The 117,416-nt window shown below is 39.1% G+C and overlaps 6 protein-coding genes across 7 annotated transcripts; 4 read left to right on the forward strand and 2 right to left on the reverse strand.

Moving 5' to 3' along the window:
• Window positions 1–27,656: 27,656 nt before the first annotated feature.
• On the forward strand, window positions 27,657–28,721 carry LOC128860335 (general odorant-binding protein 99a). Its single transcript, XM_054097801.1, has 2 exons — window positions 27,657–27,924; window positions 27,993–28,721. Exons 1-2 carry the CDS (start codon window positions 27,802–27,804, stop codon window positions 28,401–28,403), a joined length of 534 nt encoding a protein of 177 aa, XP_053953776.1. The 5' UTR covers window positions 27,657–27,801; the 3' UTR covers window positions 28,404–28,721.
• Window positions 28,722–34,750: 6,029 nt separating this feature from the next.
• Window positions 34,751–63,128, reverse strand: LOC128855734 (head-specific guanylate cyclase). The gene is made up of 9 exons (XM_054090888.1): window positions 62,983–63,128; window positions 56,942–57,272; window positions 53,288–53,361; window positions 52,975–53,215; window positions 44,279–44,666; window positions 44,025–44,209; window positions 37,178–37,793; window positions 35,248–35,416; window positions 34,751–35,176 (listed from the first exon to the last, which is right to left on the reverse strand). Exons 2-9 carry the CDS (start codon window positions 57,104–57,106, stop codon window positions 34,981–34,983), a joined length of 2,034 nt encoding a protein of 677 aa, XP_053946863.1. The 5' UTR covers window positions 57,107–57,272; window positions 62,983–63,128; the 3' UTR covers window positions 34,751–34,980.
• Window positions 63,129–69,840: 6,712 nt separating this feature from the next.
• LOC128855735 (lysoplasmalogenase-like protein TMEM86A) lies at window positions 69,841–102,477 on the forward strand. 2 transcript variants are annotated; one of them, XM_054090890.1, is made up of 6 exons: window positions 69,841–70,060; window positions 70,126–70,317; window positions 92,901–93,067; window positions 93,146–93,336; window positions 96,675–96,892; window positions 101,872–102,477. In XM_054090890.1, exons 2-6 carry the CDS (start codon window positions 70,297–70,299, stop codon window positions 102,007–102,009), a joined length of 735 nt encoding a protein of 244 aa, XP_053946865.1. In that variant the 5' UTR covers window positions 69,841–70,060; window positions 70,126–70,296; the 3' UTR covers window positions 102,010–102,477. The 2 variants fall into 2 exon arrangements, with proteins under 2 accessions (XP_053946865.1, XP_053946864.1); XM_054090889.1 differs by having other exon boundaries at window positions 69,841–70,317.
• Window positions 102,478–108,488: 6,011 nt separating this feature from the next.
• LOC128860340 (uncharacterized) lies at window positions 108,489–109,258 on the forward strand. The gene is made up of 2 exons (XM_054097814.1): window positions 108,489–108,663; window positions 108,725–109,258. Exons 1-2 carry the CDS (start codon window positions 108,548–108,550, stop codon window positions 108,918–108,920), a joined length of 312 nt encoding a protein of 103 aa, XP_053953789.1. The 5' UTR covers window positions 108,489–108,547; the 3' UTR covers window positions 108,921–109,258.
• Window positions 109,259–110,972: 1,714 nt separating this feature from the next.
• On the forward strand, window positions 110,973–112,565 carry LOC128855737 (mitotic checkpoint protein BUB3). Its single transcript, XM_054090892.1, has 2 exons — window positions 110,973–111,262; window positions 111,330–112,565. Exons 1-2 carry the CDS (start codon window positions 111,071–111,073, stop codon window positions 112,116–112,118), a joined length of 981 nt encoding a protein of 326 aa, XP_053946867.1. The 5' UTR covers window positions 110,973–111,070; the 3' UTR covers window positions 112,119–112,565.
• LOC128855736 (endonuclease III-like protein 1) lies at window positions 112,551–114,160 on the reverse strand. The gene is made up of 4 exons (XM_054090891.1): window positions 113,914–114,160; window positions 113,480–113,848; window positions 113,240–113,410; window positions 112,551–113,181 (listed from the first exon to the last, which is right to left on the reverse strand). Exons 1-4 carry the CDS (start codon window positions 113,995–113,997, stop codon window positions 112,663–112,665), a joined length of 1,143 nt encoding a protein of 380 aa, XP_053946866.1. The 5' UTR covers window positions 113,998–114,160; the 3' UTR covers window positions 112,551–112,662.
• Window positions 114,161–117,416: the final 3,256 nt, after the last annotated feature.

Genomic DNA, 117,416 nt, shown 5'->3' on the forward strand with positions numbered 1-117,416 from the left:
AAATTTTTGAAAAACACTTAAAATAGTACTAATAATATTTGAAAAAAACAAATTTATATGTTTACATATTTTTTTTTTAAATAACTTCTAAGCGCGTCTTTTGAAGGACCCTTTATGTGCGTACATATGTACATATATAGCTAAAGGCCAAGATAAGGCTGGTGGTAGTGGGAGTGAAGGCGGGTTGGTGTTGTTGTGTGAGACAAAACAAAAAGTGACTGGGTTGCTGTTCGCCGATGTTATCGCCAAGTAGTCGGCGGAGGAAGACTTGACGAATTGTAAGACATTTGATTTAGAGAAACAAACAATAACAAAGCGTCTTGGCAGCAGTTACTATTTGTGGGCACTTGTATATTTCTAAAGATATTGCAACTACGCGAGCAAGAACTTGGTGGTGGGTATGACCTTTCCATAGCCAAATGTTAGCCTTCATGTTGCCCAGTCGATTCACAGTCTTCGCCTCACTCAAACGATTTCGTTTTCCTTTTCGATTAGCTGCGCAGCGGAAATAAAACAATATCCGCTTGACGCTTTCACAACAATTTCGTTGTTGTACTTATACATTGATAGCGATGTACTTTTTTTGTGGACATACGAGTAAGTACAGAGGAGGCAGTAAAATGTATGGAAACAAGAGAAAAAGCTGGTGAAATGCTTATGGCGGCAGCATCAATCGTTGAATGAATTGTTGGTATCACTGTTGTGATTGTAGTTGTTTTTGTTGTTGTTACTCTTCAGATATTGCTATTGAGTGTCGTTACTCTGCATTTTCTTTCTGTGTGTGAGTGTGTGTGTTCCTTTTTTAACATCTTGCCTTTATTGGTTGATTTTGTTGTTTCGCACTTGAAATTAAATTAACTTATTTTCGTTTAGTGCCATTGAGTGCATCTGACAGTTTCAAAATTGAGCGCTACGCTTAACCGCGGCATGCAACAATTGCTCATACTAAAAGTGTGAAGAAAAGAAAAACAAGAAGGTGGATGGCTCATCGATTCAATGCTGAAATTCGCCACTGCTGAATTAGAAAAAGTTAATTTATTGTTTATATCCAATTTATAGATATGTATGCATTTGCTATTTATTATTATGATTTTTTTCTTTCGGGTATCGCAAAAATTCCATATGGTAATAGGACTATGAATAAGTTCGTGCGTTTTTTTTTCGAAATTTGAAACTTTATTGACGTAAAATGGTTACAAATTTAATATTCAAAATATTGTCCATCGCTTACTACTACTTTTTCCCATCTTTCTGGCAATTCACGGATTCCCTTTGTGAAAAATTCGGTCGGTTTTGCCGTAATCCACGAATCGATCCATTTTTTGACTTCATCGTAATTACGGAAGTGCTGGTCAGCCAGGCCATGTTGCATCGATCGGAAGAGATAGTAATCGGATGGCGCAAGGTCTGGACTATACGGCGGGTGGGGTAGGGCATCCCATTTGAGCGTTTCTAAGTATGTTTTGACCACTTGTGCAACATGTGGCCGAGCATTGTCATGTTGCAAAATAACTTTGTCGTGTCTATCGGCGTATTGCGGCCGTTTTTCTCGCAGTGCTCGGCTCAAACGCATCAATTGTCGTCGGTAGACATCCCCCGTAATCGTTTCATTCGGTTTCAGTAGCTCATAATACACAACACCCAGCTGGTCCCACCAGATACACAGCATAACCTTCAGGCCATGAATATTCTGCGCCGACGTCGATGTTGAAGCATGGCCAGGGTATCCATACGTTGCCCGACGTTTTGGATTGTCGTAATGGACCCACTTTTCATCGCCAGTCACAATTCGATGCAAAAAACCCTTTCTTTTGTGCCGTTGAAGCAGTTGTTCGCATGCCATAAAACGGCGTTCAACGTCTCTTGGCTTCAATTCATACGGCACCCAATGGCCTACCTTTCGGATCATTCCCATGGCTTTTAAACGTTTGGAAATGGTTGATTGATCAACTCCCAAAGTTTTTGCAACCTCTTCTTGCGTTTGAGCCGGATCTTGATCGAGCAATTCCTCCAATTCGGTATCCATGAACTTTGGCGGCGCACCCTCGCGTTCTTCGTCTTCCAAGCCAAAATCACCACTTTTAAAGCGTGCAAACCACTTCTGGCACGTTCGCTCAGATAGAGCATGCTCACCATAAACTTCCACCAAGATACGATGACTTTCGGCTGCTTTTTTCTTCATATTAAAATAATGAAGAAGAATTCCCCGCAAAAACACATTATTTGGCACGAAATTCGACATTTTCAAGTGTGGTAAAAATATTGTTGTTTACGCTTCAAATAAAAAACTTATACTGACGTTTGTGCCTTACGACAGTAGCTCTCCAATGAATGTTTGGAAATGTGGATCGATGGAATAATAATCAAGTTACGCCATCTGTTGTAAAACCGAAACGAACTTATTCATAGTCCTATTATATTACATAAGAACTCCTTACCTTTTCAGGTGATCTATGAATCTACCCCTTTTATGACTTCTTCATAAGAACGCATTTCATGTCATGGGATCCAAGTAGATATTGCCGTCAATTCGTCTATAAGTTGGTTTATTTGTGGACTTGAATATAATAAGAAGTAAACTGAAATCATTTTGGAAAGGTTTAATAAATTTGAGATTTATTCATTCTCGAAAATTTTGGTATAGAGTGATTTAAAGTGAAATGCCTTCGAGCTTTTCTTAACATTTTTATAATTTTCATCGAGGTCGTACGATTACATATCTATGTATGTATCTCCTTGATGGGACGAAAAGGTACCTTACGTGCGAAAACAAGTTTTGGAGAAAACAGCAGTTAAAGTTTAAACTTCTAAAAACCCTTGTAACTTTTTTAAATATTAATATTTTTCAATCCGGATTGGTTTATTTTCTTCAGCATAGATCAGAGTATCAATAATATCACAGAAGCAGTGGAAAAACATTTTTTTATATATAAATAAATAAGAAAAAGTTAATGCAAATCGCAGAAATCGTTTTAAAAAATAAGTTAGCTTTTGTATTTTCGTATTTGTACTTTTCTTTTTTTTTTACTTTTAACAAACTTTTAAGCAAATTATTACTTTCTGGTTTTCACCATTTTAAAGAGCCTTCCATACACTATTCGAATCAACAAAAAAGTGAAAAATGATTTTTTGACACGTAAGGTACCTTTTCATAGACCAGGTCACATATGGTTAATTTAAAGTTAGGGACTTTGGACCAATCAAAAAAAAATTTCAAACTATTAAGTTGGAATAGATGTGAGTATCAACATATCCTACCGTGCCGCATCATCAAAACCACTGCTCTCAGAAAAACACATTGAGAAACAACAAAACAAGTAAATGACGTCACAGTATTGAACTGGCCTTCCCAATCTCCAGACGCTAACGCCATTGAAAATGTGTGAGGAACCATGAAAACACATCTTGCCGGAAGGCCAGTCCACGATTTAAAGCAACTCGTGCGTCAAGTTCGCAAAATCTGGTCTCTTTGTCGACGAGCTACGCAGAAAAGCCGGGAAACATGCCGAGAAGATTCCAGGCTATACCCGACAACGATGGAGACTACACGGCTTATTGAGTAACTGTGACTCGTAGTTTTGTACATACTTTCGTGGTTTCTCTTTTCTGACACAGACTGTATATTCAATGTTGCTGTTTACAATCTCTGCCCACCTCTCGACCAATTTGTTGATGCCGTTCCGCCAAAAATCAACTGGTATGGTGGCAAAGAAGTTGTTGAGCCAGTTTTTAGGGACGCCTTTGTTATCGAAGGTAACGCGCTCCATATGGTTTGACAGGGAGCAGAAAAGATGGTAATCGATCGGTGCAAGGTCCGGAGAATACGGCGGATGGTCGAATAGCCTCATTCACGCGATGTAGCTGCATAATGTAGAGCTCCTTGTTGACTGTTACATTATTTTCGAGCATTTTCCAATGCACCATGCCCTCGCAGTCTCACCAAACACAAATCATGATCTTCTTTGGATGACGATCCGGCTTGACTGTCGGCTTTGGCGTATCTCCTGGAGCCACCTATTTCCTTTTTTGCTTCAAATTGATGTATAGGCACTATTTCTCATCTCCCGTGACGATTCGGTACAAAAAGTGCGCGCGGTCATAGTGTTGCTCGATGGCGGACGGGATCCTGAAAAGAAATTTGAGGGCGACTTTCTTTGTTTTATTCGTTGAGCTCGTGAGAAACCAAAGCTCCCAATTTTTCGGTAAATCCCATTGAATGAAGGTGATTAAGAATCGTTGTATGATCCCAGTTCATTTTGTCCGTCAATTCATGACTGGTTTGGCGACCTTCCAAAGTTATTTCAGACGTTTTGCATCGAATTCAGAAAGTCTTCCGCTGCGGGACGTGGCATCGACGTCAAAGCCCCCATTTTTGAACTTTGCAAACCATAGAACTTTGCAAACCATATCCGTGCCGTAGACTCGCCACCTTCTACATACATGTCGCAAATGTCCCGGGCTGCTTCGACAGCTTTTTGACCTCGATGAAAAGCAAAAAAGAGCTGGTGTCTAAAATGTTGATTTTTGCCTCCTGGATATTCCATTGCTAAGCCTCAAAACTAATAATAAATTAAACAGCTCAAAAATACAATTAACATAGTTTTGTAAAGAAGAAACGCTTTGCCAAGCAGCAAAGAAATCGTTGTAAAATATTGGATATGGGAATAAATTTCCGCCCTCGGAAAAGAGGTGTTGCTGCTGATACTATTTTTGTGTTCACTATAGTAGTATACTGGTGATTTGCGCGTGTATATGTGAGGTCTCGATCGCAGTAGTTGACATTTGTTTCAAGCGTAAAGATCCTTTTTTATCGGACGTCAAAAATGTCTACATTCGTCGGGAAAAAACAGCATTTGCGGGGAGTGTAGCTTCATTATTACCTTGTAAGGAAAAGACAACTAGTAAAGAGTGGTTTCGACGCTTCCAAAGTGGCAGTTTCGACGTGAGTGATAAAGATCGAACGACCGAGGGGGCTCCAAAAAAATTTGAAGATACTCAACTACAACAATTATTAGATGAAGACGCATGTCGAACCCTTGATGATACGTCTAAATAGTTGGATTTTGACAGATCAACTGTCGGTAAACACGATGCGAATGGTCCAGAAGGTATACTGGCAGATAACTGGGAGCCACATCAATTGAAGGAGAGGGATATCGAGAGACGTTTGGTGACGTGTGAGATGCTTTTTGAACGGCAGAAAGGCAAAGGTTTTCTGCATCGCATCGTAACTGGCGATGAAAAATGGATATATTCGGATAACCCTAAGCGCCGAAAATGTTGGAGCCTGTCAGGTGTACCAGGTCCATCGACAGTGAAAAAAATATTCATGCTTTAAAGGATATGTTGAGCATCTGGTGGGATCAGAAGGGTGTCATCTATTATGAACTCCTTAAAACCTATTATGAACTCATCTAAAACCATCACTGGCCGATCATTACCGACTGCAGCTAATGCCTTTGAAGCGAGCTCTCAAAGAAAAGCGGCCAGAATTTGGCGGTAGATATGACAAATTGATTTTGCTGCATGACAACGCCAGGCCACACATTGCTAAATCGGTCCAGAAATACTTAGAGGAACTGAATTGGGAAATCTCGCCCCACCCGCCGTATTCGCCAGACATTACACCTTCGAATTACCATCTTTTCCGCTCAATTTAGTCAGACCTTATCGGAAAGCGGTTCACTTCTTACGAGAGCATCGCAAACTGGCTCAATGAATGGATGAAGACAAAAGAACTCGAATTTTTCGTCAGAGGAATCCGTATGCTGCCTTTAAGAAAGATATGGAGTAAAGTTGTAGCTTCTAATGGCACATACTTCATATTAATTGTTTAAATAATTCGTAGCTTTGGCTAAGAAAGGACGGAAACTTACTTCCATACCTAATAAAAGAAAATATAAAAATGCTATGAACTTATTCCCCAACTCTATACAATTTGATCACCCTTCATAAGCTATATTTTTTATCAAAAAATTTAAATAAATTATATAAATAGTCGAAACATTGCATTATGCTCCGCTGTTATTTTTGTGAACAGAGGTGTATATATTGTATTCAGAATCAAATCTAATAATTTCACTGCTTTGAAAAGTCTGTAATGAAGCTTGAATTAACAGCTGCCAGAACTACATACAGACATACTCGTACTCGTACTCCTACCTGGCATTCAAAGAAAAGTTTCCAATTGTATTAAATTACACTTTTCTATATTTTTCCACTAACCCGGCATTATAAAATTACATTTTAAATTCACTTGCTTCTGGAATATTTGCGCTAAGCAAAGCTTGCCCGGGCACAATAAAAACATTTCTTATTGAAAACCAAACAAAAGCATTTGATATTCATATTCACCAATGTAGGTATGTGTGTAAAATGTGCTTACTTATTTACAATAACGAATATTTAACAATTCGATATCGTCAGATGCATCCTGTGTAATTTATTTAAGGTATTTGCTTTGTGCGAAAACAACAAAAGTCATCGGTATTTCCCACGATCCTAATATGCCATTGCCACCGCAGAGCTGCACTGCACTAAAGGGCCGTGATTGCTCATCGCATCTACATACATACAATATTGCGCATACTCTAATAAATCACACACGAGCACGCACACACGCACATAAGTATGCACGTGTAGTTTGCCGCCGCTGCAGGTGGTTAGCGCGCCAAGTGGTGGGGACCCATTTGATATTTATCTTGGAACCGCAGAACAGAATAGAACAAACAAACCGCGAAAAAATGCAAACAAAACAGACAAAACCAGTGAAATGCCGACATTTATTTCCCGACCAAATGAATTTCCAAAGGAGTGGGTTATTTGAATTTAGGCAATTGAAAAGGATAATAAGTGGCTGCGGCAGCGAGGGTGGCGGCATCAAAAGTATCACTTACATAACAACCGCGCAGCGGTAAGGCAATTGGATTGGATTGCTTTTTACTACTGAATTTTTATTATAATAAAAATTGGGCACGAAAAGAATTGTATCGAGAAAGGCTACTGTAGGTTAATTGAATTTTTAAATGCGAAATTTAGCTGCCGAATTGATTAAGAAATTAAACGTATGCGCGGATGCTTTTAAAATACTCTACGAGAAATACCACCTTGATCAAAAACTTCCCGGAACAACCGCCAGTCAACTGATTCGAGTTCTGTTTTGTTTTTTGTTAGGTTGCCAGATCTGTGATTAACAAAACCTACCAAAACTTTATCCCCATTCCTTGACATTTGTAAAAGTTACGCCGCTTGAGTAAATCTATCTCCACACGTGTTTTCGATATTTTACAGTTTTAAAACTGGGCTTGCATTTGCAGCAACCCTTAGAAATTTTGGAGAACTGTTTCGGCAATGATCCTTTAAAGAAAACAGCCGTTTGCGAGTGGAATGAACGCTTCAGAAGGTCTCGTGAGCCCATCAGTTTTTGCATATCACTTATAATTGGGAGGTTTTTTGCCTTTGATCCGCAAACCAATTGCACAACACCTTTACCACTTTTGGAAACTCAGAAAACCTAAGAATTTTCCTTTTAATTTTTCTTACCTTTCTTTATGGACTGCTCATGTTTTTTACTATGAGTTATCATTGCCCTATGCACGTGAAAGTTTGTAGCTAATGCATTAATGGAGATTTTCGCATTTAATATGTTCAGAAGTCAGCGTAAATTTTCTCTTTGTCATTATGAGACTACGTCTTGCAAAGCTATTAGGTAGGTAAGTGAAATGATTGAAGTACCACTCTGACCAAAGGATTTTCAAAATAGCCAGTTACTGATCCGATGGCCGGATGGCAGAGGTCTCTGAGACCAATTCAGCCCCCTTCCTGGCAAGCTCATCGCAAATTTCATTTCCCTATATGTTCCTATATCCTGGAACTGAAAAAAAAGCAATGAAAAAAAAATTGTATCGCAAGTATCGAGGTGTGCAAAATCGAGTTTCTACTGTATTTTGTATTTAATATATGTTTTTTTGTATGCTAATTTATTTTTTCATTTTTGTTTATTTAGTTTTAATTAATCTTTTTTCGGTTTTTTTTTTTATTTTTTATTTATTTTTCGTCTGGTTTTATTTTCTTTGATTTTTAGTTAGTTTTTTCATCTGATTTCATGTTGTTTCATTTTTTATTTCTGAGTTTTAATTACTTTTTATCTGATTTTTAATTAATTTTTTATCTGATTTTTTTTTTTTTTTGTTTTATTTCTGATTTTTAATTATTTTTTATCTGATTTTATTTTATTTTTCATTTATTTTTCGTCTGATTTTATTTTATTTTTGGGTTTAATTAATTTTTTTATCTGATTTTATTTTTTTTTTTTGTTCTATTTCTGACTTCTAATTATTTTTTATCTGATTTTATTTTATTTGATTTTTGATTTTTATTAATTTTTTTATTTTGTTTTATTTTTTATTTCTGATTTTTAATTATTTTTTTGTCTGATTTCATTTTATAATTTTTGTTTTTGGATTCGCCTTTATTTAATACCACATCTGTAGTAATCGATTAATACTTATGATATACATATATATAAGTAAGTAAAAATAATGGTTAATGGTTGTAAAGGGTTAAGGAGTAGCCCTTTAGCACTGCGACCATATTGATCTATTGTGCACCCTATGCTGTCTATTGACAGTTAAGTATGCTTATGAATTGTACCAGCTCCTTCTGAGGGAGTGATTGAAGGTCTTCATCTGTAAGCATGAACTTGTTTAAAAACCTTTTCCTTCTATGCGTCAACCCCGGACATTCGATAATGAGATGTTCCATAGACTCCTCATCTTCGCAGCAGAATCTGCAGGTGCTTGTGTTAGTTATGCTTAATTTATGTAAGTGTTTGTTGCAGGTGAAGTGACCCGTGAGGGCGCCTGTGAGAGTGCGAATGCTCATTTTGTTTAACGTGAGGGCCATGTTGGCTCTTTTAGCGTTGAAACTTAGGAACTGTTTGGAGTGTCTAAGACCCTCTACATTGTTCCAATGCTGATTTAATAGAGTTTTGGCCCAGTATTTTATTTTTTGTTTTAGGTTGTTTTTGTTGAATCCGAACATAGGACTAGGTCCGATGAAGTTTTCATCTGCCCCTTTTTTGGCTTGAAAGTATGCCTTTTCGTTGCCGTCATATCCCTCATGTCCCGGTACCCAAATTAATGAAACATTGTTTTTGGATGCCAGATTATTGAGTGCCTTGTGGCATTCTAAGAGGATTTTTGAGTTGTATGTATAGCTATCTAAAGCTTTTAGGACTGATTGGCTGTCCGAGAGTATTTTAAACCTTACTCTCTTGTGGTTTCTGCGTTGCATGAAGTTTACTGCTTCCATTATTGCGTATAGTTCCGCTTGGAAGATAGTGGTGTCCCTGGTGAGAGTGTATGATTTGTAGATTCAGGGCCCCACTACACCTGCTCCTACACCATAAGGTGTTTTTGATCCATCAGTGTACCATTTTTGTGAATCATCATTCATCCATTTCGGGTTTGTTTTCCACTTGATCCTCTCAGGAAAGGTAACTGTGTATCCTTTTGTGAAACAGAGGGTTGGGTCAATGTGGTCTGAAACTTGAGCCATGCTTATGGTGTTTTTGATTTTATTTAGGATACCGGTCACCTGGTGAGGTTGCCCAATTTGAAATTTATTTTCATGTGTAGCATGAGTGTTTGCGTAGCTGCTTCCTCTTGGATTGCTATATGAAGTGGTGGGAGATTAAGGAGTGCTTCCATGCCAGCTGTTGGGGTAGTTCTCATAGCCCCTGTGATGCATAGGCAAGCAAGCCTTTGCACTTTTCCCAGTTTGGTTATCACTGTTTGTTGGATAGATTTGCTCCACCATACTAGTGCCCCATACAGTATGATTGGTCTAACCATTTGGGTGTATATCCAGAGGGCCATACTAGGGCTGAGGCCCCAGGATCTCCCTAGTAATTGTTTGGTTGTCCACAAGGATTTCGTGGCTTTTTTTGTTATATTAATAGGACTATGAATAAGTTCGTGCGGTTTTTTTTTCGAAATTTGAAACTTTATTGACGTAAAATGGTTACAAATTTAATATTCAAACTATTGTCCATCGCTTACTACTACTTTTTCCCATCTTTCTGGCAATTCACGGATTCCCTTTGTGAAAAATTCGGTCGGTTTTGCCGCAATCCACGAATCGATCCATTTTTTGACTTCATCGTAATTACGGAAGTGCTGGTCAGCCAGGCCATGTTGCATCGATCGGAAGAGATAGTAATCGGATGGCGCAAGGTCTGGACTATACGGCGGGTGGGGTAGGACATCCCATTTGAGCGTTTCTAAGTATGTTTTGACCACTTGTGCAACATGTGGCCGAGCATTGTCATGTTGCAAAATAACTTTGTCGTGTCTATCGGCGTATTGCGGCCGTTTTTCTCGCAGTGCTCGGCTCAAACGCATCAATTGTCGTCGGTAGACATCCCCCGTAATCGTTTCATTCGGTTTCAGTAGCTCATAATACACAACACCCAGCTGGTCCCACCAGATACACAGCATAACCTTCAGGCCATGAATATTCTGCGCCGACGTCGATGTTGAAGCATGGCCAGGGTATCCATACGTTTCCCGACGTTTTGGATTGTCGTAATGGACCCACTTTTCATCGCCAGTCACAATTCGATGCAAAAAACCCTTTCTTTTGTGCCGTTGAAGCAGTTGTTCGCATGCCATAAAACGGCGTTCAACGTCTCTTGGCTTCAATTCATACGGCACCCAATGGCCTACCTTTCGGATCATTCCCATGGCTTTTAAACGTTTGGAAATGGTTGATTGATCAACTCCCAAAGTTTTTGCAACCTCTTCTTGCGTTTGAGCCGGATCTTGATCGAGCAATTCCTCCAATTCGGTATCCATGAACTTTGGCGGCGCACCCTCGCGTTCTTCGTCTTCCAAGCCAAAATCACCACTTTTAAAGCGTGCAAACCACTTCTGGCACGTTCGCTCAGATAGAGCATGCTCACCATAAACTTCCACCAAGATACGATGACTTTCGGCTGCTTTTTTCTTCATATTAAAATAATGAAGAAGAATTCCCCGCAAAAACACATTATTTGGCACGAAATTCGACATTTTCAAGTGTGGTAAAAATATTGTTGTTTACGCTTCAAATAAAAAACTTATACTGACGTTTGTGCCTTACGACAGTAGCTCTCCAATGAATGTTTGGAAATGTGGATCGATGGAATAATAATCAAGTTACGCCATCTGTTGTAAAACCGTAACGAACTTATTCATAGTCCTATTATTTATAAGTGATTCCCAAGTGAGTTTTTTATCTAAGGTTAAACCTAGATATTTGACCTCATCCTTTAGTTCTATCACTGTTTCATTTAGTTTCAATGTAGGAAACTCTAACTTTCTTTTTCTTGTGAAGGGGATTATTGTGGTTTTGTTAGGGTTGATCGACAGCCCCTCCTTTTTACACCATTCCCATGTTGCGCTCAAGGCATTTTGCATTAAGTCCGTTAGTGTCCTTTCATGGTTGCCTTTTATTATAACAGATATGTCATCTGCATAACCAATGGTTATAAATCCCTTATTGTTTAGGTGCTACACCAAGTCATCAACTAGTAGGGACCATAGCAGTGGAGAAAGAACTCCTCCTTGCGGACATCCCTTTACTGTTGTGACATTAAGTTCAGCTTGGCCTAACGAGGCTTTAATAATCCTCTGATTAAGCATTTGGCTTATCCAGTGAGTTAATATTGGGTTTGCACCTCTTTTTTCGAGTGCTGTTTCCATGGATTTGTAATTTGCGCTGTCGAAGGCTCCCTCTATGTCCATAAAGGAACATAGGGCTATTTCTTTTTGATTTAGGGCCTTTTCTATATTGACAACGAGTGTGTGCAGTGCTGTGACTGTGGATTTCCCTTTTTGGTAAGCAAATTGCAGCTTATGAAGGGGTTTTTTGAAGATTACTTCTTCTCTTAGATGGTATTCGAGTAGTTTTTCCATTGTCTTTAGCATGAACGACGATAGACTGATTGGTCTGTAAGATTTTGGAGAATCAGGGGGTTTGTTACCTCCCTTAGGAATAAATATTACCTTCACTTTCCTCCATATCTTTGGAATGTATTCCAATATTAGGCTAGCTCTGAAGATTTTCACCATGACTCGGATCAGTTCCACAGTGCCTTTGGATAGAAGTGCTGGGAATATTCCATCCGGCCCTGGTGATTTAAAGGGTTTAAAGGAGTTAATTGCCCACTCTACCCTTTCGAAGTTTATGATTTTATTGACAAATGAGACCGTAGATCTCCGTTGATGGTGAGTTACCATGTCTAGACTATTGTCGATTGATGGGTCATGACTTTTACAATCTGGGAAGTGAGTCTTTAGAAGAAGCGCTAATGTTTCTACGAATGTGTTGGTAATAGTTCCGTTTGGACCTTTTAGTGTGCCTATGGGACCTGAGTCACCTTTGGAAAGAGATTTTTGGATTGTAGCTGTTGCTGGAGTATCTTTTAGATCCTCGCAGAAGTTTTTCCAAGAGTTTCGTTTGGATTTCCTTAGTTCTTTGTTATAGTTAGTTAGGGATTTCCTATATTCGTCCCATTTGTTTGTTTTCTTTGCAGTGTTGAATAGTTTTCTCGTTGCTTTCCGAAGTTTGTCAAGTTCGTTGTTCCACCAGGGGACCATCTTCGTGGAGGATTTCATTTTTAGTGGACAACAGTCTTGATATGGGGCCATGATTGAGTCAGTCATTTCTGTTACTGCCTCTTCTAGTTCCTCTGTTGATGTTATTTTGCTTACGCTGTTATTAAGCTTAGCTGAAAGACATTCGTTGTATCTTTTCCAGTTTGCTGTTTTTGGGCTTCTGTAAAATGTGGAGAACTTTACCACCCCATTTAAGTCAAAGAGTATGTGTTTGTGGTCAGACATTGAGTCCTCATCCGAGACTCTCCAGTTACTGATCATATTCAAAGATTTGTTAGTAATTAGAGTTAAGTCGAGTACCTCTTGTCGTATTGCGTTTACAAAAGTGGGTTTATTACTCCTGTTTACTATTGTTATATTACTAAGTAATAAAAATTCAAGGAGTGACTCACCTCTGTTGTTTGTATTCGTGCTTCCCCATGCCACATTGTGGGAGTTGGCGTCGCATCCAATTACGAGGGTTAGATTGTGGGTTTGGCAATACTCCACTAGGCCTCTGATTTTTTCTGGTGGTACTATGTCGGCGTCTCCGGGGAAATAAGCTGAGGCGATTGCGACCTCTCTCTTGCTTCCGCCAGACTCCGCTTCGACCAGTATTGTTGATGTGTCGCCATCCATGAATTCTGTGAATGGCAAGAATTTAATATTGGTATCTATGATTATCGCAGCCCTAGGTTTGACAGCGCTTTTGTCATAAATTACCTGTGTGTTTTGGACATTGAGGCCTTGAGGATGGCCTCTGTAGATCCAGGGCTCTTGGATCAGCACTATGTTGATACCTCCGGCAAGTCTTCTGCTAAGTTCAGTGGTGGCAGCCTTAGCATGGTCAAGATTTGCCTGGAGGCACCTCATTTCGCCGGTTGGTTTTCGGAGTCTTTGGGAGGACTTTCATCCTCTTCTTGTAACTCCACTGCCTCCATTTGGTCAACTAACTCTTCGGTCGTTATATTTTCAGATTTCAGCCTGAGGGTCACTTGTATGAAACGGTAGTTTACTCTACCATTGTACTCCTTCAGGCTGGCGGCTGATTTTTGGTCTACCGCTACGACTAGCGTTACGTTGGAGCCTCTTTCGGCTCTTTTTAGCAGGCGCCAGGAATCAACATTGAGGCCTTTATTCTGCCCCTGCACAAAGTCCAGTATCTTGGCTGTCTCGACTTTGACTGAGTTGGGAAAGTACCCCACTGCGATCCGAGAGTGAGGAATTTTGGATTCCTCTGTGGCCCACAGTGTTGCACCCTCCCACGGCGACGCATTAGAAATGGCCGCCTTGACCCATTCCGCCGAAGTGCTCTCCTTACAATGCAGGACAAGGTATCCTGCCTTGTAAGTAGTACCCAAGAACGCTGGTTTGGTGGCCATGTTTTTCCCCGCCAGTATTTTGTCTAACAGGAGTTGTTGGATGGAGTCCATTTGTTCGGTTGTCAGTACCGTGTTGGGGTAGTCCCTAGCAAGTACTGCCAACCTGACTCCTGTTGTTATGTCTTTGTATGTGGCAGTGGGCTGCCACTTTTTGCTCTTTAGAGCTGCGTCTTTCGATGTGGACGGACCATCATCTTTAGGCCGCTTTTTTGCTGTTGCTTCGGGTGGTGTGTCCTCAACCGACCTTAGTCGTTTCGGCCCCGTCGTTGGTTTTCCTGTGTTTTTGCACATGGGCTCCAGAGCCTTAGCATAAGCTTCTTCTCTGGTTAGCCCTTTTTTAGGAAGTGTGCAAATATTCTCTTGCCCGCACCACTGAGCCTTTTTGACTGTTCCGTTTTCGGCCCTTCGCCATCGGTGTTTGGAGTCGTCTCGGCAGTTCTCACGCCTTCAACTGCGGACCGTTCCTCCTTATTAGTTTGAGGCTTGGTGGCCTCTTCCTGTTGAGGTGTGACCGCCTCTGGTTTTTGAGGTTTTTTGTTAGCCTCTTGGTTGAAGCCTTCTTGGCGGCTTCCGCCATTTTTTTGTTTTTGTTTGCTGGTATTCATTTTTTGTTCCCACGAGTAAAGGGGTATATCGGTCACCTGCGCCAGTGCCCCGGTAGCGCAGGAAGGCATTTTTGAAATGGGGCCTCGCCAGGGCGCCCCAAGTCCGCATACTAGCGACTAGATCCCCCTCTAGCCAAGCATCCCTCGGCGTATGCTGTTCCACCTTGGATTGGGGATTTATACTTACCCAAGGAAGTTTACTCTTCCCGCCCGAATATATTAGCCAGGACCCCAACAGAGACATGACCGTGCTGGGGTATCCTGTTTCCAGTGGCCACCACGGGGAGGAATAGTCGCACTTCCGACAGTCTTGCAGTTACGGCACAAAGTCCACGAAGGCCTTTGCGTTATTCCCCCTACAAAGACTGCCAGCAATGACCACGAAAAATGCTCTTACATACATAATAACGCCTGCCAGGGGTTTAAACTTTCCAAATAAAAATCAAATAAAACTCACAGCTGGAATATTTAATGAAATTAAAATGCAATACGAATAAAAATATGTTGTCGCACAATTTCTGGCCTAACCTGAGGGCATATCAAATGGGATAAATGGATACCCCATCACAACACACACATACTTACATATTTGAATCAAAATCAAAGTAAGAGGTAACGAATAATATGAATATAAATGTTCACTAAACACTTACACACGAATATATATATGTATGTGTGCAGTCGTAGTACCCAAGCTTTGCTGAATGCCGCATTTTCGCTTACGAAAGTAAGGCAGAGGCCAAATTTCAACTTAATAGATACATACGTCACTACTCAAATGACATTTCAGTTAGTATTAAAAATATAAAAAAAGAAATTATTGTCTTCACAAACTAATAACAGTATCGTGCCGGGGAAAGGCGCGAAATGGGCGTCAACCGGTGGAATATTACACTCTCGATGCATGCAATCCGGGGCGGTTATGCGCACGTTAATATAATATTATACTCCTATATATTATAGGTACGTATGCATGCATGTATGTATGTGTGTGTGTGTGCTACATCATAGCACGGCTACTCTGGAGTGCGTACTCGTATATCGGAAACAGTATTTACCCCATAAATGGGCAAACAAAGCATTGATTAGCATCTCAAAAGCAGGCATGACAAAAAGGTCAAAGGTAGCAAACAGATCAGCAAATAAAGCACTAACAAAAATAAATTCTTTCATATGCGAATACGAGTAAGTAGTTTTTTTTGTTATATTTTTTTTTTGCCAACATTTGAAACTCTTATTGAATTAACACCCTTATTAGTTGCCGTAAATAGAGTGTTATTGTTATTGTTATTGTTATAAATTCCTCAATAGTCGATTATACCATGGCATGCATACAAAATATATGCTTACACACACACACATGCATTCGAGAAACTGGCTTCGAATAACACAAAGTATACAAATATTTCCGAGAGGTTATTAGCTGCTGAAGGAGAAAAGGTGGAAATGCAACAAAGATGGTGTCAAATTTTTTTCTTGTCATTTTTGCAATGATATACTCACACGCAAACACACACACACACACACACTCATGCGTCTAAGCAGTTAGCTACAAAGTGATTCTGGGTTTTCTCTTCCAATTTGTGCTGCTCGGGATATCACACGTTTGCATTTAGGCTGCTTTGAAATTGAACACTTCGCTGCTGTACTTAAACTTATTGGCATTTACTCGACGTCAATCACACGAAATCAACACGAAATTGATTTTCGTATCGAGCACTGCAATTGATATTCGTATATTCGTATGCACTTCCTCTTGAAATTCGATTCTCGATTATTTTAATTTAATTACAATGAAATTAAATGGTTTGCTCTGATGCTGCGGAAGACTGCAGGAAGTGTGGCATAGATATGATAATGATGCGTGTACACAGACGGAGGTACAGTTTTAATTTTGATAAGAAAAGGTTTTAAGACACTTTTATCCTGAAAACTGGCAGCCTTGAAGAAACTTGTCTTTATATGAAGATTTCAGAAATTACTTTAGCGAACGTTTTTTTAACATCTTTTAGATAACAACTTTACTAATATTTCTAGAAAGCAAATAAGGAAGTGATAAATTCGATTAAATTTAAAATGATAACACAAAACAGAAACATTGGTGGAATGAATTTTTTTATTATAATGTATTTATTTATATTGTAATATATTTATCGATCAGTCAAATTTTTAACAACTTTTTTCAATAAATCTGAATAAAAATCTAACTGAGCCCAATCAGCAAAAATGCGACATAAACGATGGACATTTGGTCTCAATTCTTGCATGAGCTGTATTTTATAGGCACTTAAGCCTTACGAAGCATTTTCCACGGAGTCGAAGAACAAAGGCCAACCAGTTGAGAACCATGAAGAATCGACATTTCGGCGTCTTCTTCAAGACGTCAATCTAACGATCCTCATACATTAAAGGCTTTACTATACGACGATTTAAATGTGACATTACGCTTATAAAATGTATAGTCTATGTGAATCTTTTCGATCTCAATCCTTTTCATACATCTGGAAATTTTTATTTCATTTGTCATATGATTTGCCGTCGGCGACCGCTGTAATCGAATGAGTTGGTGCGTGACTACCAGTCGGGAGTGCACAGGCTCGGAACCCCGGTCATGAAACACCAAACTAAAGAAAAAATGTATCCTAATAACGGTCACGGTAGCCGAAACGGTCTGCCATGAAAAATCTTCTCATAAAAAATATCTGCCGTTCGGAGTCGGATTGAAATTGTAGATCCCTCCATTTGAGGAACAACATCAAGACGTACGCCACAAGAAGGAGGAGGAGCTCGGCCAAACACCCCAAAAGGGTGTACGCACCCATTATAGATTTATTTATTTTATTTTTAAAGACTTACATGATTATAAAATTATTTGTAAACTCAAGCAAACGCAGCGCTAGCAGCAGATGTGTGTTGGATCAGATACGACGGAGTAGGTCGGTGTACTTAAGAAATGTGTAAATTTTGTTTATGTTATCTTCAGTGGCATCTTTTAAAAGTTGAAGAGGATCTGTGTTGCTGAAGTGATGATGTCTTTGAGAAGCAATTTCTGGGCAGGATACCAGTAGGTTATGTACATTGACTGTGGCTTGGTAGAAGGGAAAGGTGTTGGATATACTACACTGTAATAGGTGTGCACTAGTTATTATGGTGGCGAAGAGCTTGAGATGCTGGCCAACAGGAACAACGCCCGAAAATTCTACCAGAAAGTTCGGCGGCTTACAGAAGGTTTTAAGACCGGGGCGTTTTCCTGTAAGAACAAAGACGGCGAACTGGTGACTGACGTACAGAGCAATCTTAAATTATGGAGGGAACACTTCTCGAACCTATTAAACAGTGACAGCTGCGCATGTCACCAAGAAAGTGAAGATCCCGATACCCCAATCGTTGACGACGGAATTGTCGTTCCGCTACCCGATCATGACGAGGTGAGAATAGCGATAACGCGGCTAAAGAACAACAAAGCCGCGGGCGCCGACGGACTGCCGGCTGAGCTATTCAAACATGGCGGCGAGGAGCTGGTAAGGTGCATGCATCAGCTCCTATGCAAAATATGGTCGGATGAAAGCATGCCTGCCGATTGGAATTTAAGTGTGCTCTGCCCAATCCATAAGAAGGGCGATCCTGCAATTTGTGCCAATTACCGCGGGATTAGTCTTCTAAATATCGCCTATAAGGTTCTAGCGAGCGTATTGTGTGAAAGGCTGAAGCCCACCGTCAACCAACTGATTGGACCTTATCAGTGTGGCTTCAGACCTGGAAAGTCTACCATCGACCAAATATTCTCAATACGCCAAATCTTGGAAAAGACCCATGAAAGGAGAATCGACACACACCATCTTTTCGTCGACTTCAAAGCTGCATTCGACAGTACGGAAAGGAGTTACCTGTATGCCGCGATGTCTGAATTTGGTATCCCCGCAAAACTAATACGGCTATGTAAGATGACGTTGCTCAACACCAACAGCGCCGTCAGAATTGGAAAGGACCTCTCCGAGCCGTTTGATACCAAACGAGGTTTCAGACAGGGTGACTCCCTGTCGTGTGACTTCATTAACCTGATGTTGGAGAGCATCGTACGAGCCGCAGAACTTAATCGCTCAGGCACAATATTTTATAAGAGCGTACAATTGTTGGCGTATGCCGATGATATTGATATCATCGGCCTTAACAACCGCGCTGTTAGTTCTGCCTTCTCCAAACTAGATAAAGAGGCAAAGCGAATGGGTCTGGTGGTGAACGAGGACAAAACGAAGTACCTCCTGTCTTCAAACAAACAGTCGGCGCACTCGCGTATCGGCACCCACGTCACTGTTGACAGTTATAATTTTGAGGTTGTAAAAGACTTCGTCTATTTAGGAACCAGCATTAACACCGATAACAATGTCAGCCTTGAAATCCAACGTAGAATCTCTCTTGCCAACAAGTGCTACTTTGGACTAAGTAGGCAACTGAGCAGTAAAGTCCTCTCTCGACGAACAAAACTAACACTCTACAAGACTTTCATCATGCCCGTCCTAACGTATGGCGCAGAAGCGTGGACGATGACAACATCCGATGAAGCGACGCTTGGAGTGTTCGAGAGAAAGATTCTGCGTAAGATTTTTGGACCTTTGCACGTTGGCAACGGCGAATATCGCAGACGATGGAACGATGAGCTGTATGAGCTTTACGACGGCATAGACATAGCGCAGCGAATAAAGATCCAGCGGCTACGTTGGCTGGGTCATGTCGTCCGAATGGATACAAACGCTCCGGCTTTGAAAGTATTCGATGCGGTACCAGCTGGTGGTAGCAGAGGAAGAGGGCGGCCTCCTCTGCGTTGGAAAGATCAGGTGGAGAAGGACTTGGCTTCACTTGGTGTGTCCAACTGGCGCCGGTTAGCACGAGAAAGAAACGACTGGCGCGCTTTGTTAAACTCGGCCAAAATCGCGTAAGCGGTTATAGCGCCAATTAAGAAGAAGAAGAAGAAGTTATTATGGTGTGCCCAATACGGAACCGTGTGTATGAGGTAATAGGGTTGGTGGGTACCGATGATGGATAGGCAGGTTTTGTACGTTGATATATGTCGCTGGGTATGATGACTTCGGATGTGACTGTTGGTGTAACGGAAATGTCCTTGGCAATTTTATCTGCCATGGTGTTACCTGGATGCCGGAGTGCCCAGGTATCCACATAATTTTGATGCTGCTCCGGTGGGAAATGGGTATGTTTTTAATACAGTCGATGATTTTGCTTGACTTGTTGTGGTTTTGGATGGCTTTGAAACAGGACAAACTGTCGGAGCAAATTATGTGTTTACCTTTGCTTTTGGCGCAGTATTGAACGGCTTGTAATATAGCAGTGGCTTCAGCGTGAAAGTCTAGCAGAATGAAAATAGAAGGCCGTACGTCATAACTTCCTGATTTCCCTTTACCACTGCCTAAGAAGTGTGGGGACCCCACCCGTCAGTAAAAACCAATTACCACCCGTTAAATTTTTAGTCTGCGATAGATTCGGAGAACTTGGCATTTAAAAGGCGTTTGGAGTATTATCTTTCCGTAAAGAGGCTAGGTCGTTGATAAAGGCTTTTTTGCCAACCGCCCACGGTGAGGGATATATATATTACATATAGCGGTCATTCCGCGGCAGGCAATGGCAAACCTCCGAGTGTATTTCTGTCATGAAAAAACTCCTCATAAAAAACCATCTGCCGTTAAGAAGCGATGTTAAATATCCATGTAATTTAAGGTAGCTCTATTCCAGAGTTGCCAATATATATTCATTTATACCAGTTGCTTCATCTATTCTCCACTTTCTAACGCTTAACGAAACGAGGAGGCCTAAAATTTCAGTTTCGGTCCGGCTTCGGCCAAAATAAGCCCAACTTTGGTCCAGCATTTGAATAGCTCCTTAAATACTTCATCCTTTAAACTACATCTTGAAATATTTGTAACTACAATTTATTGAAGGAATTAAATAAATAAGGCGATATTTTATAGTTTTACAACCTGAATTATTAACAAAAATTACTGAACTCTGCGTATTAAATAATTATTTTGTTATTTTTACAAACCAAGGCATTTGTTATGGCTGAAATTATTGCGATTAATATTTTTGTACTTTTTCTGTATTTTTTTTAACGAAAATACTGAATTTTTAAATTTATTCCTGCATTATTTCTTGGGCTCTTGAATAAGTTAGGTTCCATTTGGTTCGGTTTTCAAATTTAATGTTCGGTCGCTCACTATTCAGAAGGGGCAAATAAAGTTCGAAAAATAAAAATTCAAACGTATATTCATTTTCGAAATACACTCAGCGGCAAAGAACGTAAAATTTACATTCTCTGATACATATTCGAATATTCAATTTCGAAATCACTAACAAAAATGCATTAGCAAGTACGCAAACCACAGCGCCTACTAATTGCGAGATGGCGCTGGCAAGTGTAAGGGTGATTCATGAACATTTATGTCAATTCATGTTAATAGGAAACAAATACAAATAAATACATAAATAAAGGGTTTTCCAATAACAGGTGTTATTTTGAATAGCTCGTTGTTTCGGTAGATGCCACTTTTGAAACTGTCATTTTTTAAAATTGATAAGTAGAAACTGCGCTATTAATAAAAATGGAACGGTAAACGCTTAAACAACGCATTGAAATTATTAAAATTCACTATAAAAATGGTGAAAATTTGGCATTTGGGTCATCGTGAAGCACCTTGTCGGACCGCAATACAGAAATTGGTGAAAAAATTCGAGTTGTTGGGACAAGTTAGTGATGTGAAGAATAAAACCCGTGCACGTCGCTCAAGAACAGCCGAAAATATTGGCCGGAATTGGATGGTATTGATCTGGACAACGTTTATTTTCAACAAGACGGGGCTACGTGCCACACAAACAACGAAACCATTCATCTTTTATCAATATAACACCTCTTATTGGAAAACTCTTTATAAGGGGTTAAGGGTAGTCAGAATTTTCAAAAAAATTTGATTCTTTTGTTCGAATTTTCTTAAAGTATAATATCTTAAAAAAAGTGTGGGAAAGTTTGAAGTGAATCCGACAAATAGTTTTCGAGTTATTCAACAATTAACAAAGCGCACCCGGGCGCTCCGGACTCTACATAAATCGGTAGCAAAACTTTAAATGCGTTTGTCTCAAAACTATGTTTTTTGAACTTTTGATCTCTGTAACTTAAAAAACCGCTTGGTAAATCTCAATAAAATTTATATTGCCTCTGACTACCCCTAACCGCATAAGTTAATGTGTTGCTTTTGCAGCATTTTTCTCAATCGATTGGGTTCGCAACTGCAACGAGTGAGCCTGTCTATTGAGAAAGAATGCCGACTATTTCGAGAAGACTATGAAATGAAACGTCGGAACACATTTTATATTTCCTTTTTAAAGCAACGACTTTTGAGAATGCGGCTATTAATCTCCGTTTAGCCTTCATTTGGTAAACAAAAGGTTTCTAATTTCATATGTCGAAATACACCAAATCTTCTAGCTCGAGGCTCCTTTCTGTGCCTGTGATACCAAAAATCTATTTTTATCTTTGTGTATGGAAAAAAGAATTAAAGGGCGTTCTAAATTTCTTAGAAGCGCATTAGCTCGTTGGCAGTGAATTTCTCTTCAGGGTGCATACATACACATTCATATTTTGTGGACATATATTTATGTATGTACAGTACACAAGTCTATTAAATAATCGAATGACTACATGAAATATGTGAATATGTTCTTGTGTATGTATGTATGTATGCATTATATATGGAATGTTTTGGTTGGTTTTCTCGCTTTTTAATCTCCAGATGAAAGTTACTTACTCTTCTGTGCTTAACTGCACAACAAAGGAAAGTATGTGTCAGCGGATCAAGTCAGAAAAACAGCCAGCTATTCGTTGTTGTTAATCATCTTCTGTTTTGTTTTGTTTTTTTTTTTTGTACAGATGTATGTGTGTATGTGCATACCCATAACATGACTTGAGTTTTAGTGACATAATTTTTGAATACTAAAATTACTTGATAATGAAAGTGCTGATGAAAATCCATCTATGGGAGCAATGACACTTTGATTTTTTCTCCCTTTACACTTGGCTTTATTTAAAGTCAAGTGTTTGATTGCTCAGCACAGCTTTGTCCCTTAACCGTCTTGGCACACTCGTATCATTTTGATCGACGTCTTCATGACCAGCCCATATTAACGCCTTGTTGAAAATTTCAACTGCTTCAGTCGGCTTAATTTTCTCCAGTTGATCTGATACGCTGTCATCATCGGATTCGTCCTCTTGTTGATGATCGTCATCTGCATTGCCTTCCTCGATATCTTCGTTCCATTCATGAATGACTGGTAACGTGAATTCGATCTGAAATTTTTAATGAAAAAAAGTTCAATAATCCACATACATATCTTTGAGCATATCTGCGAACACGAACGAATCTCAGGATTTAAACTACTAAGGAGATCGACGGTGTTGCTCATTAAGGTGCGAAGTTCAGCTTCCCATTTTTCTTTTAAAACCGCCAACGGAACATTATCTTCGGGACCATCATTGTTTACCGCAAAATTTAAAATACTGTTCCAGCACTTCGCTCATGTTGCTTCACCAACCCGAAACTAAACCGCATCCAAAAAATGTATAGCTGTTTTTAAGTTAATTTTTTTCAACGACTCGAACAAATCAGATTTTCTCGCTGCTATTGAAGCTAGGAGGCTGTTTCTGTAATGCAACTTAGTGATTTTTATTGCATTCTGATACATCGGTTAAATGAGGGGAGCAACGTTTGGTGGCATAAACATTGCCGAGATTTGCCCATTCTCCGTGAGAAGGAGCATTGTCGATTAGGAGGAGAGCTTTAATTAAAAGAAATATTCATCTGTGGAACAAATGATTAATCAAACCATTGCTTGAAAATAGCCGACGTTATCCAGGCGAATTTCGAGCTCTTATAGTTGGTGGGACACTGAAAGTTTTTAAAGCAGCGTGGATTCTTCACCTTTCCAATTACCAAAAACTTTAGCTTGTGGGATCCAGTGGCGTTTGAACAGCATGAAAACGTGATTCGCTGCTTCCCCCCTGGGCTCTCTTCTCCAAACTTGACGCGTACGTTTTCTTTTGCAAAAGTCTCCAGAACAACCCAGACTCATCAGCATTATATAACTGATTGTTGCACAACTCCAATTCGACCATTTTAGCTTTAAGTTTTTCTTTAAACGGATCCACTAGCTGATGTTGCGAAGACAGTTTTTTGCCTGATATTTTAAGAAGACGAATACCGTACCTCTTCTTGAATCCTTGGAGCCATCCATCACTAGCGAAGAAGTTTGCTTCATTTTCTGTAAATTTTGCACGCAGTGTTTTTGCTTTTTCTTAAAACATTAGAGCACTTACTGTCCAGTTTTTATCTCGCTTTCGGATAAACCTACGATAAAAAGCTCTATCCATTTTGGGCAACTCTGAAGAAAGCAATGTTTTTGTATTACCAGGTCCACAATACGTGTTGTTTACGCATTTTAAAATCACTTGCTTCTTCGCTTTAATGTTACAAATTGTTGATTTAGGAACATTCTATTTCTTTGCTAAAATCGTCACAGATGAGCCTTTTTTTAAAGGCGAGAATTTTAGCCTTTTGTTTTAATGGCAAGCACACGGGTTTTCTAGAACTCATATTCACTAGAAAACACAAGACGAAACACTGTTTGCAAAACCAAAACCGTGACTGAAATATTTTACTCCTTACATGCAATTACGAATAAAATGCCTATTTTATAATTAGGGGATTCCCCAAAAAAAATTATTGGTAAACATTTTTTTTTTTCAATTTTGTTTTTAATTTCAGTGTTTTTGAGTTTTTTTGTAATTGCGCTAAAAGCTTCAAATTTTTTTAAATTTGTTTATGTAAATTCTTTTTTTAATTTTTTTTCAATTTCCGCATCTTCTTTTAAACAAATTTTTTTTTTTCAAAACCTTTTTTCACTTACCAGAAAAAGTGTATAGGTCTATAAAAATATTTCAATTATTCAAAATATATTTTTTGTTTGTAGTTAAACTTTTCCTCATAAACAAAATTGGATGATTAATTTTGTCCCACATTATATAATTGGCGTTTACAGCCTAGATATTGTGTGTAGTCGAATTGCTTCTAATCTTATTTGTGGTGTGCGTTTTAATGTTTTCCACTCACAGTTTCAAGCCGCCTCCGAACGGCGAATGGCTTTCATGAGACGCTTTTTCATGGTAGAAATACACTCGGAAGTTTCAGATTCTTTGCCGATGTTCGAACATCATCATCATTTGGAGCTAAAGCTCTGTGTCATTTTCTAGTTCGTTAATCCATCTTGTTCTTGGTCTGCCTCTTATAAATGCTTTAGCGTCAATTACACTGTGGTACAAAAAAAAAAGTTCCAAAAAAACTTTGGATCGGACATGGTGAGGGTTGTAGCTTATGAAAAACTGAAAAGAATGGTATGTATTAAATTTTGAATACACCCTCAAAATCTCGTTTTAGAGCCAATTACAAGAGCGCGGAAAATGGCGTACGAAGACACCAAACATTCCACCTAATGCACTGGTTCTAATTCAGGATGATAATCTTCCACCCATGAAGTGGCAAATGGGACGAGTTATCGAATTAATCAAGGGTAAAGATGATGTGGTTCGTGTTGCAGTCATCAAAACTAGCACAGGTGTCACCCGGCGAGCAATCACAAAGCTATGCCTACTACCAGTAGAGGAAGTTGAAAACCCTCAAAGCTCTCAACGGGGGGAGCATGTCCAAGGGTTAACGCATACGTTCACCTAAAGGTTGAAGGTGACCGCTATGTCTGCACATTGGAATTTGCCTTTGCATAACGTTCTTGCAAATTTACTCATTTCGCTCAATTTTTCCCATTACTTTTCTCGCTCACTCATGTATTGAAATTAGTTTTACCTACTTACTAAGCAAACCGATATGCGACAAATATGTAACAACAACTAACTAACATGTAAAGTTCTAAGAACTAAAGAGAGTTTATTGGAATTGTATGTACACATATTGTATAAATTCAGTTATGCTTGAATAAATAGGGCGCTTGAAATATTAGAGTAAAGGCGAGTAGTCGCGGCTTCGTTTTTATTATACATCGAGATTAACAGGTGGGAAAACAGCTTGCCATCTTCAAACAGTGTTATTTTTCGATCGCTATTAGAAAAAACCGTTTAAACATTTGGTGTTTCAGACCCGGGGTTTGCAGCCCAAGAGACTATCGAATGGTAGACACTCACCGAACTATTCTGCTGCGGCGGCCGCCTAATATTGATATGTGATTATATTCATCAAAATGAGTCAGAAACTATAACTCACAAAATTAATATCAATATTATTTGGATGCTGCAAGATCTTTCGTTGCTTTAATCGTATCCACCTATTTTACTTAAAATGTGCCAAATGTGAGTGGAAGCAAATAAAGGAAAACAGCCATTCATTTTTAGGTTAAGAGAGATTGTCTGCCCCTACAAAAAGTATATGCTCGGGAGGCCCAGAGGCCCCAGTTATGCGCCCCAAGTCATCCTAAATCCTATAATGAAACCAATCATTATCTCTAGCGAGACTCTACCTAAACTATCCAGATAATCGAAGATACGGTTCTCCGTATGTATATCTGAAGTTTCTTCTTTCAAGTACGGGACAAACGTATTGGAAGTGCTGAATGAACTCTTAAGGAAAACAGTAGAGAAATCGTTATATGATGCTCTAAACGTGCTATTCATAGAACCAATAGAAACCAATGATGATGATGGTGATTGATTGCTATCGCGCCGATCACTGGGCGGCATCGCGGAATTTGGGCAGATATGAAGGTAGCTGTGTAACAAGTATTAGCTGAGGGAAAAAGAAATCCATTTATTTATCGGTAGATGGCTGTAGAGGTCGATATCTCATAAAGTATCGATCCAACAATTTAAAGTTTATGCGCGTTGTCAAGGTGACATTTCACACTAAAAAAAGTCATTTCCTGCTTTTTGTTTGCTCCATTCAGTTGTGAGTTACAGGGGGTTAACAGTCAAAGTAGTAGTCAAAAAAGGGAAAATTCGGTACATTTTACAGTTTTTCTTTGATGAAGCCGAAAATGTCGGCTGAAATTGTGAATAGTGTTAATGGTGTCGATATTGAAACAGCTGATTGCGTACCATTTTGGTTTCGTCGATTCCGCTCAGACATTTTGATGCTAAAGAAAATGTCGATAATATAGAAAATGCCCCGATAAAATCACAGAAATAATCTAAGTTGTACGGCTGTTAGTAGTAGAAGCATCGCCCAAGAGCTAAAGATCGGCCATAAAACAGTTTTAAACCATATGCGCAAAAATAATGTGTTTTTTTTTTTCTCCAAGCAGCGGGTAGGAAGAATGGGTGTGGGTGGTCTGGCCTTAGGGTATTGCAAGTCCTTCAAAAAACCCACAACGCCCGATAATTCCTACTAACAAATGCCGCCTCCACATACGCTTTTTTCCCTTATTTCAAATAGCAGTGTTTGTCTTCATGTGAGGAACGGCTCAAACAAAGTCTGTCTCATAGCGAGCGATTGTCTCTTAGAAATCCTATTCCTGGCTAATTATACCTAAGGTGGCAGTTACACCAAGAGGAGAGGGATTCTAGGCTAACTACCTGTTGTACGTTAGCCCCATTGTTACTGAATGCTTTTATAGTATTTACTGTTTTTTTTTCAGAATGCGTAAATATTCCACTAGACAGGCTGGAATGTTATAAGTTTTATAAAAAATAATTTTCCTCTATTTTGTAATATTGAAGACCGGGTATCGCTGCTTCTTTAGGAATCACTCAACGTGCATAGGGAATTTGCATGTGTATATATGCATGTACGCATGCTTACGTATTTAATTATCACAGCACAAAAGAAAGTTATCAGGTACACTTTTGACCCGCATGAACTACAAAGAGCAAAGTATTTATTAATATTAAATCCTGCAGCCAGTTTATAGTAAATTCAAAGTTGATAAGGTGTTGTACATACTGAATATTCAGCTACTGTATACACAAACAAATAAAGCAAAACACTAAAAATCTCGCTCTAAATATTTAATATTTATTGAGATTAAACCGATGAAAATGATTATCGATCAGCGAACGAGCTGCCGAATTCGGTTTGAATGCACAAACCACTCAGCAACTGAGCTGAATGTATAAATATGAGGCAACCTCGGCTCAACAATTCAGTTCTGCTCCGAGTGAAGACGTCAAACAAGTCACAACAGCACACGAAAATCAAAATGAAATATTTTATTATTGCGATCCTTGCAATTGTTGCACTGGTATGTATGCCACAAGAGTGGCCAGCGGATCATAGGTGAAAAGTACTTAACTTCTGCTCGCATTTTAGGCGCACGCCGAAGATGAATGGAAGGTGAAGACAGCAGCCGATATCAAGGTAATCCGTCAAGAATGCATCAAGGAATTCCCGCTGAGCGAAGAAGACATCCAGAAGATGAAGAACTTTGAATACCCCGACGAAGAGCCAGTGCGCAAATATTTGCTTTGCACTGCGAAGAAATTGGGCATCTTCTGCGCGCATGAGGGCTACCACGCCGACCGCGTTGCCAAGCAATTCAAAATGGATTTGGATGAAGCTGAGGTATTGACCATTGCACAGGGTTGTGCGGATAAGAACGAACAGGGTAGCAGCGCTGATGTGTGGGCCTATCGCGGTCACAAGTGTCTGATGGCCAGCAAGGTTGGTGAAAAGGTGAAAGCCTTCATCAAGAAGAGGATGGAAGAAGCACAAAAACAGTAGATAAGCGCAATGGAATTCGATGAATTAATATACTAAGTTTTGATAAATAAGTATTTTTCAAATTATGAATGTTTTCGGCAGGGGCATTTTTGTTCAAAAAAAAAAAAAAGATACTCGTGAGCACAGAAAAACTTTGTGAAATATAACAGTTGGAAAGTTAAAGGGTTAGTAGACCTAATAACTAGCAAACTGAGTACATATCGATTACATAAATTTAGTAAGTAATATTCGACCACACGAGAGTCTAATTCACACTTTCAGTGAGGTCAAACAATTTTTGTTTTTATTAAATGTGATTCCATATCTCGGCTGCTTCAATGGTTAGTGTACCGCTATTATGACCTGGTGTCTGATGATTATTTTCTACACGGATCGACATTTGATAGACTTCAGCTTTCGCGCCGAAATTTTCTCAGCCAACAAGCGTATTCAACTCTCTATTTCCTTGGTGGCAACAGCACTGTCTTTTAAGCTTTCAGACGGAGGTGCTCCCTCCACCGTTTGTGGGGCGCTGTTCAGCCTTTCACAAGGTGACTATCAGGCGTCTATTTCCACAGAAGCAAAATGAACTTCAAGTTAGCAGGGTCGACAGTCTAAATAGTTTCAAAATTAATTTCTAGCTGAGTTTGTGCAAATATGATTGAGAAGTCATTGCTGGCTTAATCTGCACAGAAGTTAGAGACTCGTTTTTGTGTAATGTATGCCTAGACGGCGAGATACTGCATTTCATTATGTTTTTCAATGTCCAGTTTTAAGTTATATTTGCTTCGGGAGAATGATTCTGACCGACTTCAATCTCATTCAGCAGGGCCTAACAGACCTTATTCGATTTACAAACACCACTCTCTCAGCTTAGACCAGCTAATTGAGCAGAGAAAAACTAGGTATGTATGAACAGGTGGTGTACGGTTTGGATGATTATACCGAGGAATCATCTGAAAAGTAAATGATTTCATTCAAAATGAATTGATAAACCATCGTCTGTAGAAATCATTGAAATGGTATTGGGGATTACTCAGACTGCTTTGAATCGTATTTTATTAGAGTAGAGGCCACATTGTAGGCCTTTGTCAGCTCAATTCCGGATTTATCATACACAAGTTGACAAGCGACCAAAAAATCAATGGCATCGCCCAGAGTTGTGAGTGAAATTCTGTCAAAAAGCAAACTATTTCGTTACATCATTCTCCGGATTCACATGATTTGGCATCTAAACTGCATTTGGCGATGAGAAGAAAGCGTCATGAATCGATTGAATCCATTAATGCTGCTAGGATCACCATGCTAAGCAATACTCCGAAAAAAAGTATGTATGCACAGCTCGCTTGATAACCTTAAATGAGAGATCATCTAATCAATAGCCGAATATATTATAAATAAAAAATATTTTCGAAAAATATATTCTGTGGGTCTCTATTTGTGAAAGTTTATTTACTTCGGTACATTGGACATCTATGCAGATAACAAACTTTACTCTATTTGCTCTGCGTCAACAGCTCTTTCAATCTTTTAGAGACTCTTTTTTATATAGAAACTCAAAGTGCAGCCAGAACATAATGAGGGGCAACTATTAAAGTCATCAATAGCAGTTCTTCTGTTTCTAAAGGGTCTTTGAAAAGTGATGCCTAGATGCCTAGTAGCAAATAATTCCCAGATGATACCTTTTTTATGTCATCTTTGACATTTGTCAAGTAGATAAATGTACAATTTATCACGATGGACATAAAGCATGAACAAAATAAAACAACTTATCGCAAAATGGAAATAATCGTCGGAATTAGTCCACAATTCAAAAGGTTGGTGAAAAATCTGTTTCTGCCTGGGGATAGAAAAAGTAGTGGTAGACCAAAAACTGGACGTGCTGTTTAGAATGTTGCTGCTGTAGTGCAAAGTGTGGCCGAATAACATTCAGCAACGTATCCCGACCTTCTCAACAATTAGGATTTTACCTGGAAACGTGCTTAGGGTGGACATTAGGCCGGGTCGATTTGTGGGGAAACAAAAAAGTCGCCCATTGCTCTGTGAAAATCATATTCTAGGGTTCAAAATAAGAAACTTTGCCGAAGGAACCATACCTCTAAAACGAATTCTGATGTCCCCCAATTTGGTTCGAACTTTTTAGTTTCTTTTCTCATGTAAAGGCCAAAAATGGTGATATTTTGAAATGATTGTATGGGGAACCCTCCAGGAGAGTTCCAGGGGGTGTGCCACTGGCATGGATGGATCGACCGTCCAAAGTTAGTGGGGGTCGGTCATACATTTGGACTCGATTGGAGCACTCTAAATGGGTCAAAGTGGGATTTTTCATTTTTTAATTTTTTAATTTTTTCTTAGAACAACGTCAAGATGCATCCTTTGAAAGACCCATTATCAACTACACAAATTATCAATTTTAGATTTTCTCGTAAAATTCTACCGTTGCTATCAGCTGCTAATAAATTTATAGCCTGTTTGCTCAGCCGAGCAATGTTGGTGTCAACAGAAGTTTGATAAACTTTAGACCAAAGAACTGAACTCAGCACTTTCCACTTGTCAAGCAGTAAATATTTAAACTAAATATTAATCATTCCTTTCATTTAACGCAGCCGGCGTATCCGTAAGGTTGGAGTGTGACTACCATTCGGAAGTGCATACGTTCGAATCTCCGTGCATGAAACAGCAAAATGAGTTTTACCTAATAGTTTTTTTTTTAAGTTGTTTCTAATAGCGGTTTCTAACTTGCTCACGGAATTTTATTATTTGTCCTTTCCTATTTGTCCAAGAACAAAATAGTTATTTCCTCTTAAGATATTTAACACCTGAGGCAGATCGAAAACTTTCGCACCAAAACACTTTACGCGATTATTTGAATAAATAGGGCGCACATCCATAAAATGGAATGTATCTTCAACAACATTTAAAGTGCAAACAGTACAAGTTGACGATGTAGCATTGGTGAAGGCTCTCGCTCTATGACCCGCCTCTATCGCCAAAAATCAAGCTTTTAGCATGCGCCAAGAGTTCATCATTAAAATAAATTGATTATGGCGGCGCCAAATATAGATAATGTCTCATCATAATGTCTTTTCGGCACATTCAAGAAAAGCTAAGTAATCTTAATAGGCGAGGCCCAAAAATTTAAGGGGGATCCATATTTACGCATTTTAGTCCACCTCTTAACTCAATGTGATCCCTGCCTTGCTGTTTCCTTAGCCAAGATGCGAGGCAGTTTGTTTGCCGGTAGACTAGATTAGGTTCGGTAGTGCTGGCTGATCTGCCAAAAGATCTCACTTATCTGGAGTCGAAGGTATCATTTTATATAGTTCTTAATACACGTCTTCGCGAGCTTTAACAAGCCCTTTAGCCCTTTGTCAGCAATATCCTTCAAGGATGAAACATATGTTGATCCATGCACATTTTTTGAGTTCTACAAAGAGCACAGCAGTAGCAAAGTACGTGTTCCAAAGTGCTCCTAGCATTCGCTTCTTTACATGTGTTACACGCATCGCTCTGAACTAGTCCCATTTTGGTTGCGGATGGGGGGTGGGACTGTGTCAGTACTCTTACCAATATTTTGCAGTCTTTCCTAGACAAGAATAAAATAAATATTGCAGTTTTGGAATTCCAAGTTTTTAGAATAATTTTGACAGTTTTGTTCGAGTGTTGCAGTTTTTAGTTCCGCTGTCGGTAGACTAAGGCAACGTACTACAAAAGTCATATGGATATGGAAAGTATCGAAAAACTGCACTAACAGTCCTGTTTCCAGGTGGAGCATATAGTTTGGCGTGTTTGGAGGTAGAAAAATTAACTTTTTTAGAAAGAATCGCAGAAGTTTCTCTACTGGCGCATATCTATCAACACCCCATATCTGAGCACCACAAAACATGATCGATTTGGACGCAGCGGAGAATGTTTTCAATTTTTTGGAGATATTTATCTTCGGGTTTATATTGTAAAGCGTTTTTCAGTAAGAGCGCTTCAACTTTTTTTTTGAATAAAACACAAACGGTTTGACTTTTTTAACTAATTTTTTTTTATTATCGAGTTTGAACATATAAATTTAAGTATGAAATTCGATTTCTTTTGCATGACCACCGCGTGCACGTTTTACGAAATCCAATCGTTGAACCAAATTTTCGACCACTCTTTTGCTTAAATCGGCCGAAATTCCAGCAATTTCGTGTTCAATATTGGCTCTGAGCTCACAAATCGTCGCCGGCTTGTTACTGTATACCAATGACTTCACATAACCCCAAAACGGGACTGGCTTGTTAAATGGACCGTAAAATGGCCGTAATGCTCTTAAAGTAGCAGCAACAGAACGATTATTTTCATAAAAAATTTGCACGATTTGCAATCGTTGCTCAAGTGTGTAGTGTTCCATGATGAAATGTATACTAATGAAGTTTACAAATGACAAGCGAAAAATAAAAAATATTGCGTCGTTCGCCCTCCCTATCGGAAAAAGTTGAAGCGCACCTATTGAAAAACGCTATACTTCGCAGGATCATTTCCGTAGTCAGTCTTCATTTACTTTCAATGCAAAAAGGAAAAATTTAAATAAAGTATCTTGGATTAAAAAATACTGCGAATGGGTTTCTGTCTCATTTTCAAATTGGTCCGCAGGTGTCGTATAGGGAAAGGGTTTTTTTGTCGGGACAAACTAGAAAGTACAGCATTCAGACAACATTAAGTTCATTGTACTGCACTCGGATTCTCTTTTAATTTTCTTTAAATCTACTCGATCTTCGAAGAAATCTGAGTAGATCTTTTGGTGCCAAGGAGCCAAGGTGGTCGCTTCTTAACACCTCAGTGCCAAAGACCTCAAGCCTGATTCGAGCGAAAGCGGGGCAGACGCACAGAAAGTGGTCCGTCGTCTCATCTTCCTCTTCTGTCCCGGGACCCATGTTAGCATCAGGATATTATGTCTACCCACATAGTTCAGCCCGGATTTACAGGACCAAACTAGCCTTCAAGTTCATTGCTTCTTAAATAGTTTACACCTCCGCTTGAAACACAGATGCATATATTCCAAGAGTAAAGTGTCCACGTCGACACCAAAGCCGCAACCGTACTCGGTCCTGGAGCCATCCATGAAAACGAAAAAACAGAGTTTGCCGGACTCATTTTCAGAGTTTGACCACAATTGAGCCTCTATCACCACTACACTGTATCTCTTTTCAAGTACGACTCTTGTTGGCCCGGAGTCAACGAGCATGGAGATGATCGTTGGATCAAAGCCCATGCCTTCTCTGTTGTCGAATACCGGACAGGGGCCGTACCAAGTCCCATTGTATTTCAGCCTGCAGATGGCTTTCAAGGCCTTCCCTCGGATGAAAGCATGAAGTGGTGGTAGACTAACCAGTGCATCTAATGCCGGGCCTGTAGTAATCGGAAAAGCTTCGGTGCAACAAATGGCCACAGTGTGTTGTAGTCTCGTTCTAACGTTCTATTAACTTGTACGAGAGAGAGTCTGCTCATCCAGATGCATAGGATCCATAGGATCTTGCTAGGTCGAAGACCTCACATTTTCCCAAAGACACCTTTGCACTGCCAAACCGCTGTCAGCGCTTTGAATGTCTTTATTTCAACGTGTGTCTTCCAAAGGAGTTTACTATCGAGGATTACTCCAATATATTTAATTTCTTTGTATAGCTGGATTGTGACTCCTTTTAGCTTAGACAGCTTCTTCCTTCAGGGTAAAGAGGACAATACCAGTCTTGATAGGGTTTGCCGATATCCCATTAGCACAGCACCAAGTGTCAGTCATAGCCAGAGTTTTCTGTACTTTCCTACAGATGTTCATAAGCGAAGGTCCGCATATGCTAGTGCGTAGATTTCCGCATCGTTTAAGGTGGTTAGCCTCTGCTAAGCGATCACCACGCACCAGAACAAGGGTTACTTTTCTTAAAGTTTGGATTGTGGTTTATGTGGTTTGATATCTCTTCTCCCTCCGTCAACTACCCCAAAAATAGTGAGCAAATAAGTGAACATTGCCCATTTAGAAATCTTCCTTACCATCTTAGCCGCTATGCCCGGATTGTTATTGACATTTTTTATTTTATTTTTTTTTTCAATAACTGACTAAATTTTTGTAAACTGTATTTCATGAATTGATTTTTTTACTTTAGTTTTAACTAAGGGCGTGCCTATGTTGAGTATGTCTCAGTCTTAAACGAAAGACCCATTCATTGTGTATGGAATATAACATCGCCCGACAGCAAAGCCTGTCTAAACCGATTGCTCCCTATTGGAAACCCCCGATTAAAAATATTTATAAAATATTTTATTTTTGCTAAATATCCATTATTTCCTCCCGGTTTCTTACAAACAATCATTTCCGCAATAAAAATGCAACTCTCTTCTTTTATGCTTGTTATTTGGGCTATGGCCACGAATTATTGAGTTATTTATTATTGAACAGCTCAAAAATGGTTGTGCATATTGAGGAGCAACCAACATTTTATATATTTGTAATATTCAGAGTGTATTTTCTTGAGTGACACCTTAATGCCAGCTTATTGTTTGCTAAAAATATATCTTTTATGTAATTATAAGGAGTGAGCTTTTTCAAAACCCATATTTGTTTTTACGCTCTTTATTGTTCCGCAATGGACTTCAACGCCTCACTGATGTGTTGCTCCAATGGCACTTCATCGCCCAATGTTGGATGGCAATAACCTTCGAGGAAGTAGCATGTCTTATCGCCGCTGGTATCGGGAAATTCTTTGGGTAGACAAGAAGGATCGCGTGCTTTTAAATCGAACTCTAAGCCAGGATATTTGACTAGCCAACTGTAAGAAAAAAATGAATGCGCATGATTAGCGTGTGAAATTATGGAATATTTATTGAAATCTAAACTTACTCCTTTGTTGTTGGGCTGACGTTGATTTTGCATGCCTCGCTGCCTGACTCGAACTTATTGGCTATGGTTACGTTGTGCCCGAAGAGACAGTAACGCGGCATTTTACGGCCTACCACTCCGGCCAATACGGTGCCTGTATGCAGGCCGATGCGCATTTGGATTTCCTGATCTGCGTAGGTAAATTAAATAATTATTTTATTATTTCTATTATTATATGAGGTAAGTTAGCACTGCGACCTGAAGGATCTATTATGCGAAATAGTTATTTTTATCACAAATTATTATTATTATTATTAAAAATATTTATTTTATGAATGAAACATTTTTCGAAAATCTTCATGCCAAAACTATATGGAAATAGGTTTGAATTTGTGAATTTGGTAGGCCTTCAAGAAACTAGTTACATATCCAAACTTTTATTTATTAAATATATAATAGAAAAGTTAATAATTTTGAGTGCATCGTAAATAGTTTGCCCCATTAAACTCCTCTTCGTGGCAGCACTTTGCTAAGGGTATAGGTTAGGTTAGCCTGGTTGGCATTAAGCCACGCATAGCCCTTTTGGTCCCTAGCGATACCAGATGGAGACCGACCTCTATGAATACTGAAAGTAGATATCGTGTAGGACGTCAGCGCCTTTGGCGAATCTAAGCAGAGCTGGCAGATCCGCTTTTGAGTCGTCCTCCAGACCCTCAAACAATGGGACTCCCAGGCATTTTAAACGTGTTTTTAATAATGCCGGACAGAAGGGTTTTTTGAGTTCCCAGCTAACACAACTTTTGTCGAGTCTTCCAGAGAAGGAGCGAGACAAAGAAAATGCATAGTAAATAGCGTAAAAAGCACTTTCGCACTACAAAGCAGTAATTCAAAATAAACTACGCCTAGATACCTGAAGTGGTCGATCGAGACTCTGGCGAAAGGTTCTAGAGCGCAAAGGGATGCTAGTGTATTCGACCCGCCAAGTTTATAATATTCAATGAGGTAGCCAAACGGCATTTGGGAAAAATTATTCTGATTTTTTAAGCACATTTTCGATTGTTTGGGCTCCAATTTCATGAATGGCAACTTCGATTTCGTGTTTTAAAGCATCAATCGTCTCTGGATGGTTCGCATAGCATTTGTCCTTAACGGCTCCCCACAAAAAATAGTCCAACGGGCTTAAATCACAGCTCCGAGGCGGCCAATTGATATCGGAATTTCAGCTGATTATTCGGTTTTCAAAAACGGTAACCAAAAGTTCGAGTGTAACTTTGGCAGTGTGGCAAGTTGCACAGTCCAGTTGAAACCAAATGTCGTCCATGTCCTCCTCTTCAATTTTTGGAAACAAAAACTCGTTGAGCATGTCACGGTAACGCTCGCCACTTACTGTAACCGCGGCTCCTCGCTCATTTTCGAAAAAAAATGGCCCGATGATGCCGCCAGACCAAAAACCGCACCAAACAGTGACTCGTTGTGGATGCATTTGCTTCTCTACAGTAACGTGTGGATTTTCTGAGCCCCAAATCCGACAATTTTGCTTATTGACGTAGCCACCGATGTGAAAATGAGCTTCATCAGAAAATATGATTTTTTTTTTCAAATTTCTCACAGTTTGAGTAGAAGACTCACCACTTTGGAAAGAGGTTTCAATATTTCCCCAAAAAAGTTTGTCATACAGACTAAATTTATAGCTTTTGTCTTTGGTCAAATTCAACCACCGATATTCGGTCGAGTGGCATAACTAAGGCAAAAGCTATATTTATACGACTACTAAGACTTCACCAGTCTTAGTACGCCGCCATTTGCAAAAATTATAAACCTTCCGATAGGATTTTTAAATTAGAGCCACCTTGTATAAAATGATTATATGCATTCATTGTAAAATTATTCGTAGACACTTCTTTGCAGCTAAGTTAAAAACTAATTTAGAATTCAGTTCCTATCTACTCACTATCATGCGTTATATGCTTGCCACAAGCTTCGATCATCCTCAATGCCATCCATGCCACTTTGTGTGCATCATAGATCGAAGCACGATGCAAGCCACTTGCCACACAGTAGGCATCGCCAATAGTCTCCACTTTGTAGACATCGAAGAGATCGCAAAATTCGTCGAAATCTTTATATAAACTCTCCAGCATATTGATCACCATGAAGGGTGAAGCACGCGAGCAAATACTCGTGAAGCCGACAATATCACTAAAAAGTATGGTCACATCCGGATAGGTCTTAGCATCGATACTGGCACCCAACCACAAACGCTCGGCAATCTCGGCTGGGAATATGAGATGCAATAAGCTGACATTCTTTTTACGCTCCTTGGCAACTGCGGCATTTGCCTCCTCAATCGAGCTTTTCAACTTGTCCATGCGACGACGTAGACCATCCTGGGCACGTGCCTGCTCACCCACTAGAATGACTTCGCGTGTGGCATCGTGCAGCGGTATGTCCGATATGAAAAGCCCATTGCAAGTGAGTCCATCCAGACCGTCGAGGAATGGTGAGCCCATGAAGAGCAACGAATTGGATTCGGGACAATGTACCATTTGGCCTTTGATCTCCAGCTCCTGAAAATGTGAAAATTTATTTAGAAAATGTGTAGGGTGTTTCTTTATTAATAATATCGGAATAAAGACTAGTGGGGTTGCAACAATTCGCACAAAAAATTATGATATTTCAACCAAACTCTGTAAATACAGGGAACTCTTCCAATAATTCAACCACAAAATGTCAACGATGAACAAATTTAATCCTCCGTTGGAGATCGTTTTAAAAACCTTCGGTTAGACACCCGGGTCTAGTCTTTTTCTGTGCTGCTCGAGGGTCCTTTTTAAATTTTAGGAAGCTACCTGGAAGCTTTAGTCGTTACCTTTAATAGAAATATGTTAAATTCCCGTCCCAATTCGAAAAAGTCTGGTCAATCCCGGTTTCCCAACGCAGGGTTAATGTGTTTTTTCTTTGTATTTTGCTAATTTTTTTGCAATATTGGCAGGAATATCATTTTGCACTTAAAACTCATCGACTTTTACGTTATTTCCATCGCAAAGCAGGTTTGCCTCTGGAGGTATTCTCTCAAGGGACACGGACGCATTTTTGGGCAGTTAACATCGTATTTTTCTGAACTTCAGACAGATCTCTCGTGGAGGGTCGTGTCAGTGCAATTTTTTCAAGTTGGCAGGATTGAAACAAGGGCAAAATCTGCACTGAAGCTTGCACCTCTGCCTTCACTGACGGATCCAAAATAGAATCGGTAGTCTGAGCAGGGATTTTCTCTAAGTCAGCCAATTTATCTATTTCCTTAAACCTGCCGAATACTGCTAGTTTATGCAGGCAGAGGTCTTTGCGATCCTGCAGACATACAGAATGCTTATGGAACGTGGGAGTGAGGGAGATATTAACATTTTCTACGATAGTCGAGCTGCGATAAAGGCTCTGACGATGCCCTGCGCCATGGTAAATTAGTCAACTCCTTTAAGGGAAATCAAATCTCTTAGGTGTGCAGAAAACATTTCACTGATCTAGGAACATTGAGGGAAATACGCTTACCAGGAAGGGGACTGAATTGGTCTCAGAGACCTCATACCCGGCCATCGGCGTCGCTCTGACAGTTGTTAAAGGGGAATTGCACAACTTATTTCCCAGAAAAGCGCAAAAAATGGAAATCCATTTCTTCATGTGCTATCTCGAAAACCCTTTGGCCTCAATATGATAAATGGAAGACTCAGAAAGTACTGGGGATTCCATGCCTTTCAATTTTCAAGCTCGTAGCTGCGAAACTGGGTTTACCATTAAACCCCATGGCAGAAGTTATGGGACCTTTCAGAGAAGTATACCTTTGAGAACTTTCTCTGTAAATGCCCGGGTTTGGCAGCTAGACGATTAAAGTCACTCGGGGATCCATTCTTCGCCAGCCTGGGGCAGTGCGCCAACCTAAATCCCATTAATCTTCTCCATTATATCAACAACACTAGGATGGCAGAAAGTCAGTATCCTATCTCCGCGGAAAGAAATGAGTCGCATTAGGCTTTAGCAACGTCTGAAAATATTACGAACTTATTTCCGAAGTCATGTTCTATTTATTGAAAATGAGTCAAAATCATATTTTCTGACCAAGCAAATTTTCATCTCGGCGGCTTATAACCTAAAGTAATAGTTAAAAAGCCTCAGAGAGTGACAGTTTAGTGCGGATTTCGAAGCGATGACTTCAATGACCCATTTTTCTTTGAAAATGCTGCTGGAAATGCCGTTCTCGTTAGCGATGAGCGCTATTAGGTCGTAAATTAAAGACATGGGCTTGGCCAATCTTTGGTTTCAGCAGAATTGCGTGTCATCCCATACAGCCAATGCTACAATCGGTCTTCGAATCAATGAATTAGCCACTTGCGATTTGACGCCATTAGACTTTTTTGTTGGGAGTCGTGAAAGACCGCGTAAATTGCATAATCTATTAACGATTCAGACCCTTAAAGTGACTATCGAGCAGACCATTCGTCAGATAGAGCCCGAAATTATCATCAAGGTAATTGAAAACTGGATTAACAGGATGCGCTACTGCGAAGCCAGCCAAGGCAGCCACTTGAATGAAATATACATTTATGAATATAAAGTTCCAAGTCGAAACAAAGGGTCACAATCAGATTTTTTCATTCTCGTCGGTTGTCCGCCAAAGCTTTCACTTCACCCCAGCTCAGATTTATTGAGCGGATTTGCAGTTCTAGAAGTCGTCTTCGGGTATTTCCTGGTCTCGGTCGTACACGGCTGCCAAAAGAGTTTCAGTCAAAGGCAATTCTTGTTAGGTCCCCGCTTACTCTGAGCAGGATATGCCAATCCAGCCCCATTTTCTTTTTCGTATCTCAAGGAGGTATTGGTATTGGTGCGATTTATAAAACGTTTGACCAGATTATTTTCAAGATTATCCTCGAGCAACGATCTATGGAAATTCTCAGTGCATTGTTGTCAGCTGTTGATACATTCGAGCTTTGCATCCACACAGCAGGCAGAATTTCACGTTTGAATTGAAGATATTTAATGAAGCATTCCAAGCTGGCTGAAACGAACCGCTGCCAATGGGTTTTTATTTGCGATTTTTGATGCCTCTACTTGAACTGCCTGATGCCGACATAGCGAAAAGCTGTCCACATAGCAAAACGATTACACATCTTCCAGTTGAGCGCCATTAATTAAAAATTTGCGCGTATTTCGCGTATTAATGCGTACAGCTTTCATTTTTGAGATGTCAAGATTTAAGCGAGTTTCGTTGCCACTTCATTAGTTTAGATGCCATATCTGAGTAAGTATGGCTCAACATCTGAGTAAGTATGGCTCAACAGGCCGATATCGTTCGCGTAGTCAAGTGCAGTTAATTGGCCCTGCAGACCCCAGGTGATTCCGCCCCCAAACTTAGGCGAGAGAACACAGCCTTAACGTGCGCCTGTCAGTTCCCTCAACCTGTCACCCAGGTGGCTCAAAATCAATCATCGAATTTGGTTTTTGAATAACTTTTTTACGAAATAACAAAATTATTTTGACTAATGGGAATCTTTATTTTGACCTTTGGTAGGTAGGTATTTTGTTAAAGTACCACTTTGGCACTCTCCAAGTAGCACTCAAGCGCCGTTTTGATACCATTACGAGACTTCCAACAGGCAGATATCTACAGCCAACCAGAGCTGTTGATATAATGGATAAGATTGATGGGATTAGGTTGGCGCACTGCCCCAGGCTGCCGAAGAAAGGAGTAGTGACCTTAGTCTAGCTGCTAAACGTGAATATTTACAGAGAAAAGGTTTTTAAAGGTCTCCTTCTCTGAAAGGCCACCACAGCTTCTGCAATGGGGATTAACTGATAAATCTAGTGTTTTTGGGTGTTTGCCGGTCGTCCAAGGACCCGTGAATACAGCTACGAGTTTGTAAATTGCATGGCATGCAGCCCCAGTACTTTCTGAGTCCTCCGTTTATTGTATTGGGAAAAAAATGTTTCCGAAATAGCGCATGAAGAAATGGAGCTTCATCTCTTCTGCGCTTTCCTGAGAAATAAGTTGTGCAATTCCTCTTTAACAACAGACAGTGGGATGCCGATGACCGGGTAGGAGGTCACTGAGAGCTTTTTGACCTTTACGCACTCCATTGATTGTCAGTTTGTACATATACTACAGCTGTCTAGTTCTCAAATGTCCAATATGGTAGACGTACGACGCCGTTAGCAATAAATATAGGGGTGATAGGGTGATTAATTTAATTAATTTAATTTAATAATAATTTAATTTAATTTTAATAATAATAATTTAATAATTTAATTTAATTTTGTGCCACCTTGTATAATTCCCAGCAATATTTGCTTAGGTGGTACATTGGAGTAATTTTGGATAGCAAACTATCATGGAAGCACAATATATTGGAGAGGAAGAAAATAACGCACTAAGCTTGGGAGTTACATGGGGTCTATCTCCTTCAATAATGTATTGGTGCTACTCAGCTGTAGTAAAGCCAATATTACTCTATGGTGCTCTGGTGTGGTGGACTGCATTGAGAAAAAGGACACACAAAACTCCTGTGGAAAGTAGTCAACGTATTGGTGCACTTTGCACGACAGGTGCACTTAAAAACCATTCCTACGGCAGCACTTGAAAGAATACTCAACCTACCACCGATAGACATTGCGGTAGAAGGTCTAGCAGCTACTACATCTGCCGCAAGACTTAAAGCAACGGGTGAATTTACCTGTAAAATATGACATAGCTCAATAGGTATGAGTTATCGAACCAATACGAGCTATATGACTCCACAATACAATTAAACGAAGAGAGTCCGAGCAAAAATAGAGAGTCCGAGTAAAAAAGAGATAAGAAACCTAGTACCAATACGGCTCGAAAATAATGAACGAAGTAAGTGCAAGGATTTCTTGGGCAGAGCTGGGCATCAGGCGGCTAATTAAGCTCCCTGATCGTTGTACCTGTAGTACTTTTCAAGCAGAAGTCTTTGTGGTAGGAAAAGCTGCAGGAAAAGCACTAGCAAGGACAGCAACTCCAACATAAATGTATACGTTGACAGTCAAGCGGCAATAAAGGCACTAAGCTCATATGAAATGTCATCTAAAACGTTCTTAAAACCAGGGAAGCCATAGAGAGACTAGCCGCAGACAGACGGTTACACATCTCTTGGGTACCCGGACATAAGGGCTTTGCAGGAAACGAAATTGTAGATGAGATTGGCAAAAGCGTTGTTTAAAGACAATTCGAACAAGAAAACAACATATTGAAACCTTTAAATGGCATCGCTACGCACATGAAAACACGGATAGGAAGGAGGTGGAATAATCTAGACACTTGTAAAACCGCGAAAATCATGTGTGCACAGAATGCAGATTTGTACTAGCCCTGTCTAGAAAGGAAAACAGAACTATCGTAGGCATACTGGCAGGCCACAATTTGTTAGCGGCACACGCATACTGGCTTACTTTGGCTTATTAATATAAACCTTTGATTTTAAATATCCCCACAAGAAGAAGTCAGGTGGCGTTAAATCGGGCGAACGCAGTGGCCAGTCAAAATCGCCATTTTTCGACATCAAACGACGAGGAAACAATTTCTTCAAAAAATCGATTGTGGGGCGAGCTGTGTGTGGCGGAGCGCCATCTTGTTGAAACCAGAACTGCCTCAAACGCTTCCGACGAATAATTGGCATCACAAAAGTGGTTATCATATCGCGATAGCGCTTCTGATTGACGGTAACAGCTTGACCATCTTCATTTTCGAAGAAAAACGGCCCAATAATCGTTTTCGCACTAACGCCGCACCAAGCAGTGACTTTTTGAATTAGAAAGAGCATCAATAGTCGAAATCCTTTCGTACAAACGTTTAATGGTGTTCTTAGAAGGCGGACTTTTCACATTATTTAATTTTTTATAAGCTCGTTGAGTTTTCACAATTGACTTCTTTTGTTGAATGTAAATTTCAACAATTTGGGAGCGCTCGCGTGGCGTGTACTGTTCCATTGTAAAAATCTGCTTGGACTGACGCTTCCAGCGCGGTATGCCATTAAGCGATCTGGCGTCTCTGTCAAAAGATACAGAGTTGCCAGATGGGTCCGTCGAATATGGGCAACCCTGTACAAGATGGAAATTGCAAACGACGATAGCTGCAGATTTTGCAATGAACTAGAGGAGAGGGAAACTCTTGAACACCTTCTATTTTCTTGCCCTGCATGAGCTAGAACCCGAATGAAATTCTTAAGAGCTTTACGATATGAGAGGTTAGAATATCGCTCGGGGTTAGAGCTTTAGAGCTTACTTAGATTCGCAAAAGACGCAGCCTTTATAGAAGACAAGGAAACGTAAGGGTCAAGTTTCATCTGGTGCCAGTTAGAACCAATAGGTCTGTGGGATAACTTTCAGCCAGCTAGGTCAACCCGCCTACCAACCTTTGTCTAGGTTCGTATCGGGGTTCGCGTGAAACTATTTGTGTTGAAACAACTTGTAAAAACTCCATATTTGGGTGAGATAATTATTTTCATATTCAATATTTGAGAGAACTCAGCCAAAAATTCGGCCCATTTGGTGTTACAACTACCAAATTTGCCTGATTTATTTTCCTCTGACCTCTGGCTATTCGATAAACTGAAAGCAGTTTCGTCATACTTTACAGAATGTTTGTATGTATGTGCATATGTGCATCATTCCTGGTCTTTACTGCTTGTGCTATATAATATTTTGCAGCTCAGTGCGAAATTCTTAATTACAAAATTCAATTCCCCCTCAAATCAATAAACTATGCATTTATTATGGTACCACCTCCCACTTACCTTCGCTGTGAACTCAGTGACATTGGGTGGACTCTTTAGAGCAATCAAAAAGGGTGTATATGTACGGCGTGCAATATCGCGAAATTTCAAGGTCAAACCTTTTGGCCGCTTAAAATCGAAATAAGTTGTGGCATAACAGCCGTGTTCAGCCATATGTGGCTTATATAGTTTACTGAAACCGCGTCCTACGATTATACGAAATATTAGAAGTAGTTCATATTCATTTACAAAAACAATTACTTGCAACAACTTACCCAACTGCATCAGTTCCAATTTCTCGTTCATTATGAAATGCCAAGGGAACGCCTTACAGAAGGTATGCGAATTCATTGCCAAATCGGCGGCCTTACTTGAATTATGTCGCTGTGCCGGCAGTTTGCACGGCACTTTAACCACCTCAACATGGCTGCTGTGCAATGGCATCGATGAGCCGGTGTACTCCTTGACTAGTGAAAATAGATAACGGTAACGCCGCGAATCGCCTTCGACAGGCTCTATTTTGATATTGACCTGCACGTTGAACAGCATACGCATCAAAGCCTTTAGTGAGCCGAGTAGCAGCCAAGCGATTACGGGACGTTCGGAGGTGAATATTAGCTCACCATCGCCGGCGCACACGAAACCGGTGTCAGTGACGTCCTCCTGAGTGGTGAAAGGTGGAAGTAATTAATAAATTAATATTTTGCGTGTGCAAAAACAGAAAACTATTTGTCTTATTTATTGGAGGGGGCAATTCATTCCTATTTTTTATGTATATTTTTTATATTGTTTACGAGGTAAGTCTATCAAATAACGAGACTGATGGTGCTACAGTAGAAATACGCATGCGCCTAATGACAACAACCGAAATATTTTTAGATTGAGATTCATTTTCTTAAAACAAAAACTGTATCTCCCGTATTTGTAAATAAATCAATATAACTGTAGCCTTCGTTTATAGTAGTATTTTTTTCATTTCGTTAGAAAAATATTAATGTGTGGTTGCCATAAAATCTCACTTTTGAGCAACAAAAAGCTTGCAGTTAGACACACTGCATACCCTTGAAAGTGATCCAAACCTATTGAAAAGGGTAAACCAAGTAACAGACAATATTTTTTACTTGTGATCCAAAAACGGAGCGCCAATGCGCACCTTGGAAGAGCCCAACTCCAACCAGAACTAAATGAGCAAATCAAATTTCGAAGCAATGATGGTTTTTTCAATAGATTTCTGAAAGTCAAAATATTAATAAATATTACCACGATTCTCTCCATGCCCCTTGACCCCATGCCTACAAGAGTCGTACTTGAAAAGAGACACAGTATAGTGCTGCCAGAGCCTCAGTTGTGGTCGAACTCTGAAAATGAGCCCGGCAAACATTGTTTTCGCATTGACACGGATGGCCCCAGGACCGAGCACGGCTCCGGCTAAGCGGAGGTGTATGCTGTTCAAGAAGCGATGAACTTTGTTGTGGAAAACAGATGGAGAGGCAGATCTATATGTATCTGCAGCGATCAGGGGTAGTCGAGTCCTGTAAATCCAGGCTTAACTATGTTTGTAGACATAATAGCCTGATGCTAGCATGGGTCCCTAGACAAGCGGGTATCGTGGGTAACGAGATCGTTGACTCTTTAGCCAGAATGGGCCCCGAGGCCAACTTTTTTAGCCCATGGCCCGTTCTGCCACTTCCTTCTGCGGCCATCAAAGCCACGGTTAGCAAATGGGTTACTACAACTCACAAGCGAGCTTGGTAGGCTGAGAGAGAAGATACAGATGGACTAAACTGATGTTAGCTGTCATGTCCAATCGACTGTCGCAAATCTTCCTGTCATTAAGCAGAAGGGACTGCAGACAGCTGGTTAGACTGATGATGGGCCACTTTCTGTGGGCGAAGCACATGGAAAAGGTAGGTAACTCAGACAGTGCACTCTGCACAGCTTGTGAAGAGGAGAATGAGACGGCGGACCACTTCCTGTACGTCTACCCCGCCTGCGCTCGAGTCAGGTTTTGAGGTCTTTTGCACTGATGTGTTAAGAAGCGACCACCTTGGCTCCGCGGCAACACTAGGTCTACTCAGACTTCTTCGGAGGTCGGGTAGATTTAAGGAAAATTAGAAGGGGATCCCAGTACAGTACAATGAACTTAATTGAGTCTGAGTGCTGTACTTGATACTAGTGTCGATAAAAACAAAACAAAACACCATCATACTCTAATAAAACGGAGCTGGTGCTATTTACCAAAAAATATAAGAATCCACAATTTAGGCTTCCAAAATTAAATAACCATGTTTTGCTTTGAAAATCGAGTAAGGAAGGCCAGTATAGCAAATCTATGTTCAGCAAAAAATGGATACTCAAGCCACAGGTTCGTAGAGGTTCTGCCAATTATAACGTAAGTGTGCCTGGTTTGGCAAGAAGCTCTTCGGAAAGGCTATGATGTCACTAAACTGGGGAGGGTGCAAAGGACAGGGAATAAGAACTTGCCTCAGTGCTGCCCTAAATGTCGGCATGCACTTACAACCCATCGACTTTTACGTTATTTCCATTGCTGCTCCAAGTGCAATCAGATTAAAGCAGGTTTACCTCTGGAGGCAATCTCGCTAGGGACATGGTGGAGTTTCAGGCAGATCTCTCTATCCGGAAACTGGAGTTTTAGGGTCCTGTCAGAGCAATATTTTCAATTAGGCAGAATTGGAACGAGGGAAAAATCTACATCGAAGCGGCACTGACGGCTCCAAGATGAAATCGGAAGTCGAAGCAGGGGTTTTCTCTCAATCAGCCCATTCATCTATCTCCTTAAATTGCCGAATACTACTAATGTTTTTCTGGCAGACGCCTCTTCAATCCTGCAGACATGCCAAATGCTTAGGAAATGTGGGAGCGAAGGAGATATCAATATTTTTTTCGATATTCAAGCCGCGATCAAGGCTCTGGTGACGCCATGGTGCAGAAGCAAACTAATAAGCTCCTGTAAGGAGAAGATCGAATGTCTTGGATTCAAGGACATAGAAACATATAGGGAAATGAAACTGCATACGAGCTTGCTAGGAAGGGGTCGTTTAAATTGGTTTCAGAGACCTTCTACCCGATCATCGGCATCCCACTGACTGTTGTTAAAGGGGAATTGCACAACCCGCTTCTCAGGAACTTGCTATTTCAAAATCACTTCGGCCCAGTGCAATAAATGGAGGACTCAGAAAGTCCTTGGGACTGCTCGCCATGCAATTTGCAAACTCCTTTCTCTGTTCAGGGGTCGTTGGAAGAACGGCACATATGCGGAAAAGCTAGGTTTTTAATTTAATCCCCAGAAGCTGTGGTGACCTTTCAGAGAAGGACACCTTTAAAAACTTTTTCTCTGTAAATATTCGCGTTTAAAAACTAGACGATTGAGGAGGACGATTGAGACGATTCTTCGGCAGCCTGGGGCAGTGCGCCAACCTAATCCCATCAATCTTCTCCATGACATCAACAGCTTTGGTTGGCTGTAGATATCTACCTATTGGAGGTCTCGTAATGGTATCAAAACGGCGCTTTAGTGCTACTTGCAGTGTGCCAAAGTGATGCTTCAACCAGCTTCATATTCTCCGTGAAAGAGTAAAAAAAGAACGATCAGAAAGTTGGAATCAACTGATTTCTCGCATATCGTTTGTCATGAGGTTTCTAGTCAAGTACAGCTTCCCAGTGTTGGGCTTAATTAACCGGATTATGCGCCTTGCGACTTCTATCAATATTCGATAAGTTCTAGTTGAAAAGGCAGCAGACATCCTAAAGAAGGCATCCGCGACTATTTGGAATAATGAAAGACTCGCATGGCACGCTGCATGGATAGAGGAGGGATATACGAGTACATTGAAGATAATGCTAAGGGGGCGTCCATAAATTACGTGAGATGTTTAAGGGGGGGAGGGGGTCGAGTCAAATCTCATCTAATCTTACGTTGGAGAGAGGGGGGGTCTCGGCAAATATCACGCAATTTTTTTTCTGATTGAAACAAAAAAATTGTACATGCTTAAGATTTAATCTCAAGCGTAATCGTAGTATGATTAAGATCATTCACTAATTCGTTCGAAAGAAAATAATTTCATTCATACTTCGACGTTATACATTACTACTGTCAAACCACCATATTTGTTTTATACCAAATAGCTCAATTTAATCTGAATTTGCGGTACAGTGTAGCCCGTCGGTTGTTTTCGCGCCACTATGAGCCGAACGCCCTATCACTCAGGTTGACGCTGAATGCCTTCATCAGCACGCCTATTGATCTCTATTGCCCAAGTATACGTGATGATTTAGAGAAAATATGCTGCAGTACATGCGGTATTTACTTCGCATCTATCACAAGAGCTGCAGAGCACAGGAGAGCAGCTCACATTGCACCAGCTAAGTAAGCGCGTATGTTCCGCAAAGCGCGACCCTCACGGATTATCACAAGACGAGCTAATGAGTTACTGTGCGCAAGCGTCAACGGCTTAGAGTGGCTAGATTAGAACGAAGTTGAAGGAGCACATGATTTTACTGAAAATCATATGAACATGTTGGTCCCAATAGTCTCTCTTGAAACCGCCCATGATTCTCCATGGACTGAATTAGAGTAGATATTCTTTTTTTAATCGCAGTAGTTACGATTTAAGTCTTCTATTGTTAAATTTTTATTACACTTATAACTCTTAGCAATATTGATTACTAGTCTTAACTAGTCGTAAATAAAAGCACGAAGCAAATTTTTTTTCTTTTTACAATAACAATCCAACGCGTTTACATAAGAAACCCACATTTTGAAAAATCTCACGTGAGATTGGGGGATGGGGGAGGGGGTTAAATAAAATCTCACGACATCTCACCAGGGGGGGAGGGAGGTTCAGAAAATTGAAAAAAACACCTCACGTAATTTATGGACGCCCCCTAAGTGTACTTGAAATCGAAATGAAATGTCTTACACCGTCAGTCTCGTTACTTAATAGTAACATCTCGTACATTAAATAACTAGCAACGCGTGATGGTCATCTAGGGAATAATAAATAAAAACGACTTTAGTAATTTTCTATCATAAAATAATATTTAATTTGAATTATGGCAACCGGAAATTTCTCTGTACCAACATCCAGTTTTACTCGAAAATGCTGATTTATGCACTAAAAGAACCCATAGACAAAGACAATAAATGTTGAGCGAACATCCAGAAACTTGGCTGGTCATATTTTATTAACTCCAATATATTCCCGTTATGTGATTTATAGTGCTTGGGCAGTAATAGAATTACTAATACACAAGTTTCATGGAAATCCTCACCGGCGGGAGGCGAAATTGGTTACAATTATTAAGATGCTTAACACAGAAAGAGGTTGAGGTTCGTGTATGAATTCGAGCGAAGACCCAACAGTTTCAGAATATATACCTACAAGTAATTTACCAAACAACTTTTAATGCATAATATTATAGAAGGAAGCCCTGCTTCATCTAAAGAACTGGAAAGAAGCGGCAACAAAGCTCACAAGAAGCCAAACGATTATGATGACAATAATATTACATATGAAATTACGCTTTAATGGTAAATATTTTTGGGCCAGAATTCGAGAAATCGCTCAGAACACACAAAACAAAAATACCAGCCTAACGGTTAGACTCGATAGAAGTGAAACCTTCCGTAAAACAAACTGAGAGAGAATGAGACGAAAGCAGCATTAGGAGCGGGATAATTATAGGTTCATTATAATATTGCTATAAAGTTCATATTTTATTTTCTTCATTTTATTATTATTCATCCTCAATGTTTTCAATTTCAACAAATGATACGAGTGGCTTATGATAGCTAGAATATGATACAAATGCTTTAGTTTCGATTTTGTCAACATATCTTTCAAATACCGCGTCAATTGTTGTTTTTGATCGTGTTGTCGATTCAGTGCGATTGTTACACATTTCTAAATTTAATGTTGTATTGCGAGAGTCAATTAAAGGAACCGCTGTGTCCAATGCAAAATTTACGTAAAAATCGCCACTTAAAATCATTGGAACTTTATCGTAATCTTTTCTAAGTATCCGCGATACTTCTGGTGTATACTTTATTAAATTTTCGTGAATGAATTCCGTGATGCTATTTATTGATTGATTCGGTGAAATATAAATTGCCACAATTAAAACTGTTTTTCCATTGCTCAATCTGGTTTCGCATGCACATATTTCTCCCACTTTAGAGAGCTGAACAGACAGTGATTCTAGTTGCTGTGCATTCAGATCTATCTGTGGAGTTACAATACGAGCACCGTCATTTTGATTGTGGTATATTGCAACACCGCCTGCAATTGCGGTAAATATTTAAAAATGAAAATATTATATTTACGAATATAAAAATACGGGCGCAATACAGCACACGCGCTTGCTATTATGAGCGTCGTAACGCGTATATTACACAGACTTACAATACTAACATACACACAAACATTCGTAGGACGCTTGGTCTAAGCACGTATTAGGTAGTGTAGTATAGGTATACATAATGCCTTCTCGCTCACCGTGGCTCCGTAATACGCACACACACGTACTAGCATACATACAAACATACATATACAATACTATACTCACTATACTAGCGTGGCTCAGCAGTACGCAGCCACACACATATACGTATATCAACATATAACGCTTCGTAGTGTCGCTTTTTCGTTTCATCGAGTCTCAAATCACTCCCAACGATTCTAAAGAAGTTTGCACTTCAAAAAATAGGAGGAGGAGCTCGGCCACTTAATTAAAAAAAACACCACACATGGGAGCAGTGTAATTTCATTGTAAGCACTTAACGGGCTCCGTTCAAAGAAGAGCGCATGAAGAAAACTCGTTCTTTTACTTTGGAGCACTCGCCAAGTGCAGACCAACGGCAACGTTAATGCAAAAATATTTTTTATTGATATATTTTATTCATTTAAAAATAATTATATTATGATCCATAATTTATAAGATATTGTAGACAGAAGACTTTAGTTTTTTTTAAATTACACTTTTTTAAGTAGTATAAAAAACATTGGACTTCAAACTGGACGTCACATGACTACCTACTGATTTTTAATGGGTTATTTAAGAAAGCAATTCATAGCTTTTTTCTGTGGCATTTAACGAAGTCTGCCCATATTTTTAATTTCTAATAGATCTTTCATGAACTCTATTCACCCTTAACTTCGCAAGAATTTTATAATTATTGGGTATGGGAATAAGTTTCCGACCTCGTAAAAGAGATGTCACTGCTAGGCCTATTTTTGTGCTTGCTCTAGTAATAGTGTGTATATTATAATCACATAATAGTGAAGGTGTATATGTGAGGTCTCAGCCGCAGTAGTTGACATTCGTTTGAAGCGTAAAGATCCTTTTCTATCTGACGTCAAAATGTTTACGTTCGTCCCAAAAAACAGCATTTGCGGGAAGCCATGCTTTGTTATTACCTTTTAAAGAATAGTGCACCTGAAACGTGTCGTATATTGATCCATATTTACTAATCCTGTTCCATCAAGTACAACTTGTAAAGAGTGGTTTCGACGCTTCCAAAGTAGAAATTCCTTGTGAGTGATAAAGATCGAACGACCGAAGGGGATCCGAAAAAAATACTCAACTATAACAATTATTAGATGAAGGGATGAAGACGCTTGTCGAACACTTGATGATACGTCTAAAGCTTTGGATAAACGTTTGTGCGCGATGGGATTGTTCCAGAAAGCAGGTAACTGGGTGCCACATCAATTGAAGGAGAGGGATATTGAGGGACGTTCGGTGCCGTGGGAGATGCTTTTTGAACGGCAGAAAAGCGAAGGTTTTTTGCATCGCATCATCATTGGCGATGAAAAATGGATGTATTCTGATAACCCTAAGCGCCGAAAATGTTGGAGCCTGTCAAGTGAACCAGGTCCATCCACAGCGAAAAAATATTCCTGCTTCAAAGGTTATGTTTTGCATCTGGTGGAATCAGAAGGGTGTCATATATTATGAACTCTTTAAACCATCTAGAACTATCACTGGATCGAGCTCTCAAAGAAAAGCGGCCGGAATTTGACGGTAAACACGACAAACTGATTTTGGTGCATGATAACGCCAAGCCAATCGGTGCAGATATATTTAGTGGGATTGAATTGGGAAATCTTGTCCCACCCACCGTATTTGTCAGGCATTGCACCTTTAGATTGCCATCTGCTCCGATCAATGCAGTCAGACTTATTGGAGAGCGGTTTACTTCTTAGGAGAGCATCGCAAACTGGCTCAATGAATGGATGAAGTCAAAAGAACTCGAACTTTTTGTCAGAGGAATCCATATGCTGCTGAAAGATGGAGTAAAGTTGTAATTTCCAATGGCACATGCTTCATATTAATTGTTTAAATAATTCGTAATGTTGGCTAAGAAATGACAGAAACTTATTCCCATACCCAATAAAAGTGTTTAAAACATGTTTTTGGTTTTTATTTTCTCAATAAAATGCGATATTTTTCCCAACCCTGCCCTGAGTAGGGCTCACGTGCTTTAACCTCACTAAGAGAACTTATATTTGTGAGCTAATACCACCTTGCGACAGAGACATACTAAGAAGTAAAAAACAAAAGTATGTACCAGTTGAGGTCAAAAGACTGATAACCTTTTAAATTTGGAATGAACAACCGAAAAATATAGCAGTTACGTTCACGTGACTACATTGCGCCTCCGTTGAGATTTTGTACTATCAAATAGATTAGATGTAAATAATACTCGTGCAGCAAAATTTATTAATAAAATTAATTAAATAACTTACAAATATAGAAATTGTATGGAGGTGCTTCATATTTCATGTTGCAAAGCTTTCTAATGTTCTTTGAAGAATGCACTTTGCGGTTTTATTTTTGCCTAATCCGAACAAAATATTGCTCATCATTTACACGCACATAAATATCGATCAATATTAAAGAAAACTTACCTGCAATTAATATTAAATATTTTACAAAATGAATATTTTACCTCTTGCAGCTTGAGCACATCGTAAACGCCATCCAACGAACCGAGAAACTCTTGCAGGTCAGTGCCGAGGCAACGAAAAGCGCGCTCTATAATGCCAGTGCAGCACGAAGTGATCAGCTCCTCGCCGAGCAACACCAGAATTTCACTGGCGCTCGATTCATCCATTTCCAACAATATTTCCTGAATGTCGGTTAAGTAATCATAGTTGGGAACACTTTTCAGAGTGTCCAAATCAATGCGCCTAAAAAAGTGAATGAAGAAAATTTTGTAAATAAATGTTAGCTGATTTGAGTTAAGGATTCATTTTACTCACAACTTTGAAATCTTCGGCCAACTATGGCTGTACTTGGCGATGAGCGCTGTAACAGCGGTATTGAGATCGGCATTCTGAAATATTCGTATGATGCAAAGAGAAGTTTTATATTATTGGGCAGATATCAAAAATAGTTAGGCAATTCGCAGTTGTCAATTTATGGCATATTTCAGTGGGAAACTCTAAGCAGCTACTCACATATAAATGCGAGTATGTATTAGTTTGAAATAGATATATTTCACTTTTCCAAATTATGATTTCACTATTGCACGAGAAATAAGGCAATTCCATTTATACTAATTTTTATTAAAAATTTATATAAATTTATATAAACTAAAGTTTCGAACTTATCACAAAATTTATAAAAATTCTGCAAATGTTCAGCAAAATTTCACAAGTTTTACTAGGAATTTATAGAAAAATTTCAAGTACGCAGTTTTGTAGATTATTGAATTTTGATACACTACAATACAAAATACAAGCAGTTCAAAAATTGAGTTGATTTTTGACAATTTTTTCTGCTGACGGTATAGGATGTTTTTCCCATATAAGAAAATTGTGTCGAATAGAGAAAATGCGCAAGACCGCTTACTAAAAAAAAATTGTCAAAAATTAGTGTAATTTTGAATGTACTTAAAACTTGCATTTTATTATACCAAAATTGAATAATCTATAAAACTAGATAACCGAAATTTTTCTAAAAATTCGAAGTAAAAAGTCTGAGACTCTGATGAAAATTCGTCGAATTTTTACAAGTTTTATACAAAGTTCGAAACTTTAGTTTACTATATATGGTTTTTGTTGTCGTAGAAACAAATTTCTCCGTAAATTCAAAAAATTTAAAAAACAAATTTCAATTTCTTTGCTCTGCATAAAAAGTATGACGTTAAAAACACGTCTGTTTGGACAAATTTTTACACAGAAACCACGTTCTTAGATTCGAAGAAAGTTTAAAATCTAATCCAGAAGCGTTTTGGAATTTGTAAATTCGAAGATATCTGTTTCCAATATTCTGTCCGCTCTTTTTTTCGGTGGCAAAGCTGCTAATACTCCAGTTGATGCCGCTAATCTCATAGCTGAGTTCTTTAAGTCCAATTTTGCATCGGCCTCTGACAGTGAGGAAAATGTTTTCTTCGATATACAGGGTGGGCCATATAGCGTTTGCTTTTTGAACCACCTATTTTTTTGAGAATGGTAACACAAATGACATGTCAAATGTGTTCATAATTTACTTAATAATTTACGAAATGGGACGCTATACGCTTGAACAAAATTAGGAAATATTGAAAACCTATTTCCGAAGTGGTGAGTCTTCTTCTTCTTTTCTGATTTTCACATCGGTGGCTACGTCAATAAGCAAAATTGTCGGATTTGGGGATGAAGAGGATGACATGGACGACATTTGGTTTCAACAGGACGGTGCAACTTGTCACACTGCCAAAGTTACACACAAATTCCGATATCAATTGGCCGCCTCGGAGCTGTGGCTTAAGCCCGTTGGACTATTTTTTGTGGTGAGCCGTTAAGGACAAATGCTATGCGAACCATCCAGAGACGATTGATGCTTTAAAAGACGAAATCGAAGTTGCCATTCATGAAATTGGAGCCCTAACAATAGAAAATGTGTTTAAAAGATGGGTTGATCGAATGGCCTACTGTGAAGCCAGTTGTGGCAGTCATTTGAACGATATTATTTTTTATTCATAAATGACAATGTTCAATCTTCAATATAAAAAAAAAAATTGAAAAAATATTGATTAGTTTGTTTTTTATAGCCGATTCAAAAACCTAATTTTACATGGCCCACCCTATACAACCATCTATTGACTTCGGCAAGCGAGTATTGTCCACTGAAGATGTCTTTAGAGCCATTACTCGACTTAAATCTTCTTCAAACACTGTTGTTGATGGTTTGTCTGCGATGCTATTCAAGCACTTTGATTCTTTAATACACCCTCTGTTGTTAATCTTTAACAAATCACTAACATCAGGTACTTTTGTTGATGCCTGGAAATTGACTTTCATTTCACCCATCTTCAAGAGAGGTAATAAAAACGATATTAGTAACTACAGGCCTATTTCAAAGCTTTCCGCCACTGCAAAGCTTTTTGAATGCATCATCCCGGACAAATTGCTTTTTGCTGTCAAGAACATCGTACGCCCGGAGCAGTTTGGCTCCTTTCCGGGTCCTTCAACAGTGTCTAATTTACCGCAATTGCCACTAAGGACCAAAATCGCAACAAGGTCCTTAAGTCGCTTACCGGCAGCACTTGGGGCATAAACAAAGAAATGTTGTTATCGACATTTAAGGCAATTAGATAAAGCAACAGACATGCCAAAATACTGCCATTCGAACAGCGACCGGTTGCCTCCTGATGTCCCCTATTCAACACCTTCACAATGAGGCACAAATGCTCCCTGTAATGGGGTGCTACCGTACTTTTCACCCTTGCAGACACCTGTTTGAGCCAGAGCCGCCTGCTAGGCACGTCAGGAGACACTTTATGCCGAACTATGCCGACGAGATCCAGGACAAAACTGACAGAAATCTACTGAACCAGACAGTATTTAAACAGTCAACAAATGGAATTCACCGGGAGACCGTCACCACCTTCTTAAGCTCCCGTCCACTGAATGCCGTAATCGGGGACCAACCACCACCTATTGCAGATGAAGAGCTCCAGCTTCCCCGTGAGACACGAGTAACACCGGCACAACTACGTTCTGGATACTGTAGCAGGTTAAGGTCCTACCTACCCAGAATTGACCCCGACATACCAAACATATGCCCGGCATGTGAAGATACCCCACACGACACTAACCACCTTTTCACATACCCTCTAAAACCTACTCATCTAACACCCCTCTCCCTCTGGACCCAACCCGTCGAAACAGCATGTTTCCTGGGCCTACCTTTAAATGAGCCAGACGAAGACGACCGGTGTTATACCCTACACTGACGGGGCTTCTACTAATGTTAAAACAACAACAACAACCATTTTTTGACTTTCCTGGAGGGGATATGGAAAATGTGGAGAAGCGTATTCTGATTTTGACGTGTTGGAATTCAAAAAGCAAAAACAAAATACAGGTATATTTTATCGTATCTGCGGATGCCATTATCTGTAATAAATTCCCCTTGTGCTGTGTAAACTATTTATAGGCATACAACTATCATACAAACAAAAATTACAAAGACTAATGTTTAAGAAATTATCTTCGTAAATATATATTAAAATATAAAAGTTTTATGTGTTACTTAATGGGTGTAATCATTTTAAGTTAGTGGTAAGAAATTCAACAAAAGCGCTACGAAACGCTTCGAACTGCTAATTAGTCCGCGAGTAAACGGCCTTAAGTGCAAAGGGATAATATTCTTTATGGCAAACTTTTAATACACACAAATTTATTTCAGTTTGTTCGAGACACTCAAGGCAATGCTTACCGCAGTGCTACAACACTGTTACTTATCCGCAATTTTATTGTAAATATTCAGCTAATTGACTGCCGAATAACTTCGTTCCCCATCTCAATCTACGCAGTTACGTATTTTCTGCCGCTCAATTTAAGTTGCTATTGTAAAAGTGACTGCTAAGTGCTCACCCTGCAGCCATTCTTTATTTTTTATAACTACATCTTTCCCCTTTCACTTACCGATGGTGCTGTGAGCAGCTGTATGGCCATTTGCAAATGCGTCAGGGTCAACGCATCATCTGGTTGCTCCTCATCCTCCAACAGCCAAGTGTTGTTAGTCGTTTCTGCACAAACCGATGGCTGGCGCGACAGTGAATCGCTGCGTCGAAAGAACGGACAAGCCATCTTCAATGTCTAACAAATGTAATTTCCGCGTACGTGTAAATGTTTTATGTACTCGTAGATATGCGCACCGCCAATTATGTTATGTTGCGTATACGCCAATGCTGCCCAGTGCTAACTACACACACATACGCTCGCAGGGCATGGGCCGACAACTGACGACTTGACACTGAAATACAAACAAGGAAAATGTGAGACAAAGTTTGTGTATTGCACGTAGAAATGTATGTAGCTGGGTAAAGCTTTCTATTTCGAAAGGGAAATGGAAGATGGAAAAAAAGAAACAACAACAAAACAAAGCAAGAAAGTAAAGGCGCAAAACAATAAGTGATTAAATATGAAGACCGAGAGGAAGGTAATCAGCGGGTGGTGCAAAGGTACTTCAATAGCTGCCAGTGTGTCACCATTGCAAGGTAGGTTGGCAGTGGAAGTCTAACAAGCACACTGTCATGGGGATAGTGGGGAAATGACTAGGCGTAAAAGTGGCGGCTGCTGCTACAGCTCATCAAGTTCAATGTGCACTTGTTTGCTGTTATGTAGCAGCAAAATGTGTGTGTGTGTGTAACTTTTGCTGCATTTTATCACACTTTTTATTTGACATTATTTTCCATTGCGATGTGCAGTAACAAAACATATTTGCTTATGCGCTATGAAAGAAGCAACACAAAAAGTTCTATTTGACCTGCAATCAAGTATTCAATGGTTTTTTTTCTGCCGTTGGCACTGAGCAGGGACAAAATAAAGGACGAATGAATTGAATAAAAGTATTAACAAATGTATGTAAATGCAAATTAAGGCAATAAATGAAATATTATCTGTATTGGGCTTCATTGCATATAAAAGAGATGCTTTTTTCTAAGCACGTAGGTTTTCATACATAAATACAATAGAAAATAATTTTTTCCAATCGAATATTTCAAATTTCATTTATATTTAACGCTGAGTAGAGAAGATTTATAAATGCAAATTACAAATGTATGTGAGGTACAGGGTGCGTACGGTATTTGAGGAAGTGCATATATCGCACTTGTTACGTTAAAGCGTAACAACTCAAAATCTGAAAATTTTCAGTAGAGACGAGAAACTGTTTCCGTAAATATTAATAATATAGGTATTACAAGGGGAAAAATATGTAATTGCACGAAAATATCATTAGAAACAATATAACGGTTGTTTCATTCTTATTTGTTTAGTAGTTGCGCTAAAATAACAAATTTTTGAGTGGTTACTCTTTTCCTTTTCTTTTTGAGTTGTTACGTTTTAACGTAACAAATGCGATATGTGACTATATCACGAATCCATTATTTTTCTTTTTGCGCTTTTTCAAATATGACATGGAGGACTACAACTTAACTCAAGAAATGAAGGGATTTGCAGTTATCGTAGCTGTAAATGCAAATCACACCGACGAAGAAGTTTCTAATTTTCTTAAGTGCGTCCGTTCGTTCGTTCATAAAGTTCATCGCAAATTGGATGCATCAGGCAGCGAAGCAAAAATTGTTGGAAAATGCAAGAAACACGAGGAACGTTCGCACACTGCCCGATCTATTGAATTTATTCAAGAAGTGAAAGCGATCATTGACAAGGACCCTTCAAAATCAATTGAAGTATTCACCACTTAGAGTCTTTACTGTTTCTGAGGGTCTTTTCCGTCGAATTGCCCATAAAGAGCTCCGGTATAAATCCCACATTATACGCAGAAAGATGGTTTATGTCGGAGCAAGCGAGAACAGCGAATTATCCGATCAAAACGCCTTCCTTCCTCGACCGTCAGTTTTACATTACCGGAACAACCCAGATTTATATCCGGTCAGAGATTGTCACTCCAGCAACACTCCCCGTACATGTATGGGGGATGTTTTTGCTGCTACAACATCAACAACAACAACAATCAAAACGCCTTCGAAACAAAAACAGCCTGAAATGACTTAGATGTTTTGGTTTCTTTTTTCTGATGAAAAATATTTTGACCAATACAAAAAGGCCGGAATGACAAATGGCTAAGTTCTAATCCTGCAGAGGTTCCTGTTGTCAAGCATACAAAGTTTCCACCTACTCTTTAGATTTTAGCTGCTGGGAGCAACAAAGGATATGTCATGCCACACCACTCCTTTTTTTTTTTTTATTTATTTATTTATTTATTTATTTATTTATTGTCTTTGAATGGATACATTCTTACAGACTATATTAAGCTAATGTACAATAGTTTATTAGTTACTAAGAAAAGAACGATTTAAGATGATTGACTAAGATGCCATACGGCCATGTAAAATCAGCACCAGAAGAATTGAAAAACATATTTAAATCTGAACATGCCCTAGGAATCGGAGCATTCATCCCATAGTTGGTTCTCGAGAAGCCAATTTTAAAGGTTTCGTACTGTCGGAGCCTCATATTGGGTATATTAAATTGAATTTTACTTAAGAGGGAAGGACAATCAATAGATCCAGAAATAATACGAATAATAAATGAGCACGATAGAATAGACCGTCTGCTATCAAGTGGTTTTAAGTCAATTAGTAAACATCGAGAGCGGTACGATGGTACAGGTTCAGAAAAGTTTAAAGATCGGAGCGCAAAACGAAGAAAGACTTTCTGCACTCTCTCAATCCGATTAGACAGACCTATTTGGTACGGTCTCCAAATAATAGCGGCATACTCTAATCTTGATCTAACAAAAGCACAATACAATGTTTTGAGAGTGTGTGGGTTGGTAAATGCAGAACAATTTCGGCGAACGAATGCTAGCATCGCATATGATCGTCTTATGACGTGGTTAACATGGCTGGTGAAATTCAGCTTAGAGTCGAAAATAACGCCTAAGTCTTTAATTTCCTCAACGGATTGCAAGGGTAAGCCAGCAATATTATACGAAGTATGCAAAGTGTTGTTTGATTTAGCATATTTTACGTGAAAGCATTTGCTAATATTTAGTGACAGATGGTTTAAATAGCACCAGTTCCGGACATTGTGCAAGTCGGTTTGCAACTTTTCAGAGTCCCTAACACTGTTAATCACCGCAAATATTTTAAGATCATCAGCATACAACAAGTGTTCTGCAAATGAAAAGCAAGAACCAATATCGTTAATAAAGAGTATAAAGAGGAGGGGTCCTAGAATACTTCCCTGTGGGACACCGGAGGATGCAATAAATGCACGGGATGTCGTATTATCGACGGCTACAACGCAGTGTCTGTTGGACAAATATGATTTGATCCAAGACAAAAAAGTGGAGTGTATACCCAATGATGCAAGCTTCGACAAGAGTATTCGGTGCGATACTTTGTCAAACGCTTTAGAGAAGTCTGTATAAATTGCATCAACTTGAGATCTGTTCTGGAATGCTGAAATGCAGTAATCATTGAAAATAGACAAGTTAGTGACAGTGGAGCGACTTGCAACGAAACCATGTTGGTTGGTAGATATTAGGCCTTTGACAGCAAAATATAACTTATCATTTACTGTTATCTCAAAAAGTTTTGAGACAGACGAAAGCTTCGAAATCGGTCTGTAATTGCTAACATCGTTTTTATTTCCACTCTTAAATATAGGCGTAATGGAAGTAAATTTCCAGTCGTCAACAAAAATACCAGAGGACAACGATTTATTGAATATAATTGTAAGAGGCTCAGCGAGACACAAGCAATTCTTCAGCAAAATGCCCGAAAGGCCATCCGAGTCAGGTGGGTTAGGTGGGTTTTTAGTGGGTGAATCGAAAGAGAAGTCTCACACTTTTCGGCTTTCATTGCTTTTTGCCACCTCCAAAAAAAAAAACCACTCCTTTACTCAGTATTTTGGAGTGATTTCTGCTGCATATATCGAGGTTCTAGAGACGAAACACTGGATTGAAAGTGTACGCGGTGACAGCCCATATATAATATATTTCAGCAAGACTCTACTCCTTCACACAAAGCGATGGTGACTCAAGATTGAATGACTGAAAATTTGCATGGGCACATAACACCGAACTTATGGACGCCTAACTCTCGCCTTAGTTCTCTGGCTTATTACAATTAGGATGTAGTTGAGTGTGAAACCAACAAGCACCCGCATAACACCATTTCTTCTCTGAAGCCTGCAATTAATACCGTTATGGATAATATGAGTAACGAGCATTTAATTCGGCCATGCAATCGTTTCCGTACCTGAATCGAGGAGGTTATTGCAGATAAGGGAAGTTTTATTGCGTGATTTTGTAGGCATACGAGTATATAAATATAATAAGTTAAGTTCGGCGAGATTAGGTGAGGTTACTAAGTTAATGTTGCGTAAAGAGTTCGTGAAGTTTCATTAAATTTTCTTCAAAATAAAAACTACATATTTAGTATTACTCCCAAGTTCTCCTCAATTCCTCTAGATTTGGTACGGTGTACTCGTACACTCTGTATTTGACTGAACTTCTCCTCCAATTCGTTGTGTGCATTTGTACATGTGTTATGTTATGTTATGTTATGTTATGTTATGTTATGTTATGTTATGTTATGTTATGTTATGTTATGTTATGTTATGTTATGTTATGTTATGTTATGTTATGTTATGTTATGTTATGTTATGTTATGTTATGTTATGTTATGTTATGTTGTGTTGTGTTGTGTTTTGTTGTGTTTTGTTATATTTTGGTTTGTGTGCGTGTGTGTGTTATTTACAACAAATTACAATTAAATTTGCAAAAAAAAAGTAACTAATTGAACAACAACTTTTATTCAGTTTACTTACTAAAAGAAATAATGTCAACACAAAATGTATTATTATAAAATAATAAAATCAATAATTAAACAGTTGGGGAGAAATTGAAACAATAAATTTTATTCAAGTATTTTTTAAATTTAAAATCTTTTTCTGAACGAAGAATTTTATGAAAATTTTTTCTAAATTGTTTCGAACAACGACTCATTTTGCAGAACCGCAATGTATATTACATTGTAAAAAAAAATTTACATAATTGTATTTATGCGAACAAATAAACGTAACTTGGTCATTTCCATTGCGATTCCATTTATCTCCTTCTCTATATCCATACAAAATATCTATCAAACAAATATATTAAAATTAAAATTTTCTTTTGAAAAATGTAACCTCTCCTTTTCTTATGACGTTGTCACGTTCAACTATCTTCAGTAAACCGACTTTACAGAAAACCTCTTTTTTTTATATGAAATCTCTTTATTGCAGAAATACTCTGAATAGCTTGCCAATGCCTGTCGAGGCGGCGGTTATAAGAAAATATTAGCCCCAGGCCTAACGAATGGTAGTCATTCAAAGCCAACGGATCACGGCGATCCCACTTAGCGCTTTGTGTGAGTGTAGTTTGAACACGAATTTTATTATAGTTCATTTTTTTTGTAATTACGAATGCATTTACTAATCTCTTTTATTTTCACTTTTAATTCGTTTAATGATTATCGTTAACTCTATTAGCAGCCTTGATAAATAATTTACATTTTCTTAGCAGCCTTTGAGTAACTATTGTTGAAAGTGCTGAATAAACCAATAAATACAAAATGAATAGCTGCTATTTTCTCGTACTTTTATTAAAAACATTACTAATCCATAATGGGCACTTTTGATGCAGCTGCAATAGAACTGACAAGTTTGCACTTCACACAATTTCAGTTGTTGTCGTTGGTGCTCCACCCTTGCAATTGTCTGCCTCTCATTGACCTCGGGTTATAATCCAAGTCGGTCACTTGGCCGATTCGGCTTCTGTATCCCAAAAACGAAAACTTGCACTGAATACACATTTTTCTTCGAGGCTGTCTAGCTAAGCATTTTTATTTTTGTTCTTTTTTAGTCAAGTTCACCAAATTATTTTGTAAACTATTTCACAAAAAATCCAAAATTAAACCGAATTATCCTACTATAAACACTGCAACGCTTACCTTGAATGCAGTATGCGATTAGTAAAGCAATGCAGGCGTTGTTTGCCTTTCTGTGTGGGAAGGCAAAGTGGTGCTGCTGGCGCAACCGAATGTTAATGGTGCCGTTATGCGTGCACACCGACAACTTGTTTTGTATTTAACGAAGGAGTAATTGCTACTGAATTGCTGCGAATTCCTACCCATGTCCTGGCAGCTTTAAAGCTCTGTGTGTAAGAGCTTTTTGCAAGCAATGATTTTGCATCGGCGCAAATTCACTGAAGTTCGTGGAACTTTGAGTACTTCAGATGGTTTGTGTTTAGCTTATGGATGCAAATTATTTTATTATTAATAATAGTAAATAGAGAGGAAGCAGATTTGTATATGAATGTGTGTGTGTGTAAAAATGAGAGCATTCTCTAAGATAAGTATGATTAGTTAGAACTATAATCGATAATCGATAACCGATAAGTTTTCAGTCAATTTGTGTCCTAAGCTGTTAATGGAGAAATTTGAATAGCTGCAAATTTTCAAACAATATTTTTTGTTTAATAAATTTTTTTTTTTTTAATATTTATTTTTTTCAATATTTAATTTTTTTTGTACTATTTAAAAAACATTTGTGGGACAACATCAAAACGCACACCGCAAATAGGTTAAAGAGCTTGGCCAAACACCCAAAACGGGGAATGTGCCAATTATTTGTTTTTGTTGTTTTAAATAGCTGAAAATTTTGAATCAATATTTTTATAATTTTTTATTTTCTTTTTGGTACTATTTACAACAATCTAAAATTGAAAACTTAGACACCATGTGGGGTCATCTGAAGCATGCGGACTCACTTAAATAATTTGTTTACAAAGAAAAGCGTCCTCGGACGACACCCAACTGTCAAATTTGCGACAAAGAAGTCAACCATTTATTACTTTACACAATACACAACTTTGGCCAAAAAGTAAGGTGAATTTATTTGTCAAACTTCGCGGGATTAAAATTTCGCTCTAGTTATTTCTTTCATGAGTTGGCAGCACTGTTAATAACATCTGGGCCAACTTTCATGTGAATGTCATTATCAGTAATATATTTACGCCTGTGTTTACCAAACGACCAAGAGTGCATTTTTCGATTTTTACAATGTCTGATTTGATTGAGCAGAGAAGTGCCATCAAATTTTGTTTGCGGAATGAAATTTCGGCTGCGGAAACGTTTAGCATGTTGCAGAAGGCATTTGGTGATTCGACCATGTCGCAGAAAAATGTTTACAAGTGGTACAAAGACTTCAAAGAGGGTCGAGAACGTGTTTATGACTTGGAGCGCTCCGGACGACCATCGACGTCAACAGATGACCAACACGTCAATAAAGTGAAGGAGTTAGTGCTCAAAAATCGTCGGCTAACTGTTAAAGACCTTACTGATATGATCGGAATATCAGAAGGATCTGTGAAAACCATTTTGAAAGACCATTTGGGCCTACGAAAAGTTAAATCTCGTTTGGTACCGAAAACTTTCAATTTCTTGGAAAAAAGTCGACGCGTTGATGTATGTGAAACAATGCTTTCAGACTATCAGGACAAGCTCAAATGCATCATTACGGGAGATGAGACTTGGATTTATGCTTACGACCCTGAAAAAACCGACCAATCAAGCGAATATCGTGCTAAAGGCGAGGCCAGACCGAAAAGAGCACGTCAAAGTCGTTCAAAAATAAAGGTCATGATGACAGTTTTTTTCGATTTTCGTGGTGTGGTGCACTATGAATTCCTTCCACCTGGCCAAACTGTTAATAAGGAATATTATTTGAGCGTTATGCTTCGTTTACGTGGAGCAATTCGTCTAAAAAGACCAGAATTATGGGCCAACAAATCTTGGTTTTTGCATCACGATAATGCACCGTCTCACACTGCACTAGTTCTTCGTGACCATTTCGCCAAAAATTCCACGCATATCGTTCCGCAACCACCGTATTCGCCTGATTTGGCTCCGTGTGACTTCTGGCTATTCCCAAAACTCAAGAGACCACTCCGGGGAACGCGTTTCGAGTCGATTGAGGAGATAAAAGCTGAATCGAAGAAGGTGCTGATGGCTATACCGGAAATGGACTATTTGGCATGTTTCGGGGATTGGAAAAACAGTTGGCATAAGTGTATTTCATCGAGAGGGGATTATTTTGAAGGGGATGAAATTGATTTACAAAAATAAATAAATATTTTTCATTTTACAACCAAATTCACCTTACTTTTTGCCCACAGTAGTATAAACATTGAACTGGAAATATTTTACAAGCCGAACGAAAGGCATTCGCTATGGCTGATAATAGGTTTTTGAGCCCTCCGAGGAGGTAAATGCTCTCCATGGTTAAGTAAATAGTATAAATTTCCATTTGTTTCGAGTAGAAAGCAAATTTCTCATCGAATAAAATCATAATATAAAGCGTGCGTACGGTATTAGAGGACAACTTGAGAGTAGAACTAATTACTTTTTATTTTAAACAAAATTTACCGAAATTTCACGAATTTTTTAATAGGACTATGAATAAGTTCGTTACGGTTTTACAACAGATGGCGTAACTTGATTATTATTCCATCGATCCACATTTCCAAACATTCATTGGAGAGCTACTGTCGTAAGGCACAAACGTCAGTATAAGTTTTTTATTTGAAGCGTAAACAACAATATTTTTACCACACTTGAAAATGTCGAATTTCGTGCCAAATAATGTGTTTTTGCGGGGAATTCTTCTTCATTATTTTAATATGAAGAAAAAAGCAGCCGAAAGTCATCGTATCTTGGTGGAAGTTTATGGTGAGCATGCTCTATCTGAGCGAACGTGCCAGAAGTGGTTTGCACGCTTTAAAAGTGGTGATTTTGGCTTGGAAGACGAAGAACGCGAGGGTGCGCCGCCAAAGTTCATGGATACCGAATTGGAGGAATTGCTCGATCAAGATCCGGCTCAAACGCAAGAAGAGGTTGCAAAAACTTTGGGAGTTGATCAATCAACCATTTCCAAACGTTTAAAAGCCATGGGAATGATCCGAAAGGTAGGCCATTGGGTGCCGTATGAATTGAAGCCAAGAGACGTTGAACGCCGTTTTATGGCATGCGAACAACTGCTTCAACGGCACAAAAGAAAGGGTTTTTTGCATCGAATTGTGACTGGCGATGAAAAGTGGGTCCATTACGACAATCCAAAACGTCGGGCAACGTATGGATACCCTGGCCATGCTTCAACATCGACGTCGGCGCAGAATATTCATGGCCTGAAGGTTATGCTGTGTATCTGGTGGGGCCAGCTGGGTGTTGTGTATTATGAGCTACTGAAACCGAATGAAACGATTACGGGGGATGTCTACCGACGACAATTGATGCGTTTGAGCCGAGCACTGCGAGAAAAACGGCCGCAATACGCCGATAGACACGACAAAGTTATTTTGCAACATGACAATGCTCGGCCACATGTTGCACAAGTGGTCAAAACATACTTAGAAACGCTCAAATGGGATGTCCTACCCCACCCGCCGTATAGTCCAGACCTTGCGCCATCCGATTACTATCTCTTCCGATCGATGCAACATGGCCTGGCTGACCAGCACTTCCGTAATTACGATGAAGTCAAAAAATGGATCGATTCGTGGATTGCGGCAAAACCGACCGAATTTTTCACAAAGGGAATCCGTGAATTGCCAGAAAGATGGGAAAAAGTAGTAGTAAGCGATGGACAATATTTTGAATATTAAATTTGTAACCATTTTACGTCAATAAAGTTTCAAATTTCGAAAAAAAACCGCACGAACTTATTCATAGTCCTATTACACAACCTTAAAATTTCTATTTGCTGCAATAAACTCCTCGATTCGAGTACGGAAACGATTACATGACCGAATCAATTGCAGGCTTCAGAGAAGAAATGCTGTTATACGGGTGCTTATTGGTCTCACACTCAACTACGCCCCATACGTATTAATCGAGAGAATTAAAGTCTGCGGAGTAAGGCGTCTGGTCATGCAAATTTCCAGTCATCCAATTACTGAGGGTTTCACTGCTGTCTCTAGAACCTCGATATATGCAGCAGAATTCACTCGAAAGCCTTGAATACAGAAGTGTGGTGACTGAACAAGTTCTTTGTTGCTCCCAACACTTAAAATCCCAAGAGTTGCCGGAAGCTTTGTACGCATGGAAACAGGAACCTCTGCAGGATTGGAACTTAGCCATCTGTCATTCCGGTAATATCTGCGGTTGACCTTCTTGTCTTGGTCAAAACTTGTTTCATCAGAAAAACAAGCCATAACATCTGATAACATAAATACTGCTGGAGTTACAGTCTCACTCCTATTGATATAAATCCGGTTTGATCGGATAACTCGCTGTTCTCGTGTTTGCTCCGTTATAAACCATCTTCTGCGCCAAACGTGAGATTTATACCGAAGATTTTTATGAACAATTCGATGGATAAGACCCTCAGAAACATTAAAGACTCTCTTGGTGAAGACTCTAATTGATTTTGAAGGCTCCTCGTCAATGATGGCTTGCACTTGTTGAATAAATTCTGTAGATCGGGCAGTGTCAGAACGTTCCTCGTGTTTTTTGCGTTTTGCAACAGATTCTGCCTCACCGCGATGATGCTTCCAATTCACGGCGAACGTTATGAACGAATGAACGGACGCACTTATGAAAATTTGACATTTCGAAATAGCTGTGATTTGCAGGCGACGATAACTGAATGTATCTTAATTTCTTGAATTGAGTTGTAGTCTTATTTGAAAATGGACGAATGTATAGCTTTCCGCTTCCTTCGAACGACAGGTAGTTTTTTTATGAGGAACTTTTTTATGGCAGAAATGCAACCGAAGGTTTGCCATTGGCTTCCGGGGCGCGTCCACTAATAGAAAACACTTGTTCTATCAATTGGGTTTCGAACCTGCGCACTTCCGAATGGTAGTTACGCACAACAAAGCTCATTGAGCAAATGTAATTTTACTGACTACGAATTCCTAGACATCTGGACAACCTGATACCGAATGCCCGCTATTTACGAAATCTCTGGTATCTCACTATGTGATATGTATGTAATTTCTTTAACAAGCAGGCCACATAGCGGATTTCATTTAAACGTTTTAAATATGTATAGGGTGGGCCAAATAAGACCTACTAATGTCACGCAGCAGGTCCATAGTTTGCCTAGCAGTATCTGCAGTTGCCCCATCTTGTTGAAACCACAAATAAGGATACTGCTCCGCCATTGGCCGCAAAAAGTTTTCAATCAATGTTCTGTAAGAAGCTCCTGAAACCGATTCCGGCGTTTCATCCTCATTTTCGAAGAAATATGGGCCAATAACTCTAGTGACCATAACACCGCACCAAGCAGTACATTTAGATGGGTGCAACTGATGTTGGTTTGTTGCCCTTGGATTTTCAGTGCCCCACAATCTACAGTTTTGTTTGTTGACTTAACCATTTAAATGGAAATGGGCTTCATCCGACATCAAAACATTATTTAAAATATCAGTTTGTGTGGCTAATTGTGTAAAACGAATAGCGTATTGTAGTCGTTGTTGGTGGTTGCACTGTAGGGTTCCATAATAAATTTCCAACAATTCATTTATAACCAACAAAAAGAGATAAATAAATATGTCAAAAAATAAAAAAGTTATTTGTGCTTAACATTAGTAGGTCTTATTTGGCCCACCCTGTACTTTTGTAGCTCCATTAACTTTAACATAATAAAGTGTAAGTTTGAAGTCGCTAAGATATCGCACTGATTTTTGAAATTTTCTTTTGTTAAAAAACGCATGACATTTTGCATTGCATTGAAACATGAAAGTCTTTTGTACAAAGTATGAAACTCTGGTTTGAATATAAAGTTTTTCTGATACAACAACTTAATTCAAAAAATTTCCAAAGACGCCACAATAAGTCCTTTCTATTTATTAAAAGTTCGTTAGTTTTTGCTTTTGTTAAGATAGTGCACTCTCAGCGGCCTATTGAGAAGAAAATTTAATCAACAATTTAATTCAATAGTAAGTTGAACTACTAATATTTCATATGATTAATTAAATCTATTCTACTATTACCATCAGTCAACCAAAAATTGCGTAACATTAAGAAAAAAGTCGTTTACATATTCCCTCTATAATAATCGATTTCTATTCAAAGCTAACGCAAATATCACCACTTGCCTATCGCTATTTTCAACCCCAACCTATACCAAGCACTACACTCACATGCACTCAGTACCCCATTCATAACAATTAACCGATTTACGCTCATTAAGCTCACTGCTCCCTCTGCAGCATGGAGAGCACGCGAAACACAACAATCAACATATAACAACCTGTTGCACGGCGACAAATGCAAGCATGGACAATTTTTGATAAAAATAAACATAAAAAGCTCTTGCCACCCCCCGTGACAACGCGTAGACTTCGCGACCAACCGCCCGCCTATCGATTGTGTGTAAACAAAACTAAATAACAAACAACGGCAGCAGCTGAGTTGGGGAAAAGCTTTCTCTCAGCAGCAGCCCCACACATGTAGGTAGGTATGTATGTAAGTGCATATATACATACTTACATATGTATACGAGTAGTGTGTAACTGCATGTATACATACATATGTACGTAAATACTATGTATTTAGTGAATATGTATTTAGTATACTTGTAAGCGTTGTTAAGCTCCAAATCCCAGTTGTCAAATCGACAACATGACGTCCAATGCTAGTTGATTTTGACTTTGCTTTTTCGTTCGCTTATCATCGTTGGCGCTCTGATTTCGGCGTCGACATCGGCATTGGCATCGACTTCGGCGTGGGCTTTGTTGGCGTCGTTGATACACGTTACAAATACGGCGGTGGTGCTCATCTGTTTTGGCAAACTTGGAGATACTCAATTGCTTTTCGCACGTTTCAGTTTCGCTTGGACTCCGCATTACGGCGCACATTGGCGGGGCGGCTAATCGTTTGTGCAAATAACTTTTTTGTTGGTATATTTATATGCGTTCGCTAGCTTTCTTTGTTCTCGTGCACCCGACGCATTGGCTTTGCCCAGAGAAATCAGAAAATCATAAGCAATAAATATTCGAAAGTGAATAATAAAAACCTAATTTAGGTAATTTACAAAGTTTGAAACACATAAAACTATGTACTTATATACAAGTTGAACCCACCTTTAAGATCGTGCCAATACTTGAGTAACAAGGCGAAAGTGGTGAAATGAAAAATGTAAAACACAAATGTAAAATCGTGAATAGTAAAATTTCTTGTAAACAAAACGCTTAAAACTTGCGCAACACCTGCGGAAAGAAAAAACAGCTTATCGAAGCAGTAGAGTGCCTAAAAGGCGCCATGGCTGATACAATGCATCTTGTAAGTATTCATCCGCCACATGTGCAACTATACACAATCATGCAAGCAAATACACATGTGCGTGTGTGTGTGTATGTGGTGTGCCTACAAAATATACTCGTATATGCCAACATATGGGCTTAATGTGTATGGACTAATATGTAACTTTTCCATTTATTGACACATTCCCCACCCAGGGAAATTTCGCCGAATTCAACAAAGCGCGCGGGTGATTTGCTGCATTTGACGAATTATGTAGCTGCAAATATGAACCGAAAACAAATAGGCTCTCCCATTCTGCTCCACCATCGAACGGGTTGCGTTGATTAATTTATTATTTGGGGGAGGGCCATTAAAAGTCCTTTGTAGGTCATGGAATTTATTGGAGGACAAATTATAATTTATGACATTTTTTATTTTTCGTCTACAAAGAACTTAAGTTTTACACTCGATTAAGGGTCGTTTTTTAGAGTGGGCAGTTTTTTTTGACTACTCGATTTCTGAAAGTAACTGAACTCAAATTTGAGTTTGGATTTGGAAAATGCAAAAAACAAATTCAATATGGTGGAAGATGGTCAACGAAATATAATAATTATGGGAGAAAATTGCTCCTCAAAAATTGTTTGGAATATTAATTATAAAAAAGGTTATAGTCATATATCATTCCAGTCCCAAATTCGAATTCAGTCACCCCATAAACTTCAGGTGGTTGCCGTAGCCGAATGGGTTGGTACATGACTACAATTCGGGAGTGAGTAGGTTCGAATCTCCGTGCATAAAACAGCAAAATGATAAAAAAAAGTCATTTCTAATAGCCCTCGGCAGGCAATGGCAAACATCTGAGTGCGCTTCTGTCTTGGAGAAGCTCCTCATAAAAAACTGTAGTTCCCCACATTCGTGGATCACCATCAAGACGCACGCCACAAATAGGAGGAGAAGCGGGCCCAAACACCTAGCAGAAGTGTACGCACCAATTATTTATTATTTTTTTATTTTTTATTTCTTTTTTATTTTTTATTTTTTTTTAATCAAGCTTATATAATGTTAATAACTATTATACACATTCACCTTGGGTGCCTATGGCTACAGCTGAAAACATCATCCCTCCACCAGAATTTGACGAAATTATCGTGGCCCTTAAGGTGCTTGGAAAGGCAAGCGGCGAAGACTCTATAGCGGCTGAACTCCTGAAAGAAGGTGGTGAGGAGTTACATAAGTGCCTCCGCCATTTAATAATAGACGTATGGGAAAAAGGATCCATACCATCTGATTGGCTTAATCTTCCCAGTACACAAAAAAGGTATGCGATAATTATCGTGGTATCTCATTGCTTAACACGGCCTGCAAGCTCTTTACAAATGTTCCCTATGAACGAATCAACGAATATTCTAAAAGAATAATTGAAGACTACGAATGCGGATTTCGTAGAGGCAAGTCTACAATCGACCAATGTTTTGTTCTTAGCCAAATGTTTGAAAAACACTATGAATACGTGCAGTGAACTGTTCATTGATTTCAAACAAGCCTTCGACAGTGTTAAAAGAGATAGGATCCAGCACATATAGCTTGTTCTTGGAATATCTGCACAACTAATAAGGCTCGTAAGCGCAACGCTCACAAATACACAAGCAAAAGTGATCATTCAAGTGAAGCTCACAGAGTCGTTCCCTATTGAAGCAGGTGTAAAACAAGGTGACGCCTTATCAACGGTCATATTCAATTTGATGCACTTTGTCGTAAGGGAAGTCAACAAAGGTGGTACCTTGATAACTAAAACAACCCAAATATGTGATTATGCAGATGACATCGCTATTCTCTCAAGAAATAGGAATGACTTAAAAGAAATTTTCTTAAAAATTAACAAAATTGCGAACGATATTGGCCTTTTTGTAAACGAGGGCAAAACCAAATATCTGTTGAAATCGAGGCGGCCTACACGGGTGTAAAATCTTCATGTGTGAGTTTATACTTTTGAAGCAGTGCAGCATTTTAAGTACCTAGGAGATATGTTCGCATGTAGCGGTGATTCAACTACCGCCATCAGGGATCGCATCAACGCCGCCAACAAAGCGTATTACGCCCATCTTAATTTGTTCAAGTCCCGACTTTTGTCTAAACCTACAAAATTCACTACGTACAAGACCCTTATTCGACCAATCCTAACATATGGTTGTGAGGTATGGACTCTTAAGGTTGATGATTGTGCTCAAAGTAAAATTTTTAGAAAGATCTTTATCCCAATAAGAATGGATGATGGTACCTATAGAATCCGATTGAACTCTGAACTGAACGATCTAACTCAGAACGAGACAGCTGTGCGTTTTGTTAAAGCGCAGCGCATAAGATGGCTAGGTCATGTGATCCATATGCCTGTTGACTGTACCGTGAAGAAAGCCTTGACTGGAAAGCTAATATGCGTGAAGGCCAAAGGCAGACCGAGGAACTGTTGGATAGACGCAGTGGAATACGATCTTAAGAAGGTGGGAATACGTAACTACGAAGCAACAGCTCAAGATAGACCTCTTTGGAGCAGCATTTTGAAGGAAGCTTTGACGCACCCCGCGTTTTAACGCTATGAAAGAAGAAGAAGAATAACTATTATATAAACTGGAGTTGTCATGCGACACTTGAAACTAGGAAATTAGGTATCGTACGAATTACGGAAAGGAATTTTTCAACATACCAATTTCCCCTTACATACCTAGAAAAGGCAGGGGTTTTGCTGCAGATCGTGACAGGGTATGAAAGCTGGATTGGACATTACAATAAGTCTAAAACTAACATTTAATACCCTAAACCTGATCAATCGAAGTCATCAATGTCTACCTCTACTACTACTACTACTGCTAGCCTCTTCTCCCAGTGAAGCATGGAGCGATGTCTACAACAGCAGTGAAGTATAGAGCGATGTCTACAGCAATGCCAAAGCCACTGTTCGAAAGAGATGCTTTGTATCGGGTGCTTTTTAAGAGCTTGAGAACTTAAAATGTTAATACGAAACAGAAATATTGTTGGAATGAATTTTTTTTTATTAAAATAAATCGATAATTTCATGGTGTTTATTTTTTTTGAATATGGTATTCGGCATACCTCCACCGCAGCTACGGCCATTAACCGCAACGGCAGCTCCTTTCTCATTTCGAAAGAAATAGGGACCGATGACGCCGCCAGCGTGTAAACCGCACGGTCGTGGCAAACCATTGTACCATCCGGGATGTTATGTGGTACATATGTGTACCAACCGTCCTACAAAATATACTAGACCATATTTTTTCTTACAATAATAAAACGAAATAATTCATTTATTTTGCATGTAAATAATACACAAAATTAGTAATTTTATAAAGAATCAAACAATTAGTAGTCAAATACATAGATGGTAATTCGAAGCAATGTAATAATTTTAAATAAAATTATGTATGAAATGATGCAAAGCAAAACTTGCACAAGGGAACTTTGCACTCTTTACATATTGGTTTTGTTCGTGTCTGTTTTTTTTTGTTTGCTGCAACTAATACAACGCCGTCGTGTATCGCCTTCAATAGGTAGATGTTTCTGTCCTGTAACCCGACGTACTGGCCCTACCGACCTAGGAACAGCTGTGACTTTGGAGCCTTCATCTATGAGTGTCTCTGCCAAGGTCACCACAAACGATTTGAAAGGCATTTCTCCCCTTCTAAGTTCATTATAAATGATCCAAGCGTTTACGGCTGCCATCATAAGAAAGCCACCATTTATCCGACTTCCGATCATATTCGTAAAGTCCACTCATTTGACCGGCTAAATTGACACCTCCCATAATTTGACGATAAAATTGAATTGCGTTTGGACATGGCACTTGGATTTTTTCCCCTGTTTTTAAAGTTTTTGTAACAAACGTCATTTACTTATTATCAAAACCTCCTTCGTGTCCTGCCATTTTACGCATAAAAGACCAGATGATGCACTTTTGAATTCTGCTTATCATCGCTCAAGTTTCTTACTTGTAAACTCGGGAACGTTTTTTCTGTTACGCGTTGTAGTACCAACGGCTGGATAAGGTAAAGTATTTAACAGATTAACTGATGTGAAAAAGCGATCGAAACACAAAGTAATTTTCAGCGACTGAGCTGATGAGTTACTACTCTCTCTCCTCTCTCGGGAACCCGAGTGTTCTTCAAGGTCTTTTCCACAATAAATATTGAAATCGTACGTGTAACCTGTTACAGAGTCACACCTAAGCCATATTTTTATACCTCTTTTCACCGGTTTTAGGAGCATGTATTGCTTCAATGAGCTGCGGCGCTTGAATTTTGTCATCTTGCTGCACTTTTAAAGTACTCTCAATAGAAAAAACACCAATCTGAGCATAACGGGAATGTAAAACCGTACTCTAAAGGCAGGTGCGGATTACGAAAATCTCAACAGACGGCACGGTACATTTCTAAACTCGATTGAATGTAAATTAAACATTTTAGGGACGTTTAAACTTTGGTGGTACACATAGGTACCAGCCGTTCCGAAAGGGTTAAATAATGGAAAAAGTTTTTTCTAATAACGGCCGCTCCCCGGCAGGCAATAGGAAAACCTGCGGGTGTTTTTCTGTCATGAAAAAGCTCTTCAAAAAAAGTGTGCCTTCCGGAGTCAGCTTAAAACTATAGGTTTCTCCATTTATGGAACAACAACCAAGATGCACCCCTCAAATAGGTGGAAAAGCCAATTTTTTTTATTTTGTATTAAATTTCCACAGGAAGCGTCAAACAATTCATGATAACTTGCCAAACCGTAGTGAACAGAAATGTCAACACACTTTGTCATTCTCAGTTGTCAAACCATAGTTATCGACATCGATAATTCTCACGCTGTAAAAAAAAGCACTCGATATTTGGTGCAGTAAAGGCCGTATCATCTATTAAAGTAGTAGTCAGGTTAAATACTCATTTTTAAGAAAATAAAATGCAATCGTTTTGAGTTTATCCATAGTATGTTATTATTGACATCAAATAGTATATAAAAACAATTTTTTTTTTACATATTTTTTGTAATATAGTTGGGTCGCACCAAAGTAAGCGCCTTAAAAAAAAGATAGGTGGCTTCTCAAAAGGAGTTTGGCTCTTCAGGACACTTGAAACGAAAAAATTAAACTGATTATTATTCTGTAGACTTTTCATTCTGAAAGCGTGACTGACTTTAGATACCGACTGCAGCTGCTCCGCTTGAGTGGAGCAGTAAAAAAAAATGTAAGAGAAGCGTGACAAAACGCGATCGCGTGATATTTTAGCATTCACTCCCCACTACCAAATGTTACAACTGGTAGCAACAAATTTGCGAGAACACCGAAGAGGGGAGATCTTATCTCCGCTGTATTCACCAGATATTACCCCTTCTTAGTACCGCTTGTTGCGAACCATGCCGAAGAATGTGACTGTGACTTCCTTAAATTTGAGAAAGTTTACACCCTACGTAAATCGCCTTGCGAACCATGTAATTTTTTCGAAATGAAATCAGAAAATTTCCTGAAAGATGCACCAACTTTTTGTTTCCAATATTTCCTCTTCTTCTTCTTATAATGTTGGACATGCAGTTTTGTATCCGCTTCTGAAATGCACCGGATGTATATCATTAGCGGCCAAAGGTAATGAAAAGAAGAAAACAAGTTTTTCGATGTTTAATGTCCTCAGTAGGAAACAACCCAGCGCTTCCTGCCTATTTGTCATGCACAAAAACTCTCGGTCATGTCGGTCGTCTACCTCGCCCACCTCATAACTACCTGGGATACAAATAGTGTAGACATTTGTATGTATGTAGGCGTATAAAACTGATGAGGTGCATATGCGAGTACACATGTACCCCTACAAAATCGCCGCATAATCTACTCTGCATTTGTATGTGTGTATGTGCGCACTGTTGATAATAGAACTTACACAGCACAGCTGGTTTTCGCTATCGTTCGTCACTTCATCACGCTCAAGCCGCGCTGCATTGCGCCATGCAAACTTTTGTCTGTCTGTCTATTTATACTTATTCATTTATGTGTGTGTGCACGCAAAGACTCGTAAAAAATGTCTATCACTACGTATACGCAATTATTTATTATGATAGATGCCATGATTTGTTGGTTGGTATTCTCGTTACGGCACTTTCTCGCTTCTAGATAAATTTGCTTTGTTATTTATCCCATTTTCTAACAAATTCTAAGCGTACGGTAATTGAGTAAATGCATCCCTCCTTTGTTATGCAAATGAGCTGAGTCGAGCGCTTAAGCACTTGAAATACTTGTGCAAATATTTCGCAAATTTAGTTGTGGCTTTGCAATTTGTCTGACATTTGTGTGTGTGTACTTTTACATAAATCCTTACGCTTAGTTGCGTGCCTCTCTCGCCATAGCACAGTAAAACATAGTGCAGCATGGCAGGTACGGCACTCGTAAACTACTAAGAAGCAATAATTGTGATTTGTGTTGAACTGTTTGCAATTGTGGCGCGACTGAGGAGCGGCTTTTTGTACGAAAAATTTAATTTTTATTTTTTGTATTTACAGTTATAAAGCGAGTTTGTATTACATTTGTTGCTCTCGTTAAAAATATTTAAATATTCTTTAAATAATAAAGTTATTAATATAAAGTGGATACATTTCGTATGACTACTAAGCACATACAGTTCGTCAAAAAAGTGTTGTGACATCTACTAATCATGCGAAATTCAAACATTGCTTAAGCAAATATGTACTTTTTCATGGCTTTCTTTCAATCTTTGATTTTCTTAGACTAAAATAAATAATTTATAAGCTAATAGCAGAAAATAATAAAATAAGCCCTGTTCAAAAATAATACAAGAATAAAAAGCAAAAACTATATGCATTTCAAACTAATAGAAGGATGGATCGGGCGCACTTTCAGAACGAAACAAGGAAAGTACAAGCAGAACAGCGTTAGAATGGAACCTTCAAGAAAAATAACTGGAGGCGTTCTAAGCTTCGTAATTTAGAAGCAGTTAACCAAACGTGAGATGTCGCAAAGAAAACAGCAGTTAATAGAAGAAAATATAAATGTTTTTTCAAAGCCCTATGTTCCCAAGTGCAATAAAAAAAATTTAAAAAAATATACACTTCAAACACAAAACCTTTTTACATTAGCATTTAACAGCTTTAAGTTGCATATTTTAAAAAATGAAATGGGACTCAGTGCTTTGCATAACTACCCCGAGCATCTACAGTGAATCAAAAAAGTTTTGGCACACTCGAAAAATCAAAGTTCTCAGTGCTATAACTTTTCTTTTAATGAAAGTATAAAAAAATAGTAAAAGGTATTTTCTAAATGTATTTATTTATTACGTATCTGAACAAAAAAAAATTAATATCGACATAGGCTTACAAGCTCAACCTTGAAAGGTAAAATAGGCTACTTCTAATGAAATTAACAAATTTTTTAACATCATAGTCTTGGGGTATCCTGTGGCTTTCGTAGAAAATAAGGTTTTTGAGTTCTGTTGGCTTTTGGAGTATTTTTTTTTTCAACTTTTTCTTTAAATATGCCCACACATTTTCTACTGGATTAATATCCGGTGTTGGAATTCGGAATTCAGAGAGAACATAGGTTCGAGTATCAGTGAAAGATCTGCCGTTCGAAGTCGGCTTGAAACTGTAGGTCCCTGCATTTGTGGAACAACAGTAAGACGCAAGCCACAAAAAGAAGGAGGAGCTCGTCCTAACACCCAAAAAGGTGTACACGCCAATATTAATATATATATACATATATATATAATATCCGGGGTGCGTATTGCACTTTTAATTTCCTCTTGCTTTTCTTTTCTTACATATTCGTGTTGGAAGATTGCTTTTTTTCTTATAGCAAGGCTATTTTCGGTAAGCTTCCCATTTAGATGTCTGTATCTTCTTAGAAACAGGTCTAGCCTTCTCTCACGATAGGTAGTCATGTGCTCCGGTTCTTCTCAATTTGTAGGTATGTAGTAGCAGTGCACTACGTATTCATTCATTTCCGTTGTCCGTTGAATACGCTGTCTAACACGGCCTGCTCTTGTGGTCTCAAGATTAACTTGAGAAACACTTGTCGCAGTGTTGGAGTTGTCGTGTTGCTGTTGTTGTACCACTGGCGACTCCGCTATCTGATGTGGATGAGCAGAGCCCTCGCCGACAGCCGTGGCTTCTGCCGACACTTGATCGAATATCCTCGCTCGGCTGCAATCATTAGATTCCTCTATAATGCGGCTCTCCGTTTTTTGAAACGGGTAGTTGCATTTTAAACCTTCAGGCATTTTAGCGGTATGTTTTCATCTTCGCTGAAACTTCGGAGCCGTGGAGTCGTTACTTCCAGCACCCCTCGGTGCTTATTTTACTTTATTTTATTTTATTTTATTTTATTTTATTTTATTTTATTTTATTTTATTTTATTTTATTTTATTTTATTTTATTTTATTTTATTTTATTTTATTTTATTTTATTTTATTTTATTTTATTTTATTTTATTTTATTTTATTTCATTTTATTTTATTTTATTTTATTTTATTTTATTTTATTTTATTTTATTTTATTTTATTTTATTTTATTTTATTTTATTTTATTTTATTTTATTTTATTTTATTTTATTTTATTTTATTTTATTTTATTTTATTTTATTTTATTTTATTTTATTTTATTTCATTTTATTTTATTTTATTTTATTTTATTTTATTTTATTTTTTTTTTTATTTTTTTTTTTTATTTGAGCTTAATCCATCTCGGCTATTGCCGGAGATTACACATCCCGGATAAAATTTTCAAGGGATTGTGCTCTGGTGGAGCGTAGTCCAAGTTCTACGCCCATGCGATTGCTATTGCTTAAATATTTAAAAATCTACGAACTATTGCACATGTGTCCAGTATGGTCGACTTCTGCATGTCTTCTAAGAGGTGTTGGCAGTCATACTTTTTTTTATTTTATTTTATTTTATTTTATTTTATTTTATTTTATTTTATTTTATTTTATTTTATTTTTTTTTTTTTTTGAGCTTAATCCATCTCGGCTATTGCCGGAGATTACACATCCCGGATAAAATTTTCAAGGGATTGTGCTCTGGTGGAGCGTAGTCCAAGTTCTACGCCCATGCGATTACTATTGTTTAAATATTTAAAAATCTACGAACTATTGCACATGTGTCCAGTATGGTCGACTTCTGCATGTCTTCTAAGAGGTGTTGGCAGTCATACTTCTTCAAGTGTTTTATTAAATGCTTAGGCACTAATCCAGTGGACGATATAATTATTGGGATTATATTCACTTCCCTCGCTTTGTACATTCGTTTCAGTTCTATGGCCAAAGCTGCATACTTCGATACTTTGGTGGAGTATGTGCTTTGGATGTTGCGATTAAGGGGCACCGCTATATCGATTACTTCGATTGTTTTATTTATCTTGTCGAACAAGATGATGTCAGGTTTGTTGGCAGCTGCGGTTTGATCTGTGGAAATAAATCTGTCCCAGTACAGTTTAAAATTTGCATTTTCCAATATTGCCTTTGGTTGATATTTAAAATACAAGACTTCTGCTTGTAAGAGACCGTGTTTGATCGCAAGTTGTTGGTGGAGGATCTTTGCTATTTTGTTATGTCTCATGACATATTCACGGGGGGCAAGTACGCTACATCCAGCAATTATATGGTCGATTGTTTCACCGTAAATGCCGCACCTTCGGTATCTATCTACTATTGCCTCGCCATGTATCGACCTTCGGAAATTCCTCGTTGGGATAACTCGGTCTTGGATAGCGATTGAGAAACCTTCTGTTTCAGAAAATAGCTTTCCTCTTTTCAACCATAAATTGGATGATTGTGCGTCTATCCATTCCATTTCGAGATCATGGGGATGGGCACCGTGTATTGTTTTTGCCTTCCATGCTGCGATCATTTCTGCTGGGGATTTAACCCCCTCAGGTACTGGGAAATCCTGCTCCATCAGACTTAGCGGGATAAAGCCATTATCTGCCATAGCGATAGCTTTAAATAGATGGGACTCGCTGCTTAGAAAATATGTACGTAACTTCAAAGTTTGCGAAAAGTGTAGACGCGCTATATTAATGATTCCTCTCCCACCAACGTTTCGAGGAAGCGATATTCTTTCACAGCGCTTTGAGGGTAATGGCTTTGGAACTTTGTGAAAGTGGTGCGTATCAGCATTTCAATCCGAAGGATGTCTGTCTGAGACCATTTTATTACTCCAAGCGAGTATGTCAAAAGGGGTATGGCCCAGGTATTGATTGCCTTCCATTTATTTCCACTGTTCAGACTAGTTTTTAATATAGCTTTCAGTCGTGCCTCAAATTTTTTAATGAGGTTTTGCTTTACTAGCGTGTGGTTGATTCCTTTAAGTTGCAGAAATCCTAAATATTTATAAGATTCGCTGCTATGCAAGTTGTCTATAATCGTATTTTGGTCTACTGCGTAGTTTTCTTCGGATTCATCAAGCTGACCTCTAATCAAATGTATTATTTTGCACTTATCTGGTCCAAATTCCATTCCCACGTCATCGCTAAAAGCTTTAGTGGCATCTATCAGCTCATATAGCTTATGCTTTTTGTTTGCGTACAGTTTCAAGTCGTCAACAAACAGAAGATGGTTGAACGTGTGCTCTCTTACTTCAGTTTTGAGTATAAAGCCATTTTGTTTAAGTGTGAGAAGCCTGCTAAGTGGATTGAGACCAATGCAGAACCATAACGGGCTTAAGGCATCCCCTTGGAATATACCACGTTTGATTGAAATCTGTTTTGAAACAGTTCCATTTAGAACCAGTGTTGTATTCCACTTGCTCATTATGCGGCCCAAGAGGGCAACAGTGGCAGCATCGATTTTGTATATTCTTAATATTTCTAATAGGTAATCATGCGGCATTGAATCAAAACCTTTTTTGTAGTCAATAAACGCGACGCTTAAATTCCGCCTTCTTCTCAGAGCTACTCCTGTGATTACAGTGTCTCTAATAAGCTGATCTTTACAGCCCATTGTGCGCTTCCTGCAACCTTTCTGTTCTTCACATAAAATGCTGTTAATTTCACAGTGTTCATATATTCGGTTAGCGATAATTTTCGTCAAGAGTTTGTATGTCGTGCTCAAGCAAGTAATTGGGCGGTATTTTGCTGGATCAGCAGATGGTGCGTCCTTTGGAAGAAGATAGGTTACTCCGGCAGTGAGAAATTCTGGGATAGCAGCTATATTTTTCAGTAGCTCGTTGTAGCATCTTGCGAGTGCTTGGTGCATTACTGAGAGCTTTTTAAGCCAGATGTTGTGTAGCTGGTCTAGGCCAGGGGATTTCCAGTTAGCTGAAGTACAAATATTATTCTTTATTTCTTCTGCTGTTATGTCGTAGAAGTGCATTGGTGCTACGCTATCCGCTTTTTCTTTTTCTTTGGCTAACCAATTCGCATCAGCATTGAAGTGTTTTGCTTGTGCCCATATTTTCTCCCAAAACTGCTCTAAATCTTGTTGTTGTGGATATAATGTCTGAGGTTCTGCATTGCTGTTTTGTTGCAGATTTCTATAAAAGCTCTTTTGATTTTTGTGGAAAAGCTTGTTTTCCTTCCGTCTCTGATTACTTTTGAGGTATCTTCTTAATCGTTTTGAGTAAGCGGCGAGTTGCTGTACTTTCCTATCAATTATCTCCGATAATTGGTCAAGACCTACAGTCTGAGGTTTAAGCGGCGCGATGATTCTAGATACATTCCTTGACAACCTTTTAGATCTAGCCCCATTTTTAAATGAAGTAAGCCTCCCTATAGATTCTCCTATTTTATTTTATTTTATTTTATTTTATTTTATTTTATCTTATTTCATTTTATTTTATTTTGTTATTATTATTTTTAATTCTGTTATCGCATTACATTCTTTCAATTTAATTTTATTTTCCTTTTTTAATTTATTTTATTTCATTTCGTCCTATATAAATTTATTTTAATATAATTCTCTTTAATCTAATTTTATATTATTTTGCTCCATTTATATTTTTATTATTTATTTTTATTTTATTTTATCTTATTTTATTTTTATAATTTTTTTACATTTTATTTTACTTCCCCCCTTCGCCGCCCAACATTAAATTGATTGGATTTTGTCTCCAATAACCAGAATTATTTTCGTATGTGTGCCTTCTTTTAGGCTCTGTTAGCTTTGCGTAACATCATTTGTTATTATTTTTGCATAGTACCGTTTTTCCACAATCAAGGCTCAAATTGGCATATGCACTTGCGTTTTTCATGCCCTTGACCTTGGTGTCGCAGATTTGCACATCATGTCTTTGCCCCGAAAAAATACATAGCAAATATTTTTTGTATCTACTGACCCTTCTTTACTATGTACGAGTATTATGCCTGTACCACAATTTTCTCCTAGCTACCTCCTACCTGAGAGCACCAGCATTTGTTATTGTTATTCGTGCTAACTACTATTTTCATGCTGCGCTGAGATAAAAGCTTACATCTCGCTCTGCGCGAGAGCAAATGAAAGTAAAAGTTTTTGGAGCATTTACGTCAATGCATAGCTACACTTACCTTCTACTCGTACAAGCAAAGGGGAAAGGTGACCAAGGTGGCTATAGGCTCTCCGGCCACAAAATATTTATATGTGGAAAAATAAACCAATATAAATATTAAGTGATAGTATTGGTTCTTTATATCCCTATACAATTAGTTATTACGGGTATAACAGCTTTGTTACATAACAGCTGTTCGTAACCGAAATCGAAATAAAAAAATACAATTCGATACATTTCGCAGTATTACTAAAACTAAGGTAAAAAGTCGAAGTAGGTGATCAAAAAATGTTTGCTGTTGTTAAACCCAATATACAGATGGCGCAAAATTAATAATCGAATTTTGTTTTTGTTGTATGGTGTATATTTGTATACTGCAGCTGTCTAGTTCACAAGTGTCAAATATAGTTGACGTACGACGCCTTCGATAAGGTGATTACTTTTGCCATAGTAGCATCGTCGAATTATAGACGTGAAGGATAGGAACAGTCTTCACAGAATGCAAGGCTAATTAACAAAAATGGCGATAAAATCTTTGAAATCGTGGAATTGCATCGGCATTTAAGGACTTATTCTGTTGTCAAGGAGCTGAAAACCCCCCTTTGGAACCATGTTCATAAGACTAATCTAAGGAAGAACCTCAATGTAATACCCAGAAAAAAGAAGTTTTTGGGCCGAATTGATGTAAAAGATTTTTTGCTGAGACGTTAAGAAGTTGGTGATGGCATAAAAGAAAAACAGCTCAAAAAAATGGTGGACAAATGGTGAGCAGACCCTGGCCAACAAGTCTTGCTGTGTTGTTGGTGGAATTGAAAAAGAATCATTCACTATGACCTGCTCTCATCGGATCAAATCCTAAACTTGCCGAATGTTGCGCCGGAGGCTTCGAGAGCTTAGATGGTCAGCAGTCTTCATTTGACTTAATATTTCAATGAAACTCGATTCAAATTTCGCGCTTGTAGAGATGAAAAATCGGATAATAGCCACGCCAACCTTCTAATATATATAGCGGTAATTTTTAGAATGCAAAATCTACGATATTTCAGTAACTACTAAAGAAAATGTGGTATTTGGGATAATATGGCGGAGAAAATGTACCTATATTATCAGAAATATTGGGAAATAATTGTGGCGCCTTCAATTTAAAAAAAGAAAAACACACAAAACAGCCACGTCTATGCAACAGAAGTAAAGTAAACTCGAGTAGGATCTACGATATCACAAAAGCTACTTGGTATTTAAAATAATAGGTACTAATTGATGTAATAAATGTAAGTTAGATGGACCTGTGAGGTGTGTAAGTGGGAGAAATCGATCATCAATCAAAGGTTCCGTTGTTTGGCTGAAAATCTATTAGATACTGTCCGCAAGCACACAATGTTCCAAGTTTTCTCAGCAGTGACGTTAGCCCAGTTATGCAGGAACTTTTAGTCTTTTCCACAAGAAACTCTCCCCATAGTTAAGACATTTCTTTACTTCTTTTTCTTTGTTCACTCCTCTCGGGAGCATAGGGCCTCGACAAGACTTCTCTTGGTTGGTTTCGTTAATCTATTTGATTTCTAGTAGGGTGGGTGATTAGCATTCCGCTATCAGTCCTAAGTAGTGGGAATGCCAACCTGTCGTTGCTTAGAAACAACGCCTTCTTACTGCTTGAAGCGCCATCTGTGTGTCACATATTTCTGCCAGAAGGATCGCACAGATTGTTGAGGACTTCGCTAAATTTCATATGTCTGCGCTATTATCGAGGTCGCCGCTTTCCTCTTGCTGGTGCCACTAATCTTCTTCTTAATTAGCGCAATAACCGTTTGCGCGATTTTGGCCAAGTTTAACAAAGCACGCCAGTCGTTTCTTTCTCGTGCTCACCGGCTAGCACCTGTTGGCAAGAGAGATTCTACGTTAGATTTCAAGGCTGACATTGTTATCGGTGTTAATGTTGGTTCCTAAGTATACGAAGTCCTTTACAACCTCTAAATCATAACTGACAACAGTGGCGTGGGTGCCGATACGCTAGTGCGTCGACTGTTTGTTTGATGAGAGGAGATACTTCGTTTTGTCCTCGTTCACCACCAGACCGATTCGCTTTGCCTCTTTATACAGTTTGGAGAAGGCAGAACTAACAGCGCAGTTGTTGATATTGGCATCATTGGCATACGCCAACAATTGTACGCTCTTATGAAAAATTGTGCCTGAGCTATTAAGTTCTGTGGTTCGTACGATCCTCTCCAACATCAGGTTAAAGAAGTCACACAACAGCGAGTCACCCTGTCTGAAACCTCGTTTCGTATAAAACGGCTCGGAGAGGTCCTTCCCAATTCTGACGGCGCTGCTGGTGTTGAGCAACGGCATCTTACGTAGCCGTATTAGTTTTGCGGGGATACCAAATTCAGACATCGTGGCATACGGGAAATCCTTACATATTATTACTTATACTTAATAAATCAACAGGATATTTTAACGAATTATTTTTGTGACGTTACTTTAACTAGAGAAACTAGGAAAAAAATCAAGTATCCAGCAGTGATTGAATATTTATTTTTAGAAGGTTTAAAAGTAAAGGAAATTTATGAACGAATGCTGAAAGTACATAAGGACGTTTCGCCATCAATTCCATCAGTTAGCACAGTAGAAAGATGTGTTGCTGCATTTAAACGTGGTCATACAAGCCTTGAAAACGATTAAGGTCAAGGACATCCAAACACAGCAACAACATCAGAAATCCTAGAATAAATACAGGATATCGTATGGCAAATCAACGAGTGACTATAAAGATTTAGTAGAAGCCTTAGGCATCTCATTGGGCAGTGTAAGCAATATTTTGACTGAAGTATTGGGTTTCAGAAAGCTGCGTGCATAATGGGTGCCGCATTCGCTAACAATGGAACAAAAACAAAAGGATAAAGTAGAGTTTGTGCATCGATTAATCACTATGGAAGAGACTTGGATCCATCACCATGGTTCTAAATAAAAACAAAAGACTAAGGAGAGGTGTGAGTCTAGTACTTCGGTTCCGTATCGACTTCGTGTCCAGAAATCAGCCAAAAAGGTGTAAGCGTCAATATTTGAGCATGCGAAAGAAGTTTTGTAGAATCTCTCTTGTCAACAAGTGCTACTTTGGACTAAGTAGGCAACTGAGCAGTGAAGTCCTCTCTCGACGAACAAAACTAACACTCTACAAGGCTCTCATTATGCCCATCCTAACGTACGGCGCAGAAGCGAGGACGATAACAACATCCGATGAAACGTCCCTTTCAGTGTTTGAGAGAAAGATTTTGTGTAAGTGTGCTGGTAGCAGAGGAAGAGGAAGGCCTCCCTTGCGTTGGAAAGATCAGGTGGAGAAGGACTTGGTTTCACTTGGTGCGTCCAATTGGCGCCGGTTAGCACGAGAAAGAAACGACTGGCGCGCTTTAATAAACTCGGCCAAAAATTGGTTATCGCGCCAATTAAGAAGTAGAAATTAATTTTGTTTTTGGATTACTTGCAAACTGGTATCTATTTAGAATAGATGAAGAAAAAATTCTTAAAAAACGACCCCGTTTGCAGAAGAAAAATTTTATTTGTAATCAAAAGCAATGGCTAACATCCATAAATTCAAATTCGAGTTGTTGAAGCGTCCACCACATTCGGCTCCTAGCGACATACACCTGTTTCCAGACCTAAAAAAAATGCATGCCTCGAAAGCGTTTTTTCATCAAATGATGAGGTCATAACAGCTGATCCTGATTCCAGATCCTCACTTCAGGGATGGAATTCATATATTGGAATCTCTTTGGACCAGGTGTATTGATGTTCAGGGAGGATATACTGAATAATAAAGTGTATTTCGAACCATGAAATTGTGTTTTTTTGATCGAATAGCAAACTTATGGAACAACCTACTGGGTTGCCCATATTCGACGCACACATGTGTTTTTTTTTTTTAAATCAAAGAAAAACACAACTTTTTTATGTTGACGATAATAATCATTTTATTTGGTTCAAATAGATTTGTTGACAACACTTTTTGAATATGATATCTCTCAAATGGCCGCCTTGAGCCTGTACGGCGTATTGTGCCCGTTTTGCAGCATTTTCCATAGTTTTAGCCAACTTTTCGGCTGGAATAGCGGCTATTTCCTCAAGGATGTTGTTCTTGAGCTCTTCTTTGGTCTTTGGCTTATTAATATAAACTTTGATTTTAAATATACCCACAAGAAGAAGTCAGGTGGCGTTAAATCGGGCGAACGCGGTGGCCAGTCAAAATCGCCATTTTTCGACATCAAACGACGAGGAAACAATTTCTTTAAAAAATCGATTGTGGTGCGAGCTGTGTGTGGTGGAGCGCCGTCTTGTTGAAACCAGAACTGTCTCATACGCTTTCGACGAACAATTGGCATCACAAAAGTGGTTATCATATCGCGATAACGCTCCTGATTGACGGTAACAGCTTGACCATCTTCATTTTCGAAGAAAAACGGCCCAATAATCGTTTTCGCACTAACGCCGCACCAAACAGTGACTTTTTCGTCGTAAAGAGGTACCTCTTGAATTTCGTGAGGATTTTCAGTGACGTAAATACGGCAATTTTGCTTGTTTACCGTCCCATTCAATAAGAAAAGAGCCTCATCGGACATGATGATTTTGTTCCAAAATTGCTCGTCATCAGGCAACAATCTTTGCGTCAATTGAATCTTATAAGAGAATAAATGCAAATCAATGCGGATAATTCGTTGTAAAGTGGTCCGAGCAATGCCCAACTGCTGAGAACGGCGATTTTGGGAGGCCCTTAGCGACGTCTCAATACTGGCCCGTACAAGAGCAATATTCTCATCCGATCGCCTTGGTCGGTTTTGATTTGGCCTCTTTGGATTAGAAAGAGCATCACCAGTCGAAAACCGTTCGTACAAACGTTTAATGGTGTTCTTAGAAGGCGCACTTTTCACATTATTTAATTTTTTATACGCACGTTGAGTTTTCACAATTGACATCTTTTGTTAAATGTAAATTTCAACAATTTGGGAGTGCTCGCGTGGCGTGTACTGTTCCATTGTAAAAATCTGCTTGGACTGACGCTTCCAACGCGGTATGTCATTAAGCGATCTGACTTCTCTGTCAAGAGATACAGGGTTGCCAGATGGGTCCGTCGAATATGGGCAACCCTGTAGTAAGTACGTACATACCTGGCATGCGTCAATTCCGGTCAGCATTCGGACTTGAAACAGTATAATTATTTATTTTTATTACTCAAGGTTAATTCAAAGACCTGAAGCTCAATTTTTCTTAGTTCGAACTAACGATTTAAAAAACAAATCCCCAAAAAAATTACTATGTAATAAAATTGAAAAAATGAACAACTTAAAATCAATTATTTTTCAGTATTGCTTGTTGATTGTTGTTTTTTTTTGGTTTTTATTTATTTATTTATTTTTTTATTTGTGTTTTATAATTTTTTTATATTTTTTTTTTTTTTTGTATTATTTTTGATTTCATAACTAAATAGAAACTTTCCCCTCTTACAAATCGATCACTCCTAATACGTGCCATAAAATGTTCTTACTTACCACGAATCAGAGGGCTTTACAGAGTTGCTGTCAGTTCGAATTGGTTCGCCCCACCCAATAAACTGGCCTGATAATTGTTTGACAAATGTACCAACCGACAATTGTTACAATTACTTTGTATTCGTATGCATTCATGATAATTTATCGAAGCGAGTGACAGGTGAGTGCGCGCATTTTCACAATTTCCCATTGCCATTTACAAATTGCACTCGCATCACTTAAACCATGCGCCCCCCGTCGCGCTGTCCAGCTTTTCTGTTCTGTTCACGCTGGGTGCCTGTGGCAATGAACAAATTGTAATACAACATTTTGATTGTGGAATTGCGCACAAACTTTCATCCCCGCTTTATGTGCACTGAAGACAGGTTCCACTGAGAAGTCGCGTAAATCGAAAGTGTAGGTTTTTATAAAGGCAATAATGCATATTAAATTCAAACAAAAATGTGAATGCACTTCATTAAATTATAAGCTTTAGATGTCTAAAACACAAAAATTTGTGAAGGTCTGGTTAGCAAACATCTGTCAGTTAACTGCTAATAAAATTTATCGGAAGGTGGGCTGTCGGTTAGTTAACCGAAATAAAAATTGTCAGCTAACAACAGTGAAAATAATTAATGCAATGTCGTTTTGCCAGTTTATGATGATTTTGTGTGTCGCAGCATTTGGGGCGAATTAGGTTTCGGGCGGTTAGATTTGGTTACTCTGGTTACCACTCTAGAAAGGCACACCACTGCCTGTAGGCCCATTGTGATACTATTTGTTTGGTCTCAAGGTTAATGCTCTAATTCCCAAACTGGTTCAATCACTTCGTTTCTCTAAGGAAATATGAATTATTTGGATTGACTGCGGATTCTAAGTATTTTTCGTTGCATGAAAAGGTTCAGTCGCCGCTGGCTTCTGGATGTAATGAGGAAATCAGTTTTTTCGATAATATTTTCCGTAAATCAATTTCCTTCAGAGTTTTCTTCAACGTTTCCGCTTCTCTGAGATTGAAATTTGAAAAGTCGAGCCAAGAAGCACCGAGAGTTGTGGTAAATCCTAAACATTCAGGCTAAAACGCCCATTGTATTTAAAGCTCTGGAAACTGAAAGGGTAGATAGTCAAAGAGGAAAGGAGAGATTAACACAGGGAAAACATCAGAAAGAATACAGAAATAGAGGTAGTTAGATCTATTAGAATTTTTCAGATTCTTTGGAAAATCCGAAAAGTCCAGTTTGAGAGGACGAATTTTATTCATTCTCATGACATCGGAACCCAAAATTCGTAGCAAATGCAGGACACTCACAGAGAAAATTCTCAGTGTTATCCGTCTCCTCTAAACAAAACAAAGAAATCGGGTTCTCTATGATTCCAATGCTGGTCATATTCCAACCCCAGAGATTGCATCCCGTGATAAGACCGACCATCAACCGAACGTCTTTTCTTCCAAGTTTCAGAAGAAAGTCCGAAAGTTTTCTGTTCTGGCTTGTCACAAAATACTTTGCACTTCTGCAGCATTCTTCATTGGACATTCGTTCTTCGCTCACCGCTACCCCACTGACGGTTTTTTTTTTTTAATTTTCACTCTTATAGGCCTGCCAAAATCCCTCTTTCTTTTGCTGATTAAGCGTCTTCCGTGTGTACCTCTTCAAGGTAAAGATCTCCGGGTTCCACCAGTATAGTCTCCTTTTGCCTTTTGGACGGACTTTAGAATACTAAATGAAAGCAGTGTTACATATTTTGCTAACAAAATTTACCACTTCATCATTTTTAGCCAATGAGTTAAGCTCACCGGGGGAAGTAGACTTTGTCTTGGAATCGTTCGCTGCTCTATCTCATTCCACCATAAAAATAAATTAAATGGAAAATATTTTTATTTTTGTGTAGAACCATTCGTGACACTTATTTTTTAAAGATAATCCCTTTCAAATGTTGGCCGCCATTGCGACGTAATTCGGTCAGCCGTAAGCGCCAATTTTGAATGACTCGCTGGAGGACTTCGGTGTCAGTTCTTAACGATAGACTGAGAGATTCGTGCTTGTGGAGTACGGCTGACTGCGATAATTTGTATTATGCCCAGTCAATCCGTTTGCTATTTCTTTAAGATTAAAGGTTGGGAGCTCTCAAAGGTAGCTTAAACGAAATATAAAGACTATCAAGGAAGGAAGGCTTTTTGGAGGAACGCCAGTTATTGATACTATCTAAGAGAGTTCTCAAGACCAGCTTGATATCCATGACCTCTTCCTCTTAGTTAGATGTGCAAAAGTGGGCTTGCTCCTTCTAGATAGATTACAGGTTAGTACAAATTCAAGCTGTGTCTCACCTCGAGTGTTGGTGTCGCTAGACCGCCAAATGATAAAAGTTCGAATCAGCGCCTGAACTACGACGGAGATGGTCCTGCAATAATCTTCCTTTATCACATCTTTTAGTCTAGAAAAGAGGAAATCTTGGCTGTCATGTGTCATATATGATAACACCAACCAGATCTATACTCTTTCTATACTCTTGCTGATATGCCCTGCATTCTTTTCACTGTTTTGTGAGATTTGAAAACTAGAAAGGCTATGATTAATATAAATACAAGCTTTAGCACCGGGTCGGCATCAGAGTTCAATTCTTGGATAACAAAGAGTTCCTCTGAGTTAAAAAGGCAATTAAAAAGGGCCGTGGATGCTGGCTTTGAGTATTGAAAGTTAACCTATAGGTCACGCATCATCCTCGGAGATAAGGAGGTGAATCTCCATTTCCCCTAGGATCTCGTCTTTAATTACAGCAGTGGCAGTAGTTCGAAATTTGCTTCCTCTGGTTCCGAAACCAGGGGCTGGTCCTCCAATAAAGTAGCGCAGCGGTTGTAGACCGAGCAGACGTAGGAAGACACCGAGCACGTATAGCTTACCGTATTGGATACATCCACATGGAATATGACCCTTAGATCTGGTGGATAAAGTGCACTCCAAGCGTGCCAGCTCTATCTCACTCCACCATACTTAGTACAGCACGTCCGCTCAAGGTGTTGCCTAGCTTGTAGAGTAGAAACCGAAATTTATTACTCCACCACAGTGTGCGAGAGCTAGAAGCTGATAGGCGTAAATGCCTTAACTTTTTAACCCGCCACAGTGTGCGGGAGGTAGAAGCGCAGCTTTATTGATGACAAAAACCACATAGTGTTGCTGTGATCTCGCAAACTCGGACTATCTTCCAATCATCGGTGAAGAGACCTTCGTTGCCAAGTTGGATAAGCTTTAAGATTTCTTCCTAATTGGATGTATTGGCCGGGAACCAAACCCAGGTCCAAGACCTGTTGAGGATATCATTTCTATGAACGACCAACAGCCAACAACTGCCTGACAAAAGCGATGACCTCTGATACAAGGTTGGCTCGGTTCTGATGCCACCCGGCGCCCGGGACAAACAGTGCCGTGCCAGGATGTCTCGTAAGAATATTCTTATAGACTAATCTGACTAATCACCTACCCTGTCAGAAATCAAAATAGATTAACGAAACCAATGCAAGACTGAGTCTTGCCGAAGCCGTATACTCCCGAGAGGAGTGAAAAAGAAAAAAAAAATTAAGGCCGACATTATTAAGGGTTATCAATTTACCATAGAGATATAGATTTTAATTTAATTATTTTTTCAAGATAATCCCTTTCAAATGTTGGCCGCAACTGCGACGTACTTCGGCCATCCGTAAACACCAATTTTGAATGACTCGCTGGAGGACTTCGGTCGGTATTTCGTGAATAACTTTAGTAATGTTGCCTTACAATGCCTCAATCGAAGCTTTGTGAATAATTAAAGCATTTAGACTTCACATACCCTCCAAATAAAAGTACAAATATGTGCTATCTCATGATCTAGGTGGCCAATTCACTGGTCCGTGGCGAGTGATAAATTGCTCACCGGTACGACGACGCAGTAAATCCATTATTTCATGGGCTGTATGGCAAGTAGCGCCGTCTTGTTGGAACCAAATGTTGAGGAGATCACGTGCTCAAATTTCCGGCAACAAAAAGTCGTTGATCGGGGCGCGATAGTATTCGTCATTCACTGTTACATTGGCGCCAACCTCGTCTTTGAAGGCATATGGGCCGATGACTCCCATAGGCCGCATCAAACGGTTGTTTTCAATGGATGTAATGGCTGTTTTTGAATGGCTTTGGGTTGCTCTTCAGCCCAAATACGTCAATTTTTTTATTGACGTAGCAATTAAGCCACAAGTGGGCCTCCTCGCTGGACACCATAAGTTGGCCTGAGCGCGCGTTTAACACTTTTCACAGAGCGTCTAATTTCGTATTATAATTATATATTACGATTTGTAAACGTTGCTGAGGCGTAGGTCTTTCCATCATGAAATTGTCAATGAATACTGAAGAAATTATATATTTGACAGTAGTCACGCGTGATCTGTCAAAAAACCGCTATTGGAAAAAGTACCAGTACCAATCTGATCACCCTTTATAATTAGTGATGGCGAAAATATACGACGTAAAACCAAGTTTCGAATGTGATTGCGTTTATTTTGTTGCAGATTAATTTCACTTTTGTATCCAATTGTATACGTATTAAAGTTGTATTTCTCTTTTGTGATTTTCAGCTTAAAACGCAAATATTAAAACTGATGCCATTTTTCAATGCAGTAGTTATTTATTTTGCTTTCGTACAAGATCCAAAGGGCGAACTATGGACGACAACGCTGAAATGTCTGCCCATTGGAATGTTGATGTTCTATGTTGTCGCAAAGGGTTTCGCGCTTACGCCCGCGTAAGTTTTTCCCCCTTCAATTTAATACCCACTTCATTATTATTCCTGATTAAAATTTGTTTGTTTGAATTTGCGTAGCTACAGACGCTCACAACGCATACTGCTCGGCTTAATCGGCTCATGCGCCGGTGATGCATTGCTCAGCATTAATCTTTTCCCTCAAGGAATGGGTGCTTTTGCCATCGGTCATATCTGGTACATATCAGCGTTTGGTTGGAAACCACTGAAGCTGTCCATCGGTGTAACGTTGTACATTTTAGGTGCAGTGGGTAAGTAGTAGACGTTTAATAATAAAAGTAATATTGCGAGAATTCTGAATGCTAATTAGTTGCTTAGCTGATAGCAAAAGATAATGTAAATGGCATTTAAAATAAAATGCAAATTCTTGGCTATAAAAAGTGCTATAACTACGTAGATTATATTAAATGTTAGGGGGACCGGAAATTAATCAAGTTTTTTTTTACAGTACATTCGAATAAATATCTTACAAGTTTTTCTTTTTAGTCATTGATGTGATCATCCTCGTTGTCAACAACCTTTCGCCATTTAATGTGCAAATTTTCAATGCCGAATCGATAAAAATCAATTGTTTTTTTTCTGTAAAATATCTGGAGATGGCCTTTTTCATATCAACCAAATTTTGAAATTTTTTGTTAAAAAGTATTGCACTAAATGGAAATCCGATGACGAATCGTGATGTTGGGCGAGGTAGGGTGGTGTATGAGGCAGTACCTCCAACCCCAATCCATTCATTTCTTCCAGTGTTTTTCTTGCACAGTACGGTCTCTCATTATCGTGTTGCAAAATAACGGGTTTTCTCTTGATAATCGCTGGATACTTTTCCATTAATGATTGATTTACTAGATCTGTCTGTACACTGTCTGATCCAGTAATTGGCGGTCTGCTTTGTCCTGGATCTCGTCCGCGTAATTGAAGAGGTGCCTACTGAGGTGCGTGGAAGACGGCTCAGGCTCAAGCAGGTGTCTGCACAGCCTAACAGGAACTGCTTGCTGAGAAGTCCTAATGGCAGTGTTTTGACCAGTCCGGTTCCAGGCGACCAGGCAAGCGCAGCATAGTTTAAAACCGGCCGACCTATTGCCTTAAATTTCGATAGCATTTTTCTTTGTCTTTGACCCAAGTGCTGCCGCCAAGCGATTTGAGGTCCTTGTTGCGATTTTGGACTTTACTAGCAATAGTGGTTGTATCCGTTGAGAAGGAGATCAAACTGACGAAGGTAACTCCCAAAATATTAGGGTTATTAACAGTCGGAATCGGTGTGTCATCGACTTTCCAGAGTCGCCGTAGACTTCGTGGGGAAAAGTTGTAGGTTCTTCGCAGTAAAGAAGCGAGAAAGGGTAGTCGTTTACTTTGACGCACAAGGAGACTCCCTCTGGTGGCTGGTGATCGAGATATAGAAGTTAAAAAGCAAAGGTAAAAGGACACCGCCCTGCTTTATTTTCCTCTGTTTAGAGAAATAGCATCGGCGAATGACGAGCACTCAGGTAGTTCGCGGTCCACCTCTTCAGCCCTGGCGTGAGTGTCGACTGTAAAATATCATCTAGTAGCGTGCCGTAACCGACAGTGTCGAAAGCTGTTTTTAGGTCCAACGCTACTGGGACAGTCCTATCGCAGGGACGGTTTTGGTTGATCCCGTGGTTAATCTGAGTATTTATGACGGTGAGTGCTGTGGTGGTACTGTGCACTCTTCAGAAGCCATGCTGGTGTGAGGCTGTGGTCAGGTGTTCCGTGTAGAGTGGGAGTAGGAGGGCTTCAAGAGTATTCACTACTAGGGAAAGGAGAGTTATAGGCCGATAAGAATCCACTTGGTCGGCGGGTTTCCCAGGTTTCTGTAGTGGAAGCACTCTCCCTGATTTCCACTTGTCAAGAATTATGAGAGTGTCCATGGACATATTGAAAACTCTAGTGAGTTACTCCACTACCAATGAAACCAGCTTTTTCAACATCAGCATGTTTAGTCCAACAGGGCCAAAGGCTTTAGATGATTTCATTTTGTTGATGGCCCCCTGAACCTCATCACTGGAGAAAGCAAGTGGCGCACTGTTGTTCATCAGTTTGTACAGCGGTCTGGTGGCACTACGCTTGGATATGTCGGTCGGAGGATGCAGTATGAATTACCGACTAAGATAGCATAATAACTCTTCGGCTCCGACGAAGTGCAACCGTTAAAGGTGATGGCCACCTTGTCGTTGTGCTTCGTCGGGTTCGACAGGGACCTTATGGTAGACCAGAGCTTACTCACACCAGAGGTGGCTCAGCGGTCCTTCAGGGCGATTAATTCGGAGGGTGCCCCTGCCTTTTGGGTTTTGGATTATCCTACCGGACCCATTTTTCATCTGCGGCTATGTATTGTACCATTGAAGCAATAAGTTGCATGTCGTGGATCAGCTAGCTCTGTTTTCTTCAGACAGTTTATGCGGAACCCCATCACCTGCATTGTTTGTTTAACACATTTTCTACATATGTTCTTCGATGGTCGACCAAGGTTGATTAAGATTATTTGGCAGTTCCCCAATTGTTTGACTCAACGAAAGGCTAGTAATGTGCAACTTGATAGCCTATCCCACGAAGTGATGCTTCTCCCCTCTCACGCTATTAATATCCTTGCTTTTCTTTCATCTTTACTCGAGACTGGGTAGGCCATCATCGTATGGGCAATTCCATGGGAGAGTAAGAAATAAATAAAGCAAGGTGAATACCATCCGGATCTCAATTACGGTCCCGAGGCTGACAACCTTCCTTCCGAAAGTAATTGTCGCGAAACGGCAACAACAGCCTCGGATTGATAATCGAACCCATCGATGCAAACCAGCGGACGAGATCCAGGACAAAACAGACCGACAATTACTGGATCGGACAGCGTACAGACAAACAATTAACGACATTTATCGGAAGACTCTTACCACAATATGCAGACCAACGCAAAAGTTAAAGTCCAACGATTACAGACTTTTAACATTGAATATAAGGTCAATATGACAACCCGGAAAAATGTCAGAGATTGCAGATGAGCGGAAGCTGTAGTCCATCCAGCACTGTCACTCGAAGAAAGATGAAGAATTGTTTGGCACGGATTTTCTTCCACTTCCGCTCTTAATACGTTGTTGGTCTTCCTGGCCGCTGTGAGTCGGAAAGACCGAAATTACCTGATATAAACTTAGTACACCAGCTTGGCTATTTACGAACATCTCAGGCACTTGGGTAAACATCGCAAAGTTTTTGGTATCAACTGTTGCATTGCCACCTTTGTGAACCTCCAAAAGCATGCACCGACGGATATGAATCTCTTCTGGTATTTGGCGAGCCATTCACTCAAAATGGCGAAAGAAAATTTAAAGTTACGTCTCCACAACTAAGTCAGTCACTTTAACTTTGAAGTGTATCTGGCACGACTTTCAATTACGCAATGAGCTCGTAAATGGTAAAAAAGCATTGAGATGCGCATAAGCGACATTACTTTTCGGTCCCTCCAATATTATTTAAACATAAATTTAGGCAAACACTTCAATTTCTTAATACTAAATGCAATTTCATCATTCCCCCTATTAAACATTTTTTCATTTTAAAATATGTTCACCTCATTTTTCAGGTATTTCGGTGGTTTTCAAACGTCTTGACGCCGTACTCGCTGTTGGTCTTCCTATCTATGCTGCCCTCTTGCTGACCACTTGTTGGCGCGCACTGGCTCGCGCGCTCCAAAGTTCCAGCTTTATAGACACATTCTGTGCTGTGGGTGCAGTGCTTTTTCTCATATCCGATATAGTCATCGGCATTAATATGTTCTTGATTTCGGTACCGTATTCAAGAGTAAGTATTTGGATTATAATACACAACCAAATTTGTTATTACGGTACTTGGCAGTTCTTTTGTTATCGTGCCAAGCAACTGCCACGTAACGAGCTACCAACGTAGAAGCTTGGCAATTTGATAGGCAAAATAGCAAAGTGCTTAAAACAATAGCAGATCGATCTTCACACCGATCTCGCCACTTTGGCGGTTCCTTTAAATCACAGCTCAGTGGCGGTTATCGCGCCAATGAAGAAATAAACCATTGTGAATCCGGCTAGTTAAGTTTTGAATGCTACTTTGCCTGTTGTCGCACAAACCTTTCTACCTCGCAAGGAATAGGCATTTTGTATTACTGTCCAACTGCCAACTAGGTTGAGTTAGGTTGGACTTGGCTGATACTGTAGATCGCACATAGACCAGAAATTCGTCCACGCGATTGAAGGGAGAGTTGAAGAACTTTATATTATACAAGGTGAAGTCCCAAATAAACAAGACTGGCGTCATGAAAATGTGTTTGATGGCGCCATCTTTTTACTGAGCTAGTGCGTTAGAAGTTAGATCTCTAGCTGACTTCCAGTGAAAGCTTGGTGGCATTCGGTGCAGTGAAAGCGAAGTTATTGCGTCTAAAGTGTCATTATGTTTGAGTCATGGGCACAAAATTGAGTTTCGAACAAAGAGTTAATATCAAATTGTGTTTTAAAATCGGAAAAATTCTTACCGAAATATTTCAATTGATGAAAAATGATGATGTTTATGACGATGATTGTCTATCTCGTGCCAGAGTTCATGAGTGGTTTACACGTTTCAGAGATGGTTGTGGGGAGATAAATGACAATGAACGTACGGGTAGGGCCGCCTAAAATCAGTAACTATCGAAAACTCCATCGAAATTGTTCGTAAATTTATTAAAAATGAACCGAAATCATCCTTGAAATTCATGTAATCCGAGTTGAATATCTCCAAAACAGCAATTTACCGCATTGTATCTGATAATTTGGGCTTACGAAAGGTCTGTGCACGTTTTATTTCGCAGAAGTTAACTGAGGACCAAAAATTGCTCAGAATTCAACATTTGAAATACCTCAATGAAGAGGCGAAAAAAGGCGAAAACTTCCTTACAACATTAGAACTGGTGATGAAACCTGAAACTAAGCGTCAAAGTGCCGAATAAAAGGCCCCAGACGAGCCACCATCCAAAAAATCGCGTTTGGAGAAGTCAAAAATCAAGTCGATACTTATTTGTTCTTACGATTCCAAGGGGCTTGTCTACGAGGAGTTCGTGCCAACGGGCCCAGCCGTCAATGCAGTTTTCTATTTTGGCGTTTTGAAGCGTTTGTTGCATCGCATTCGTCGAATCCGCCCTGAATACCGCGAAGGAGGAAGCTGGCGCTTATTGCATGATAATGCACCATCGGAAAACGTTTTGCGTCCGTAGAGGCCATCCAAAAGGCTTTTGGCGGCATCCTAAAAGACATTCCGGTCAATGACCTGAAACACTCTTTCGAAAAGCTTTTAGATCGCGCAAATCCATGTATCCAGGTCAAACGGGACTTCTTCTCTTCTTAATTGGCGCTATAACCGCTTACGCGATTTTGGCCGAGTTTAACAAAGCGCGCCAGTCGTTTCTTTCTCGTGCTAACCGGCGCCAGTTGGGCACACCAAGTGAAGCCAAGTCCTTCTCCACCTGATCTTTCCAACGCAGAGGAGGCCGCCCTCTTCCTCTGCTACCACCAGCTGGTACCGCATCGAATACTTTCAAAGCCGGAGCGTTTGTATCCATTCGGACGACATGACCCAGCCAACGAAGCCGCTGGATCTTTATTCGCTGCGCTATGTCTATGTCGTCGTAAAGCTCATACAGCTCATCGTTCCATCGTCTGCGATATTCACCGTTGCCAACGTGCAAAGGTCCAAAAATCTTACGCAGAATCTTTCTCTCGAACACTCCAAGCGTCGCTTCATCGGATGTTGTCATCGTCCAAGCTTCTGCGCCATACGTTAGGACGGGCATGATGAGAGTCTTGTAGAGTGTTAGTTTTGTTCGTCGAGAGAGGACTTTACTGTTCAGTTGCCTACTTAGTCCAAAGTAGTACTTATTGGCAAGAGAGATTCTACGTTGGATTTCAAGGCTGACATTGTTATCGGTGTTAATGCTGGTTCCTAAATAGACGAAGTCTTTTACAACCTCGAAATTATAACTGTCTACAGTGACGTGGTTGAAGACAGGAGGTACTTCGTTTTGTCCTCGTTCACCACCAGACCCATTCGCTTTGCCTCTTTATTCAGTTTGGAGAAGGCAGAACTAACAGCGCGGTTGTTAAGGCCGATGATGTCAATATCATCGGCATACGCCAAAAATTGTACGCTCTTAATATATAAAAAATTGTGCCTGAGCGATTAAGTTCTGCGGTTCGTACGATGCTCTCCAACATCAGGTTAAAGAAGTCACACGACAGCGAGTCACCCTGTCTGAAACCTCGTTTGGTATCAAACGGCTCGTAGAGGTCCTTCCCAATTCTGACGGCGCTGCTGGTGTTGAGCAACGTCATCTTACGTAGCCGTATTAGTTTTGCGGGGATACCAAATTCAGACATAGCGGCATACAGGTAACTCCTTTCCGTACTGTCGAATGCAGCTTTGAAGTCGACGAAAAGATGGTGTGTGTCGATTCTCCTTTCATGGGCCTTTTCCAAGATTTGGCGTATTGAGAATATTTGGTCGATGGTAGACTTTCCAGGTCTGAAGCCACACTGATAAGGTTCAATCAGTTGGTTGACGGTGGGCTTCAGCCTTTCACACAATACGCTCGCTAGAACCTTATAGGCGATATTTAGAAGACTAATCCCGCGGTAATTGGCACAAATTGCAGGATCGCCCTTCTTATGGATTGGGCAGAGCACACTTAAATTCCAATCGGCAGGCATGCTTTCATCCGACCATATTTTGCATAGGAGCTGATGCATGCACCGAACCAGCTCCTCGCCGCCATGTTTGAATAGCTCAGCCGGCAGTCCGTCGGCGCCCGCGGCTTTATTGTTCTTTAGCCGCGTTATCGCTATTCTCACCTCGTCATGATCGGGTAGCGGAACGACAATTCCGTCGTCAACGATTGGGGTATCGGGATCTTCACTTTCTCGGTGACATGCGCAGCTGTCACTGTTTAATAGGTTCGAGAAGTGTTCCCTCCATAATTTAAGATTGCTCTGTACGTCAGTCACCAGTTCGCCGTCTTTGTTCTTACAGGAAAACGCCCCGGTCTTGAAACCTTCTGTAAGCCGCCGAACTTTCTGGTAGAATTTTCGGGCGTTGTTCCTGTTGGCCAGCATCTCAAGCTCTTCGCACTCACGTATTTCGGCCTCTCGTTTCTTCTTTCGGATAATACGTCTCTCTTCCTTTTTCAGCTCTCTGTAGCGATCCCACATGGCTCGCGTTGCGCCCGATCGCAGCGTGGCTCTATAGGCGGCATCTTTTCTTTCGGCGGCAGCATGACATTCCTCGTCGTACCAATTGTTTTTTCGGGCTCGCCGGAATCCGATTTCTTCTTCGGCGGCGGTACGTAGAGAACGAGAAATGTTGCTCCATTGCTCATGCATGCCGGTTTGTTGGGCAGTGCTCTCCGAGAGCAGGAGTGAGAGTCGAGTGGCGAATCTTCTGGCTGCCTGTTGTGATTGCAGCTTTTCGATGTCGAACATTCTTTGCGTAGGTAGATGTACGTTTTTTGCTGCACAGAGGCGTGTGCGCAGTTTGGCTGCAACAAGGTAGTGATCCGAGTCGATGTTGGGTCCTCGAATCGCACGTACATCTAATACACTAGAAGCGTGTCTTCCATCTATCACAACATTATCGATCTGGTTTCGTGTTTTTCGATCAGGAGACATCCAAGTGGCTTGGTGAACCTTCTTATGCTGGAATCTGGTGCTACAGACTACCATGTTTCGGGCCCCGGCGAAGTCGATCAGCCTCTGTCCGTTGTCGGATGTTTCGTTGTGCAAGCTGAATTTTCCGACTGTGGGACCAAAAATTCCTTCCTTGCCCACCCTGGCGTTGAAATCGCCAAGCACGATTTTTATGTCGCGGCGGGGGCAGCGCTTATAGGAACGTTCCAGGCGCTCATAGGAGGAATCTTTGGTCGCATCGTCCTTCTCTTCCGTCGGGGCGTGGGCGCAAATTAGCGATATGTTGAAAAAACGGGCTTTGATGCGGATTGTTGCGAGACGCTCGTCCACCGGAGTGAACGACAGTACTTGGCGACGAAGTCTCTCTCCCACAACAAATCCGACACCAAATTTGCGCTCCTTTACATGGCAGCTGTAGTAGACGTCGCAAGGTCCTATGGTTTTCTTACCTTGCCCCTCAAATCATAATCCTTAGTTCGTTTGCAGGGGTCGTCATCAGTATAGGGAGGTCTCATCCGAGGCTTTTTTACACTTTTCATTGGGGGCGATTTTTAAGTGGCGGGTCCCAAACCCAACGCACAACCAGCTATCCTGGAATGTTTCGCCTTCTCACGTTAGCTCACTCCCGAACGGATGTTCGGAGGCTACCCAGAGGATACGTGGGCTAATCCCGGCCGTTGTGAGCTGCTTGAACCATATGCAGAAGAATCGTCCTGGCCATTCCCAAGTGAATGGCGATCAGTAACTTTCCCCACTTGCGTGGACTTCTACAAATGGTACCATCCTCCAAAAGGGGACTATTTTGGGGACTCCTCCGTCAAAGGGGACTATTTTGAATAAATAAACTCGAAGTTATCAGAACAAAGCTCCTGTCGTTTCTATTTTAGCTCAGTCTTGTTTATTTTGAACTTCACCTTGTATGTTAACGAAACTTGGTAGAAATGCTATTTCTCTTTCCGATAGGAGAAAAATTAGTGCGATTCTATAAATTTTTTGAAAAAAAATCATACGCCTGGGATACATAAATATAAAGTATGGTTCGATTACATCCGAACACTTCTTACTTGTTTCATATAATTTTCTTATTTTTTTTCCTTTCAGATTTTCATTATGTCCACTTATTATACTGCTCAATTTGCGATCACCCTCAGCACTGCCAATGAAAGCCCCGAGTCTTGGAAGCATATGGGAAATGGCAAACCGGCGCTCAAAGGTAATCGCGCCAAAACAAAAGACTGATCAGTCACCGAGAAGTTTGCGCTCCATTAGAAGTGTAGCTCAAATTGAGAAGCAATAAAAATTTCATGTGCAAAACTGCGTTGCCTATGTCGAACTGTCACCACCAAAAACAAAAAACAAAAACCAAAAACCAAAAATACCAAAAACCCCAATACTTCCATTGTACCTTTACTCTCTGAACATTTTCATGAAGAAAGGTTACTTTAGCGTATACAAACAAGTCCACATCTGTATGTATTGTGTATAGTATTTATTTGTGAATCTTAAAGTGTATATAATCGAGGAGTACACACAGGTATATGAAGTTATTTACTCTCGTTAGTTTAGGTATTATATTAAAACTAAATGTGTCAATTTATCAATAAATGTAGTTGATTTAATTATGTAGGTATGTGTAGTTTTTAGAAGTTGGTGTTAATTTTTTCCAGCAAATAAAGGAATATTACTATTATTGTAAATAGAAAAATATGAATATTTGTATTACTTGTGAATACCCTTTTAAAAGCCGTTCAAGCACGGATTTTTTTTTATTTTTTTTAATTCTTATTTTTTATTCAAATCAAGCCCGAAACAGAACTGCAGCGGCACAGCGGGTGACGGATTGACGGGTGGCGATCAGCTGCTCCACTTTCGTCGGAAAATTCGGACGGTTACGGGGTTACATACGCCCAGCAGCGTCAAAAATGCGCTAAAAGAAAAACGGTTTTTAGAAGGGATAACAATAGAAATAAATATAAAAAAAATCGATACGTTGTTTATTAGTACTTAAACTTTATAATATTATTTAATGAAATTTTCCTTTACAAAAATTAGTATACAAAAAGTCACGTGACCCAAAGTACAATGAAAAAAAATGCTCCACGGTCTACATCATTTCTTCTTGAACTGTTGATGGATCTGTAAAAAGTAAAAAAATTATTGTAAAATAAAGTTGTAGTTATTCAGGGTGACAAAAAATAACTTTAAACAAACTTCTCTGCGCAATTAGATGAATGTAAATTTTTTTAGCGAATGCTCTTATTTTGTGATTGTTGTGTGTGTTCTGAAGTACAAAAAAAAAAATATTTGTATCTGTTCCAGCTCTTTTTAAATACTTTGTGTAACGATGTCAAGTAGTTGGTCAGCTATTATGGCCCTGAATTAGCTAGGAGCACGCAACTGCGAGATAGCACGGAAGCCTGGAATTGCACGTTCATTGGTTTCTCGTGCAATCAAACGATTTATGAAGCTTGGTAGTGAAGGTGGCCGTGGCAAGACTCCTCTGATTTTCATTGACAAAGGAATCAAAATCAATAAAGAAGTTTACCGTCAAGACATATTAGAAGCAGTTGTTCTTCCCTGGTCCCAGCAGCCCTTTGGTGACGATGAGTGGACGTTTCAACAGGACTCGGCACCAGCCCTACAACAACCAGCAAAAACAACCCAAGAGTGGTGCAAAGCCAATTTCGCCTCTTTCATTACTTCCCAAGAATGGCCGCCCTACTCACTGATCGGAATCCGTTACATTACAGCGTATGGTCGATTTTGGAAGCAAGGGCCTGTGCAAACCGCCACAAAACTTTGGAGGGCCTGAAGCAAGCGTTGCGTCGAGAGTGGGATCGCATAACGGTAGACGGACTACGGCCCATAGCCCAACATTTTTTTAAACGTTTGAGCTTGTGTATTCGTGCTAAAGGTGGCCACTTCGAAACTGACTGAATATAATTTTACTCAAACATTGTCTATTAAAATTTCACAATTTGTTTTGAGGTACTATCAATCATAAATTTTTGAAGCGGCGGTCTGATATTTGAGCGAGAATGGAGAGTGAATTGGAAAAAATGTAACGCTTAGAGATTTCGTTACGCGAGAGAGAAAAATAGATACAACGTAGAGAGAAGGAGAAAGAGAGCTATACTTTTTATATACCTAAGACATAGGCTTCATTGTAAGACAGAGTATACAGATATATAACATAGAGAGAAAGAGAAGGAGAGCTATACATCATATACATCAGCTTAGGCTATCCGCGTCTCCTGACTACCATATGAAACTGTGTTTGTGATTGGCGTACTGTACATGATAACAACGAATATACATAGATGTGGCAGACGTCTTGGCAAATGGCGCAGTGGGCAAGTTAGTGCATCTCGAATTTGATGACAATGGAGAAGTCACCGTTGCATGGCTTGAATTTCCGGATTGCTCTTCTACAGATCAAAAAATCAGAAAAAAAGTTGCTGGTCATGTTGCAGCGCATAATATCACTAAAACAGCGATACCAATCGAACAACGCATATCAACAATCCCACTTAACAACAGCAAAACGATTAACGCTAAACGATCACATTTACCATTAGTTTGTTAAATAGACTGGAAACTGTGGATAAACAAATAATCGATTTCATGACTCAGAGAAGAGGGCTATCTGTATATACTCTTAATTGTCAGAGCCTACGAGCACATTCCGCAGATTTAACAGACTCTGTCATCCGCAAACGATAACGAGGATATTAGTATACCAAATTTCAATTGCGTCATCAAATATAAGCGGCTAAATGTTAGAGCTGGCGGTGTGGCAATCTACCACAATCAAGATGATAGCGTAAATATCGTCACACCAAACATGGAAATGACTGCAAGGCAGTCTCAGTCATATTCATCAACAGTCACACCAGTTGGCGATGTTTGCATTGCAGAATGTCAAACGCTGAATGGAAAAACTATTGTCATAGCCGCCATCTATATCTCACCGAGCCAAAATCTTGATGACGTATATAATATATTTCATTCATCGCTCACTACTGGTTTACAGCCCCGCAGGGGCAAATGCACTTGGAAGAGGCGAAGTCAAAATTCCATTGATTCTCGGGGGAGATTTCAACGTAAATTTTGGATCCAATGATTATTTGCCGTTGATTCAATTTCTTCCAGAAACATTCGGCTTGCAGATAAACAATAACCCTAAAGAATCAACAACTAAATCCGGAACTACACTAGATGCAATTTTTACACGTTATCTAGAAAATATTGAATCACGTACATATATTTCATATTTCAGTTATCACAAACCAATTATATCAGTATTACCAATTGAACCACCAACAGATGATAGCATAATGTATATATAGTTAATAAAATCGAATTTTGGTTACACAAATTTTATACTGTTGTATTTCTTTTGAAATTATCTCTGTCTCCTTCTCTTCTTCTCCCGCTCTTTCTCTCTCTCTCTCTCTCTCTTATTCACGCTCATTCACACACAGATGTTTCACTTCTACCACGTGTACGATGCTGCACATGATTTTTTTTCATTAAAAAATGTTGTATACCCTTATTTTTTGTAACCGTGTATATATGATATATATTAAAAAAAGTTTGCAATTTACGGCATTTTAAAGAAAAGTATGCGTTTATTTTTTCCCCTTGTTCAGTCCACTCGGAAGCATAGGGCCTCGACAATACTCAGTCTTGGGTTGGTTTCGTGAATCTATTTGATTTCTGGTAGAGTAGGTGATCAGCCTGCCGTTATCAGTCCTAAGTAGTGGGAATGCCCACCTGTCGTTTCTTAGGAACAACGCCTTCTTACTGCTTGAAGCGCCATCTGTGTGTCCAATTTTTCTGGCAGAAGGATCGCACATATGGTTGAGGACTTCGCTAAATTTTGGGCGTCTGCGCTATTACCTGCCTACTTCCTCTTGCTGGCGCCACTGATGCAATGTATAACTGTGTCTTTTTCTTTATTTTTTTGCTTGTTTTAGCAGCCACAATGCAAAAATGCGCTGACTTTTTTCGTGCGGGAGTAAGGATTGGAAGGATAAGGTTGTTGAGGAATTAATTTTCTTTTTTTTTTTGTTTTTATAGAAACTAGGAAAGTAGGTAAGTTTGGAAAAGTGCGAGGACCGTGCATTGCGCAAGATTCGAATCGACCACCTCTGGGATGGCAGGCTAGCGCACTTACGCTAGATTACCGAGGCTACTAATGCGTTTTACGTCATAAATATAAAAATTTTATACAATTTTTAATAAAGATATCAAAAATCCGGTTCAACAGGTTATAGAGAAAGCACTTTCAAATATTACAAAAAAAAAACGCTTAAAAAAATATTACAAACTGTATGAGTTATCATGCAGACCGTTCCGGAAAAACTAGTTTCGCGAAAAACGAGTTTAAACTTTCAAGTGCATTTCGTAACGGCCAGCGGCCTCAAACAAAGGACAGCTACCGGTGCGCATCAAATTCTCGTCGAACAGTTGCATTTTCTACCACAATTTCGTATCTGTGGGGAATTTTTACAATCGACTTGCACAGAAATACGCCTAAAATTATAAAGAATAATAATCAGTAAAAAACAACAATCGATTTTTTGTAAATTCTGGACGTATGTAACCCGTTAACTCTTTACGGGGCGCTGGTATGAGATTTATACCACTTATTTAAATATTTTTCCTGCATTTTATGCGCATCGGTATAATTCTTTTACCACTTATACAGGCAAACTTAAGCTTATAATTTCTAAAAAAAAATATAACAAGAGTTTGAAAGAGATAAATATATAATATACATATGTTTTTTATTCGCAAAATGACTCAGAATTTATCATATTTTGTAAACAAAAGCACATGCAGCATCGATTTCCTAGAATTGTAATAAATAAAGTGCTTATGAATTAATTACTCAGCCAGTGGAATAAAAATAATCAAAGACTTAGTGTGGAAAGTGTTTAAAGTTCCTGGTACAAAAAGTATACCACCCCGCGGTATAAACGTAGGTAAATGACAATGGCTAAAAAACTTAAGCAGGGTGATATATGCAAAATATTGGAAGCTTTCGATGATGAAATTGATTTAGCAGAGATTCCTTCGGATACCGATTCAATTGTTGATGAAGTTGAAGTATTCGATGAAGAAAACTTGCAGGAATTCTTTGATGCCATCGTTGAAGATGACAATGAGGATGTAGGAATTGTTGAGAGCGAAGAACTAGGGTTTAGCAGAGCGCATAATTCACGAGAAGTTTATGATAGCGATGATGAAGTTCCTCTAGCTGATTTAAGAAAAACCGTGAACTGCTTGGGCCACCCAAGTAGAGTAAGCAAAGTTCTATGGAGCCGTTAGTAGTATTTGCTAGCGAGATGCAGGCCCTGCATTGCAGGGGCCTACTGATGTTATCGAAAGCATGCCATCACACGACAATTTTTCAATTTTCAGTTCAATTGTAACTCCAGCTGTGATTGAGCACATTGTATTCCAAACTAATTTGTATGCCCAGCAATCTTGTAGTCATACATTCCAACAAGTGTGTCAGAAATATATCCATTTATTGGAATCAACGGGAATAAAGCATAAGGCCAGTTATCGAGATTACTGGTCCTCTCGCCCAGAACTGAACGATAGCTATATATTCAAAATAATGCCCATGATAAGGTTTGACTGGATTTTAAGCAATTTGCATTTGAATGACTCTTCTATAATGCCAAAAAGAGGATCACCATCATTCAATAAACTCTACAAAGTTCAACCATATTTGGATATGCTGCAAGCACGCTTCAACCTGTACCTCAATCCTGGCGAGTACCTTGCGGTAGGCGAATCAATGATAAGATTCAAGGGTAATTTTTAAGATACGCTGATATTTGTATTCTACAGAAACTGTTTTAATAGGACGATCAACTTTAATCCAGTATATGCCGAAGAAGCCAATAAAAAGAGGGTCAGAACTTGGATGTTGTGTGATAGCACCGGTTATGTCCATCGGTTCGAGATATATACGGGTAAAAAAGGAGATCTAGTCGAAAAAAAACTTGGAGAACGAGTCGTTCTCGCCTTAACTACTGATTTTAGGGAGAAACACCATAAAGTATTTTTCGATAATTTTTACATTTCGTTTAACTTGATTCTTGAACTGAGAAACCAGTTGATAAATGGCTGCGGAACAATGCGAATTAATCGAAAATTTCTTCCTACCGATATTAGACCTGGTAAGCAGTTAAAACGGGGCGACTATGATTGGCAAATTAGTGATTCTGGTATACTCTTTATGAAGTGGATTGACAAAAGAGAGAGGTTACAGCTTTATCTAACTTTCATGATCTGAGTAAATTTGTAAAGGTACAACAAAGCCAAAGCGATGGTTCTGTCAAAGAAATCGAAAAGCCTGAAATAATACATGACTATAATTTGCAAATAAATAACGTTGACAAGTTAGATCAGCTAAAGAAGTACTACGAGCTGAATAGAAAAGGCCGCAAGTAGTGGCGCCGAATATTTTTTCACTTTCTTGATGTTGCAGTTGTGAATTCTTTTATTCGCCCTTATCGGGAAGTTCGCCCGGAAAAAATTTCGCCCGAATTTCGCCCGAAATATTTTTGTTCGGGCGAAATTTTTTCGCCTATCGGAAATTTCGCCCGAACAAAATTTCACTTCGAATCAGCTGATATACTCTATTGTGAACTGATTGCGAACAAATTATTTACTTTCTATTGTGCTAATTTCGTAAGCATACGTATATTTCCTTAAAATAAAGTAAAAATATACCTCAAAATCTATACCTATAAATATGTATAGTATTGCGCTTAGGTCATTATTGAGCGAGCGTGAGGAAAATTTGAACGTGAAAGTGCTCAGGAGGCGATTAAAGGACAATTCCAACCCTTTGGAGCTAAGTGATTCAATGTGAGATAACAAAAAATGCTAATGGGAATTTGCAATACTAACTTAATTTCTTATTTTTTAGGTTTTGGCAATATTACAGGCTAAACAAGCGGGCATTTAAGTACTTGCTAGATGTCCTTACTAACTCCTTGCCACCATTGAGGCAGAAATTCGGAATTCCCCCTATTGTAAAATTGAGCGCATGTTTGCGATTTTTCGCAGAAGGAGGGCATCAAAAAGGCATTGGGAAGGACCATGAAGTGGGTCTAAAAGTATAGGGTACCACTTACCCCTTAAGGACTTCAAACTTGATTTAATTTCAATACATCCGGTTCAGCCTCACCACCTACTCTTGGAACCAAAAATAAAAATTAAAAGCTAGAGTCCGCATAAAGAAAAACAAACCGTATGTAGATCCAAGCCTACGATCCTCGTCATCCCACCAACCAGTCAGAACAACCTTACGTAGATGAGCGTAATGCAGCAAGCCACCAAAGAAGGACTCAGTGGGTGTGCTCAACTTGTAATGTGCCACTTTGCCTCAGCAAAACAAAAACTTATTTCAATGAGTTTCAGAAGTAATCCTCGCACTCTATGCGCGATGGTATAAAAGTCATACCACATCCTTATAATATACAAAATCCTGCAAGGATAAACATTTTTTTTAACATTTTCTTCATTAAATGTCTCGAATAAATGAAATAAAAAAATCTTTGTGTTTAATTTTTAGCGATCTTTTCAATGCGCCGGAAAGAGTTAAACACAATTGCGACGTGAACGGAAAACACTGTTGCGTCGGGACGGTTTTCAGCTGACATTTTGTTGTTACAATAAAATTTTGTAGTGAAATCTTTTCGTTTGCTATATTAGTGAAGCAACATATTGCAAATCGTTGCCCCAAAAAAAACTGCTCTCTAAATTATGTGAAATTTACAAGGTTTCCTGCGCAAATCGTATATTATTTGCTTGTTATTTGCCTGCTGTTGCTTGTAAACAACTCAATTGTCATCAAATAATCTGAAAAGCAGCTCTGAGTCTTCAACCGGTCGGAGAAAACAGAAATAAATCTGTTATATTGCATGAGTTTTTTTGTTAAGAGAACTTCTTTCGTTAAGAGAACGACTTTTTTTGCTATATTTCACGTTATGTAATAAGAGGAGGTACTCTTTTTGTAAAAATGCCGTTGTGGTTTCATCAGAATTTTCTGGTATTTTTTGCTTATTTTTACTATGAATACACCTCTTCATTCCCTATGGCCCAATAAGGACTGTGGAGCGGAAGAAATGATTACACCTCAATGGTTTTAAATCGCATTAAGTACATTCAAACACTTTTTAAAATTTGTAAAAAGGTTTTCAATGTTAATAAGAGTTGAGCGAAGATTTAATATTCTTGCATAACCTTAAAAGAAGCAAACATTTAAAATTGCACTTTCAAAATATCAAGTTTTATAAGAATCAATAAATTTTCATTAACACTAAAATATTTTTAGAGTGACCTTTTCTAACCTTCTTTTGATTTAAAAAAAAATTTTTTTTTGTTAACTTACAGTTTCGGTAGCTTTAATTAAAAAAAAAAGGAAACAAACACCAAACTTAAAAATTTTCGCATTTTGGGTATAAAAAAGCACTAAATTTATTGCGAAAAGCAAATGGTTGGTAACACTGAACAACTCAGCTAATGCGACGTCACGCACTCTCTGATGGGTGCAATCTTGTCTCTATCATTCTTGGTTACCGGTAAAGATAACAGGTTTGTAGACAAAATTCTAATGAAATGTTTGTTAACAGAAAAAAGCGTGTGTCCATAAACGCTTTGTCCTCTTATTACTTATTATAAAATATTATATCGAATTTCGCATGCGTATTGCTGCCATAATTTTTTGAAATCTCAGTAAACGTCGTTTACGGATTTCCTCCAACCTTTTATTATTAGCAGTCAATTGCGTAATAAAATTAGCTACTCCTTATGCTTGCCTTCTCTTCATATCGTTAGTAATAATTAAACAAACCAAAAACACCAAAATATTCCACCAACGCAACTTCTATGAAGAAAAACCTTTCAAAGTAGTATTGACAGCTGATTGTAAATTTTTGAGGTACTCTGCCATATGTGAAGTGCTAGATTAATTTTGTGGATTTATTGCTAATTACTGCCTATGTGAACGTATTTTAACTTTGTCTGGTCAATTTATTTCGTATCATTCTTGATATTTCCTAGTCAGCTACTGTAAATAATAACAAAACTTCGGCCTGGTGGCAACATCATTTTGGCATGTACGCTGCAACCCTTAATGGCGCATTTTGAAAACCAACTGCTCGCCTATGGTGAATTAGTATACACGAAAGAAGAAGCAGAAGCAAACATTATTTTTGTTTTACGCAAAGGAATTTAACCGAGAAGGCTTTTTCATAAAATAAATTGAGTTATGCGTCCAACAGAAGTGAAACTAAACAATTCCCCAGATGATGCTATATCGGCGGTAAAATTTGGGCCCAAAACAAATCAATATCTCATTGCTTCGGCCTGGGATGGAACGGTGCGGTTCTACGATGTCGTGAACAATGCCATGCGACAGAAGTTCGTCGAGGACATGCCCGTAATGGATGTCGCCTTTATGGTGAGTAATTGCAATAAATATACCAATAAAACGTGCATAAAATTGCTTAATTTGTATTTATCTCTAGGATATTGTGCATGTTGTAAGTGGCTCACTCGACAAACAGTTGCGCCTTTACGATGTCAATACGCACACCGAAAACATTGTTGGCTCACACGATGATGCAGTACGTTGTGTTGAATACGCTGAATCCGTAAATGGTATACTAACTGGCAGCTGGGACAAAACGATCAAGTTGTGGGATATGCGGGAAAAGCGTTGCGTCGGCACCTACGAACAAAGTAACGGGAAAGTGTATTCAATGTCGGTAAATGATGAAAAAATTGTCGTAGCCACCTCAGATCGCAAAGTGCTCATTTGGGATTTGCGCAAAATGGAAGAGTATATGATGAAGCGCGAATCATCGTTGAAGTATCAAACACGTTGCATACGTTTGTTTCCCAATAAGGAGGGTTATGTGATGTCTTCCATTGAGGGACGTGTTGCTGTCGAATATTTGGATCCTGATCCAGAAGTACAGAAGCGTAAATTTGCTTTCAAGTGTCATCGCAATAAAGAGGATAGCATTGAACACATTTACCCAGTAAACGCTATAAGTTTTCACAATGTTTACAACACCTTTGCGACGGGCGGCTCGGATTGTTTAGTGAATATTTGGGATGGTTTCAATAAAAAGCGCCTCTGTCAGTTCCATCAATATGATACGTCAATCTCATCACTAAACTTCAGTCATGATGGCAGCACTCTAGCCATTGCCTGCTCCTATATGGATGAATTCGAAGAACCGCCTGCAAGTGTGCCTAATCCCGTTATTTATGTGCGCTATGTAACCGATCAAGAAACGAAGCAAAAGTAGGTCAAATAGTAGGCTTGCAGGATAAGTATACGTCAGTCAAGGTGGAATTTTACCATTACACGGTATACTACAATCAAAGCAATCCTTTCTGCGTATTTATTTATCTACAAATGGTTTAGTTTATTTATGATTTGAGACGAAGAATAGCCAAGAACTGTAATACTTAACACCCTAAACTACAGCATCATCCGCGTTATAATACCACTCCACATATTGCAGAAAGTCCTGGCGAATACGCGTGCGGACCATTTTTGAAATATGTAAGCAATTGTGCGCATTTTATGAAATAAAAATTATAAAAAATTACGTCATATTAATTTTGACGGCAATTATTATAATACAAATTTATAACAATCAGTTAATATCTTTTCATGCAATCTGCCCGGAGAAATGAAGACTCTTTGTCAAATACGGCAAATTAATATACAAATGTAATTTTAATCACCATTTTTCTGTGTTTTATTTTGTTTTATGAATGAGTTAATTTTTATTATTGAAACAATAGGAATGGCATGAAGATATTTTGCTCAAACTTGCGTTCGGATTACCGCCCATTTTCGATTGCAACTTTTTTTGGTTTTTGCAATTTGGACCTTTTTGTGACTGTCACATCCTTACTATCATCATTGTCCATCAATAATATTTTTGGAGCACTTTTTAAAGACTTAACTACATTTTTACATTGCGCAGCTGGACATATGCCACTATTCAAACATTCCATGCAACGTGGACGCACAGCTTTGCAAACTGTTTGGCCGAAACCAACTAGCAAATGATTGACTTCTGGCCACAAATCTCGTGGTAGCCACGATTCCAATGCGATACGCGTCTGTTCGGGTTCCTTTGTAGGCTTAGGTAGCCACTTTAGACGATTTGTAATGCGATGCACATGTACATCTACGCCTATTCCTGTCACTTCATTCCATGCCGTTGACATGCATAAATGCGCCATTTTCGGACCAACCCCTGGCAATGCTTCCAATTCTTTGATGGTGCCTGGAATGTCACTGTCATATTTATCGATGAGTACTTGCGAAGTCAATTGTAAATATTTCGCTTTGTTCTAACAGAGTAAATAAATTAATGTAATGCAATTCTTACAAATATGTCACTATATTTACTTTATAAAATGATACGGGTTTTAGTAATTCCTCCAGTTTGCTTCTCTCCATGGCTGCAATGATGCGCGGTGTCATTTGATTGCTTTTCAGGCGTTGCATGGCATCAAAGGTGATTTCATCTTTCGTCTGACTTGAGAGCATTAGAGCAACAAGTTTTTGAAAGCGTTGCGTCTGTTAAATGTATGTATGTTGGTATGTACGTGTTAAGGTATATCTACTTTTGCTTAAACTCTTATCTACCTTTGCATCTGCCTTATCATCCGAACATTTGTGGCATCCCATGGTGTCCACAGGTGCATCGACAGTGCGCATTATACGGATATTATCCAACATCAAACGCCAGTCTTTCGGCTCCCATTTCATGGTACTTTCAGACTCCTTTTTGATCTTTTTAGTTGTTGTTGTTTTTGTTGTTGTAGCAGCAACATCGACATTTTTAGGCGAAGTGCCTGGCTTAGCAGTCTCTTTTTTCAACCCGCTAGACTCTGCGGTAGGGCCTGTTGTTTGGGGTTTAGTTGGGAATTCGAGTATTTGGGTTTGGTTTAATTTTCGCTGCTGTCGCGTTTGTACAGGTGAGAAAAATGGAACTTTTATTGTATCTTCGATATCCTAATAGAGACAAAAAAAAGTCCGTTATTAATACGTATATCGGATACACACGAATAGGTTCTCACCTGAACTTCCACTACACGGCCGACTCGTGTCTTTTCGGATAATTTTTTCGCTAATGTTTTCAACACTGCACCTTTTTCACCCATTGTGCGAAAAATAATTGCTAAAATTGATTGTAAAATAACAATTTTTTTCGTAGCCCGCCAACGTTAAAATTGCAATTTTCTGCTTCTTCTTATTATCACGAAGTAAACCATTTACAATAGCAAACAACAAACCATCCCATTAAAGATGCTCTGAAAGAGATACGGTACTACCTTTGCGGTATAAGAACGTATTTGACAACAATAAAAATCAGATGCCCTTATGGTGCTCACACTCGCCAATGCAATCGTACGCCCATACGCCCGTATCAGCTGAGACCATGAAACAACGAGCTACGATACTACGGAACGGAGTGTGGTGAGAATTCATTTACATCGGGCTCTCATCAGGTTTATCGTGTCAGCTGATTCGGGCGTACGTTTGCGTTGGTGAGCGTGAGCACCATTAAAGTGGTACGGTACGGTATGACCAATATATTTATGTAGGGTTGCAAAACCAAATTGTAGCTTGATGAACATTCGCGCACAGATAACGAATTGATAACATTTAGATGTAAGCAGATACAACTAAAGAATTGAATATCAACTAAAAAACAGAATGTCAGCAACAAATGCTGAAACAGTCACCGACGTAAACGCAGTTCCGTGTCAGCTGCTACGATCAAACTAATGAAAGCCCCATGTAAATGAGAAATTTCTTTTCTTCCGTATCGTGGCATCGTAGATTTTATCGCAGGATTTTTGAAAATTTCCGTAGAACCGTGTCAGCTTATTGCTCTCTCACCACACAGTGTTGCCAAACAGTACTTTCGAAACCATTTACAAAATAAACTTGGAAAAATTTTAATTTTTGTTAAAATAACTTAAAAACAATGTTGAATAATGTTAATTATCGATTAATGAACTATTTGCATTTGTTGGTTTGTGGCTTTGGTTTATTAAACAATGAAAAATTGTGTAAGGAAAAGTATCAATGGCAACATTGTGCCGATACAACCAAACACATACACACACAAACCGATGTATTGTGTAAATATGTAACTAAAAGAATGCAGTTGTTCTCTACGGGATGAGTTTTCCTCAGTTTTGTGCACGTTACGGACGTCGGTGATACGTCGGTCACTGTTTGCAGCATAAACAGTAGAATGTTTACTCCGGTATAGTTTCTTACCGCAACGTACCGTATCTTCTAGAAAGAGGTTTGTAAAGACTGCATATCGTAGATTTTTTTACCGGATTGGTAGTGTCAAGTAGTATCTATAGAAGTTCGTGTGATTAGAGTATATTAGTTGTTTTCCTCTTCTTCCATTCGCCTTTAGTTTAGAAATATCAGTAAAACGAAATGACGGAAAATTGCTATTGTATTGTTAATGCGCGTCAAACGAATTTTGTCTATTTGTCATTCATTCCATTCTTCTAAAGGGTGGGTAAGTTTCAAGAGCCGGTGTTGATTTTGAATAAAATACAATTTTTTTAGGAAATTATTGTCATTTCTCTTTATTTTGATAATATTGGTATGGCTTAATTACGTATGGAACAAAATATAGGCCAAATGGCCGCCGCGGCCTCTGCGGCACATCTCTATCCGATGGCCCACATTTTCGGTGACGCTGAGGCATAATTGAGGTTCTATGCCGTTAATGTGCCGAATTATCTCATCCTTTAGTTCGTGAATTGTTGCTGGCTTATCGAAGTACACCTTTTCTTTCAAATACGTTGACGTTTAGGTGTGGTTCACATTCAACTTCGGCCCTTGAAATTTAACCACCCTTTATTATCTTTCCCTTGACGTTCTAATACAATCAATTTTGTTCTTGCTCGAATGTAACCACCTTGAATAGATTTGCTTTGAGTAGTGCCACATCTGTTTAGACCTTTAGAAATCCGTCGAATTAAAGAACGCTCACATAGGCAGTAATTACCAATAAATCTACAAAATTAATCTACCCCTTCACATTGGCAGATTCCATCAAAAATTTACAATCAGCTGTCCATACTATTTTGAAAGGTCTTTCTTCATAGAAGTTGCTTTGGTGGAATATTTTGGAGTTTTTGGTTTGTTTAATTATTATTAGCGATATGAAGAAAAGACATGGAGAAGGAATAGCTAATTTGATTGCGCAATTGGCTGCTAATAATAAACAGTTGGAGGTAATCCATAAACGACATTTACTGAGGTTTGAAAAAATTATGGCAGTAAAACGCACTTGAAATTCGATATTACATTTACACGTTTTTTTCTGTTACATGAATGCTTAGTTAATAAAACCTAACAAACATTTCATTGGAATTATGTCTACAAACCTGTTATCTTTACCGGCAACCAAAAATGGTAGACACAAGATTGCACCCATCCGAGAGTGCGTGACGTCGCATTAGCTGAGTTGTTCAGTGTTACCAACCATTTGCTTTTCGCAATAAATTTAGTGCTTTATTATACCCAAAATGCGAAAATGTTTAAGTTTGATGTTTGTTTCTTTTTTAATTTAAAGCTACCGAAACTGTAAGTTAAAAAATAAACTGTTTATAAATCAAAAGAAGGTTAAAAAGGTCTCTCTGAGAAGATTTTAGTGTTAATGAAAATTTATTGATTCTTATAAAATTTGATATTTTGAAAGTGCAAATTTAAATGATTGCTGTTTTTAAGGTTATGCAAGGATATTAAGTCATCTCTCAACTCTTCTTAACATTGAAAACCTTTCAATACATTTTTTTAAGAGCGTTTGAATTGTTGAATGCGAATTAAAGCCATAGAGGTGTAATCGTTTCTTCCGGTCCTCAATCCTAAGTGGGCCATAGGACATCAAGAGGTGTATTCATAGTAAAAATAAGCAAAAAGTACCAGAAAATACTGAAAAAACTATAACGACATTTTTACAAAAAGAGTACCTCATCTTGTTACATAACCTCAAATATAGCAAAAAGGGCGGTTTCTTAACGAAAAAGTTTCTCTTAACAAAAAGCTCATCAATTAAATTGTACATAACCAGAACACATTTATTTAAAAAAAAACGCACATTTTAAAGACAATTTAGCACGCATACAAAGATCTTAAAGTAATTCAATAACAATTTGGTATTTCATTTTCTTTAAATGGGCGTTTTTATATCCAAAGCTAGGCAACACTGCAGTAGCGAGAGAGAGATTTGACTGGTGGAAGGAGGAGAGCACCAACAATAACCGCAATCGCGGGCAATGCGACCAGATGTTAAAAAAAGTAAAGCTAAATAAAACTGAGTGAATTATTGAACTAATTTTTAAAAAATTATTTTTTACAAAATTTTAAACATTACATTTTTATTAGAACAGACTGAAAAATGTCATGAAGATAGGACTAAAACTCCGAGACTAAATAATAAAAAAAATGCTAAATCAAGTTAAGAAATTGATAATCTGGGCATACAGGTGCTAATACGACGTCGCTCATTGTCAAATTCCTGAGAGCAAAGTAACGGTACCAC

This window comes from Anastrepha ludens, chromosome 2 (genome assembly GCF_028408465.1).
Source record: "Anastrepha ludens isolate Willacy chromosome 2, idAnaLude1.1, whole genome shotgun sequence".
NCBI lineage: Eukaryota > Metazoa > Arthropoda > Insecta > Diptera > Tephritidae > Anastrepha > Anastrepha ludens.

What these genes read in the sequence shown, in the direction of transcription:
- LOC128855734 (XM_054090888.1), bottom strand. Translation starts at nt 57,106, where the DNA reads ATGGCTTGTCCGTTCTTTCGACGCAGCGATTCACTGTCGCGCCAGCCA. An exon ending in TGGCCGAAGATTTCAAAGTT is followed by an intron (nt 53,216 to 53,287) that starts GTGAGTAAAATG and finishes TCACTTTTTTAG; the next exon opens with GCGCATTGATTTGGACACTC. An exon ending in ATTGGAACTGATGCAGTTGG is followed by an intron (nt 44,210 to 44,278) that starts GTAAGTTGTTGC and finishes GTATAATCGTAG; the next exon opens with GACGCGGTTTCAGTAAACTA.
- LOC128855735 (XM_054090889.1), top strand. Translation starts at nt 70,297, where the DNA reads ATGGCTGATACAATGCATCTT. An exon ending in GTACATTTTAGGTGCAGTGG is followed by an intron (nt 93,337 to 96,674) that starts GTAAGTAGTAGA and finishes CTCATTTTTCAG; the next exon opens with GTATTTCGGTGGTTTTCAAA. An exon ending in TTTCGGTACCGTATTCAAGA is followed by an intron (nt 96,893 to 101,871) that starts GTAAGTATTTGG and finishes TTTTCCTTTCAG; the next exon opens with ATTTTCATTATGTCCACTTA.
- LOC128855737 (XM_054090892.1), top strand. Translation starts at nt 111,071, where the DNA reads ATGCGTCCAACAGAAGTGAAACTAAACAATTCCCCAGATGATGCTATA. An exon ending in TAATGGATGTCGCCTTTATG is followed by an intron (nt 111,263 to 111,329) that starts GTGAGTAATTGC and finishes ATTTATCTCTAG; the next exon opens with GATATTGTGCATGTTGTAAG.
- LOC128860340 (XM_054097814.1), top strand. Translation starts at nt 108,548, where the DNA reads ATGTATAGTATTGCGCTTAGGTCATTATTGAGCGAGCGTGAGGAAAAT. An exon ending in TTGGAGCTAAGTGATTCAAT is followed by an intron (nt 108,664 to 108,724) that starts GTGAGATAACAA and finishes CTTATTTTTTAG; the next exon opens with GTTTTGGCAATATTACAGGC.
- LOC128860335 (XM_054097801.1), top strand. Translation starts at nt 27,802, where the DNA reads ATGAGGCAACCTCGGCTCAACAATTCAGTTCTGCTCCGAGTGAAGACG. An exon ending in TCCTTGCAATTGTTGCACTG is followed by an intron (nt 27,925 to 27,992) that starts GTATGTATGCCA and finishes CTCGCATTTTAG; the next exon opens with GCGCACGCCGAAGATGAATG.
- LOC128855736 (XM_054090891.1), bottom strand. Translation starts at nt 113,997, where the DNA reads ATGGGTGAAAAAGGTGCAGTGTTGAAAACATTAGCGAAAAAATTATCC. An exon ending in GCCGTGTAGTGGAAGTTCAG is followed by an intron (nt 113,849 to 113,913) that starts GTGAGAACCTAT and finishes TGTCTCTATTAG; the next exon opens with GATATCGAAGATACAATAAA. An exon ending in AACCCGTATCATTTTATAAA is followed by an intron (nt 113,182 to 113,239) that starts GTAAATATAGTG and finishes TTACTCTGTTAG; the next exon opens with AACAAAGCGAAATATTTACA.